The sequence below is a fragment of the Falco peregrinus genome, chromosome 18, assembly GCF_023634155.1.
Source record: "Falco peregrinus isolate bFalPer1 chromosome 18, bFalPer1.pri, whole genome shotgun sequence".
Lineage (NCBI taxonomy): Eukaryota > Metazoa > Chordata > Aves > Falconiformes > Falconidae > Falco > Falco peregrinus.
In genome coordinates, this window is record NC_073738.1 from 3,703,681 (window position 1) to 3,844,136 (window position 140,456).

The window sequence follows — 140,456 nt, forward strand, 5'->3', positions numbered from 1 at the left end:
TCTTCCCAGGAGATATTCACAGCTTGCTGCGTGCAGCCAGCTGTTTCTCTGAGCCGTGGCATAAGCCTTGTGACATTTGCTGATGTGTGCACAGTGTGCACAGAGGCAAGTGTACCAATACCTACGTACAGCTCAAAAGCTGTGTATCCCCTATGTCCAGCTTACACAACGGAATGCACATGAGGCAGGAGACTTTCCTGATGTCTCTCATTCTACTTTGTAGTTGACTAAGAGCCTTTGACCGTTAACAAAGGCAAAATGCCTCACTATGAAGACTGATGCTGCTCCAGCGTGGCAGGCAGTGAGCAGCAAGACCGGGCTGTGTCATGAGACAGTCAGGGAACTTGCAGCTTTGCTTTACTCCAGCACTGCAAGAGCATCCTGCCAGGCAGTGTCTCCCGAGCCTCTGTGTAGCTAAACCTGCTTCCCCTTTCACAAAATCTCCCCTGCAGACCTGCCTGCACGGGACCGATTCTCTGACAAACGATGTGGTGGCAAAAGGAGAAGGGGCGACACAAACAGCCCCTTGTTGATTAACACTATTACCACCCCCAGACCCTGTGTGTGCGCTAACAGTGGTCACGGCACCATTTCTCTCGAAAACTTCAGGCAATAAAGGAAAAAGAAAGCTTATCTGCAAGAAAACACAATGCTAGCGGAAGGGCTGCAAGCATGATGCCTTGTGTGGAGGAAAACCTGGGCATGTGCCCGGATCCTCAGCTGGCACCAGCAAAACCGCTCCTGGCCTGAAGTGTGGTGCTGACTCCATGATTAAACAGGAGTTGTTTTGTGGGCCTTTACTTCCCCGGGGAAAGCCTCCGTTTGGGTGAGATATACGCGAGCAGGGTGCCTAACGGGAATAATGTGTGGCACTAATTCATCGGCCTGGCAGCCCACCCTTTTCCGTGGGAGATCTTTACGGGAGCATTTCTGCCGTGAGAGTGCCACGCAGCCACCAGCTAGCCCAGGACCAGAGGCGGCGTAATTCAGATGTGACAAATCTCTCTCACACAGAGATGTCACCGGGTACCAAGCAGAGACAAGATACTGTTCAGCCGCTCTGGCTTAGGGATACCTTCTAGTAGGTCAGAATTCCCACTTCTGCCTTGTCCCCAAGCGAGTTGTCTATTGCTGGAGCCATTCCCAAACCTGCTTTTCTGGTCTTTCCGTGTGCAGTGTGCAGACGGGTTAGTTCCTGCTGTCCCAAGCCCAGCCTTGTAACTCTGTCACCATTAGAGTCTGGCTTGGATGTGTTAAAATACAGCTGGGTGTGACATAAGGGCAGTTAGAAGCCACCACCTGGCAGAAAGCTCTCTGTGGGCAGGGCTCAGGATCTGGAGCTCCTACGGGTCATGAATTTAACCATCTCTGTCTGACCTCTCCTGCCTGCTTCCTCTCCTTCCCCTGGGCTGTGCCGGCTGGGAGCGCCGGGACCCAGCACCATTTCCCACCGTGCAGACACAGCATTTGTGCAGTGAACTCCGGGCACCGGGATGCAGGAGCTGCCCTGAAGGGATGCAGGAGCTGCCCTGATGGGATGCAGGAGCTGCCCTGAAGGGATGCAGGAGCTGCCCTGAAGGGATGCAGGAGCTGCCCTGAAGGGATGCAGGAGCTGCCCTGATGGGATGCAGGAGCTGCCCTGAAGGGATGCAGGAGCTGCCTTGAAGGGATGCAGGAGCTGCCCTGAAGGGATGCAGGAGCTGCCCTGATGGGATGCAGGAGCTGCCCTGAAGGGATGCAGGAGCTGCCTTGAAGGGATGCAGGAGCTGCCCTGAAGGGATGCAGGAGCTGCCCTGAAGCAAACACTGAAGCCCTGCAGACACGAAAAAGATCCGGCAATGTCAGTTCCTCCGTGAGCTTCTCTTCCTTCCCATTTTCATGGGTTTGATTTTCTCAGCCTCTCCTCTCTTTACACTTTTCTTTCCCTCTTTTCACTTCTCTCCTCCTTTCTCACATTTCTCCAACCCACTGGGATGGGTGACATGTTTCGGCAGAGGCTGCTACAGGCACAGCCAAGCTGGACACTTGGGGGGGGGGGGGGCGCTTGCCCTTGAGACCCCCTTTCGTAAGAAGGAGCTCTCGGGGGGCACACGTGCCTTGATTTCCACCAGAGCCCGGAGTTCTTAGGGGCTGAGAAAGTGGAGGAAGAGATGGTTGAATAATTTTGATTTGGGAAAAGCCCCACACTTCTCCAGCCAGAGAGAAAGCTCTGCAGCGGTAGGGGGTATGCAGCAGCAAGGAGCAGCGGGGGCCAAGAAGCAAGACCTGCTCCCAGAGCTGCCTCACCGGGAGAAGGTCCAACCCACATCGCCACGTATTGAAACGTACTTTGTAAAAATGCAGTTCTGCTCTGCAAACCTGCAAGGACCAACACGCCTCCCAGTAGAAACCATTTGAGAACCAAACTGTCAATACGCAGAGTTCCTTTTCTCCCTTACATTTTAAGACATACTAGATGAATAACAAATGCAAACATTAATAGTTTACAAACAACCCCCCCAAAAAACCAAGCTGCAAGTGCAGCTATTGATTTTTATTTATTCTTTCAGGTTTTTACCCCTTTTTATGCTTTTGTTGTCATAAGACTTACGTGAAGAAATCAGATACTCATGCTTGCAGTTTTTGGAAGCGCTTTGACTGAGCATCAATCTGATTATTTAGTGCTGTGCCTGCACCAGAAATTAGCAGATAAACAAAGAAAAATAGTAGATCTGATACATAAATGGAAAAATGTCTGTACATTTTCCTAAGCTGCCTTTGGAACCAAACCAAGCAATTAATACTAGGGAGTTTCCATTAGCTTTTATATTTGATGGCTGCTAGCAATATTTATTTAATATCTATTGGAGAAAAGGTACCATATTTTGAGGTGACTTGGCATGATCTATTCTGTTTGGTCAATATTTGCCTTAAACACATTTAACAAGAGCCTTTTCCAAGATGGTCAACCTGTCTTTAGACTTGCTGATGGAGGCAAACTTGAGCTCCCAGCACAGATCACAAGTAGAAGAGGAACCCCAGAGCCCCCGTCAGAAGAGACCCCAAGCAGACAAGAGCCAACCACCCAGCAGGGCACCCAGCAGGGCAGAGGGGACACCCCAGCTCCGGCGCTGCTGGTGCTCTCTGGGAGCACCGGGTGAGGTTCAGCCCCACCTGAGATCCTGAGCTTCTAACTTAATTCAAACACCCAACGGCTAACAAGCCATCCTCTTTTCCCTCTAAGAAAATACATCTCCTTTGTCCCATATTTACAGGCAGGGATGAAATGCCATTCCCAAACTGGAAATACTTTTACTTTTGTCCAGATTTTTGGGGATTAGGTCCAAGCCAAACATTAAACAGCACGTGTACCTGTGGTGCACAAATAACCACATCCTCTCTCACAGGGTTTCCATCTCCATCCAGAGACAAACAGACCGACCGAAGTCACGTTCCGCAGCGTGGCACTGATGCAAACCCCTGTACCCAGCATGCATGTTCCATCTTCCCCACCAAGTGGGAAACAGCCCAGGCGTGACATTTCCTCCCTGTCACTCTCCCATTTGTATTTCATTGGCATTTCTCAGCACACTGCAAGCAAATTATTCAACAAGCTAGATACCTGTGGAGAGAGGGCATATAAAACACCTCTCCAGCCAGCGGATCATCAATAACATCCCGTGTGGATCGATGAATATTTTCCATTAGTGTCAGTCAGCCTGTGAAGAGGAAGGGAAAGGGAGTAAGGCTATTGAAATGATTTTCTTGAGTGGTATGTGACACAGAGCATCGCTGAAGGGCTGCCTCCTCACTCAACTCACCGTGGCACAGGGATGCAAAGGCAGCGGCACGTGGCAAGGTCTGGTCTCTGCTAACTTCAGCAACAGCCGTTAGGTTAATCCTATACCTTCTCAGCCCATAGGTTGATTATTCTTTAATAAACAGCTTATTCATGCTCACTGAGTTCAGTCAGCACCTTCTTTACAATAGCACCACCAGTAAGTCCCCGACAGCCCCACTGTGACACAAGCTAAACTGAGCATCCCAAGGAGCCTGCTCCTGCCCGTTCCCACAATTTCCTGGGGATAAACTCAGTGCAGCTCTGTTGTTGAAAGCTCAGGAGCAGTTGAATTATCAGCAGTAATTTTAGGTGGAGCAGGACAGTGCAGATGGGTACACAGGTGGGCACAGCCCTTTTGCTATCTAGGAAAGGGTCTAATCACAGGATGAAACAGCTGGGTGTCATCCTGGAGCCTGTCAGTCTTGCAAAACCAAACAATCCTAGTCCGTCTTTCATCGCAGGTGCTGCTACGAGTTATTAGTGATGAAAGGACTCCCTAGCAGCCCACAAATCCATTACAGAACACCAGAATTTCAGCCTTCTCAAGAGAGAAGCCTGTGCCAGACTAATAACTCTGACCTCCACTGCTTCACCTTCGGTTGAGGTTGCTGGAACGCTATCAGGTCCCAGAAAGTCCAGAGTTTAACAGATTAAAAATTGTTCACAGAAAATGAAGTTTTCTCATGAAATTTGTCAAATGCACCAGAAATTCTAAGCAAACCTCAAAACTCTTGACCTGAGTTCTGCTTTGATTTTGTTTTCTGGGAATGAAGGGAAAAAAAAAAAAGTGTCTTATTATGCCTAGTGTCCCTTGGCACTAAAATCACAGTGTTTCTTAACAATTTTAGTAATATACACCTAAAAACTACTTTGAACCTCTGAAAAAAGCCTCATAACACGATTTTCTAACAACACTTTAGCAAAATTGATCCCAGGAGAAACCAACGATGTAATATCCTACGCTGAAGCATATTCTCATTCTACTAAATGCTGTTTCGAGACTCCAAAGGGTCAGGGCAAAAACTTACTACATAATTTTGTTCAGACACTTTTATTTGAAATCCTAGTAAGTTCCTCATCCTGGCCTCGGTTTAACACATTCACGGATTAGCTGCCACTGTTTCTATTTAACAAGGAGGTCACAAGAATGGGAAATGGAAAAACCTGAAGACTTGATTCTTATATATGCTACCTCTGGCTTACACCGCTCTGACATAACGCAGCGTCCATAGCCCATCCCAGCCTTTGCAATTGTGCAGGAAAGCCATAATATAAATGTAATCAGGCCCGATTTGAAAACCCCTGGGCCACCGTCCTGGTTTCAGCTGGGATGGAGTTAATTTTCTTCTCAGTAGCCAGTGCAGTGTGGGGTTTTGGCCGTGATGTGAGAACAATGCTGATAACCGCACTGACGTTTTTAGTTGTTGCTGGGTGATGTTTATACTAAATCAAGGACTTTTTGGCTCCCTGGGCCCTGCCAGCGAGAAGGCATGGAGGGGCACGAGGAACTGGGAGGGGACACAGCCAGGACAGGTGACCCAAGGTAGCCAAAGGGATATTCCATACCATATGGCATCATGCTGGGTATATAAACTGGGGGAAGAAGGAGGAAGGGGGGGGGGACATCTGGCACTATGGCATTTCCCAATTAACCGTTACGTGTGACAGAGCCCTGCTGCCCTGGGGGTGGCCGAGCACCTGCTGCCCATGGGAAGCGGTGAATGAATTCCTTGCTTTGCTTTGCTTGCGTGCGCAGCTTTTGCTTTACCTGTTAAATTGCTCTTATCTCAACCCCGGAGTTTTACATTCCGATCCTCCCCCCCATCCCTCTGGGTGAGGGGCAGTGAGAGAGCAGCCACGTGGGGCTGGGTTGCCGGCCGGGGTTAAACCACGACATGAACCCTCACTGCTGCTGCAGAAGTGTGCCGCCGTGCCATGCCGTGCCGTGCCACTGTGGAGGTAACTACATTTGGGAGCCAGCTACACAGAGGTTACATTTGGGAGCCAGCTGCGCAGAGGTTACATGCTGCAGCAAGACGACGGTGTCATGCAGGGCAAGCAGAAGCTGATGGGCAGGGCACAAAGTACCCCTTCTGCATTGCCAGGCGTGCTTCCGAAAACGTGTTATCGGTTCAGAAGCGAATGTTTGTTGTTGTTGAATAGCATGGCAAAGTATATGCAGTAGCGGTCAAACAGCAAAACCCCCAGGCTGGGGACTCAGAATTATTCGCCTGTGATTTGTTTATCTCTTTAGTTGGTAACAAACCAGCCTTTTTAGCAGTTTCCAAGTGTAATACACATTGATAGTGTGCCTTGGTCAAAATGCAAGAAATATAACCGAAGGCAGGCCTCCCCCTGCAACCCACTCATATGGGCACCCTGATAAGCTTTAATTACAGATTTGACCTTGGTCTTTGTCTGAAGAAGGAACATAAGGATGAGATGCTGTATAATTGCTGTCAGAAGTGGTTTTGCTCATTAAATGTCTACATGAGGAACCTTCTTCAGTTCTTGGTGTTGCCAAGTGGGCTCTAAGGAAATTAAAATCCTGGGTCTTTGTAATCGTCCTTATAGCCAGTTGGGTGATAATTAATGAACATACCTGACATCATTAAGCCAGCACGTATTCCTCTGCATCACTAGTCAGCATGAACTGTAAGGGTGGCGTAAAGAATAGCAGTGGAGCATTGGAGGAAGGAGCTGCTGGAACAAGGAGAGAGCGGGGGGCTGCAGAAAGCCCACGGACCAGAAAACACCTCGTGCTTTCTGCTGACAAATAGGCACCTTCCTCCTGCTTGTATCCAAACCACTGAACGTATCCACAGGGGCCAGGGGCCCCTGCTGCTCACCATTGCAAACCCATGAATGTAGCCTTCCAAGCCACTCTAAAGGTCATTTTCCATTTCCTTACAAGAGGGAATGGAGGTATGTAAGGATGCATTCAGGAACAAAGGAAGAATTGGTGCAAGAATTAGAAACAAAACTCTGTTGGTATTTTTTTACACCATTGAAGAAAAGCACTCCCCCCAACCCCTGCAAGGGTAAAGCTGGTTTCAGCCGGAGATAAATTCTTAAGAACACGGCTGAGACCTTTGGAAAGCGCCCAGAGATAACAGTGAAGAGTGGCATAACAACCTGAATAGCATCCCGGGGAATTGTGCTGTGCATAAGACTAATCTCATTTTACTCACAGCTTGTATGATCCACCCGGGTACACCTGCTACATTCAGCAGCACCGTGCAAGTCTTCCGTCTGCACGTAGCAGCCTATTTGATATCCCCAGGAATAAGCAGGGCTGGAGCCTTTTCTTGTACCTGTTACACTCACCAGCAGCACAGATGTTTCTCCACTGTGTTGACACACCTGCGTGTCTGTCCCTAGTAAGTAGAGAGCCCAGTCTCAAAGGGTTGCCTGTAATTCATTAAACCAAGAGCTCTGGTATTGCATCTGACAATCAGGAATAACGTGCTGATTGTTTTTATACAGGAGCTGGGAAGCGAGCTAAATCAAAGAGAATTCTGACATAGATTAGGCAATCCCTGAGATAATTACTGAGTACACTGAACAGAGCAGTGTTTACCTACATATTAATGTCTGCCCATGTATTTATCTGTGAGATTATCAGACACTCTCACCCTGCCCTCTGCTTCCTCTAAGTTTACGCCTGAGAGTTCATGTTTGCTCATTACGCAGCTTCTCAAGCTGGGCTTTTACCTTTCCACCCACTCTGCCCTAGGACTTAATTCTGGGTTTACAGGCTCTAATTAGCCAGCAGTAATTTGATGTTGACGTTAAAAACGCCAAATTCTCTTTCAGAAAAAGAAAATGGTCCTATTCCATCCTAGTGGTAGGAAAGCTCTGCAGGCAAAGATGGGCATTGCTGAGCTTCCCACTCTTACAATTCATCCCACGGGATCTTTGAGCACTGGGGCGGGTTTCCCTGCCTTTATCCTGGTGCTCTCTGCTTGTGGAAGCTGCCGAGCACGGAGATGCCGAACCAGCTGCCATCCCCAGGAACAGCGGGGCTCTCACCTTAGCTTTGCTGCACCAAGATGCTGCTGCAAACCTTGCTGAAATTCCCCGTTTGCAGCAGGTGCCACGATCTCAGTGCCTCTTGTGCTGCCTTTTCGCCCCTCAGTTATTCATCTTTCCTGTGGATGTTGTCAGGACACCCTGTCCCCTGGAAAACCCCTGTCACTTCCATAATAAATAAGCAAAGCTCGTCAGCGCTGGACTTTCTACTGATGGCTTTTCCAAAATTATCCAGAGAATGATCAGTCAGCCCTCTTAAGACAGGGAAAGTAGATTGTGTTGAATGGGCTTGTGTCCTCCTCCGCCAAGGTGTTCACTTGTTTGCCTTTCCCCCGCCGAAGGGGTATTTTCACTTCGGAGCTAAACCCATGGAATAGTGTATCATCCCTGAGCAACGACGGGAGGTGGAGGGAAGGATCCAGCTGGTCAATAGGTCAAACCAACCTGTGGAAACAGAGGGGCCACCACCCTGGTTTGGTGAGGTAGGGAACAAAGGGCAGTTTCATATTTATTTATTTTTTTATTGCTGGTTGCCCTGAAAAACCCCGATGGAACAGGTAAAAACCAAACTTCCCTGTACACATAGATTTCTGAATGGCTTGGGCTGTCCTCCTCCTGCCTAACAAAGTGCAGTCCCTCCAAGAGACGGGAAACGTCAAACCGAGTGGTCCCAGGGACGCCTTCCACTCCCGAGGCCACCTCACAGCTCGGATGCGGTCAGGCACGGTGGGCTGGGTGGCAGCACACCCCCATGGGTGCTGCTCCTCTCCTGCTTTGGGATCCCATGTGCTGGGTGCTACAGGATGACAGAGCTGCAAACGGGTGCCAGCTTCCCTCAACCTGGCTTCAATCCCATCCCTCGGGCTCTTCTCTCGCCTGCTGTATCTTTCTTCATCTGCCAAAACTGGGGTCACTTCTGCAGCTCTGGATGTGTCTGACTTCAGGGTAGAACCGAGTCTGACAGGCAGATACGTGGAAATGCTGTATGGAATGCGACTCGGCTTATTACGCAGTTATAAGATGCTGAGCGCAGACTCGCCAGGGATCCCAACAGAGGGCGTGGGGACCCAGACGGCAAAGTTCCAAAACAAACAGCCTCCCACCGCAAAGGCGACAAGTCACCTTGTTGTCAGGCTGCTGGGGACTATCCCGCGTTGACGGCTGGCCGGACTGACAGAAGAGGTCTTATCATCTCATTTCTATAGCTCTAAGATAAGTGCCAAGAGGATTCCAGGTCTTAGGAAGAGGCAAGAGCTTCATTTAGCCAATCCTAACAGTCTGCCTGTGGAATTAAAACACGTTTCCTGGCACTGAAGAGCTGGCATCTTGTAAGGATTTTTTTTTTTTTTTTTAACGAGCCCTCTGCCCTGTCCCTCTGCTGATTCAGCATCTCTCCCCTGCCCTGCTCCCAATTTGTGTGCCAGGACCTGCATCCCCTGGAACAGCCTTCGGGGAGTCTCTTTGCCCTTCTGATGGCCTTGGCTGTGCAGACTCCGTGCCGTTCTCAGGCTGACTCCATGCACTGAGCATCCCGATGTACTTTTAGTACAGGCCATTGCAACAGGGCTGGTAGATGACGTCTGGTACTGGGGTAACCAAATCCTGCCTTGAAATTTAGACACACAGATCGGGTCTCTGGAGCTCTTTGATGCACCCCCTCCGACAGGTGTGATTTTCTACTGAAAGGTGCTTTGATCTTAGCACGCAGCTTTGCAGATTGGAAGGAAAGAAGGGAAGGAACCACTCCGTGTTTCTCGAGCCTCAGCAATACTCGGAGCACTATCGGAATGCTCAGGTCCCGTGTGGCTTCGTGCACTCCCTGGGTGACGTTTACAGCTTTGCTCGCGTCTTGCGTGGCCCAGGGATGGCTTGGCACTTGCCAGCTCCATACAGCAATCCTGGCGTTCTGGCCAAAAGTTCAAAGGCAATAAAGCAACACGAAGCCATCCCCACGTTTTGGCACACTGGAGTACAGACTCAATTCCAGGAGAAATTAAACGTGAGTCCAGGCTGGGTTTGTGAGTATGCATAATATTGCTTTTTTGCCCCTTTTTTTTTTTTTTAAGATATTAAGCACAGGACTGGTTTCACCTATTTTGTGCTCAGAGGAAGACCAAGATTGGAGCGCTGGGAAGCACCGCGGGGAGAAGGGCAGCCTGCCAACAGAGGTAGGCAGAGCCAGGCTGATGTAATGCTGCAGCAGAGCCAGGGGAAGACGGGAGCAGCAATGGTATCGTGGGGTGAGGCTGTGATTTGTGTGCACAGATGGACGGGAAGGGATGCACGTAAGAATCCAGCCTTGTTCTCACCTCTGACGAGAGCCACTGATCTTTTGGTGTCCTGGCAAAGAGATGATGTAAGAAAGAAATGCCAAGTTCAGAGTATGGATCTGAGGCGAGGAGAAGCACAGGGAAGATGCTGAGGTCCCTGGCAGTAGCACTGCCTTGTTTTTCTGCGAATAGTGTCCACCCCTGTCATAGAGTTCTTTCTTCTGTTCCAATAAAGTGCTCCAACCCCCTGTATCCAAGAAATGACAGAGAACCATTGATCTGAGGTGAAAAAAAAATCAAACTGCTCATGAACCACTTGTCTTCCCCATCTATTTACTCTGACCTCACCTGATTTTTTTTTTTAACAACTGTCACTTAATCGTCTTATTCCATTTAATCAATCAACCCATTGTAATTAATTGAAATGTACGCATGCAAAATGGCGAATGCTTTTCTCAGGAAGGGCCTTGAGGGAATGTGCTGTCAGCAGCGGCGCTCTGGAAAGCTAGTTCCATTTATATACATGAATAAATACAAATGCTGATGACTTCATGGCCTAAATATTAATGCAGGTAATTAAACATGCTTATTCGGGCAGGTAACAGCATGCCAGGCCCTGGCCTGGGGAGGCTCCGTGAACAGAATCTCCTCCCTGAGCCTCTTGCCCTTGCCTGTGCTGCATGGATGTTCTTGGCCCTGGATTTATCTCCACAGAAGGGTGGGAAGGGGAGGCACAGAGGCAGGCAGGCAGGCAAGAGGATGACGTGCAAGGCAGATGAAGTTTCCTCCTTTTCTTGTTAACATCTAGGCAGCAGAGCACGCCGGGCATGTTGCTTTGAGGTTCTGAGGCTGCAGCATGGCTCCCGCTGCCTTGGCCTTGCGCAGACATTGCAGCCGCTCGCCCTCGGCTGGGGCAGCCTCCAGCCCCCTTTTCCATACACCTCCGGGAGCCTCCCCAAGGAAAAGCAGCAGGACTGGGCTCGGTGCTGCCCAGAACAGCCCCCCTGACCCCGCCGCCATGGCACCCTGCAGCAGCGCTCCCCTGGCCTCGAGGGCCTGCTCTGCACCTGCCTGCGGCGCCGTGCTGCAGGGTGCTGAGCCGGGCTGCGCTGCTGCGGCTGCCTTGTCCTTCGGGCCCGCTTGGGCACCCCTGCGCCATGCCCTGGTCTGCAGCAGCCAGCCCCAGCACCTCCGCGGGCATGCAGCCCCTGCTGCAGCACCCCCAGCCGCAGCCCCCCCCCCACAGCCCAGTGACCCCCAGGCGCAGCCCCCACTGCAGCACCCTGCAGCCGCAGCCCCAGCACCACCACCCACCCCCCCCAAGCTGCAAGACCCCCAGCCACAGCCCCCCTGCCGCAACCCCCACCGCAGCACCCCCAGCCGCAGGACACCCTGTCCCAGCACCCCCCCAGCCGCCGGACCCCCCCCAGCCCCAGCAGCCCCCTGTCCCAGCCGCTCCCCCAGCCAGCTCAAGGCTCAGTACTCCCTGTGTGGCTCTCTAGAACTCTAAGCTTTACGAGTTTTGGGTGCTTCAAGGAAAGGGAAAGTAACTTTTAAACAGAAGGCAAGACCCTGTGCCTTGGGAAAACCAGCTCTCCTTTCCCTCAGGACATTTTTCCCTCCTCTCACAGGCCCATCGAAGAGTTTCTACTTGGAGTAAAAGGCAAGGAGATGCATGGCACGTTGTTGCAAAAGAAAGCTCCCATCCCTCCCAGTCATAGCACTGAAATGGTTCCAGCCAGTGGCTACCCCTTCTCCAGCCTTGTGCCTCCATTTACAGGATCAAATAGGGACCGCTAACGTAGAGATCTTCATTTCCAGCACTATTATCTGATGGAAGTATGCGAAAAACTACAGCACCCCTCGGAACGGCTACTTACTCCCAATAGTACAGCCACTCCCTGGCTTTTTACAGCTGTTTTTGTTCAAATCCTCCATAATTGTGGAGATTTAAAGGAACACTCTGAAGGTCAAGTCCGAGCCCCCATCTTTTTTCGTTTACCCACCTAGGTTTTCCCTACACCTAGCCAAATCCTCAGCTGCTTGGGTTTAATTTGCAGCAGCAGCAAGCTTTGTGCTTGCTCGGGGACTGGGGCAGGGGAAGCTGCAACCCCTATAGTCTGGTTGCCAGAGTCAAATTAAGATTAAGAAAGGGTCAGTGGTTTTTAGAAAACTGCGTGGTGATCAGCAAAATAATGAGCTGCTACCATACAACAGAGGGTTTGCTGTTGGTTTTTGTTGGGTTTTTTTTTTTTTTTTTTTTTTTTGGGGGTGTGGGGGAGGCAGGGGGGAGGGCTGTTTGCTGCCAGCAGTTCTTTGATTAGTATTGCCAGCACACGCTTGCACAGATGCACGTCTGGTTGCTTGGCTAAGGGTAGAGACAATCCCGGCTTCTTTCCACCTCTGCAGCTCTCAAGGGAAGGATTAACTGCAGGACACACCACACAAACCTCTCTACAATTCACTGACTCTATGAAAAATAAAATGAATTAATAATTTTACAATTAAAATGTCTGCGCTCAGCAGTTCTCAAGGAATGGGTACAGAACTCTGTGCTACGCCAAACGGTCTTAAACCTGCACCCTTTATAGGGAATTACCACTGAGTTTTCTTCCTGGGATAAGGGAAAAGAGGTTTTATTCCTCTGCTAACCTAAAGCGATAGCTCCACAAGGGAAAAGGGCATCCTAACGGGTTACAGGATCGGGTGCACAAGGGGTAAGAACTTAGTCCCCCAGCCCAGCGGTGATGCTTGGGCTAGAGGGACAAGAAGACCATCACCCTCTGGAGTTCCCCGCACATCAGAGCCCTCCAACCCAAGTAAAGGCTTCAGTTCCCTGCCATGAGGAATAATCACAACCACCAGGGTGAGAAACAGGTTGTAGAAAACTCTTTGAAGATTTCCCTCACACACACAGAGCTCTAGCCACAGCAACAGTGTCAGACACTTGGTTGATGGTGAGGATTTGGGCACCAACTCCTTCTCCTCTAAAGGATAAGCTTTTGATTTATGTTTGGCTAATCCTGAACAGGTTTGAGGCATTTCTCTCACCAGTACAGGTGATTTTCCCCAAGAGATTACTTAGGAAATAGAGCCTCAGTGAACGAAAAAGTCCTCCAAGCCAGGAATGAGAAATGCGTGAGAGCGCAAGCAGAGGGGAAAGCCTCCGCACACCTCCTCAGAAAGTTTCTGGAGAGGTTCTTATGAACAGGAGAAAATGAACAAAGGAATTAAGAGCTCGTGAGAAACGGTTGACCCAGCATCCCTGCAGGAGTGGTATAAATAGCTGCCCTGACTTACTGCATTCACCTTGGAGTGGTCTGCCTTTTGTCAAATCTTGCCTGGTAAATGCTTGAACAGCATCTTGGCAGCAGCTCTGCCAGCTTCAGGAAAAGGTTCGACCTTAAACTTCAGGGTTTCCTCCTGTTCTGCACCTCTCCACCGAATGGGCTCCAGTAGCCTGCAAGAGCCAAGCCAGACCCTAACACAGCCACCGTTGTGGGCAACCCTGCACCACGCAGGAGAGCTGCCTCCAAGGAGCACGCGTACAGCGCAGAGTTGTACACTTACACCAGCTTCAGCTGGAACGGTGCTTTCACCCAGCCCACAAACCGCATTTCAGCAGGACAGCCCAGGCTGATAGCTTTTCTATCTTCGGCTCGCCATTCAGCTCGGGGAGGGTTCCCTGCCCAGTAAAACGGCACAGAGCGACAGGCTGGGAAGTTGGCCATGACACAGACCCGCTACACGTCGCCTGAAACATTTCATCCACTCTAAATTCAGTACCACCCCTTCCCACCTTCGACAGGCTGCTAGAACAGAGCCCACAGATCAACCAGCCGCAACCTCCACCCAACCCCAGCTGGGGCAATCCTCCTCATCTTTAAGACAGGGCACTGGTGGTGTGAGCCTGTTCGCAGCTGGGTTTTCTCATCAGCTAGCTTGGAAGCACCTGGCACATGCACGTTAAGACAGGGGATTGCCCTGTACAACACCTGCAAGATGCATGCACGGAAACTCGGGTAATGATGCAGCTTTTCTGGACGTTTTGGTTCAGAGGGAAGAGAACTTAGAGGCTGCTTGGGAGATGCCCAAACAGACAGACTCCTGGATGCTCTATGGCTTTATCAGCTAAGGAAATCGGAGACTGTTTGCTGGATGGATTGGAACCGGACAGAAGCAGAAAGGAGCGTAATGGGCTTAGGCAGGAGAGGCATGTGGCTGGTAACACTCGATGGAGACATGCACGGTAAGTGCAATGAGCCAGGATGGCTACTAGTCCAGCGTCAGGAGGATTAGCCGCGCACCTGAGCAATTGTTTGGATGAGCAATAGCACTGTTGGGCAGACACAGGGAAGCCAGCTCGTATTTGTAGGGTACCATCACCACAGAAAGAACGAACCGTTTCACTCTACGGCTTGGTCCAGCTGAGCACAGCCTTTCTGTTGTGCTTTTCACCCAGGAATTGGGTACTGATCCAGGAGGGAGAAGATAAGTCAGACCAAAGCTTGCTTTTCACAAAAACAACTTGTCAAATCTTTGTACGACTAAGTGCTTCCTTTCAAAGCCTGCAATAACCAGACTTGCAGCTAAAAAAAAATAAATCCCAACAGTTTCTCCTGTGACCTTTTGACTTCCAACAGCAACTTCAGCACTGGAATTATTCTTCTGCAGGCAGGCAGCACGTCACCTTAAGTTCAAAAGTCCGCTTCGAGCCAGGTGCCTATCCTGAGCTGCATTCAGATCTCCTACCTCTCTAAGGGCTAAGTGCTACCGGTACATCGCAGGCATGGCAGTGGGCAACGTATAAGGGAGAATCTGGCTAAGGATTTGACCAGGTACATCAAGGTACAACTGCTTTGCATCCTGCCTTAGGGAAAAAAACCAGCGATCTGCTAAAGGTCTGATCTTTACAGTAAATAATCTCCTGAAAGCTTTTTTTTTTTTCCTAAAAAAAATTAGATATTGCAGTAGCAGCACTCAACACATGAATAAGTCACAGCCTGCACCAATCTGCCCTCCCTCACGTGCCTGTGAAGATAAGTACCTGTTGCCTGCCAAATACCATCACTCCAGCATTCTCAACATTAAAGGCTCTGAGTCTGACGAGCTGTGAATGTCTTTGCTCCACAGCAGAACAAGGAACTGCTTTGCAGAAGTGCTCTTTACATCAAAGAAACAAGCAAACAAGAATTGATGCTTTTCAAGTCTAAGCTAAGGCTTGTAAGCTGCTGGTAGACACATCATAAATAGTACATCCTTTCAAACAGACAAACCTGCATAGGTAAGAATCAGTTCAGAATCTAATGAGTGTATGACTTGAAAGTAACTGTGCCACCCTCCTCTGTTGCGTGACCTCTTGGTAATACACTGGCTCAAAGCTAAAACTACCTGTCTCAGATCCTGGCCCTTTCACAGACTGCGAGGAACAAAATCTCCAGCCCTTGTCTTGCTGCTACCCAGCAGTTTGCTGCGAGTGATACGTACTTTGGACAAAAGGCAAAGCAGGAGACAAGACACTCTGTCATTCCTACCTAGGAAAGGATGAAGAGATTAGTCACACACAAATGCTTGGAAGGACTGTCAGCACCAACGCTTCTCTGCCTTCCTTAAGTGACTCCTGAACTCAAGAGCACTGCTCCTGGGAGAGGTGGCTGAGTACCCAGCAGCCGCCTTTGTGTGTCGGTCTGTCACAGCGGCCCTAGAACCAGGCGAGCAGCACAGGTTACAATCCACATGGTTTCACTTTGCTCCAGCAGCCTTTACAGGACACAGGTCACACCACCAGCACAGAAATCAAGATTTCTTGGCCTTTGAAAAATGCACTGCTGTGCTTCACAGGTGAACGACTTGGTAAAGCAAAGATCTGACGTGCAGGCATTCTTACACCAGTCCAACACAGCACCGTACGAACCACCTCTGAAGTGCAGAACTGCCTGCAGCCACCTCTGCCACCCCAGAACAGAGCCTGCGCCCCCCAACCTTACCCCACAGGCAGCCCCTGCACATTCCCCCACCTGTCAAAGTGCTGCATCGATTCCATAAGCACAAGTCTTGAAGACCCTTTCAGAAAAGCCCTTCTCACCTCTTTTCTGGGAAGGTGTCTGCTCTTACTGCCTGTTCAAGAAAAGCTATTACCTATACTCCAAACAATATTATATCAGTTTTATCTTCTTCAGCAAACGCCACTTGGTGTAGACGTCAAGCACTTAATATACAGCTTCAGCGAAGAATGGCGACGTGCGACTTGCGCTAAAGAATCCCTGCACAAAACCTGGAGAGTCCTTTCGCGGTCCCAGGATCATAGTTAATATTCTGAAGGAGAGCCAGCAAACACTCAGAACATCGGGAGAGGAGGACAAAGCCCTTACCTTCACTGCTTAGCCTCAGATCGCATCATCTGTCCTGCGAACCAGGTGAATTCATGGGCGTTTTCTACTAAGATGAATCGTTATAGATTATGCACAAGGTTTTTATTCATAATATCAGCAAAATAAAACTGACACCAGACCCAAGATGAAAACAATCCAGCAAATCACCAAGAATAATTATAGGAACACACTGAATATTTCTTTGATTTACCATTAACTCTAGTAATGAGTCAGACAAGTGTTCTAATTGCATCGATGAATAAACTGTTCTCTTATAAATGGCTTCAGATCTGCAAGGAAATAACTCTTTCTGTATGGATCCAAATGGAGAGGGAGGATCTTAAAGAGTAAACTACTTCAGCAAAAAGCTACACGTCTAGTCGTTGCTGCTCATCAGCAGTACTAATAGGTCAGGTACTGAAACACATACAACTTCACAGAATTCAAAAGGAACACCTTTTCAGATTTAAGGCACCCAGAGAAAAGCCAATGTAAGGCAGCAGAACAAAGTTGTTGCAAAAGATACTCCTGTTGAACAAATCCCTGTCATCCCATGCCACAATCTGCTTCCTCTCACGGTGAAGGAGCCCGTGGTCTGGCAAACAGACGCTGTCTGGGGCTGGGATGCCTCCAGCCTGTACACAGAAATGCTCCCAGATGCACCTATGACCAGAAACAAAGTAGGGGCAGTAATATCTAACCTCAAACAGAAGGGGAACAAGAGAGAAGGCTCAATCATATCTGTAAAGCGTTTTGAAATCCACCATTTAATGCAGTTGGTTTATGACTGAGCAGTGTAACCCAGGCGGTGCCAGCACCATCTGCTCACCAGAGCCCATGGTCCTTCGGTCAGCTCGCACCGGTCTTGGCGCAGAAAAGACCCAGGCACTCTCTATAACATCATCAGTGAAGTATCATGAATCCTTGCTCCACTGTGGGGCTGTGTAGAGAAAGCCCCCAGCCAGGCAGTGCTGCAGCCCCTCTGGGATCCCACCTTTCCCCCCTGGAAGCCCTGTGCCACACCACCACCACGTCACGTTCTGCCACCGGTCCCTACGCAGGGGGCTGCTGCTCCTTGGAGGGAAGGAGCTAGGTGAGTTGGAGTTCTCATGAATCAAAGATGCACTTTTGCAAAAAAGTCCCTTTCCAAACAATACTGACAAAGTGAAGTGGCTAGGCAGGGAGTGCAGGCTGAAGGGCTCCCCCTCCCTCTAAGCCCCCCCTGCCAAGCAGGAAAAAAGCGGGGGGAGATCTCTGTACAGCCCGATCGGAGCAGAGCCTGCTGGGGAAACCCCAGCTGCTGCCTTCTCCTTCCTTCACCTCCTACATATGTTAAGTGTATTTGCCACTTTAATATCCTTTTAGAGCAAGCCTCAAAGCTCATTTGCAATGCATAATGACTACAAGGCTCTGCTAGTAGATGCATTTAAAACCTCTACGTTATAGCACGGAGAACAAGCCCCCCTTCACCTCCTTTTTGAGCAGAAGCTGCCGCCCACAACTCATCAGGGATGCAAAGGGTGCACCCCAGCAAACAGCCACCAGCACCACCAATCACCCCTGTACCGAGGAGCCTACAAACCAGGATGCGGAGTCAGATGTAGAACAAGCAGTGTGCCAGCACCATCCTGCATAGTCAGGTTGTAGTTAAAACCTGACATAATTTGGCAGCTGTATTAAAGGGGATTCTCAGTTATACCCCACCCCCTACTGCTTTAGCCTTCTCCAGGCTAAACAAACCCGGCTGGAATTTCTAGCATGTGGACTCTTTCAGCATATTAGCCTTCAACATGCATGCCAGGCAGGTGTTTCAGTACCCGCAGCAGCTGCGATTGCACGTTAAAGACTTATAAGCAAGGAGGTGGACCAAGGAAGGAAAAAAGAGGAGTGACAATCTGGTTCCGCCTCACCCCCTTACATGGGAAGCGTCTGGTACAGCAAGGAGAAAGGCATCAGAGGCGCTGCACCAAAACATTTCAGATACCGATGTGCTGCACCATGTTCCAGAAGGGCTGCCGTTTGCTCTCCCAAGGACCAGAAGCTCCCTTTGAGAAGCAGTAAAATCCTACATCAAAATTCAATATTGCCAAACGCAAAGGGCTTTTAACTACTGAGTAATATTTTTACTTTGATGCTTAATTACCCCCTACAGTCCACAACCCTCTCCCCGTTGCTTCAGTCTGTGGCCTCCACAATAGCTATGCAGCAAACAGCGATTACACATTTATTCCAACACCGCTAATATAACCCGAGCGGGCTCCGTCAATGCATAACTCCATGCTGCCTAGCAGCAAAATGTAAAGGACAGTCTGAATTAACAGGCTCCACACCAGCATGGCTGATAAGAATTCAAGATAAAGCTATACCTAATTAACATACATGAATTTTAACCAGGAATCCATTCCCATCTATTAGAAAATAAGCCCTGGACAGCTTCTATCCCCCTTGCCTCTCCCCGGCTTGTTAACAGTTTTGCTGGTAAGGTAAGGCAGCTTCACAGAAATACTTCAGCTCATTTGTGCTGGTGAAGAGGCCAGCCCAGAGCCCCAGAACAGCTCCGGGGGCATCAGGCTTTGGGCTGAGCCTGACTTCAGATGCTGCAGTAGACAAGATCCAGGCTAAATGTTTTTGATGAGCCTGCCCGGTGCTACGCTGTGATTCCTCCTCTACATAACTGAAGGCTCAGTGAAGTCAAGAACAACAGAAACCATGCATGGCGGAGCCAGACATCAGGCAGAATGTATTACCCCGATTCAGATGCTAAGGATTCTCAACAACACCTTAAGGGGAACAAGGGACCGGTTGCAGCAATGCCAGAGACAAAGCCAGCCTGTTACTGCCCTGCGCAGGTCAGCTCTCACGGGCACAGGATGTACTTTGTTCCGCAGAAGTAGTAAATCCCTCTCCTTTGCATTAGGAATTAGTTAGCATTTAATAGCCTAAAGAAAAGGAAAGAATTCAATTGCTCCCCAACCTCCTATGTAGTGTTGAAAGCTTCCATACAGGAAAGGATAACTCCAGTGCACCAGCTCCTACTGGTCAGCAACAGCGTGGCCTGAACACGGGGTCAGGGCAGCCCGACAGAAGCCTGGCACAAAGCTGTGGCCAGCAGATTCCGCCTGCGGCCAGGACCGCGGCAGGGGGTCTGCACACCAAAGTACAGCACAGCTCCGGCTCCTTGGAAGTTGACCCTAACACAGCTGCATCGGGAACAGCTCTTGTTAAGTTTCAAAAGCAGAGCAGCTTTAATTACAAATATAGCACTTACCTGATGGCAAAGCCTCAGGCAAACCTCCAGCAAGCACCAGCCTTCCCTTTGTTTCTTCCCTCACTCTAGTGAATAATATAAAAGGCACATGCTGCTTACTAGGACAGTTTGTGTGTGCAGCCCCTTTAACTAGGTGTCTAGTTCTTTAATGATGTTTGATTCTACTTGTTACCCTCAGGTAATTACTGTAAAAGGCACAGCAAGGCCTAGCCATGTCTCAAAAACACATTCACCGCAGAGGCTGCCTACCCTGGGAAGCGTCAGAAAGCAAGCTGCTCCTGTGTGTGAGCAACCAGGGAGGAAACACAGCTTGATCTTCATGTATAAAACGGCATTTCCGACCCACAGAGTGGCTGGGGTGCTCCAGGTACTGGGACTTTGTTACTGAAGTCAGACTGGAATAGTCAATCCGGGTTCCATGGAGGCTACACCAGCCCCCCTTCAGCTGTTTACTCCCCAGGATATCCCTCCTTTATGTTTAGCCAAACCATTTTGCTTCATTCAGATCTTACATGAGATGCAGATTACTCCAAATGTTCACAGATGATACTTATTAGAAGCAGTTTCCACAAATCTAGTCTAGTCCCCTCCAAGGAAGAGGGGCGATGTCACGGGTGTCACTCCTACAGACAATTCTCTAGCTGGAGCTCATACCTGACCTGCTAGAAAGTACAACCTTTGCGTTAGGATCTGAGGGACAATTTCACAATGGCAGATGCAAAACAGTCTTGCTTGGCCTTTCGCTTGCATCTAACGGGCAACGTTTAGTCATGTCCCCCAGCTATCTTTTCAAATGTAGATTATAAAAAGCCCCACCACACACAACCAACTAATGTGAGCTCTAGAGATAAGAGCAGCATCAGTCTGAAGGTGAGGCTGTGTTTAACAGCCTCGATAGTTATGAAATAGTCACATAAAAGAAAGCAGTAATGTATGTCAACTGAGCAAATGCTTCCAGCACTTACACTACCAGCAGCAATGCCTAGTTAGGCTACATTTGCCTCCACTTGGCAACTACAAGCCACTTGATAACACAGTTGCTTCTCAGGTTGATGGAAATTACAATTCTGATTCCAGCTCTGAAATTCTAATTTACATTTTTTATCTCTTCCAGCAAGTCTCCATTCCCCCTCCCCATTCTGAGAGGCTGGACTTCAGATATTTTTTCATATATACCTCAATGCAAAGACTGACTGCTTCACATGAGAGTAAACAATTATGTAAAATACTTGCCAAAATAATTTTATTGCCTTTGAGCATTCCAATATTTATAAACATACTTTCTATAACTTTCCAAGACAACCTAGCAGCATCTGAGCACTGAAAAACTCTCTGAACTTAGCTACAATTTTAAAATTTTGTTTAAATAACTTTATGAAAACAGGTTTTCTTTCTGCTCTGGAAGTACAAAATTATTTATAAAGTTGAATTGTCTGGCAATAGAAACAAGCGATACTTTCTTCCACAAAAAGCAAATATTCTTTGCAGTCTCACTTTGCAGGCAGGGACTATTAGAAGCAGATTCTTGCAGGGCTTATTACAGGTCACTGGGATCCTGAAGTACATCAGTTCATTACCTCTTCATAGGCGCCACAGATGCTCCTCAGGTATTAATAAGATTGGCACAACACCGGTATAGGCTTGTGGTTTTAGGGATTGGTTTACGCTGACAATCAAGTGTTGGCTTCTCAGGGGCTGTACTTGTGGAGAATCCTCCTGGCTAGGGCAAGCTGGCACTTGTATATACAACAAGACAGCTGTTTGTATAGTTTTCAACACAAGTACAACCCATGGCCTGAGATTAATCAGGGTGAAGCATTAGTAATCACAAAATAATATTCCCTTGTATTGGTATACACCCTTATTCAAGGTATGTATTTATGGAAAGTGAAAATACGGAGGCTCCTCAGGAGTGTAAGTACGTTTTAATTCAAGCCCTGAGCACAGTATTATGCTTTTAAATGACTGTCTCCAAAACACCCTCAAGTATATAAACAGGAACTGCCTGCAATGGTAAATAATAAATCACCATTTCTCTGAGGAGGCTGTGTTCTACATTTTCTAACTTTTAAGATTTCTTTTACATTAAAAGGACTCCTTTGAAATTAGAAATGTTAAAGAACAGTAGGTAATTCCATCTTTACGTGGTAATGTTTAAGTAACTTTATTGTTAATAGAAATCTAGTTATTTTACTCTGAACAAGAACACTACAGGCACATAATCTCTGCGGAAGTGACTTAATTCTCAGTCCTTAAAATAATTACCAAATTATCAGCACTGATGAGAATTTGTGAGCAATGGAAAAAGAACTGCAGATCAGCCTTAGGACACAAGGTAAGCATCCAACTCCTGGCACTCATAGCAAGCAACACTGTCTAATACCCACTCTCGAGTCACCATGGCAACATTGTTCTTTCGCTGGATTGCTGTAAAACAAAGACAAAAAACAATAAAACCGTCACCAATGAGTCAAAGCAAGCTTTAGGTGAGCTCACTGATGTCTTTCAGGTTAAGCTATTTGCTTTCTCTTTGACATTTTAAAGGCCTTGATAAAAACCAAGAGTCTAAAACCCAGGACGTGGCACTACTACTTTTAACAATGCTGGTAATATTGCTGCTCCAAAAAGAATTAGCTGTTTGGCAAATGGTCAGGCAGGAAGTTTTGAACATCACAGAATAAACACTAAAAGCAAAAAGCACAGTCCTTGTTATCTTTTAATTTAGGACCTCTGTGACAGAGCCTCAGTTCCTGTCTGCTCAGGCACAGAGTATGAGACAAGCAATGAGTCTCATTAAGAGACAAGCAACAGAAGATTACTGAAGTGCTCCCAGACTGTTCTTCACCATTTCAGGATCTTTTGCTTTATTTTCTCATTTTCCCAGTGCCATGGAAACAGCTGGTTTTACATCATCCTCCTGCTCCATCTCTTTGTTGAACTCCACTGTAGCCTAACTAGCTCCCATTCATCACATAACTCCCACTATCTCATTTAAAAAGTAAGTTTGTCTGGAACACTTGCACTTTCAAAGTCTCATGGTTTCTCTGGAGCATCTTGATTAAAAAAAAAAAAAAAAAAGAAAAAAGGCAAAGCTATATCAATTAATGCTTTTAGCTAGGTACTCTTGCCAGACCAAGAGAATCTTGTCCCATCTGAGGCTTTCTCCTAGGTCTCACTAATCCCCTACAGGCATGCCTCCATACCTTTTAGAAGGTATCTCCAATTAGAAAAGTTTCTGTACAGCTGATGATATGCAGAACAACAGAGCCAAGAACAGGATCTGCCTGCCAGACTACCTTTTAAGATTCTATTGCTGAGATAATATACCTTGTCCTTCTGGATTTTTCTTCCAAGACACACATCCACCTTCAGACACAGTAAGATTTTATTTTGATTTCGATTTCTCTACAAACCTCTCTGATAATTAACTTCTAAAAGGATGGAGGTGATAAAGACACTAATGTGTACCATAAAACAGTCCATGACAGTGTGTCATTTTACCTCTATAATCTGTGTTTTCCATCCAAGCATCTGGCTGCACAACCACGACAGCAGTAGAATTCTAGGATTTCAAGATAAGAAAATAAAAACGCTACTGTTATCTGTCTGTCATTAAATCACTCGCATCTATCTGCAGAGTGTGATAACTGGGCTAACTCTGCTTCAGTGCATCACTTCAGAGAGGACTTTAAGAAGTGGTAGTAGAAGGAGAAATACATTTGTTCCAAAGATATTTTTTTTTTTTGTTATTTCTCTCCACAAATGCTGTGACTAAGTTAAGGCACTAAAGGCTTTTTGCACAGGAAAGTGAGGCTCAGTGCTGATTTCAAGAGAGATTAGCTATCTAGCTAGAGTACTCCGATACACAGAGTAGTCAGAGCCCAGAACACAAGAACTGTTGCCGTGCAGTTTGGCAGCATTACTGTGCAGACAGTTCTCTCCAACATACCTGTATGCATTAAGTCTTTGACAAGCCCATAAAGGCCATGTAACCTTTCAACATGTTGTATATTACTTAACTACAGACCATTCACTATGTGAAGCGCAACATTGATTAACACTTACTGCTGTGTGTGAGAACAGATGAGGTTGCTTCACGACGGTAGCACCACAAAGCTCCACCATCCATTCTAGATGTTCTGAAGAAATCACATATAAAATATTGAAGTAAATAGATTGTTTATCACGTTGAGACAGATACTATTCCCTAAACCCTCATGTATTTGCTCCAAGATGTAAACTATCATTTGAAAGAAATGTAAGCCTTAGTAGAGAATGTCCTTTCACTTTCTAGCCTGCGGAGGAACATTAACTCACTTTCTTCCCTTGCCCTATAGTCAGCACTAAACAAAACAAAACACTCCTGAAAAAGCAAAACATCACATGCCCAAAACTTAAGGAGAAAGACACTAACAATTTATTTCCTCTTATCATAAGTATATAAGACATGAAATTAAAATTAGAAATCAGAACTGTGATTATCCGTCATTAACAGAAGTAGCCAAAGTATTTAATTTCCACGAATTTGTTGAATTGATGGTGAAGATGACAAATAAGTCTCTCAAGTGTAAGAGCCATAATTGATGATTACTGCAGCAGGTGAAAGCACTGCATCCTCTGCGGTAATTACTACAAATGTCAAGAGACATGGGGATATTTCACCCAGTCAAAAATAAAGCTCTATTGGACAAATCAGAAAGTACCTGCTGAATAAGGCAAAAAAATGGGAAGAGAGGTACAAATATTTTCAGTAGAAAAATTCTATCTTAAGTTTTCAAAACATCTACTATACTTTATTCACTTTCAAACTAACAAAAAGCAGCTATCCTGCCCAGCATTTTCTTTGCATATAAACTTCTGGCTTTGTTGTGTGTTTCACTTAACATCTGCTGCTAGAGAGAAATTACACTGAGGATGTGTTAACTGCTAGAAAAAGGATACTAAGACAGAAGAAAAAATGCTGATACAAGTGCTCAAACACTTCTAAAGCAATTACCAGACAGCATGATATTAATGCTTTTCCTTCATTGCTAGAGAATCAAACTAGGTAAAAGGCCTGTTTTGAAATACAGCAAAATTCCCAGAGCAGCCCTCTGCATCCAAATAGAGAACAGCATTTCCATCCTGTCTGGAGACAGAACTGGATAAAGTTCTTTACCCAGCCTGTACCTCATGTAGGCTTTTTGAAAGTTTCAGAGTAAAAAATACAAGAGCATCCAAGAAGAGGTCCAAGCAAAACTCTGGTGAAAGCACACAATCCCCCCCCCAATATTTTTGATGCTCAGAGTTCATTTAATTCCACTGAAATGACACACCTGTAGTCATATCAATGAAAGGACCATAGCAACAGATCTCAAAGTCTTTGAAGATCTGAAAAAACAAGGAACACATTAACAAAGAACATACAGTATTGTTAAAGGACAATACTTAATCTGCTGGTTTCATTGCAGCTCTAGGACTGGTTATCAAGCTATCACTATTTCACAAAGTATATCTGAAGCTCTTGTAACCTACAAAACGAAAGAATATCATAAAAAAACCCAACCCTGTGCTATCCTATACTGATGTTATAAAAAGATAGCATTCACTCCAAGCGCAGTGAGTCACAGAGCATAACCACTCTGCCGCTGACAGGGCTCACTTTTCACATATAAAAATGCTAAATTTGTACAACTCAATAATACAGAACAGCAGAGAAATTGGAAGAAGATCCAGATATTCATAGCCACGTATATGAAACAGTCACAGCAGGACAGGATTTTCATCCCTGATGTGCTTATACCTTCTCAGTCAGAGACTGTCTAGCCCTCCTAGGACCTTGGTGGTTTCTCCCATTGATTACATCTCCTCTAACTTCAAAGTCCTCCTGGAAAATAAAATAAACAAGTAATCAGTAATTAGGAGACTGAGAACACTTTCCTGGTCAGTGTTCTGCATCAGAACAGGAAGAAGTCATCAGATTTCAGAACTGGAAACCTTGCTATTAAGTGAGCATGGAAAATTAAAAGGCTTTTCAGGAAAAATGGAGAGCAGTAATGAACCCCTGCAACATCAGACAACTTTTAAAGACAAATTATAGTTGCTACATAGTAGTCTAGCAAACTGTATAAAAAGAAGGGCTACACTCCAACACTATAATTAACTTATCAGTAAAGTCTCATTTGATACAAGTTACCAGTACATAATATCTGGATCTTCAACATCTATTTTATTTCAGGGCATTCACTTCGGATACAGATTAATAACAAATACAGTGCTGCGTTTAATAATTTCAGGCCTACATCTGACTAACTCCCATTTCTCCAATACTTGCTTGAAACTTCTCCAAAACTTCCACGCAGTCTAGCCCGCTACAAGAGTATGAAGAACACCTACATATTGACAGTTCACTTTGGGGAAGAAACCCCATCGTTTTCGTTATAATTGCAGGCTCTTCTCCTTGCTTGAAGCAATGTGACTGTATGACAATGTTAACAGCTGTCCCACATTCTAGCGTTCCCAGTTAATTCTGTAGCAACTTCCCCCTTGCACCTCAAGCACAGAAGGGCCTTTAACACGCCTTCCTAGGGCTTTTTTGGTGCCAAGATTTTTTCTTCTTCACCCTTGGCTTGACAAAAGGGCCTACATTTCATACCAGAAAGGGGGCATTTCTGCTCAGAGATCTATGAAATCCAGGCTGTGTCACTAAAATGACATTCTCCAGAAATCTGAACTAGAGAATGAAAATCCAAATACTACCCAGGAATACAAAAATCCACTTAAATCAGTCACATCAAATAAGCCAGTTCTACTAGGAAAGGTAGAAAATGCTGGAACAAGTTTTCAGTAGTTGACTACTTTAAACTTTAAAAACAAAGCTATGTATGTAGCTATGTTCCAATGTTATTTCCTTAAGCAAACAGCAGATCTTTTCCTCTATGCTGTAATCCATCAATATCAGTAGAAACACTTAAAAAATGCCTATCACCTCTTCCAAAAAATAGATCCATTATGCCTCCAATAACAATGAATACATATAGCCTAAGTGTGGTATTTGATCCTAGCATTTGGTAAAACTAGAATCTCAGTTTTCAGAGCCAAAGTTACATCTATTAAACGTTTAGACAACATCTGAGGTTACTAATAGGTCTATCTGTGTAACAGCATTGCCTACACATTTGACATATCATTCTTAAGATAAAACAAACCACCTTACCTCATTCAGTATCCTGCCTTCTGTAAAAGACTGAATTACCCCTAAATAAAAAGATCAGAACAGGACAAGTCATTTTATATAGCAAAATTGTTCTTCCACTACCAACAGTCTGACTTCATTGCTACATTAAATCCAAGGTATTTGTACTAGAGGGAAACAATACCACCTGATGCCAAAAAGAATTTTTTTACCTTTTATAAATAATATTATTTTTGCACTAACTGAGATGCTATGCATCTCATTTAAATTAAGAGGGAGGAAAGGCTTTTGTCAAGGTGGGAAGCAATCCAATGTGGTTATCTGAAAGCAGTGAAAGTATTCAGAAGAGAAAGAAGTTTGATGTTGCTGTTTGTTTGGGGTTTTTAAAATACATTCAAAAATATATTAAAGTATCTAGAAGAAACTCTGCAAAACAGATGCCAAGACATGAAGAAATCAGGGCTTTTTACTGGAACAAGTGAAGGGTATATTTGTGGCAAAAAGCAGAGACCGTTCAGCTCCAAAACAAGTTATACTTACACTGGTAACTAACTACCCATTTTCTTCCTGCAATACCCAGGAAGTACTTCAGTGTCCGTTCGCACACCAGCTCCTGATCTGCAGAGCAAACAAGAATAAGACCTCTTTCAGTTTTGTCATTAGTGAAAAGAACAGCTCAGGTGGTGTGTATCTAAAACCAGAAGTTTCTTGCTAAGTACAGCAGCAAAATACCAAGACCATTTATAGAAAGGTTCCAAAGTCCTACTGTCCTGATTCAGGAAACGAGCAGAAAGTAATCAATGTACAACTTCTGAACCCTTTTTTAGTTATTCAGTAAAGTTAAGAGGTAAGAAAACCTGTGAATGCTAGTCAAGACAGAGGGCACTAAGAGTAGGATTCGGTGCCCATACATGTTGGCATACATTTTTAGATGACCAGCCATTTAAGATCATCTTCTGTTCTACCAGCGCCACAGCTTCAGAAGGCAGTTAGTTTATCCTATCTGTATTTGTACGAAAACAGAACAATCCACTTCTCCAAAAAACATACGGTCATGGTGTCTATGATAGCCTTCCTGAAAAAAAAGGCAAAAATTAAGCCCATAGACTTGAAGTAAGAGGATTTTCTGGCTCCTTTTCTATGCTGGTTTTCAAAAGCAAGAAAGGCTTGTGTGGTAGACTGTATCCAAACAGGAGCCAGCTAGAAATGTGGCTACGAAGCAAAATGCAAGCATAGTATATAGCATACCCACACCCAGGTTTGGCTCAAAATATTTAGCTTTTTAAGAAAATATTGGTTAAGAGATGTGGTAGTAAAGTAAAGAACAAATGTAACCTAAGCCTAGACACAGAAATACAATAACTTTCATTTTACTGATGAATGTTACGCTTTTCTGAAGTCAATATAATGCTACGTTTCAGATTGCAATACATTTGTCAAATTTGAAACTGTATTATTGCACTGAAATTTCTATAAAGTCCCTTAAAGCTTTTAATAACGAGATTCTTGAGTTCTACTAAAGAGCAAAAACTAATTTAAGTACCTTAATTAAGCATGCAAATAATAGTTATGATGAAATAGTATGGAAGCACACTTTCACTATCTACTACCAGCAGTTATACATACAATTAAGTCCTGCTTCCAGTTTTCTATTAAACATAAGTTTCTTTCAAAAATTTAGAAAGAAACAGCATTTATAATCCCTGTAAGAAATTAGGAAACTAAAAATAGCATCCAACTTCCAGAATTTCTATATCTCATTTTTTTAGGTACTATGTTGTTTTCTTTTTTGGTTGGTTCTGAACTACTTCATGTTAACATGCACTAAAACAGCTGAAAATTGTGACCAAACAGCTGAAGGAAAAAATTGAGTAACATTAGCTTCAAATCACACAAGGCAGCAAAACATACCCTCACTCTGACTCTGTGAAACAGAATAAGAAAGATTCCCAAAGTTTAAACAAAAAAATTATGATAGAGAAGAAAATAATGAACACCTTCTCAAACTTATTCAAATTTTTGCTGAACCGCCTGCTTGTTGGTTAGCCTTTAGTTAAAATTCTATATGATGTGTAAATATAGGATTTGTTCACACAGCTCCCAACAAACCTGTTTTTATTATGACATGAGTTGTTCCTTCAGTAATGTGATTGGATAAAGTGCTCTGAGTTTTTCTTGCAAACTTCTGGACCAGCAACTGAAAAGCAGTTAAGAAAATTAATAGCTAGCAAAACATTAAAAAACTCAACATCTCAAGTTTATAGGAGTCTGAAGCAATAATGTAATTAAATTAATGGTTTTATTTGTGTATTCTGTATATACATTTGAATGTATCTTTCCTTAAAAGTCAGTAATTTTGGCACCATTCAATAGGCTGAAGTAAAGAGCTCTCCTGACAGTAGTTTATAAACTTAAAGCCATATCCTCCTGGAAATGGATCGTAGAAACAGGTTTTTTAGCAATTCAGAATTGATTAATTACAGAAATGGATCAGAATTTGGGTAAAGCATCATCATCATCTGAGAACATCAAGGGAACTACCAAAGAAACTGCCCCCTCCCAGCCATGCCTCAAGGCTTTATTTCTAGAAATAAAGTTCTCTTGCTTTGGAATGTGTTTTTTCCCCTGGACAGTCATTTAAAAAGTTCAAATTTCACTAAGCTTCATGGTGCTGATAGCATTCTGCATATTTTTAGGAGTGAAAAAGTTTGACTTGAGTCACTCCATTACTAATCTCCAATTCCTGTAAGATTAATTTTCACTGTACGCAGACCTACGTCGAGCACTAGAGGTAATCAGGAACAATTAACAAGGGATCTCTAAAGCTTCTGGGAGATACTTACATTTTCACTTTGATTCAGACCTGATGCCACAATTGACATTTCTTTCCTGTTAGTCACCCCCGGACTTGTAGTATTTTCTTTCCCAGCTGCATTGTGCAGAGCAGATAGAGGAAGACACACACTTCTCTTCAATTTATGTTCTTGAGCGCAGCTTTTATTAGCTTTCTGAGCTACAACAGAACTAATTGTTGCTTCTTCAGTTCGAGGGTTAAGAAGCCTTACAGAAGAGGAAGAGTTATTTGGAATCCTGGTCACATTGCCACAGAGATTTGATAAGACAGACGAACTGTTTAGCCTGGTCCCAGATTTCTGCTCATCTGCGTTTTCTGAAGGAAAAGAAAAATTGTTCCTTGAAACAATTCCATCTTGTAGTCATGGTGGAAGGCTGTTGCTTTACCTTTTAAGTTTAGTTGCTGCAGTCACTTCCTCTCCTTATTTATTACCACACCTTTACCTCTATCATTACTTTTTCCTGACCTATAGCTGAGACACTAGAATATCTTTAAAACTTTCAGTATTGTATCTCTCAAGAAATGCCAATTTATATGCTAGACTGATAACTCCCATTACTGTCAAAATGTCCAACCCCATCCTGATGGGCAGCTATACAGTTGGGCTACCAAACAAAAAGTAACATCTTTTTAAATTGACCAGGAATATTTTAAAATCCTTGATTTACAAGAAAAAGCTGTGTCTTGCCTGTATGTAAAAACCTGAAAAAACAAGCAGAAATCAAAGTGCATTGGATCCCTCTTAAATGTTACCTGCTTCAAGTTGGCAATGACTATATTCTTGTACCGCTTCCTGCGCAGGTTTTGTCTTTTCAGAATGAGCTTTGTTCTTCGACATACTGTCACACTGAAGACCTTTCTCCAAATGTAGTCTCTTTAACGAGCGGGATTTAGAAGATGGAAGCAACAATTCTGGAGACCTTGAGAGAGGGGAAATTGGTTTTAATACTTTTTTTACTATTCTAAACAACAGAACCACGTAGCAACAGCTAACGTACTGTAATTGCTCAAAAGTTGAGAGGTATTTAATTCAAGATTTTTTTAAAATAAAAGATTAGAAGTAAAAAACAAACACACTTTTACCTTTCTTTTTCTAACTCTTTGGTTTTATTGTTGAGAGAATCACTTGGCATATCATGGAGATCATTGGCTGACAATCCCTCTGAACTTCTGCCTTTATGATTTTCAAAATTTCCTTCTGAGGTTGACTCTGCCCCTTTAAAACAGAAAAATAGTTCTTAAACAAGCAAAATGAAAGCAACTGTTCTTAATTGTTTCTTCAGGTAAGAAGTCAAGCATTCTCTAAAATCTCAATCCAGACACACTTTAGAGAGACAAGTGTCCCAAAACAGAAATTTACACAAAATGCTAAAGCCATTTGAAGCACAGCTAGCAACTATGTTTTATTTCACATACCAAATCATCTACAAAACCAAGATGTCAGTTATGTATTAGATGGAAAAAGTAGGATATAAATAGACCAAGGCAAGTTTACACCATTTAGTGCAGTTTATGAATCCCCTCAACGCATTACTGTATCTCTGTTCACAACCAGCAGAGGCATTTATTTGATCGCTAAAGATGCCTGTAATCTGTATCAAATCATCAATAACTAATCAGTTTAAGTTTTTACAAGTCTGAAATCCATATTCTAGTACAACCATGTAAACACGCACTGTATTAACGGAATTATTTTAAGTAGCTTTCCTGTCTGAAGGAAACTAACTATCGATTTGCTGACTTACATCTTCAAGCAGGGTGTTCATAGTTGCCTCATGAATTTAGCTTACTGAGCTTCCACGTCACATTTCAAAGTCTTCTCTATGAAATAATATTCTCAAACTGTAGTAAGGTCGAATGCCATGCAATTCAATGAGCTTGTTAACTAAGCACGGATTCTACCCAGCCTGTTCAAGGGATTTACACACCACTGTAGGTATTCTCCTCCTCTCTGCTCAAGATCAGCAGCCTGACCTGTACTGTGTTGCTTTTGACAGCCAACACATACCCAACCTAATTTCTGTCTTGTTCCTTGATGCGCTAAAGGACAATTATTCCCACAGCAATAGAGGCCAAATCCTTTTGGGTGTTCAGCCACTGTGCCATGCCCCCTACCCATTCCAGTGAAAGAAAACAAGAGTACAACTATAACTGACAGAACAGCAATGTGGATTAGTACTGCCAAATCACAAGGCCTACTCACACCATTTGAATAATTACACCATGTAATCTCACAAAGATCTGCAACAGGAGTTTAAGCTAGGTGTAGTAGCCAAGTTATAAATAAAACATGCATGTCTCACTGAATAGCTGAATTTAGGTAAAATTCTGCTAACACACCGATTTTGAATTAACACTATAATTTGTGGTAGAGGGAAAAAGAACTAATAATAGTAACAACTGTTTGTAAGAAAGCTGGGAAAGGTTTTAATTGCTATTTACCTCTTCCTTGTTGCATTTGTTCCATTCCAAGTATTCCTTTGCCACTGGAATGTGGCAGTTCCCTATGGATAGGTGAAAACCCACAGTCCTGACTTCCATGTTGCTGTAGCACTGCTTCAAGTACAGCCATTTCATGCTGAAGTTTTTTTAGGTTACTCTGCATAACATTCTTCTCCTGCAAAGGATACACAATATTGCCGACATTTAGCCAACTGTTTTAAACAGTACATTGTTTGGTTTTGTTTTTTTTTTTTTACAAACACTTGAAAATTAGAAAACAGCAAAATTATTTTCAATTAGTTTTTACCGTATGTTCAAAAGGTCACTGCAGTGCTTTTACTGTAACAAAAAAAATACACATAGGCTACATCAAAAGCAAAGAATGCAAACCACCACACAGTCATTTTGCTCTTCAAATTATTTCAGTTTAGGCTGCTCAGACTTTAATATGTCAGAGAAAAAAAATAATTAAAAAATGCTACACAGATTTGTTTAAAAGTAATTTTGTCTCAACTGCATTGGTTTACTTTAGCCGCTTGAAATGAAGTTTAATAGTGAACATCAAGTATTGAGCTTCTGCACTTTCCACCATTACTGCAAGCCCTAAAGACATTTTTATTTATTCCTTCTAAACAATTTCATCCTATTCTTCCCTTCTCTATCAAAAATTACTATACCTTCTATTAAAAACATGCCATATACATCTCCCCATAAGAACAGCTCAGGCTTTCAAAGAATCCTTTTAAAAACCAAAAACCTCCACTACACAGGATAAAGCAGTTTCCACAGCGCTGAATACTACGTTCGTAGCTCTAGCACTGGCACCAAGTGGAGCTTGCGTGTTACTGAATAAAAACCTCCCAACCAAACAGAACCCCCCTACCACAAAGAAACCAAAAAACTCCCCAAGAATTCATACTGCCACTATTCCATTTAACCCAATATATCCTGAAATCTATCCTGAAATATATCCTGAAACCTGAAGGTCTATCAGGGAGAATGTCCTGCCAGTCGACTCCATTTTGCACCGATGCATTAAACGGAAGAACCATCCATGAAGCACAAGAATTAAATTCAGTCGTCTTTGACAGATATTAAAATGCATATGGGTTGTTAATGCTGAAGGGAGATTTGTCACAAGACCTACCTTGAAGTTACAGGATAACCCCCACCCCCCAAAATGAAACACCAAAACTAAAAGCCCCAACCACCACCCTCACCACCCCATTACCCAATACATCAAGTCAGGCCATTAAGCCATAATTAATAGCAGAGAAAATACACTGTGCTAGACACACCTTTCATTGGACAGTGCCTGTAGGGTCTTATATCTATAACATTCTAACATGAAATGATTTAATCATTACCCCTAGAAGGCAAGACTCCATGCAGCTAAATATCATCATGTAGCAAATCCAATCCTTCTCACCAATCATCATAAATTCCTATCAATGAAGCTTTTAAGTACAGGAAGCTGATGTTTCCAGCACTAGTCAAGCATGGAGATTCAATACCTAGCATCTCCTACAATTAAGAACTGTAATCAATACCACATAACAAGTTACAGCCATTAGAATGTAATGTTACCACGGAAGGTGAAGTTGGACGAGTAATGGCATAGAAGCAATTCTACAATTCTTCATTACTCTTGGAAGTAATCTAGTGACACAAAGAATTACGATGAAAGCAGTTGCCTACTACACTGCCCTCACAGCTTTCATATACATGCTTATATCCTAGAATGTAAACTACTTTTAGAATTTAGTGCATAAAACTTACCTGTGTGGTAAGGATTTCACCCTGAGAGAATGGTTCACATGAGTCTTCCACATAGCTGTTTTCACTGTCATAGCCAGATCCTTGACCTTGAAGGAGGCGGAAGAAAATCTTAGTTAAAGAAAAAAAACCAAACCCCAATAGTTATCTATGGTATCTTACCACAGAGACCTTTTAACCAACTGTTAAGTATAAAGTGACAATTTTTGAAAACACTCAAATTAGAAGCACAGATCTACTTTAAGTGAACATTTCAAAGAATACCATGTCACACATATGGCAAAGTAACTAGAACTCAAAGTGTTTCAGCAGTGATGAAAGAGCCCTAAATACTTATGAAAGCCATAAAAAGGTCAAAAAAAGCCCTACAGAATTCAACAGCCAATTTCAACAAATATTTCATCTGGGGAAACAGCTTAGGTAGGCTTTATAAAACTTTGCTGATAGATGCAAGTATCATATTACAGTAAGAAAGCTAGCATTTCACTCAGAAATTAATTCCCATAAAACAAACTCAGTCTGGCCTCTCATGCCCAGTCTATTCATTTTTGCTCTGAACAAAAACTGCAAATTCAGGAAAGAAACCACTGAGGGTTTTGTTTGATTGTTTAGGGCTGATCCTTTTTTTTTTTTAAGAATGTAAGTACCACAAATACAGAACTAAAGTTCCTATGCAAACAGCAAAAAAGCAAGGAGCAATGACATTACAAACAGCTCCAGCGATAAAAATCTTGATCTGTACCTAGGTTTGTTCCCATGTTTGGGTCTTCTTGGCATTCCTCTTTGAAGTTAGTTTTGCTTCTTTTCAGCCCTCTATTACAACCTTGAAAAGTTGTACTCTCCTTCACATTGCTCACTTGTTTGGATGTATGACCTTGTATTAAAGGTTTCTTTGGCTCTTGTGCTTCATCGATGGATTCTTGAGACATGTTGGACTGGGAAGAAAATAAGTTGACTGAGCATTCTGACTCCTGGCTTGGTGAAGCACATCCATCGCTTGGGGCAGCTTCAGGCATTTTCTGCATGTTGTTGTCATCATGACTTCCATCACGAGGTGATGTGACAGGACTTACTGAAGACTCTTTCTCAGGTGTCACTTGTTTACTGATCCCCAAAGGTGTGCTTACTGATTTGCCATTTATTAATGTCTGAAAACATGGTAAATCTTCATCTTCACTACATTCTTCATCTGAAGACTGCAGTTTCCGTGCTCTTCGAGATCTCCGAATACCTCGAGGTCTCGGCTTAGAACTAACATTACTGTTGTGTAGTTCTTTGACCAGGGCGGTATCACTTTTCACAAACACAGCAGATCTCTCTCCCCTATCAGTTTCAGAAAAGCTGATGTTCTCTTCAACGTCAGAGCACAATAAGCCATCAGGGGTTTCAGATGAACCTGAAAAATCACCATTCCCTTTAAGAGGTTCTTCTAGAGCCTCTGTGACTAAACACTCAGGTATCCCTATGCTAGTAGTTTGGCTTGCTTGCCCTTCAACCCCCTTTACTTGTTTTCTTTCACTTTTGCTACATTTTTCACCGATGACTTCATAGCTGAATTCAGCAGACCTTTGCTGACAAGTTGCAGCACAAACTGTTGATCTGGACTGAAAATGTAGCATTGGTCCTTTGCTGTGAACAGCTTTGACCTTTCCTGCTTGACTGCTTGCTGAACTGAGGCATATTTCAGTGACTGTGTTTAAATCTGTTCTTTTGAAAGTGTGCTCATCTGTATTACTCTGATCACTTGGGGTTCTGTTACTTTTGCTTGGATTCTGTCTCACCTCACTTTCTATCCCTATGTCAGTTGACAGTGTCTTTTCATTTCCCTGTTCTTGTTGCGATCTGTTTTTGTCTTCAGTCCTAGCAGTGCCCACTCTTAGCGGTGTCAGATTCCCTTGACTTTCAGCTTGCGAAGTATCTGCTTTATGTTCCCCTGTGTGCAAACCTTCAGCGCTGCTGACAGAACAAGTCATAGGACTAACACAAACAGATTCATAGGTTTTAAGCTTCTCTTTCTCACAAACCCTACTCAAGCTTTCAGCAGTTTTCTCTTCTTGCAAGTTTTCTGTTTGTAAATATTTCCTATGCTTATCTTCTACCTGATCAGTACAGGATATCTTTAAAGTTTCAGAAGCAGCATCTTCTACTGCACATGCCTTCATGTGAGCAGGATAAAGGCTAAATGACAGACGTTTTGAATGCCTAAATATATTTCGCAGATACTGTGTGTCTAACTCGCTATCTTCAGCTTCCTTGGTCAATTCCAAAACGTTTTTAGCCACTGGTGACTTTTCGGTTCTGAAGTCCCCTGGAACATTTTGTGTATCATGCCCGCTGTCCTGGGGACTAGTAGCACATGATTCAGTCGGCTCTTCAGTTGGGTGGGAAGCAGTTTGCACAACAGTCATTGAAGGAGACTGTGCGAGGAAAGGGCTGCCTAGTATTTCACCTTCTTGCGAACCTGTATCAGCTACAAAGGAATTACAATTTGAATGCTGACATGAAGGTGTAGGATTGAAGAGACTTTTCGCAATTTCTGCAGTGTCAGATGAATTCTTTAGACCGATCTGTTCTTCAGCTGCTTCCAGATGGCTACGCTTCAGCTTCCCGAGTGGCTTGTAGCTCAAAGTACCCTGGGGCTCACAGAGGTCTTTGCATTCAGAAGTGTGAACTAGCACATTGCTTTGGACTCCAAAGACAGACCCTTCACAATCGCTGTCATACTTTCTTGCTCCCTTAGTTACTGCTCCTTTACCTGTTTCTTTTGCCATTTCTTCAGAAAGTAACTGAAGCCTCCTGCTGCGCCTGACTTGTCTTTGCTCAGAATCAGCTTTCCCTGGTTCGTCACTGCTTGGATAGCTATCAATCTGTGGCTCAGCAGAATCAGGGGAAACAGAACTTCTATCGACTACTAACTGTAGAGCACACATGGTTCTACTAGATCGCCTACATCTTTTTGCTGCAGAACTTTTTTTAGTGCTTTTCTGATCACCATTACTCTGTTCTAGCTCCTCATCACAGTGCTTGCCAGTCACCCCTTCAGTTGCTTTTTTCCACAGGGATCCTCCTCCTTGCTCAAGTTCTGCTAGCATATTATCCTCTCTGTTCTCAGAGAGGTGTCTCTCATTAACAGCAGAGCCTTCATCACATCTTTTCTTTTCAGCATCTCCAAGGTGCCAGTTAACACTTTGAGCGCACCTATCTGCCTTTTCTGTATCCTTTTTCTTGATGAAATCCTCTGGTTGTAGGAAACTGGCATTCTTCCTTTTTCGCTTTAGTCCATCTTTGCTGGAATTAGTCAAGCTCTTCTCCTTGGCCACATCTTCCTTTTTTGTAGTAGTAGTAGGTAAAATGTCTCTTACAGTAACAGGGGTATTTGACTTCCTCTCTCTCTTGTATGTTTTCCCAAATATTTTGTCTTTGATGCTATCTGCTGTTTGTTTTGACCATCTCTTGTTTCCTTCAACCACTGCAACTTCCATGGAATCTACCATAGGGTCAGTCTTTTCTGAAATACAGGAATCTTTATCTGATAAAGATGCATCTCCTTCACCTGAAGCATCAGTTGCTCCAGCAGAATCATCCTGGGAAGAATTGGAAGATAGAATCTCGTTGCTTTTTGAAAACCATTCATTGACTTTCTGAATGCTTTGCTTCAGTCTCTTCCTGGAGACTCGATTCAGGGTAGCACAGGGAAGTGTCTCTGGCTGAAGTAGTTTCTCCACAGGAAGTTCTTTTTCATGGAAAGACTCATTCTCAGGTTCCTGTACTTCCACAGCTTCCACACTTTGTACAACAGTATCTATTTCTTTGCTTTTATCCAAGTTCCTCCCTGAGCTATCTTTTAAGTCAAACTCTTTGCTTTTACTATTGCACTGAGTTTGCTCTGCATCCATTTCTTCTGTGATCTTAAAGGAAGATGTGTCGCCATTTCTTAAGGGACTGGCATTACCTATTCTGTCACACTGCTCTGCAAGTAGGTCTAGGGCAAGAACATTCGAAGGAGAACTCTGATATTCAGTCATATTCACTTGGCCAGGTTTGGCATTTTCAGTGATGCTCCAAGTGTTTTTCTTGCTCAAGTTTTCCTTCGAGAAATCAACTTCACCTGAAGATTTATAGGTATTATAAATTATTAAGCCCTATTTTACACATACAAGAACAATAACAGGCTTAATGGCTACTTTGTTTTAAAAGAACTGTTCTTATTTCCCCCCAAAACAGAGTATTACACTGCACCAAACTCCCTGTAGAGAAAGGGAGAAAGATCAAATTACATATATGTTCATCCAACTTCTTACTACCAGACAGTGCTCTCAATGTGTATTATAAAGGGTAATATGGCATATGTAGAACAGAAAAAGTTTTGCACTTTGATCAAGTTACTTTTTTCCCTTCTGTTCCTGTGTACAAACTATCCACACTTTAAGTTTCTACTCTACAATATACTGTCAGTAGCTGTATCAACAAAACTACAACATACAAGACTGCAAGCACTTACACTGAAATCAAAATGTTAACTTGTGGTCTTTCTTTCAAGCTTTTGTCACCAAAATAACAAACGCACCTACGACATTTGGTAGAATTACTTCTTTAGCACCCAGCATGTCAGGCTGATTATTGCAAGAATATTCTTTCCCTTTCTCAGCATTCTTAAGTTCTTCTAGCTTTTCTTCAGATGAAGTCTGAAGTGCTGCTTTGTCTTCTAATCTGTTGGGGAGGGATATCTACTTTCATTACAGAGAAAACCACAATAGATATAACAGATGATACTTAATTTTCCCTTCTTGCTCTCTGAAAGTTTCTGGAGGAGCCAGGCTGCATGATTGACGCTTGCTATAATTAGATCCCTTCACAGTTTTAGGCCATTTCTTAAAAAGATTCTCTCTTATACTTCCCAAATTTAACATTTACTTTCTAAAGCATAGTACATGCTTTTCTCTTGAAGATCTAATGTCTGTGTAAGCAATAAATCCTTTAGAAAACAGCTTTAAAGTATATTATATGACAAACTGATAGGAGTCAGCTACCCATTCTACCCTGATGCCCTCAAAGTTGAAAATCACTCGTCAGCTTGAAGAATTCTATCAGTCCTATTCTAAAAACTAAAACATAGAAATGAGAATACTGAACTAGTCTTTAGAAAGTAAGAATTCCTTAATCACCTTTACTTACCCAATATTGCTTGCCTGTTTAAAAAGCTCTTCAGATGAATCGGAGCCTATAAAAGAAAATAATCAATCAGTTACTCTGGTTGAAATGATTCAGAGAAAGATGACTTGCCAGATTCAGTGTTTACCATCACAGAAGCATGCATGCTTATTTGTTCTAGTGATAGATGCTTTCAACTTATTCAGTGAAAACAAGTTCAATTGTGCAGTATTTTACCTAATTATAATGATTTCTATGTACAAATATGTACACGGCTCCAGCCCAAAATTATGTTTAAATACAGTGACTTGTAACAGAGAGCTACTGAGTTAATTAGCTAAGAGTTAGTTTCCGATTTCTAAATTTATACATGAAAGAGCTGCTAGTATTTACATTTTTGAAAGGGAAGTTAGAGAAATACATTCAAATATGTCTCTGACCCTTTGATCTTGGAAGAAGCAGTAAGAAAAAAGAGGCAATGAACACTATCCATTAAAAGGAGCAATTTCTTCCTTGAAGACACTAGGAGAAAATAAACTATGCAAAGCATCTATCTTTTTTCTATCAGCAGTCAGCAGCAGATAAAAAGGAAGTTCTGAAAAGCTAGGACAGACAGAGATGAAATACTCCTTTCTCAGTTTTCATTCTTATCTCTGGTTATTAACTAGAGCCTCAAGCGCTAGTGCCAAGGCTTAATATTCTTTACAAAACAGTAGTTATCACTGGTTATAACAACTATAACTTTCTTCACATCTGTACACATCTTTTCTTTGTATCTGGTACACTGAGCCTTTAAGGTTTACTACAGCAGTATAATTTCCTACAATATAATAAATCATGTAAAACCCCCTTTGACTTACCAGCTTGGAATTGTCAATCGTTTGACCCTTTATTCTCATTTTAGGTGTTAATGAGAAATCAATGTTTATAGAGACTTTGGACTTCATCACCTTTCATTACATTGCAAACATTATAAATAAGCTCAACTAGTGTGGATCTACAACAGATCTTACCAAACTCTATATAAATCCCTTTCTGAGAGCCACGTTTCTGGGTTTTGTTTCTTAGTGGACACCCTTTGGCCCTGGTGTTTGTAAGCTGTGTATCCACATTAGCTTCCTGCTGACAGAAGAATGGAAAGGAATAGTTATTTATAACAGTAGGCTATTTCCAAAAAATAAGTAGCAATTATTAAAATACAGCAGGGGGCTGGCTGACACATACAAACTAAGTATTTAAATTGACAGCCTCCATACAAAAAATCCAATACATGTAATTTATCATACTGATACCCGTAATGGAATGTGCTAATAGAACCAATCATCACGCATTTAACAGCTCAAACCATTACCAGTTTTGTCTTCCTTAACATTCTATTCAGCATAGAGCAGATGAAACAAGAAACAAAGCACCACAAACTCATACACATAGCAATCACTAAGTTTGGTAATATCTTAAGATTTCTTAAAGACATATTCATGGTCCTAACGCTAAAAAAGAAGTAAAAAGCCTACAAATAGTTAGACAGCCTCATTAAATAAGCAGTATGAAAAAGCTTTAAATCCTCCTTTCAGTAACAGAGCATATTATGGCTGTATTATCTATAGAGTTCAGGTCTTCTTATGCAAACAACTTTAAGTGGGTTAGGAAGGCAAAAATATTTACATGTCCTTGTCTGGAATGAATATTCAAGTCAAACAGTGATCTGAACACCAGCCAAAACCTCCTATTCCATTCATTTATGTATATGCATGTATACACATTTCAAATAAAACATTAAACAACCCACAAAAATAAACTGGGTGGAAGAAAAGGTACCAAGGTGCAGTTTTCTTGTCCATTTTCTTTAGCACTTCTTTTCCTGTTTCTGAAGACCTTACTTTGGATGACAGAACTTTCTTTACACAGGGACTCAGTAGCAGTGGCTTCTGTGGATGTTTTAGGAACGTGATGACTGTTTAAAACTGAAAAGTGTCAACAGGAAAAAGAACTTTCTTAAATGGGACATGACAACAGGTATTATATATTAATAAAATAGCCTTGCACAGACCCTATGAAACTAGCGTATATACAGCTAAAATGCAATTATCAAAGAAAAAACTGATTAACTTTTTAGTCTGATTGTTCTTTATGAGTACTATTCAAGTATTAAGTAAAATTTGATCTTGCCAGCTAGTTTTCTCAACCCATTTTGCTTATATAGATAATCTAGCCAGAACAGGATCTAACGCTGGTGATTTTAGAATGTCTGAACAAGTTGAAAAGGAAGTGTAGTTTTTATAGCACAATATACTAAGAAAAAATTCACCCACCCCCAACAACACCTTGTTTCCCAAAATATAAAGCAGCATGCATCTGACTTGCCAATATCCTTTACAAGACATTGAGTACTAGGAAGGATAAATTGGATTCCAAAAGGATATATCTGAACAGGGCAAGTTAACATACACTGTTGTACCACTTGCTAATTCAGGCTCTAAGATGTCTAAGAAGTTAAAGCTGCAAGGTTGGGCATAATCAAGAGTGGGACTTTGTCACACAGCCATAGACTGAAGGTTATTTGGTACACATTCAGCCATATTTCAAGAATGGAAAATAAGATTGGTCTGAGTCATCAAACGCACTAAAAACCCTTCAGATTTGTCAAGAGGTTATTGAAGGGAAAGCTTGGGAACTTAACAAAACTTATGCTTCTACATCCAAGAAAAAAAATCTGATAATTCTTTCCATACCAAGTACTGCACAGTAAACAAGATACACTGCAAATGCTTATGATACAAACGTCAAAAACTCATTTAAAAAAAAGAAGCGGGGGTATACATTCACAACACTTACACTTTACTCCAGTGTCAAGCTCAAATGCATAGATAGTTTCCAACAATGCTTCAATTAGTTGCTTAAATCTGGTATTTTCTCTCAGACTTCTGAAATAACATTACCGTATGAGTTGTTTTAAAACAGCAGATGTAAGGGTCAACTATTAATAGTTCTCCTTTAATTTAGGCTGAACAAAAAAAGGAGTAAAACTCCAAAGTGGAACGTGAGACAATGAGAAATCGTTGCCAAGTAACACCACAATTCCCCAAAACAACCATTACTATGGGAATTAAAGCTATCACAAAATGAAAATTTCATATTTTTCCTCACATAGGTTTAGCATAGAGAAATTAGTTGTAATTATTGAACAATAATACAGTCTATACTCGATAGCACAAACATTTGTTAAGAATGGCATCTTCACCTGCAGTAACTTGAAAAAAGTTTATATTGAGGTAAGGCACTAAAGAATTACTCCTTTAGAACTGACAGTTTACTTAACCACCTTTTGTTTATTTCAGTCTTCTGCTAAGATGTTTTTAAGACCATGATTAACTTTTCCTTAGAGTTCAAGCTTTTTATCCTCAAACCCATTTGCAAAGATGCATTACCTCTTGGCAACTTCAGTCTTACACAGAGGACACTGTACAACACCTTTTTTCTTTCTACTGAAGAGCTTAAACATGCAGAATCTAGGGGAAAAAAAACAACAAAGAGTACTCATGATGGTAACAAAAGGGAGGATTTTATTTTCTTTAAAACTGAGCCCGGGCATGCACCACTTCATAGAAAACCTTTGTTATCAAGTTGAATGCCTGTATTCCTGTTCTGGTGTTATGAATAATTAATCAATTCCCTCTGACACATCTGTGAAACTGCAGTTATTATTCAGAAATAAAACTTCCCCCTAAAATATTTACATATTCAGTTACCAAATCACAGTATACATCGTTAGCATTAAAGAAGTATATATGGAGAATAAGAACAGATTGACTAAGCATTGACTTATACAAGTTTTCAAACCTACCTGCAGAAGACGTGATCACATTTTGTTGAAACTGGCTCTTCTACCACGTCCAAACTACAGAAAGAAAACATAAGGAAAACAAGAACACAGAAGTTACATATAAAATCGCAGCAACAAAGTGAGATTCAGAAATACAGCCACTTTCCTAAACTTTAAAAACATATCTTGGTGGGGAAGTAGGACAGATTTGACAATTTCTCATTTGAGAACCTGGTACAGCAACAAATACTGTCAATACGCAATATATACTTATCTACTAGCTCTTCACCATCTTTGTCTGTCTCTGGAAAGAGACAGCATTTCATCAGGGCAGGAAACTTGGTATTAAAACACTAAAGTCATCTTTTTCAATGCTGACCTCCAGTGTCAAGAGCAAAGAACAGAGTAGTTCTGTTGGGTTCAGGAGTCCAGTGGACTCTTACTGTGTCTGTGTAAACCAGATGCACACATGTCAACACAAACTGTTTAAGTTATTCCTTCCTCCCAACCCCAGTTTTCCATTCTAAATCCATTTCTGTCTAGCACTGTGTGAAAATTAGCATTTAACTTTATCCTAGCGCTTTCAGAAAAGCTCTAACCAATTCACTTCAATTCATCTTAAAATATAACCTACCTTGAGCACACACTAAAAACAAATAATTTAAAAAAATACTGCTCTGATTTAGGCATACATCATGTTACAAGCCCTAGTCACATAAAGATTTCATGAGTTTCATAGACCGTGTATGTACATAAGGAAGCATCTCTGTGTTCTGTCTACAACCTAGTACTATGTAAAACAGTTTATGTAACGATTCCAATTAAAACACCACAACAATGTAACTTGGACAAAAAGTCAGAACAAATATAATCCTATTATGGCAGAACAGTCTAACTTGTGCCTATAGCAAAATACACCAAGAGCCAAAAGCAGCCTCAGCATTCCTCAATCTCATGCATTCCTATTTTGGGATGGTTTAATATTTTAATTTTCCATAATAGAAAAGAAAAATTATAACTTAATAACCCATATGGAAATGAAGTGAGGAAGGCCCAACTTCACCATATTCACAGCCTTCTGCCCAGTTAATAATTACCAACAAAACAGCTAAGTGCATTTAAATCCTGGTTTTGAACTGCTGTTCACAATGCGTCTTGCTATTTAAGCTGAACAGTACACACTTCCATGATCTTTTTTGCACATATGCTAGAAAGTAGACATTGAAGGTCTCCATTCCACATTAAAGTCAGTTTTCCTCCCACCAGTCAGCAGTACCAGACTGTAAAGTCACTTTCTGATACATGTCATTATTACATCAAATCCCACTTGCAGTAAAGAACAGCAAATATAGGAAAAGGTTTCTATTCCAGCTCTTGTAACATTATTTGTTAAACCAATGAATAACTAAACCAGCCATCCAATGCATGCATTTGCTCCTCAAAAAGCATGCTGCCCCTTTGGAGAAGGCTGGACACGAGTTTTTTTCTGCAGAGCTCTGCAGACACTCTATGCTTTCTCCTTGGTGCCTTTGTAAAAGATGTTATCACCAACACAGAAGTTACTTTGGTTTTCCAATGGCAGTAAAGTAAAATCTTTCCAAATGAATTTAAAACATAAGGCTCTAAAAACCTCTGCCAGCATAGACAAAATAAACGTCAGCAGTCTGATTCAATGTAAGCAAGTCTTTCAAAAGCTTATCAGACATTCTAGGTATGTAGGCTTTAACTAGAATCTCTGCTATTTCAGTACTTATTTGCATTAAAGTAGTACAAACGTCACTTACCTTTTAGACACAAAGGACAAAGATCCAGGCTGCTTTACAAACAATACTCTAATGCAATCAGCTACATTTTTTCCCTAACTGGATAGAGGACTGACACATTTAGGTTAATTAGAAAAGAAAAATGTACTAGAACATAAGAGTAAAACAGGTTCCATCTTTCACTTTCTCGTTTGAGTCTTATGAAACACCAATATACTTAACATAGAACTCTTTTTGCTTTCCAATAGCCCATATAGTGACAAAAGCATCTGAAAAGAAAAACAGAAGACTCAACTATACTAAGAGTTCATATTATTCTCCTGACATACCATATTGGGCACTCCAAGTTCTTCCACATAGCTGAAAGAACATTTTGTACATCTCCAATAGCAATCACAGAGAAGTCCATCCTTCACATCCAAAAATGCTCTACAGGGGAAAAAAAACAAAGTAACAGTTTTGTTTCTGACCTGCTGCATCCCACGACCATGCTTTCTCCTGTCGGGCTGTTCTATAACATGCTGAACAGCATCAAATACTTTGCTGCTATTTCTTGCGGGAGACTTTACAGCACTGGTGGAGCTCTTACTCTGAATGTTTACAATTAAAACCTGTCAAGCCTCTTGTAGTCAAAAGGGCAAACGGAAAGGGTTTACAGAGGTAGCATTCAGCAGAAGCTCAACAAGGGGCCGCAGAAGCAAAACAACAACAACAACAAAAAAGGAGTTTTGTAGGTGGAAAAGGTTGTAAAGGAGACAGCAGACAACCTGATGCAAAGGACCCTGGGAACTGCCTGCACCAAGCAGTGCAGGTAAGACCCTACAGCAAACATCGCAAGCCCTAAAGCAAAGAGAAGCCGCCTGGCCTTTACCGGAGCAGGAACGGGCCCAGCAGCGAAGACCGTCAGGAGGCCGGGGTGAAGCTGCTCAGCACCCGGCTGGCCAGGCCCCGGCCTCCTGGTCCTAGCCTCTCCGCCGCCGTGAGGGCGGCCAACTCACCCGGAACGCTGCCCAGGGCGAGGCAAAAGCCAGCGGCGGCCAGCCCGGAGCCCCTCAGCCGCCCTAAGGGGCCGCTCTACAGTGTCGCATTTCGCGCCCTTTCCTCCTTCCTGCGCAGTATAGCCAGGCAGCCAATCACAGAGCAAAACAACCACACGTGGTCTGAGAACCGGTCTCTTATTAGCCCCTTCCCGACACGTGACACTCCGGCTCCTCCCACGGCGTGACGGAGCAGGGCAGGGCGTGGGTGATTGGCTCTGCCGCGTAACCCCGCCGGGCGTAGCTGGTCGGAGAGCGCAGGAGCAGCCGCGGCGCATTGTGGGAGCTGCGGCGCGGGACCGGAAGTGCGTGTCTGCTGGCGCCGCGCCGCGCCCGCGCTTCCGCGCTCTCCGGCTCTGTTTATTGTTGTGATCCCACAGTGTTTGGGTCCGCCCCCGCCGACCAATCAGGGCGGGAAGAAGGATGAATGGCAGGCGCGGCCGCCAGTAGTGCCGCGCGGAGCGCACGGGGCTGGCCGCGCTCGGGCCGCCATGTTAGGATCGTCGGGCCTCCTGACAGGGCTGCCGTGGGCCGCTCGGGAGCGCGGCATGGAGCCGCAGGTGAACCTGCGTGTCAGCTGCCGCGGGGAGACCCAGAGCTTCCTGGTGTCCGACTCGGCGCACACGACGTGGGCGGATGTGGAGGCCATGGTGAGCGCGGCCCGCCCCGCCGTGCCCGGCCGCGGGGGCCCTCGCTGGGGCGCCGGGAGCATCAGCGCCGGTCCCAGGGCCCAAGCAGCGTCTCTCTCGCCTGCGAAAGCCGTGTCAGCCATTGTGCAGGCTGTTAGAGCCAGCGTTGTGTGCTGCTGCGGTCTCAGGTTTTCTGTTAGTCTTGACAGTAACTTTTATTGTTGTTATTTCCTTAGAGTGGTGTGGAAAGACTGGTTTGGGTACAGCTGCTTGTGGGACGCTTGTTCTGCGTGAGCAGGTGGCCTTAGCTGCGTGCTTTGCTCTTGCCAACAGTTACAGATAGTTGGTTTTACTACTGTAGCCCTATAAAGTGCCCTCTGTGTCTCTTATCTTCCATCATTTTACCCCTTAAAGTAGATATAGTGAAGTAATACTCTGCTGTTGCTTGTAGACCATTTTCCTGAAGATTTGGCTTTACTCTTTGGGTTTCTGGACCACCAGTACGTTTTTAGTTTCTTGCCTCCTGGTGCCTTGTGTGTGCTAGTTTAGATATAACTGGTTTTGTCCCTGAGCCAGTCGCTTATGAAGGTCTGTACGTCATGCCCATGGTACACTGAAGAGGTTTTGTTTGGATGTTTATTTCCAGTTAGTGCAAATTCCTGTATTGGCTGAGGTTCAAATTTTGTAGTAAGGATTCCCTTGTTTAAGATAAGCCGCGGTGGTGGTGATGATGATTATGTAGCAGCTGTTCTGGCTTTTTTTTTTAATCCAACTCCACGTTGTATCTTAGGAGATCTTGCCAATATTTTATTTTCTCTTTTAGTTCTTATTGTAGCTGAGTGTACTTTGTAGGAGGTTATTGCATTGTGAGTTATTCAGATGCAAAGTTTGAACTGCATCATCTTCAGTCATTGCATTTCAGTCTTCTAGAAGAGGCGCTACTTCAGGCTGAAAATACTTTGGGGCAAGTAGACCCTGCGGGAATGTCTGAACTAGTCAAAATCCTACTTATATCAAAGCTGGAAGCAGATTGCTGTGTATGCGCGGTGTTGCCCTTAATTAGTCGCAGAGAGTGTGTTTGTTCAAGGTGTGGTGTTCTATTACCATGTTTCTCTGACCAAGGTAGTACCACCGGTGTTTCTGCACTATACTGTGTGAGTTACTACCTCAAGTTAGTGTCAGTTAAACTGTGTCTTGCCTATGTTTTAATGTCTTATTAAATCTGTGTGGTGTTTATCAGGGATAACCTGATCTCTGGTTCTAGCCTGAATTTTAGGGTAACAGTGTGGGGTATAGGTGATGTAGATACAGACCACAGTTTTTTGACAAGCTGAGTTGATTCTCTCGCTGCGCTCCCAAAATTAATTTGGGGTATATCACCAGAAGACCCAGCCTGTAGCACGTTCATTGCAGAATGTGTGTAGCTATATCAGTGTGCTCTTGTGGTGCCATGGAAGTCCCAGCTGTCTGCTGTCTTCTAAGGCTGCTGGTGTTCTTCTCTTAGGTCCCGGCTAGGAGAATGTGTCTTGGATATATCAGTTTTTCAGAGTCTCTGTTGAGAAAAATACAGCTTGTGTAAGTAAATGATGCAAAAACGCATGTGAGCCTCAAAGACTGTTACTCAACGTAGGGAAATAATCGCTTTCACTTACGGTTTGTTTAATGCTCTTCATTCTGTTCTCCCAATGCAAGATACAAAATAGCTGCTCAGCTTTATTCTCTTAATTCCGATCTCTGTAATGGATTTTTATGTTGATGTACAGTGCATCAGCCAGTGGGTGTTAGAATGAGATACTGCACTCTTTTTAGTACTTAAATTAATCCTAGTTGCTCAAAACACAAATAGGTTTGTGGAAAAAAGGCTGAGCACCTGTGTGAGCTGTTCCTGGTTGTTTCTTTAATGTAAAAGTTAGCATCTAGTCATTGTTGGCTTTAGCCTTTGTATAGTGCAGTGTTTACCATGACTGAGTTCATTAACCCTGAGTTAATAGTCCTCTTATAATGGAAAGGTTATTATTATTTAGTTTGGGGTAAACATTAACTAGGGAAGGTGAGACATGAAAGAAAAGATTTTTTTCAGTCTAGAAAGTTAGTAAATGTTGGAGACAAGGCACTGGGGAGAGTTGTTCAACTCCAGAAGAATGGATTTTGTAAAACAGTGTTTATTTCAACTGAGAAACTAAAGGGAGGGGTGGAAGGGTTAAAACATTTTTCCCTATTAATGATCAGGATTAATTGAAAACATCTGTAGTCCTGCCTCATTGTGGTTTTGTGTCCTTTTTTTTTTCTTTACAGGTTAAAGTTTCATTTGACCTGGACAACATTCAGATCAAATATATTGATGAAGATAATGATGAGGTAAAATACCTGCTACCCCACCCTTCCAACAGCTCTACCAAAGTGACTGGTGTGAACCTTTCTGCTTCTTGATAATATGTAATGGGTCCTTCAGGTGTGTCTATTATGCAGATCAGAGGTGATTTTTTTTCCCCCTTTGATAAGAAAATAGCCATTAGTCTCGTGGTTTCACTCTTAATGTAGCATATTTAGTTTAAAATGTTTTTTTAGAAGCTACTGCCTTTCTTTTTCCCACACCGCAGAAACAGCCAGTGGTTCTGTGTGCTCTGAGGGAAGCATGCTTCAGTTAAGGGACTTTTTTATTTTTCATAAGAATAAGGTAGTTGTTACAGTTTGTGTTTGCAGCCATGGTAAACCCTTGTCTCTTCAATCTACACTCCTTCCTCGGAAAAATGTAGGTCCCCTGTCATTAGCATGTGTTTAGTTCAGTGATCTGGTCTGCTCAAATCCTCTGCTTGTTTTATGTAAATGCTATAATCTCCAAGCAGATTACTGACTCAGAAAACAAATTGGTGTATACTTCTAGTTGTCCTTGTTGAGTAACTTCCTGCTTGGCATAAACTCATCCTTTCATATTCTATTTATCTAGAGATTTAGAGTAGAATGTAGCTCTCAGATGGAATGTAGTTTTTGCAAGCTCTGTGTTCCACTACTTGGTTTGTAGCTCTACTAAATTGCAGAGACGGGGCTCTTTTTTAAATTATTTTTTTTCCCCCCAAGGGGACATGTCAGGATGTTTCCAGCCACATTTTGGGAGATTTGTTTCCCAGCCTGTATCTATATAAATACCTAGGTGCATCTTTTAAAGATCCTTTTTGAATGCTAACAGAATGAACATCATTCAGGATTGTGCAAAGCTGTAGTGATTAAATAGCTGCTTGTATTAGTAAATTCTGTGTGCAAAATTGATAAATGAGCATCTGTAGAAGATAGGCTTGGCTTGTGTTTAAATTGTAGGACACTGAACCGTTAGTTTGTTGGGTGTTACAAGCAACTGGTTCCAACCTCTTTGTACTTGTGTAGCAAACCCAGTGGTACTGGTGCCAGCTTCCTTCCAGCAGATGAGACCACACTTAGTCTGGATGCTGACAGGTGCTAGAGACCTTGCTTATTGTGCAAATCTAGTAAAGAACATGGTCTACTCCAGAGCACCACAGCATTGATTAATGATTAAAAGCAGGAGCAATAAGAAATATTTGAAGGAGTGGTATTTTGGAAACTGAATAACAGTGTGTGTATTCTGAAAGTGTGCTTATTTGAAGAGATTGTAAGAGAATTGCAAAAACGTATCAGTAGCTATAACTCACTGTTTTTTCTCTTTGCAGGTGTCTGTGAATAGCAAAGGTGAGTTGCTGCTTTATTGAAGTAAAATCAGTAAACAGACCGTAACTGTTGTTCATGTTTTTGGAGAAGAGTTGAGAATGCTTGATTTTTGGATTTTACGTATGATTTGGCATCAAATTCCTCCCAAAGGAATGAGTCTTTGATCCACGAAGTGGATCAAATTGGAAATGACTAAATTAATGGAATGTTAAGTCTCTAGGCTGTGAACACGTTTGCTTATTGGCATACATGTGACTACTTTTTTCAGTAGCTGTATATTAAAAGAATTTACAGATGGTATGGGAGACACTTCTTGACGTAAGGGTCCCTGAATAGTGTGTTCTAAACTTAAATCTTTTGTTTGATAGTGGAAAAATCACATTTCTTTCCCTTTTTCTTTAGAGGAATATGAAGAAGCTCTGAAGGTAAATGCTCTCTGACTTTTCCCTGATAAGTTCATCCTTCTCCAATTCAGATTGGTGTAGCTGAGAAAAAAACAGCATTACCTGGTCCGTGGCAATAAAATAGTTCAGTTTTCTGGCTTTGTACACTAGCTTGAATGTTTTCCTACGATTTTTTTCCATCCAGTCTAAACTTGATTTGTATAAATTAGTTGATTAGGCACTTGTGATTCAGGGCCCTGAGCAGCCAGTTCATCAGTTAATTGACTGGCTATCTCAAACGCTTAAACAGTAATCCCATGTTTGGAGGTACTGGGCTGTCATGGGATCTAAAGGGATCCTTTTAAAAGTCTTGCCACGTTGACTCTATTGCCAGAGAGTACATCATTAAAGCTTTAATTGATATCAATGCTTAGTTACACTTGGACAAAATAAGAATTGTATTCCTTTAAATTTTGGTTGTACAATATTACTGCTTTCAGAACTTTTGGCTTGTGGTTTGAATGTTAAATCTGGTAATGATCGTAAATTCAAATTGACTGTAAGTTCCCGGACAGAATCTGTATTGTTTACTGGCTAATACAAGCAGCTTTTATTGTAGACTGAAAAATTCCTGTAGAATATCTACATAATTATCCTTTTGCTTATAATAAACTTTTTAATAAGCGTATTAGTAACCTTTATAAGCATATAAAGTAACCTTTAAGAAAGGCAGAATAAAATATCAGCTGAATATACCTTGGCATTTCACTCAGTTTTTCTTTTTGTGTTAGTCTTTTCCCAGCCTCTCCAATGTAGTGTAGTTCTGTATTTTTACAGGATTTTGTATGTTAGTTGTAAGTGGACTAAACATGGTGTATGTATGTAATGTTTATTCAGATTGCAGTTAAACAAGGAAATCAACTTCAGATGAATGTGTATGAAGACAACTCTTCTCTGAAAGAAGCCTCGTATTGTTCTTTGCATCCACATGAAAAAACTGTGTCAGGAAAGATGACACTTGATAAAGATGAGAAGAAACCTCTTTTGCACTACTCTGTGCTAGCTGAGGGGTTAGAGGAAGATTTAAAAAATGAGACGGAGCTGACAATTCAGGTAGGATGTAGAGCTGGAATATATATTCATTAAAACAAAGAATTTATAAGTGTAATTCACTTTATAGACTGTCATTTTAACCCATACAGAAAAACTCTGACTTCAGAAGTTGGTCTTCATTTTCAGCTACCTGCACCCATTGAAGCTCGCAAAATTGTTTGAATGTCTTCAAGAGGATATTTTGATGCTGCATTTAGAAATACAGATTCTTTCATGTTGACCACTCTTAAGTATTTTGATAAACAAAGTAATTGGCCTCCTGAAGCCCTGACTGTCATCTAGTAGCATCTGGTTGTCCTGATTTCTTTAGCATTGATGTGTAATTACACTCAAATGCTAATAAGGCAGAAATCTTTCAGGAAAATGTCAGTGGCTTCCTTGTGTTGCTTTTCTACTGCAACTTTTCTGAAGTACTTAATCTTTTTTTGTAAGGATTCTTGAGAGCTGTTTGAAAGGGGGTTAACTTGCTGTATTGAAGTTTTTTTGCAGCTTTGCATACTTAAGGTTTGTGACTCATTTTTATGGTGTGTGTGTTTCGCGTTTTTTTTTCCTCAGGAAAAGTTAAATCACACTAGAACTGGAAGAACAAATGAAAATCCTCCAGAATGGTTCACTAGCTACTTGGAAACAGTAAGTGTATTTTCTTCTGAACTTTTGAATTCTGAAGGGAGGCTGTGGATAGAAAAGATACCTGTGATGCCTAATTCTGTACATCTGATCACTCTTGCTCTTAGTACTTGTGAGATCTTGTGAGGATCTTAAAAGGGCATTTAGGCATTTGTGGTGGTAAATGGAAACTAGGTGTCTGACTATGGCTGTACAGTATAGGTGTTACCTTAAAAAAAAAAAAAGTGGATTGTTTGGTTTGTGCACCTGACTAGCTTGAGTGTAGTTTTAAGTAGCTCCCGTGGTAGAATCCTTGTTGCACTCCAGATAGTCATAGGAAATTCAGGGCACAGCATGAAAGAGCGTGAAATACGGTGTTGCTGTTGGAGACTCTTGTTTGACCAGTTTCAGGAGGGTAATACTTAAGGCTTCCTGAGATTTGAAGCACAGCATTTGATGACCTTGCTTTTCTTGATTGTTCAGTTTAAGAAAATTCTTTCAGGAGATCCTTGAGTATAACATACAGGTTAATAAAATGTGGTTGTTAACTTGTTTTTAACAGCTAATAAACATCACCTAAGAAGCAGTAAGATGCAAATGCTAAGAATTAATTAGCTAGTGAGTTCTTGAAACTAAAAGGTACAATGTACAGGAGTGTATGCATTTGTTTTTAAGTTGTTGGGTGTTTTTTTTCTAGAATCTCCCTTCCTTTGCCACCTCTTTATACAAACAAAAGATATGGGAACTTAATGGTTGTATTTAAAATATCCTTGGTGAACAAAATCAGGACTTAATGATAGGGACTCCACAGGGGTGTGTTTGGAGTTGTGTTAATTAGTTTCCTTCCCTTTGTGTAAGATTAGGGAAGAAGAACCTTAATATTGTAAGCATGAGTATACGATTTTTAATTTGCCTTGTTAAAGCAATGGGCTTGTATTTTGTAAAATACAAATCCTTTGAGGAATGTGACAGTTGTTTAATTTCATCTGGAATGTGCTGGGGGGATGGGAAGTGGATGCTGAACTGCTTTTGTGACTTACAGATTGGGAGACTTGAGACGGTGTAATCCAATTTTGTTTTGCTGCATAGGTGAGTCTCGTCCATGACTACTTTATTTTTTTTTGGTTTTTTTTTCCAGTTCAGGGAACAAGTAGTTAAGGAAACTGTTGAGAAACTGGAGCAAAAGCTGTATGCGAAGCTTGTTCATCACAATCAGCCTCCAGATATTTCTGAGAGCTCTATTGCAGCAGCACCTGCAACTTCAGAGAGCCAGCTGGGGAATGGCAACCAGTGTGACTGGCTGATCTCCTGCTGCAACTGCCAGGCCCGAATTGTTGGAGTTCGCTACCAGTGCAGGTAGAATATGAGGGGTGGGAGTGTGGGAAACCTAAGATGTAGGGTACATGAGTGAGTCTGAGCAACTGTCTTGGTGTTGCAGACCTCTAATCAGCAGCATGCCGTACATTTCAGAACATCTAGTGTGTCTCACAAACAGCTTATGTTCTCTGCTGTGGTGGCTAGACCTTATCTGCATAAGAGCAACGTTAATGCTATTTTGAGAAAACATGATTGTTAAAGTGAGAGAACTTGGTAACACTTGCTTTATTCTTAAACGCTCTTTACCTTTTTTCCATATAACATGCAGTAAAGGAAAATGTTTTGTTCAGTTAACTAAACAAAAAAAAGCGAAATATATAATCACCAGTTTATAGTAGTCCTTCATTTAGTTCCGACAGTCAATGAAACTACAGCAGGTCATGCCTTTTTTTAATGATCTCGCTACTGTCAGTTTAATAATAGGAAATAAGTTCTGATGAGTGTCTTAGGTGTCAAAAGTGAGTGTTTTATTTGAATGAGGCAATTGCTGTAAAGCTAAGTATTTTAGGACTAAGCAGCAGCAGTGGATGTTTGTTTTTCTTGCTGTCAGGAGATGACAGTCTGTTTTTTACTAGTCCTGTTCCTGCAGGACCAATCTGCTTTGCTTCCCTGAATACTTCAGTTTACTTATCCTCTGTATTTTCATAAGTATGATGCTGTCTCTGGCATTGGAATTCGGTATGTTTTATCCTTTATAGCAACAATTGTTAATCACTTGGGCTAAAGGAAGCATCTGTTTCTTTCAATGTGTACTCAAGAAGGAAGTAGGAACTGTGCTGGCGGTTTTGCCAAGAAAGATACTGATCTAGATATTCCAGATGGCTGCAAATATTGATGTATAAGTGAGAGAACCAGCTTCTCTTTCGCTCGGGCACTGCTTACAATGGTAGGATGGTACAGGGCTGTTTATCTGCAGAAATGTAAGGATTAATTATCCTTCCGTGTCTTTTTCTACTGCACTGATTCTTTGCCTTTTGGTACCCTTCTGCCTTTTCTTCTGTACAGCCTTTGTCCAGCCTACAGTATCTGTGAACAGTGTGAAGCAGGAACATATGCACATGATCCTAATCATGTTTTGTTAAAGCTGAGAAGACCCGTGCTGTGTATTGCTGAGAATTACAGCCTTGCTGAGTGCTCACCTCGCCTGCCTGCTACTCTGGAGCAAGTTAGGTAAATGGTGGCACCTGTCAGTACCTGACAAGATGATCCTGAAAGCAAAGTGGAAACACCTGTATTGGGGTTGATGTTCAGCTTTTATGTTAGATTTAAGATGACAAGAAATGGAAATGGTACTGAAACTTCATTGTGAGTAGCTAAAAGTAGCTATATACTTCTGAGTGGCCTAAGTCAGAACTCTTAGTGTTTTTAATAACGAAGTACAAAAGACAAATCTCATGTCATAGCTGGGTAGCAAACTTTGAGAGCTTGCCTTTTTTTGAGAGTATACTCTAATCTGCCTTTAAGTTTGCTTTTTCACCAGGGCCACTCAAAATATCTTCACAAGGAACTATGAAGATGTTCTTTTAAAAAAATTTAAAATTTTAAAATACAACGTAGAAGTATGAGACATTTCCTTAGTGTTCCCTTTGAGACTAAGACTGTGCTGGCTAAAGCTAAATTCTAATCAATTTAATGTATCGTAACAGAGTGTCTTATTCTTTTTGCAGGCTTCAGAAACAGATGGACAAAAGATTTCTGAAGGCAGAAAAGCAAAGATTACGAGCGGAGAAGAAACAGCGAAAGGCAGAGGTCCGAGAGCTCAAAAAGCAGCTAAAATTGCACAGGAAAATTCATCTGTGGAACTCGGTCCATGTATTGGAAACTAGTGGCTCACCTACTGTGAAATCTGAGAGCCTCCAACCTAATACCTTCCTGTAAGAGATGATGTTAGCAGAGCATTTCTTAGTTGTGCTGTCTGATCTTTCATGATGAGACCAAGCTAAAGTGTAACTAGAGGAAGGTTATGAAATTATTCATTTAAAGTATTATTTGTTGTTGGACCTTGAGAGAGTTCTGTCTAAATGCAGTTTGCAAGGTCGGGTCTTCTACTGTTTTCAGCTGGGAGGAGAGTAGGAGAAGAAAAAAAGTAGCTGATGGCTATTACCAGAAACAAAGATTTAGGTAGATTTGGGAGGAAGGTGAATGCCTAGGATTACGGATATATGCATGCATGTGCCTACAGTGTGAATTAATATTACTGCTACTTTTAAAAAGTCTGCATCTTCCTGCTAAATTAAATGTGTCTACATAAAGTCAAGTACATTCTGTGTCCTATGTTCGGTGCTTTTTTTTTCTTTTTATGTGATCTTAGGCTGAGGCTCATGAAACGGCAGCCTTTGCAGGCAGACACTGCATTTTCCATTCGTGCTGGTTTTATGAATGTACAGGTGTAAAACTTCTATAGTTCAGTTTTCTTTAATTCTTCCCTAATAATAAATATTTAGGGTATTTAAATGTCAAATTAACATTAATCAGTTACTTACATTTGTAGGGAGCTTGAGATAGCTATCTTTGCTTCCTTTTTAATGACCAGGCATATTACAGGAACAAACCCGATGCTAATTTAGTTACCAGTTCTTCCTTTTAGATCTCTTAAAGTTGGCATGCGTGTTAGCTGTTTCACCAGTCCTCTTTGTGTGCTCAAATTAACAGTCAAGCTTTGGATTAAATCGATTTTTGAGCCCCTTTCAGGCAAAAACTGTGGTATCTTGTTGAAAAATGTCACTTTTAAGGCCAAAGAAGACACTAGCAATTAGGCTATAGTACAATCTTTTTTGATTCAACATCATAAAGATAATGACTTCATTCTCTAAGGGAATAGCATAGCCCACAGTGCTGTTAGACTAAATCAAGTGAAGAACAGTGAACTTTTCTCTGTTCAACCTGAGTTTTGTAATTATAATAATATTCTTCCAAATAAGCAAATGTTGATTTGATGTGTTGTGTTCCTTGGGCAAACGAAAGCAAACTGCTATGTGGTGTTTAGACTTAAGATGAAAACAGTAGCTAAAACATTAGAAATTTGAAATATTTCTCGAGGTAGAAGACGACACACTAAATGGCCTTCTCTGTTTTCAGCCAGTGAAATAGCAGCTGAATGACTTCCTCATTTTGGTGTTTTTTTGATACATTTTTTGTTTTTTACCTCCTTCCAATTCCAGGAGTCCTAGTCAACCCTTCCAAGCAATTGTCCCAACACTAAGTGCGGTATTTGTGGATGAGAATTTGCCAGATGGGACTCGCTTGCAACCAGGAACAAAGTTTATCAAACACTGGCGAATGAAAAATACTGGCAATGTGGAATGGAGCTCAGACACAAAGGTATCTTGCCTTTGCTATTACTTCTACACACTAAAATAGTTCTGGAAGATAATACTTGTATGCATTAGGAATCTGAATTCTCTCTCAGAACCCACTTAGGATTTAATTTGGCCTGGTAATTCACAAGCTGGGAATTCTGGGGCAATAAGCTGTCTAGATAATCTTTACAACAAGATTAACATCACCCTACATGTCTTCCAGTGCTGTTTTAATGTCCCAGTTCATCCTTGTTTGCAACAGGTGTGTTGCTTTTCTGACTTCAAAAACCTTTCTTCTGTGACTGTGTTCATGCAGAAAGATGGTCATATCTTCTTACTTTGTGGTGATAGTGACTAATGCGAGAATATTTACTAGCAGCCTCTCTTCTCCGTGCCTGCTATCTGCAAGGCCTTTCGGCAGAGGAACTTTTAAGTGCTCTTTACTGCCTGTAGTTTGCAGAGAAGCTTGCGAAGTTAACTTTTGCTTTTTTTCTGTTGTATGTTTCAGCTGAAACTTATGTGGGGAAATCTGACCTTGGCATCTGCTGAGAAAAAAGATGTGTTGGTGCCATCCCTTCCATCAGGACAAGTGGGAACTGTTTCGGTGGAGTTTGTGGCTCCTAATATAGAAGGAACTTACACCTCTCACTGGAGACTGTCACACAGAGGGGAACAGTTTGGGCCCAGGATCTGGTGCAGTATTGTTGTAGATCCCTCCTCAACTAATGACTATCTAGAAAGCAGTTGGAAGAATTCTGATTCCTGTCAGAAGGATAAAGCTTCCAGCACCAAACAGGCAAGTCACTCATCTGAGATTTTGGGCAGTTCTGAATTGCCTAGTAGAAGGAGCGATGTATATTTTTTGGTGCAATGACATCTTGAACTATATTAATTTCTAGAGGTTTCTTTGAGTTGCTTGCTTCTAGTTTTTATTTTTCAATAGAAAAAACCCACAACTTTTATTTCATTAGTAAGTCCTAAAACAGTCATTTTTTGGCAGGCATGGGATTAGTTATCAGTCTGTTGCCCCTATTTGTCAATTATTTTTTTTTAACTGAAACACTGCAGGATTTCTCCCTGTTCGATCTTGTCCTTTTGGCTCTAAAGTGAGTTGAATTAAATCTCTTTCAAGTTTCTTGTGTTATTATACACAAAGTGCAGGCTTTACTTTTGATGGAATTGTTTATTTGCTGCCTGCCTAAGGGGCTTCTTGGATCTTATTTATTTGCTTTTGCAGGACGCTTCCTTAAAGACAGAAGCAGATGCTCAACTGATGGGTGAAATCATGGAGCAGGCTGAAATACCTCTGCCAACTATTCCTTTAAAAATCAAAAATCTGCCAAGTGAGAGAGAATTTTATATCCCATCTGTTGATCTCCTCACTGCACAGGTAAAGTGCTAAAATTCATGTAGAGATAAACCATATTGGGTTTGATATCTAGGTACATAGGCATCCATAAAAATAAAAAGCTTCTGAGCTCGAAAATAGCCACTATATTTTCAAGAAAAGTATGTTGCATTTTGTATAGCAGGCGTATTTTCCTGAATTAGTATCAGGGACTGTCACTGTGGAAGGTATGTGCAGGACAGGCTAAGATTCTCAGAGTCACAGAGTTGGGTCTTTCTCTGGCCCCTAACAAGGAAGTACTTAGCTTACAAGTACTTGCAAGTACTTAGTACTTGCTGCCCTAATTTGTGTACCATGTTGTGTGATGTGGGTGTACATTATGGGAAAACTGCTCTGTCTGAGATCATGCTGAGTAACAAAGAGCGGGGGTTATTTGTAAGTTACTGGGATCTGATGCTGGGAAGTGCAGCATAGGATTAAATTTCAGGGTTTGTTGATAAAACTGCACGGTGGGTTTTTTCTGTAGGATTTGCTGTCCTTTGAGCTGTTGGACATCAATATTGTGCAGGAATTGGAGCGAGTGCCACACAACACTCCTGTTGGTAAGCTTCTCATATCCTCTGTGCTGTCTCTAGCAGACAGTTATCCTTTGTGTTTTTTCAGTTTTGGCTTCTTTTCAGCTTCACATTCCCAAGACCATATGATTCCAGACATTTGAAGAAGGCTGCCGTTTTCTTTGCTCAACCAGTGCCAGTGTAATGCAAAGCTAGTTGTTTATTTCACCAAATTGTCTTATAAGATAACTGGGTTTCTTCAGTCTTGGAAGAATATCCCTTAAAAAAGATGAACTTCTCAAGGTTGCCTCCTGGAGGAGGAAAGGTTCCTACTCCCTTAGTGTCTACAATCCTTGCTACCTTTGTTTTTCAGACATGACTCCATGTATGTCCCCTTTGCCACATGATAGCCCCTTGCTGGAGAAACCTGGCTTAGGTCAGATAGAGGAGGAGAACGAGGGGAGTGGATTTAAACCGGTGCCTGGTAAGCACTAGTTGTGAGGAGCTTGGGGGTGAGGGGAGGAGAATATTGTCATTTCTGTGCAGTCAGCAGACTTGGTGTCTAAAAAGCATTCTAGCCTCCTGTGTTTCCCTTCTGTGGAAAAACAGTTGTTTGGCCCATAAACCTGTAGTCTGATGCTGCTTTCTGATTGTAGAGGTGGGAGCATAATATATGTAGAACTCAGAAGTACAAATGCTCTCTTGATTTGTCCAGCCACTAGAATTGTTGGGAGAATTCACAATTTGCCCTTTATAGACTAGATTATACTCGGACAGTCAATGCCTCAAGCGTGGCCCCCATACCTTTAAACTATTTTCACATTCAACTTGAACTGAATTCAAAAATCTTTCAATTTTTAAAAAGAATTAACACACAGAGTCAACGTTAGCCTTGGCTAGCCTAAAAAATTCTTCTTATACTTACATTTCCTTGTTGCAGTGTTAAAATAATCTGTTACATCTCCCTTTCAAAGGAATGACGGAAGCCTGCTTTCCTGCAGATAGTTGTATAGTGAAAGTGAAAGCTGAACATCCATGTAACCAGGAAGAAGGGGAAGAAGATATGAGTGGGACGCAGTTTGTCTGTGAAACTGTAATTCGCTCTCTGACCCTGGATGCTGCACCTGACCATAAGCCCCCACAGAAGAAGAAAATCCTCCAGAGTAAGTACTGTCTTTAGCTTTGCGGTCAGACATTGGCCACAATTTGCTCTGTGCTGCAGGTGGCAATACCCCTTTAATTTGTTTTTCCTGATCGTTTTATTAGGCTCTTTACAAACATTGCAAGACACCTTCAGCTGCAACATGACAAATAAGGAATCTCCTAGGACAAAATCTAATTCCACTTTCAAAAAGGAAACAAAGATTCATCAGTCAGAGGCAATGGCAGAAAATAACAGTGGTAAGTAAAACAGGTTTGAATTTAAGATAAAGCTGCAATAAGGGCTAAAAAAAATAAAATGCTGGTGTAAAAAGGTCTGACGTGGTTCTAAGAAATTGATTCTCATTAGATCAAGAGAATCATATCAGAAAATTAGGGTAAATACTCTGAAAAATCAGCTAGTTTAACAGTTGCTTTAAAAGAAAAAAGTGAAATTGAGACATAAAGGTTCTAATCTTTATTCAAGATTGGTATTCAATTCAAAAAGGGTATTCAAGTAAGTGTTCATGTGTTAAGCGTGGCTGGTGCTTCCATATTTTGTATGTGTAGCTTGAAGTCAGTGCTTTGAACTGTAATGCAAACTGTAATTGAACTGATGCGTGTAATTTAGGAGCTGAAAACCTGTTGTTCAAGTTCTCAGTGTAGCTCTTCCTGTTTTCGTTATAAGCATTAATAGCAGCAGCCTATCTGCATAGACTTAACAGTAAGATCTATTACTTTTTCATGCTACACCCCCCACCCCCCAATAGACAAAGAAAATTACACCACTGCTATCGGGAGCAGAGGTTTAGGGCTATTTCTGAATAACTTGCCTCTTGTACCTGGGACAGTACTGTCTTTGCTGTTAACAGTTGTCCATTTTGTATGAATAATACTTCACTACCCTCCCGCCCCCCCCCCCTCATTAGGGGACCATCTCCTGTCTGATGAGAGAGCAAGCCCCTGCAGTGACACTGGCAATTCTGATGAAGAGGAAGATGATGATAAAGATGATGTTCAAAGTCAAGGCTCTTCTGCTTCATCAGAGGATTATATCATTATTCTCCCCGAGTGCTTTGACACCAGTCGTCCTTTAGGGGAGTCTATGTATAGTTCGGCTCTTTCTCAGCCCAGTTTGGAAAAGACAGGAGAATCTGAAACAGGAGCAGAAAATCCAGAAGGGGAGAGGCAGCCACAGATCCACAGCATCAACGATATTTTGACAACTTCACAAACACTGGCTGTAGTACCACTAACCCCAGAGATTGTGGACACCTTACCACAGACACAAAGGTATGTGTCCCAGACGAGAGCAAAATGGTTGTTAGTGTTGCTGTAGAGTCTGCAGGGTGTTGTGCTTAAGTTCAAACAGAAATTGTTGCAACATAAGTGTTGTCTCATACTGGAGTGAACATCCTGAATCCTGCAACTTCTTTATAAAGCCTGTACTCACTTGATGAGGTGAGTGCAAAAGAGGGAAAGAAGGAAGCGTGTGAAGCATTTATTTTCTCTGTTGATCTTGACTTAGACTTGATGAAAGTAGTATAAGTAACTCTTTTGCCTTATGTTCTCAGGAATCTTGCATCTCATCAGAATCATATCTTCCAAGAACCAAACATACCGGCTTCAGAGAATATCTCTTCCACTCCCCATAATCAGACAAGAGAAGGTATTGACAGTACGTAATGAAGGGTGCATGCTATTGTTATTTCCTGTTCCTTATGCCTTGTATTGGATTTAGTGTCTTGTTACTCTTGAGGAGAGCAGAAATCTGCCAAGTAATATTGTGAGGGGTTTCTGAGTGTTGAAACTTATTATACAGAAGATTTGATTAAAGAAGTAATTGGATTTGTGGGTCAATTAAGAGCATGTATTCATTAGGGGTAGTGGGAGGATACTCGGAAGTATTTGTAGGCATCTGGAAACTACCTTGCTCTGGAATTAATGATCTATGTATTTAAGCTGTTACAGTCACTGGGAGTGCAGACAGCAGTTCACCTCATGTTAAACACTCGCTGACTAATCAGCCAAATGACTTCTGAAGTTTTTTGATTGTTTTGATTGCAGTGAGAATTCTGTATACCTAGTTTGTGTGGATAACTAAACTTGAAAGTACTAATTTTGGACTGTATCCTACTCCTTTCCATTTACATACGTGTTGCATCTCTTCAGCTTCTCATTAGTTGGACATGTTGACATGATATTTTTTCTTCCTCTTCCAGAACCCAGCGGTGAAGACAGTCGTGGACCAGGATCTTCTGAATTTCCAGCTAGTAAACAGAAGTGCTCGGAATACCCAAGGTAATGAAACTGAAGCTGTAACTTCACAAATACTATTTTAAAATGAGAACTGCTAAATTAGGCACCTAGGAAAAAGCACTGGCTTACAGTTTTCATGTAGTCAGTAGTTTGGAGAAAGGCTTCCCTTCTTCAGGGAAACGTATGCTGAATTATATAATGCTATATCTTCATAAGATCTCAGTTTCTACTTAAACACAAATATAAAGGATGCAGAATTGACACGTGGAAGTATATGAAGAGCCCAAGCTGAATCCTTGTAAAATTCTGTGGTTTTTTCCTGGAAAAATCTCAGGATTTTTAAAATAGGGATTTTGTTAGTTTAGCTACTAAGTCAAACTCCTTAAGATACTAAGACTGGAGGACTAAGACAAAACATTGGGCAGAATATTAAGTGATTTAAGAATTGATAGAAGACAAACAGAATCTATTGTGTCACAGTGCACAACTTTCATGAATACTCTTTTGGGTGAGAATACTAAATTCTTCACAAAAGGCCACGTTATGAAAGTAAACTAATGTGCTTTAGCATAAACCCATTATTTAAGAGAAGGTTTCAAGTGAGAATGAATGAGCTTCCTGCATCCTTCCAATTCCTGGACAGCAATGATTCCTTTGGATCACAGGTGGTTCTCTCCAACCAGAACTAAACCTCAGGTGGCACATTAATAGGGACAGACTTGCATTTCATGTGAAACAAACACGTGGCTTTGCTGACCCTAAAATAATCCCTGACTTCTCTGCAGATACCCTCAAGGAAGCAGCATTGCAGGAGAACTAGTTAAGGGAGCTTTGTCCGTTGCTGCTTCTGCCTACAAAGCATTATTTGCTGGACCACCCGTCCTAGAACAGGTAAATGTCTGTCGTGTATGCTGTGTGAGTTTCACGGTGTCAACCTTAAGTTTATAAAGCATATACGTATAGTTTTATCGCTATTCTCTATAGGACTTCTTGGAACAGTAAAACGTTAAGCTTCATTGCATCCATTTGAAGTATGCTGCTCCACCAGCAGATAGGGAAATCCATACCATGGGGATGGAAGCATGTGTCTCATAGTCATGTGAGACTGGTAATTCACCTTGGAAAGTGAGCATAAACAGCTGAATTGTGGACAGAAGGGCCTCTGTGCCTTAATTACATCCCAGTATAATGCAGGACAAGTGCTTCAAATGGCAAAACCAAATTATCTTTTTATAGCTTACCTTACAATCTTTTGTTTTCGGCAGCCTGCAGCTGCAGAAGAGCGCACTGCCACTCTTCTGTCCAGTCTGTGTGAGATGGGGTTCTGCGACAGGCAGCTAAACCTGCGCCTGCTGAAGAAACACAACAATAACATGGTTCACGTGGTAACTGAATTGCTTCAGATCAGTAACAGCGACTGGTACAGCAGTAGATACTGAACCTTCCTGGTGGAGAAAGGAGTAGTCTTCGTTGCGTAAACTCTGGTTAAACACTACAACAGTAGCAGGCTGCTCCTCAGCTGCTTTCTGTTTGGAAGTGAGACTAAAACTTTGGCTTTTCTCTGAGCGTTTGACTTCTCTTTTTTTTTTTTTTTTTTTTTTAATGGAAATGTCAAATAGTGCTTGTCACAGCATCTCATAAATTGGAGACCAGAAGAATTTCAACTGTTATTTGAACCTCGTAGTTAAATGAGTAGTGTTGAAGTCTCTAATTTCATGCTGAATCCTATTATCAGGGAATCCTGTAGAGTTACTTAAACTTCCACCCAAATGAAAACTTCCCCTTTTATTGTGTGTAAGAGGTTTGGGTTGTTAGGTTTTTTTGGGTTTTTTTAGGCAGCTGGAAACTTGTTATGTTGACTTATAACAAGCTTTGGAATAGGAACCAATGTAAGAAGCTGCTGTAAGATGTAGTCTTGCCTAATTTACAAGAGATGCCCACAACTAGCAAGTTGTTTCTTCTGATATGAGTTAGTAATTGATTTGTCCAATGCATGATAGTAATGTAATAGATTTAAAACTTACAAATGATTCTTACAAGAAAAAGTTTGCTCATACATGAAAAAAAGTCTTGAACCATCAAACAACTTCTGAGAAGTCTGAAAGTGTAACCGCTGTTAAACTGATGAATATCAGGAAAGTGATTTTTTTCTTGTAGCAGAATGAAGCAGGAGAGTGAATTTACCAGCAGCAATTGAGTCACATCTAGTAATGATTGTGCAAAACATCTGCCTAATGGGAAAATATAGCCCACATACAATATTCTGTTAAAAATGGAGTGTAAGGGTAGGAAAGGCCTTTCTAAGAATCTCCACAGACTTTTTGTAAAAAAAAAAAAAAAAAAAAAAAAAAGTTAGATTTGACCACTGTTTTCAGTATAGTGTAAACCTCTTACTCTGTTAATACCACATAGAAGAATGGAGGAATGTGTAGAAACTCAGACCTGGAGTACAAACTCTGGTAATGTTTAGGAATGGAAAGAGTGCTTGAGGTAGGGATTGTGTGAGTTAATGCGTTTTTCAAACTATAATTTAACTTAAGCACTTTTAAGTGTACGTACAGTCTTTTGTGATGGTTCTAGCTGCTCCTGTGTTTCCATAGACACATCTGTAGGATTCATGTTTCTCACAAGATTTTGCTTCAGATGCCCGTATTTAATTTGGAAATCTAAGAATTCCCTTCTAAATGTGCTGAGAGAGATTTGATTCTGAAGAATCAGAAACGAACTACATACACTGCTGTGCAGTGGTGTATCCATAGATAACTCTTCAGAGTCCAGTCCCTCTGAAGGTGACGGCAGTGTTGGTTACGTTCTTACTTCCAAGCAAACTTTTTTCCTTGCTGCAGTAAGAGACCATTGATTCTAAAATATTTTCTAGTGCTGCTGCTTCGAACTAAGGTGTTCCTCTTTTGTCACAACGTTAGCTGAAGAAGTAGCAGTATTGTGACTGACCAGGTGATCAGTAGTAGTAATTTTTTTAAGAGACGTAATACACTTAGAGATAAGATACCATTCAAAGAATTAAAGAAAAAAAAATGTATCATACCATTTTTGTTTTAAACCTATTTTTATAGATTGTGGAAGATATACTCTTAAATGTTTATTTTGAAATACAGTAGAACTATTTTGCAGTGTTTCCCATCTCTCTGTACACCAGTACAGCTGTCTGCTGTGGACCAGATAAAGATCCTTCTGTAACTTGAAACTGCTGGTTTTTTCCCCACATTAACTTGTGTGTACTGTTTTGAGTACTTCTTGGCTTATGCCTCTCTGGAACAGGGAGGAGGAAAGGACGGTGAAGTGCAGTAGCTGGTGGAACTCTTAAGTGTAGTGTGGTTCCTGCGTTGATCTGGACCACCCAGCAGGACACATGTTCTTTCGGTGTGTACGTTCGTACGTAGCATGTTGATGAGTTCTATACACTAACGAAACACTAAAATGGAGGAAAGGACACTTCATTGCAGATTGAAATGTGAAGTGTGAAATGCTGTTTTCTTTAGATTACTTTTTACTAGGGTTTAGATAATGTATGCTCAGGCTTAAGATAGATATATTTCTGTTGGCTTTGTATATTTTGTTAATGGATGCATGGTATAATTTATAATATATTCTATAGTGCAGACGTGACCTCTGTATCTTATTTAGGGCAAGCACTTTAAAGTCAACTGTGATTGGGGGGGGGGGGGGGGGCGGGGGCAGGGGCCGCCTTTTCTTCCATCCCTACAATAAAACTCTTTATCCCTCCGGCTGTCCCTGGGGGTCTTTACAGGTTGGGGCCGACTCGCCCTGCGGGTGCGAGGGCTGTGGCCACCCAGTTTCCCCCAGGAGCACGTGCCCTTGGCCGTAGCTGTTCCGCCCCGCAGTGCTTTCGGTTCCTCTCGGCTGCTGCCTGCGGTGGGGGCCCGGTAAGCTGGGGTGGCCGGAGGGGCTTAGGCGGTGGGGCCAAGGGGTGCGAGGGGCAGGGCCCCGGGAGGCAGCTGCAAACGGGTGGAGCTGGTGGGGTGCTGGTCCCTCTTGGAACTGGGGCTCGTCGCAGCCATTGGGTTCTGCTTCCTCTTGCAGACCTCGCGGGGCAGCGGTAGGGGTTATGGTGAACGTGGAAGAGTGCCGAAGGGCCGTGCCTGAAGGGGTTAACCTTCGCCACCCACTGCCTTCCGCTGGGTCTTTCCGATGTGACTTTGCCAGCTTTTGTGGTGGTTGTCCCAAGTTCTGCGAAAAGGCTGCCACTCCTTCCAGGGCTGCCACTCCTTCCAGCTGCTTGTTTCCGACAAGCTGGTAAACATTAACAGAGCGGAGGTAGAGCTGCAGCTCCTGGGGCCCTCGGGGGGGCTGCAGCGGTGGGGACTGGCCGTACCACGTAGGGAGGCCTTCCCGTGGTAGCAAACCCAGCTCCTTCAGCCATCTTTGTCCTTCCCTTCCCCTCCGCCGGCTGCCAGAGGGTGGGGAGCACTGAATTACCTCGAGCCTCCGAGCAGCGTCTTGCAGAATTTCCTAGTCCTGCTTGCTGACGGGTCCCTCCGTGGCCTTCCAGGGCTGAAGGAGCGGAGCTGCGCCCGTGCCCTCCTCCCTTAAGGGAAGGAGATCCCGGTGGTTGCTCCTGGTGGTTGTGTGGTCAGCGAGGAGAATCGGCCCCCAGGTTTGTGGGCTGCAGAATGAGCCCCGTGCTCCGCAGCTGCCGCCGTGGTTCCCTGCTGCCAGGTGGGGATTCCCATCGCCGGTGTGTCTTGTAACAGAACCCGACGGGTTATTGATGCGAAGCCCCTGGGGGCAAACGCAGAAGCTGCTGTTTATTGAAGCTGAACGTCCTGCCGCCGAGTTGCTGAAACAAGGCTGCCCCGGGGAGAGGCTGGCGCAGGTAGGAAACTATTTCGTGAAACATCCGTTGCTTTTTCTCAGCTTGGTATTGTTAATGCTTTTTGGGAGGGTTGCTAGAGCTGATGTAAAAAACTTTGAGCCCGGCAAAGTGAGTTCAACTGTATTTCTAACTTTAAAAAATATAATTATGGCATATAAAGATAGTTTATCTACTCTTCTATTCTGTTTGAGCACTCTCTGATCTTAGTCAGGCTACTGTTGCTGTTAGGAACACTGTGCTGGATTGGGAATGTCAAGGCCTGGATGTGCAGGCGAGTTCCCTGTTGGATGGAGGTGAATAACAACCAGCCAAGAACTTGGCAGTTGCAGGTTATGTTGTCATCTCGAAACCTTCAGGAGCTTTGAGTCAGTGTTCCCCTCTCTCACGGAATGCTATGAGATAAAAAACCTGGTGCACAGTTCCTTAGAGTGGCATACTCAGACCCTGCTGCAACTGGGGTGTCTGGAAGATAAATGGTTTTAAGAGAGTCACTTGCAGTAACTTCGGAGCTGTGCTTCAAGAACTTCCTAAATGTTAAGGCACTTGTGATCTGCTACAAATGCTGATGGTGCTGCTCTTGGAGGCTGCTTCACAGAGGCACTTTTCTGAACGTATTTTTGCGCTGGACACCTAGTGAGAATTCTTTCAACCATGGGTGGAAAACTTTCGCTGTTGTGGAAAACACCTGCCCAAAAGGAGAACGAAGGCAAGCTGATCTTACCCGGGCAGCTGGATGCTGGAGATGAAATCGGCAGTTACGCCAGTATCAATGACTCCGCTCTGCCCTGTGGACCCTGCGAGGGCATTGCACGTCGCGGCTGTGTCAACTGTCCAACGTGTCAGGGAACAGGAAGGATCCCCGGGGGTAGGTGAATCTTCTGTGTGCCGTGTTGGTGCTTTTTCAGCCTTCTGAGGTGGGTACGTCTCTCTTTGCCTAGAGAACTTGGTTGAACTAGTTGGTCTTTATCGTATCTAGTCTAGGAATGTCCTGTCCTGGTACCTCCAGCTCACCTGTGACTTCTGTGTGTGGGAGGGCAGGTAGTGCTTTTCCTAGGGGGATTACTCGAAGCCCACCCTGGTTGTTTCTGCCCAGAGATTGAAATGCTCAAACTGTCACCAAAATCAGGAATCCAACCTCTTGACACCAATGCAGTATTAAGAAGCAGACGTTCCTTCATTGCACCGCCGGGTGCTGCGTGGCATCTCCACAAATCAAGCACACCTATGCAGATTTCACCCTTACATTTATACACAAAAGTTAGAAGGTTGTACACTCTTGGTTCCAATGATTGCTTAGTGATTCGTATATAATTACAATATCTGCTGGGTCACCCTCTTCTGTTGCTACGCTTGCGCAGAGGAAGTGTCGTCACCTGGGCAAGGGTCTCCTTAAGCCGTGGGTGTGTTCTTTAGTGTTATAATGAAGGTAGTTCACTTTGGCACACCTTAGAGCTAAGTTTAGTTGCCAAGTTGGACTGCTGGATGTCTGCCTCGCCACAAGTGGTCCAATAACTCATCCTATACCCAGTAGAACCCAGGTGCTCTGGTTATGGTCTAGAGAGCAAGGGCTTCAAGTTACACAGCTTCAAATGACAAGTAGCACAAGAACCCATACATCGTTGGTTAATAAGTGTTAACATAATGCAAACGTAGAGCCTGGCTTCTTAAAATCAAGCTGTCCCTGTAGTTAACAGTTTCACAAACAAACACGAAATATAGAAAGATTCAGTAAAACTTGAAGACAATCCGCAACAAAACCGAAATCTTAGTTGTTATCACGCTTGCCTTCTAATTGGGCAATATCGCTTGTGAAATGAGTGCAGGTGGACACCAGGCTGCTGTGCAATGTCCTGCGGTGCAATTTGCTTTATTTACTTCTGTGCTTAATGTGGTCTCTAATCTGCTGCCACCTCCTTCAGAGCAAGAGAAACAGCTGGTGGCTCTGATTCCGTACGGTGACCAGAGACTGAAGCCTAGACGGACGTAAGTCCTGTTAAACTTTCCTCTTTTCTCATCTTTTGAATATTTCTTCTGCGTGTGAAAGAAAGCCCCAGTCTTCTGGTGTTTTGCTCTTTGTGCTCTGTCTTGTGGTAAGTTTGGTGTTTCCCATATCTTTTCAGAAATAGCAGGTGGTGGACAGCCTTCTGTGTGGGGTTGTTGGGGGTCTTAGCAATTTGTACTGTGCCGTGCCGTGTCAGTGTGTGTGACTCTTACCTTGCTTCTGCTGTGATTTTTTTTTTTTTTTTTTAATTGGCAAATAGTTCTGCTCAAACCCATCCCAGTTTTCTGGCACCCAAGCTTTTATCATCTTTTCCCTTGGAGCTGAAGCAGGACTGCAGGTGCTTGCAGCTGATAAACCAAGAGAATGGTTTATCAGCTGGTGGTGCTGGTGATAAACCAGGTGGCCCTGGTGGTGTTTTGCAGGAAGCTCTATGTGTGCCTTGCTGTGATGATTTGCCTGCTGACAACATCTCTCAGTATTTTCTTCCTGTTTCCTCGCTCCATCGCCGTGCTGCCTGCAGGGCTGAACGCCTCCTCCATTGGCTTTAATGCCACCACCACCAGTATATTTCTCAACATGACGGTAAGCGCTCAGCTCGCAGTCAAAGCGTGGATCTGAAGGGCTCCCTGCTTATCGCCTGTGCCGCTCCATGTGCGTGTGTCGTGGTTTAACCCCGGCCGGCAACCCAGCCCCACGCAGCCGCTCGCTCACTGCCCCTCACTCGGAGGGATGGGGAGGAGGATCGGAATGTAAAACTCCGGGGTTGAGATAAGAGCAATTTAACAGGTAAAGCAAAAGCTGCGCACGCAAGCAAAGCAAAGCAAGGAATTCATTCACCGCTTCCCATGGGCAGCAGGTGCTCGGCCACCCCCAGGGCAGCAGGGCTCCGTCACACGTAACGGTTAATTGGGAAATGCCATAGTGCCAGATGTCCCCCCCCCTTCCTCCTTCTTCCCCCAGTTTATATACCCAGCATGATGCCATATGGTATGGAATATCCCTTTGGCTACCTTGGGTCACCTGTCCTGGCTGTGTCCCCTCCCAGTTCCTCGTGCCCCTCCATGCCCTCTTGCTGGCAGGGCCCAGGGAACCAAAAAGTCCTTGATTTAGTATAAACATCACCCAGCAACAACTAAAAACGTCAGTGCGGTTATCAGCATTGTTCTCACATCACGGCCAAAACCCCGCGCTGTACCTGGCTACTGAGAAGAAAGTTAACTCCATCCCAGCTGAAACCAGGACAGCAGGCTACCTGACTGGTCACTGTCTGGAGTTAGTCTTGCCATTCCCACCATCGCAGTCCTCTTTCCAGCTGTTTGGAATCAGCGTCTGGAGCATGTTACAGCATCAGAGGTGCGGCTGGCCTGGCTGCAAACAAGCAAGTCGCACCAAGTGGCTGAAGGGGCTGTGTAAATGCAGTGCTGTGATGAGTTCTGGGAATCCTTTTGCATCCTTGAGCTGCTTGGTTGTCCCCCTTGGACTGTCCTGGGAGACGCTGCGGAGCATGTGCCTCTGTGGCCAGGTTGGACGTATGGATGAGGATGTGAAAGGGACAACGTGGCCCAGCGTTGCTGTGAGCTCATAGCAGGGATATATTTAAAGTAGCTTTGCAACAGGAACATATGGCCCTGCTGCGAGGTGAATTGTGGTTTGCATTGGGGTTTTTTTTTTGTTTCTCTCCCTAGAACGTGCTGAACATAACTAATGACAACTTCTACGTGGTCACTGTTGTGCAACTAGACGTAGAGGTTTTGCACCAGTCCATCGTGGTAGGGAAGACTACCATGAAAACCCTGCTGAACATGAACCCTTTGCAGAGCGGCCAGGTGAGCTCTGCTGTTCCTTGTCTTTTCTCCTAAACTCATCTGGATGTCCTGGACAGGGAGGTGCTCCTTGTACACTTCATCCTCTCTTTTGTCATCTGCCTGCAAATACCCAAAGCTTTTCCCCATGCAGCTTCCACATCCCACTTGGGGAAGGGGTGTTGTAAGAATTTACGTGTTGCTGAGTTTGAAGTTAATGCGTTCCTGGGTGAGGAGCATCTGCTCGCTCTTTGGGTAGCAGGCTGGGTTGCATCCTTGCTTTAAAATGCTGGCAAGCTTAAAACCAGGTTAGACAGAACCCTGGTGGGGTTTGAGCACAGCTGATCCATCCTTTGTATAAAGGTCAGGCATGTAGCTTGGGTGACCTTTTTAAGGCCTTTTTAGATCTAAAATTTCTGAATCTATTTTCTTATCTACTGTTAAAAACAATTTTTAGGCTAGATCTTGAAATTCAGGTTCAGATACCTAATTTTGAGTCCTGCTTTCCCTACTTCAGCTCTCGGAATTGTGTCCTAACGTAACTCTAGCTCATGCGTACTTCCTGCAGGATGTGTCCTGAAAGGTCGTTTTCCTGTCTTAATTCTTCTGATGTAACTCCTTTTGAATCATAGGCCTGTGAAAACATGAGCCTAGGTCTACCCTAAATCTTGACTTTCTTATTTCCCCCTCCCGTTTGTCTAATGGATGGCTTTATAGGACTTGAAATACCAAGGAAATTGGTGTGCTGTAAAGAGTGGAACAGAATAGAATTTCTTTTCTTGTTTTTTTACTGAGGAAAAAATAGCAGGCCTAGTGCTAGCCAGCAGTGTGCAAATAATAAGTTGCATTCCAAGTCTCGTGATTTTCAGGTACTCAACATGTCTGGTAAATGATGCATTGCTTATTTTATCCACAATATAGGGATTAACCACAGGGAACAGACTTTAAGAAAAGGCTCACACAAGTGTACTAGTAGTGTGTGTATGAAAATGTACTACTAGGGAAAATACGGATTAAAAGTATTATTTAAATGTAATAGCATATACATTGCAAATATAACAGTATACATTACCAGTTAAATGTGCTTTCTCTCCTGTTCGCATTTGCAGATCTATTATATGGTGGCCAGCAGGATATTGGATGACAACACCTAGTGAGTATTCTTGAATATTTCTTCCCTTGGTTAGTAAGTGATGCTTATAGGCTTTTCCTGAGTAAATTCCTTGTGCTGGTCCTGTCTGTAAAGAGGAGTGTGTCCTTCCCAGTTTAATGTGTGAAGCTATCTGGATATGTGTGGCACACCCATTTAAAACTAATTTCCTTTTCTATGTATTGCTATTCTCAGCTTACTGTTGGTTCAGCAATGTAGTTTTCCATCCATTTTGATAAGTGATGATATTTGAAGTCGAGGTTGTCATATTTAAGTGCTCTGTTAGTGAGCAGCTGAGTACCTTGTACAAACTGCATTTCTCTGCAAATGGCCAGCAAACCGTGTGAAGTTCACAGCAGCCAAAGTTTTTGTGCGGACAGGGTGGTGCATCGCACGTTTACAAGGGCTGTGCTTAGTAAATCCACAGTTACACCCGGAAAACATGTTTTCTAGATACATTTTTCATAGCTGCTGGTGTGCTTGAAGAACTTTGCCTACATAGCGGTTGTCAGAATATTGCAAAGACAGACCTTTTTGGAGAAGCAGTGGAGTAGTTGAGGAGAGGAGATGAGTGGTGCAGGCAGCTCCTGGGGAACTGACTCTCTCTTTTCTCCTGCAGTAACGTTTGCACCTGGACAAAAGTCAAAGTTCACAACGTTCTGCTGCATATACAGTAAGTGATGCCTGGGTTCAGAGCTGTAGCTAACATTTGTCAGCTACATTATTTCTTGACGACCTTCTTGAAGGTCTGCTGTCACTCTTCAAGACCAGGACTGCCTACAGCGTAAATGTGCTGTTACCCAGACAGGTGTGCTGGGGTGTGAGGAGCAGATAACTCTTCAAGGCTGTTGCTACCCTGAGAAATCCCCTGTCACTGTTGTTTAAGGCAAGCTGGCCTGGCAAACTTTATTCTGGAATACTGGTTGTAGCTGTCGGAAGCAATTTTTCGGTCCAGGACTAGAAGTACTGACTGGTTTGGTTATGCCTGCCTGCCTCGTGGTGCTGGGGGCAGACTCATGCCTGGACTCTGCAGATGTGCGGATGGTTGTCTCCAAGTGTTCCGAGAGCAAAGCAGGACAAAGCAGGCTCTGGTGCGCGTCCTGTTATCCGTTCAGGGGACGGACCAGATGACCATGTTCAGCTTGACCGTGCTTTAGGGTATGACAGCCCCTGCTGGGAAAGCAGTTGAGGTTGGCTGTTTGTAGAGGAATGAAGGCAGTGGGTTGATTGGCCTTAGTAATATGTAGCTGTGGCCTTGCACTGGGCTATCTACTGCATGTTATCAATGCTAATCAACCCACAGCCTTCAGTCCTCTACAGCTGTTCCTCTCTGCTAGGAAGGAGCATAACTGCAGTTTTGTCATACGGCTCCTGCTGGGACAGCTTCTGGCCTGATTTAGAGCTAAACCCGGGGTACAAGATGGTGAAGCTCTTAGGAGGAGGTACAGCAGCACTAAATGCCTCCATGCAGCCATGAAACGAGAGTGGTCCTCATTAGCTGAGTTTAAGCCACTCTGGAAAACCCTGCAGCAGAAATTGTCTTTTAATGTAGCCTGTGCTCGCCAGGTGGATCTCCCTGTGCATATGGGGTGATGGACTCCAGGTTGTGAGCCTGCTCTTGGAAGATGGACCTGTAGGTTCACCATCTGCAGGCTGTTGTCACAGAGTCCGTCATAGATTCCTTCAGGAATCGTAGAATCATTCAGGTTGGAAAAGACCTTTAAGATCGAGTCCAACTGTTACCCTAGCCCTGCCAAGTCCACTACTAACCCATGTCCCCAAGCGCCCCATCTCTGTGTTTTTTAAACTCCCCCAGGGATGGTGACCCCACCACATCCCTGGGTAGCCTGTCCCAGTGCTGGGCCACCCTTTCCATGAAGTTTTTCCCAATATCCAACCTAAACCTCCCCTGGTGCAACTTGAGGCTGTTTCCTCTTGTGCTATCACTTGTTACTCGGGAGAGGAGACCGACCCCACCTCACTGCAACCTCCTCTCAGGCAGTTGTAGGGAGCGAGGAGGTCACCCCTCAGCTGCCTTTTCTCCAGGCTCAACACCCCCAGTGCCCTCAGCTGCTCCTCACAGGACTTGTTCTCTAGACTCTTCACCAGCTTCATTGCTCTTCTGTGGACACGCTCCAGCACCTCAATGCCTTTCTTGTAGCAAGGGGCACAAAACCATACAGGGCTCGAGGTGCAGCCTCACCAGTGCCGAGCACAGGGGGATGATCACTGCCTTAGTCCTGCTGGCCACGCTGTTTGTGATACAAGCCAGGATGCTCTTGGTCACCTTGGCCACCTGGGCACACTGCTGGCTCCTCTGCACCCCCTGAAGTCCTCTGTTGGCAAACAACAGATCCAGTGGGCACCTTCCCTAGCTGGCTCACCTGCTGTGTCAGGCAATTCTCTTCTGCACACTGCAGGAACCTTCTAGAGTGTTTTCCTTTCTGCTGTGTTGTATTTCCAGCAGACACCTGGTAAGTTGAAGTCCCCCACGAGAACAAGGGCTAGCGATGGTGAGGTGTTTCCCAGCTGCTCACAGAATATTTTAATATTTTGCCTGCCTGTTTGCCCTGCTTGGGTGGTCTATAACAGACTCCCACCATGATGCCTCCCTTGTTGCCCTTCCCCCAGGTTCTTCCCCATAAACACTCCACCCGCCCTGTGTGCTCTGCTTTTCCCTCGCAGGGGGACCCTGACCTGCACATACCTGTGTCATTCGGAGCAGCTGGCTTTTGAAGACTACCAGTACGTGGATTGCCGGGGGAATGCCACGCTACCTCCCCCTTTGTACCATCTCCTGCCGTGACAGGGCCAGGCTGGCAGAGCTTTGGGGCGCAGTGGATTCCACCACGAAGGAGAGCTGTAGGGAGACAAACTTCTGGGCTTCTCAACAGAGGAGGTTCCGTGTTTCCTGGATAACACTTGCATCTCTCGGGTGAAGATGGGAACGTACTTGGCATTATCTTGGATCTGCTGCCTTCAGATCGCAGCTGGCTCTTTTCACTGGCCTCACCATAGCTGATGCTTCAGCAGGGTGCCCAGTGCCTGGGCTGTGTCTCCGTGCCCGATCCCAGCGGCTTTCACTGCTACTTCAGAGGCAGCACCCAATTAGGCTGACTAGATGTTTCCTCCTCGCGTAATTTGGCACTTCTGAGTATTTCATAACTTGCAAAAGAAGGACTATGCTGAGGCTTTCTGGCTGGATCACATCTGCACCACCGCATCGAATGAAACTTGCACAACCTGCAGATAAGAGCAAGAAACAGGACTGATGTATCCATGTCTCTGAGTCTTACGAAAAACTACTGCGTGTCATGGCAAAACACCTTGTGAGAGAGGCTCTTGGGTGACTGCTGTTTTAAGCTGTCCCGTATTACAAGGGAGAATAGGCATTTTTGTATATACGTATTTTTAAAAACATGCTCATCCACTAACTGTTCCTTAATGACATCCATTTCGGTGAGAAGAAAATGCATTTTGTACCGTGGACGAAAAAGATTGCTGCTTTCCTGCCGATGGCGGTTGGTGGCCAGCACATGCTGTTTGTTGTGTCGTTCCCCTGTATGCTTTGGCATTTAACGTTTTAAATGTGAAGAAGCACGGGATAGTTCATCTCTAATGGGAAAAGCTCAGTTTACACCAATGTCAGGAAACAGCTGGGGGGGGGGGGGGGGGGGGGGCGTGTCGTGTATCGGTTTGGTGGGGGGTTTTTTGGTTGTTTTTGTCTAAAGCTGCAGAATTACCCAACACTTTACAGGAGGAGCAGCCTCAGCAGCCTTCTCTCCTCTGAGGGTGGCAGTGGGATCCCCCCACGTGAGTGAGGTTAAGAGTTACCCCTTGGGTTGCAGTTTAGGAGCTGCCTGGTGCATCCCAGATGGTCAAATAAGAGCCTGGGAGTTGCTGGACTGAAATCTTTTCTCAGTGGTTCAGCATGGTCCTGTGTTGGTCCCACTGAAGGATGGAGCCAGGGCATTGGAATAGTTGGACTATTGGAGACAGTCTCTGCTCCTACCCCAAAACACTCTTCCCAAGCCAGCGCATCTCCCGGGGCTGTTGCAGGGCTGCTCCTCATGGCCCCCTCCATCCCAAGAGGCTGGAGCAGTAGCTATCGGCTTTCTCCCTGGAGCAGGGATGGAGAAGCTCCGTGTCCCGCTCCAGCAGCCTCCCTGCGCATCAGGACTCTGCGGTGCCTTCTGCATCTGCCTGGCTGGTGGGTCCCTCTGCTGCAGCTGTTCCAGCTGTGCCCCAGTACCTGCTCCTGGGGAAGCTGGGGGGAGAGATGTGCAGCCGAGACTCACCGTCCTGGGGGGCAGAGGCTGGATGGGGTAGCTGTGCCAGCTGTGATAAAAGCTTAGAAATCACTGGATTAATAGGATACGGAAAACTCAGAATAATTAAAATTCTCTTTGCATGTACAAAGAGGAGCTTCACAGGTGACTTTGCAAGTTAGGCCCGGTCCTGGGGCCCGCTGTACTGGTAAGGTGGGGCTGGGATGCTCCTGTGCTGATAAGACGACACCGGTATGTGAACGTCTGTGCCCTGAGCCAGGAAAACTGGGTCTGTCCTGGGTTTTGGTTGGGAAGGAACTGGGGACACGACTGAGTCTGCACGAAGAGGGAAGGTGACAAGAGGGAGACTCCTAAGCCTTCATCCTCGGCGACCCCCACGATCCGCACCAGGAGAGAGTGTGCAAGCGCAAATGGGAAGAAACTTCTGTTAATGACTTCTTGGTAGACTAATTACCCTAACCCAACCTATTCTCGGGCATCGATGGAATATGTATGAATGTAAACTTTAAATCGCACGTGCACAAAGAAGTGGGGCAGCGGGTGCTTTTGGAATTATCCACCCTGATGCCCGCCGGTGAATGAAACGCAGTGCTTTATAACCTACCCTGAGTTATAAAGTTTAATTCCGCGGGGCTGTGCCCTGTGCGACGGTCTCCGGCGCTACCGCTCCGCCCCCGCCGGTCACAAAGCCGGTGTCACAGAGTGGCCCAGGCACGAGTCGCTCTGGCACCCCCCGCCCTCTCTATGGTCAGCGCCCGCGTCGCCGGCCGGGGCGGTCGCGCCCCGGATCCGGAAGTGGCGCGGCGCGTGCGCGGTGGCGGGCGGGATCATGGCGGACCTGGCGGCCATGGAGGAGCTCGCGAAGCTCGAGTACTTGTCGCTGGTCTCCAAGGTCTGCACGGAGCTGGACAACCACCTGGGCATCAACGACAAGGACCTGGGTGAGCGCGGCAGGGCTGCCGGGGCATGGCTGGCCGGTCTCTGCCGCGGCGCGGGCCTGGCCCGGCGGGGGGAAGGGCGGGCGTAGCCGTTTCTGGCGACCAGGACGAGTCTTGTCAAGCGGCTTTTCGAAGTGAGGAAACCGGCGTGATTTTTCTTAAAAACGCGCTTCGCTCTGGGCTCCTGCGAGAGGCCTCGGGAGGCGGCCGCTGCTGCTGCGAGCAGCACTGGGGCTTGTCCGAGCGCGGTGGGCTGCCCTGGGCCCTGCCGTTGTGGCAGCCTTGACCCAAACACCAAGTACTTACACAGCCTTTTAATTATTTGTTCTAATTTCCTTTCTGCTGTTTCTTCACAGCCGAGTTTGTGATAAGTCTTGCTGAGAAAAACACTACGTTTGACACGTTTAAAGCAGTTCTTCAAAAGAATGGTGCTGAGTTCACCGTAAGTGAGATCTGAGTGTTATTTATGTGTTGTTCTTGTCCTTGTATGTTTTGTAGACTTTTTTGTTTTAAGTGTGAGGAGTGATTATTGGTCTTCTTCAGCTGGAAAGCTGTACACTAATTAGCTTTTGAATATGCCCATCTCATCAAGCAAAGCCTCCCCCCTCTCCTTTTTTTTAAACTTTTGTAATCTTTGTAAAGCATCCTTCTGAGAACTTGGAACTGCTTATTTTCTTGTTGAGTGTATAAAATACAGAAGAAACAATTTTTCACAAAGGCAAATGTTGTTGTAAGTCTTTTAATGATACTTGGATGCTGTGATCATGAGTTTCTCGGAAATAACTATAGTTGGATTAAATAGGTGGTTAAAGGTGATAAGTATAAAAGTCATTTACATGGAATTATCATAATCATCTCCGATTCAACTTACCTCTTTTTAGGATGTACATGAAATCCAGTGTTACTTTCTAAAAATGAACCTGCATCTTCAGAATTGAGCGTGTCCTGCTAATAAACCCTCACCTGTGCCTTCTAATAATGAAAAATAGCGTTCCGGTCATTTCTTAGATTGAAGTATTTTATTAAATTTTTCAGGATTCTCTTATCAGTAATTTGCTGCGCCTCATACAGACAATGCGGCCTCCACCAAAACCATCTACTAGCAAAGGTAGGCGTAATCTTGTCTCTTAACTGTTCAGTGTAAAAAGGAAAACGAAACTCTTAAGTCTTTTGTAGGTTTTGGCCCTGTTTGGTGAGGTTAACATAATTTATTGCTCTAGTCCTGTAAGGCAAGACCTTTTATCTTATCATTGCAGTCAGAGTCTCTCTGTTGTTAGTGGTAGATTAGCAAAGCTGTTTAGGCACTCAAAACATACTGAGTACGCTATTCAGAGTATTTCTGTATTTCACAGATTGACTAATTGGAATTTATTTTGTAGGAAGGTAACACTGTAATTTTTGAAATGGATCTCTGTATCGTGTCTATCAACCTTTGCATTCAGGTGGAAGTTAAACTTTATATTCAGTTACAGAAAAATCAAGAGCAAATAATTCTTGTTCTTCTAAGTTTGGGTTTTTTTTTTGTTTTTCATCTCAAAATCAGAGACAGTTGTCAAACCCAAATCAGAGAAGGAAAAGTTGAAGGAATTGTTTCCAGCCCTTTGTAGGCCAGACAATCCCAACATTAGGGTAAGGTCATAATTTCAGTTTTATTTTGTGAGTATGTGAAAACGTAATTATTTTAAATTTTTTTTCCACTCTTATTTTCAAGGTTTTTTTCATGTTAATGCAAGTGTGTCACACTAATGCATGCATAAAAGCGGGACTATGAGAAGTGAAATCCAAAAGAGGCACAGGCTGGTGTTATTGTATACAGTTACCCAGAACAGCCGTTACAGTAGTCGCCACGTTCATACTGTTTTGCAGAATACCTGGAAGATGAGGCTCTTGTGACATGAAATGTGTAGCCTGGTCTTCCTTATGTAATGTTCAAAGTAACGATGGATTACAAACTAGATAAATATTTTGAACATATAGATGCTACAAGGGACTGGCGTTTTATATTTCTGTAATAACTTGAAGTGTTGAGATTAAGCTCTCTTTTGTATAAAAGCAGAATTGTCTCAATATTGTGCCAAAATAGGGCGATAGCTTTATTACTGCCCCCCCACCATCACACAATGTGTCTGATCTTTCTTTATTTTACATTCCTTCTAAATAGATATGCATGTGGTTGGCCTTCCTGGGGATTAATTCTCTGTTGCAGACTTTTTATCAGCCGCCCTACAGAATGGTTCTCTGTTCTTGCAGAATATGCTGGATGAAGATGATGTGAAAGTGGCAGCTGACGCGCTTAAAGAGCTTGAAGCTCTGATGCCTAGTGTGGACAGGCAGGCCAAGCAGAGGAGCAGTGACCACCGGTAGGTTGCTAGTATGTCTTTGCGGGATGAGTATTGGCCGTTTGCATTGCCTGCTCGCTCTGTTCGTACGTGGAATTTCACTGCAGATGTGTAATGTTTGTTTCTTAGGGCAAAGAAAAGGAGGAGGAGCCGAAGTCGTAGCAGGGACAGGAAACGAAGGCACAGATCTCGCTCTAGGTCTCGGGATAGGAACAGGGGAAAATCCAGATACCGGTCAAGGAGCAGAAGTCGGAGTCCCAGTAGGGACCGTAAGGACCGAGAGAAGTACAATGAGAAAAGCAATGAGAGATGGAGAGACAAGCACATAGACCGTCCGCCACCTGAGGAGCCTTCCATTGGAGACATCTACAATGGCAAAGTCACGAGTATAATGCAATTTGGATGCTTTGTGCAGCTGGAAGGACTAAGGTACCTTCTGATGTGCACAATGAATCTGCTACTATTCCATCCGATTTTCTCTTTTCTGCTAGTATCTTAAAGAGGTTGTGAGCCTACAATAAGGGATGCTTGGCTTTGATGCCAAAATGAGGGTCTCTTTCAGCAAAATAAATTCGACAGCAGAGAATGTTCCTATAAAAACCAGTTTACGAACTCACACAATTGGTGGACAACAAAACATTTTAATTCAGACTCTGAATGATCGGAGGAGCTGTTGGAGTAATAATGTACGTCTCATACCCCTCTGTTTGTTTCATCTGCAGGAAGCGTTGGGAGGGCTTGGTCCACATCTCAGAGCTTCGAAGAGAAGGACGGGTTGCCAATGTTGCTGATGTTGTGAGCAAAGGACAAAGAGTAAAAGTCAAAGTGTTATCCTTTACTGGCTCCAAAACAAGCCTGAGCATGAAGGTATGGAAGACTTTCTATAGTGCTTATAATAGAATGCATGGTGCCAAACTTCTTAAAGATTACCTCTTTTGCTATTTTTTTATCTGTCTGTTGAAAACTAATACATAACCATCCAAGTGGGAGTTAAACAAATTGAGTTACTGTTCTGTATTTAAGTGGCTTATTACTGTTTACTCATTTTCTGTAGGTTCTTGTTTTTGATGTAGTGTTCCTAAGAATGTTTCCACTTGGCATGTTAGCTAAGTGACAAGGCAAACCTCAAGCTGTTGCTATGTTTGTCTTCCTGTTTCAGTCTCAGGGAAGTATTTCATTTTACACTAAATCACTGCTATTGCCAAGGCAGAGTAGAGTGTTCCAGGCCTTGGGGTATACTTACTTCACAGTACCAGCTGAAAAAAAATTTAAAAAAAAGCACGCAAACCAGCATTTTCTGTATATGGGCTGTTGTCGGCAGTAGTTTCTCTGAGAAGTGTACTCTGCTTTTTCTCCTGTGTTAGAGTTAATAGATAAAGGGAAGTGCAATGTAGATAGAGCTGATTAATTAATCACTCGTAATGTAGGATGTTGATCAAGACACTGGGGAAGATTTGAACCCAAACCGGAGGAGAAACCTGGTTGGAGAGAGCAATGAAGAAACTTCTATGAGAAACCCGGACAGACCCAGTCACCTGTCGCTGGTGAACGCCCCGGAGGTGGAGGACGATAGCCTTGAACGGAAACGCCTCACCCGAATTTCAGACCCAGAGAAATGGGAAATAAAGCAGGTGTGTTTTGTACTGAGGGAAATAGGGTGTCAGAAAAGTTCCTAGCGGGTTTCGTGAACTAGAATACAGCTGCATTGCTGTTTGTCTAACTTACTCCTCACCTCTAAATTGCCACCTTCTTATGATTTGGGACTTTAGCTAGTTCTAACTGTAAAGTTAGCTCTGCTTTGAGTTGGGCCAGGTAACTTCCAGAGATCGCTGTGACCTGGGGAATAACTCCGGTGACACTTGGGTGGTATTTGGTTATCGGTGCAGCCCTGCCATGCCGAAGCCAGCTGTCTCATACTCATGGTATTTAGAATAACAAAAGGACTATTTGCTCAGAGACTGGATGACATGGGGAGAGGTGCTAGAATGTATTTTCCTTTTCCTGAAATCACAACATTTCTTTGTTCCTGTTTTACAGGTCTGGCAATAGCCAGACCTTGTAGGTATGAGTTATGTTCATTTATGGGAGCAAATTCATGTTGTATACATTCTCTTCCCAGATGATTGCAGCTAATGTGCTTTCCAAGGAAGAGTTTCCTGACTTTGATGAGGAGACTGGGATTCTTCCTAAAGTTGATGATGAAGAAGGTAGGATTTCCAAGTAGTCTTCTTGTTGTTGTAAATTCCTTGTGTTTCGGATTGTGTTTTGATTCAGAAAGAGATGATGATACAAGAGGATGTGAAGCATCTCACAATTTGCTCTCGTAAACATTTGGAGCTAGGGTTGCTCTAGCCTTATTGTTAGTGACGTTTGGATGTGCCCTGTCTGTGCATTCTTTTTATTTGTGGTGTTTTCACTTTTAAAACTAAGCACTTTGTCAAGCACTGTTTGAAGAGGTACTTTTGTGTACTTGAAAGATCTTTAGCTTTTCTATAAAAATTGTCACTTGTGGATTTTAGATGAGGACCTTGAGATTGAGTTGGTTGAAGAAGAGCCACCATTCCTTCGAGGTCATACTAAACAGAGCATGGATATGAGTCCCATCAAAATAGTAAAGGTAAGAGATTTCCAGGACTAAAACCAATATGGTTGATTTAATTAAATAAATATTGTGGAATTTAATAACCAGTTTTCCACCTGGACATTTCCACCTGGGAGCCCTGAAAAACATTACCACTGAACTGAAGGTCCTTTCTTTACTTACCAGGCTGGATTCTTCCTTAACTGTAGAATAGTAAGTGGAATAATAAAACTGGTTGCTGCTGCAGGCTAATGCACATTTCGTGTCACATAAGTGTGTTAGAACATACTTTCTCTGTTCTGCTTTTTCTTACTGGAGGACTGGGACCGCTTGAAATCTTTTTACTTACTTTCCAGAATCCAGACGGTTCCTTGTCCCAGGCTGCAATGATGCAGAGTGCTTTAGCTAAAGAGAGACGAGAACTTAAACAAGCCCAGAGAGAAGCAGAGATGGATTCTATCCCCATGGGACTCAACACACACTGGGTGGATCCTCTCCCTGATGGTATGTCTGAACACATCTCAGTAGGAACTTAAAAAAATACTTAAACACACAAATATAGAAAGCATGCGTATTGGAACAGTAGGAGCAGGATCATCAGGGTCTGTGCTGTGTGAAACTACATGCAGTGGTGAAATTGTTTCTTTCCTAGTGGATGGAAGACAAATAGCTGCAAACATGCGAGGTATTGGGATGATGCCCAATGATATCCCAGAATGGAAGAAACATGCATTTGGTGGCAACAAAGCTTCTTATGGTAAGAAGACGCAGCTTTCCATCATTGAGCAGAGAGAGAGTCTCCCAATCTTCAGACTGAAGGAGCAGCTGATACAAGTAAGACTCTTGAAATGGCATTCTTGTTTGAGCAAGCAATAGTTTAAAGTAAGTATTCTTGGTTCAGCTTATTGACAGGTGCATAGCCAGTTGATAATTTTAAGTGCAGAGCTGTAGTTTGGAATAATTATTTTAAAGGATCATATATAGCTATATACTTCATTAAAGCTCCAGATATTTGTTGATATAAGTCAAAATTGAAGCCAGGATTGTGTCAGCAAGCGATGAGCCAGATAAATGGTTAAGCAGTTTGCTGACTTGATCAGTAAGAACACTTGTATGATTTTTGGTTTGGTCAGCTGGAGCAAGAGCAATAGGTGCTCAGTCTAGTCCTAGATACGCTATGTTGATTTTGTTTGCTTTCTTGGGTTCTTTTGGTGTTTTTTGGTTGTTTTTTTTTTATTTATTTTGACAAGTGTTTCTATTACGATCTTTTCTAGGCTGTGCATGACAACCAGATTCTGATCGTTATTGGAGAGACGGGATCTGGGAAAACAACACAGATTACCCAATACCTGGCTGAGGCAGGGTATACATCAAGAGGAAAGATTGGATGTACTCAGCCTCGCAGAGTGGCTGCAATGTCTGTTGCGAAGAGGGTGTCGGAGGAATTTGGATGCTGCTTGGGACAGGAGGTGAATTTCCATGCTGAAGGACATGCCAAAATAAGCATGAGTAAAAATGGGAAAAATCAGTACTGGAGCTAGTTTGCTTGTGTGTTCATGTGTCTGTTCCCTTGCAGGCTGTGAAATGAGCTCGCAGAATAATAAAACTGGGAATTAACAGTGCCAATAACTTAAATCTGTAGCTTCAGTTTCTGTGCAACTCTTCTTTCTAGGTTGGCTACACCATTCGCTTTGAAGACTGCACCAGCCCTGAAACTGTGATCAAATACATGACGGATGGTATGTTACTGAGGGAGTGCTTGATAGATCCTGATCTGACCCAGTATGCCATTATCATGCTGGATGAAGCCCATGAGAGGACCATACACACCGATGTGCTCTTCGGACTGCTGAAGAAGGTAATGTCACATCTGATTTTTATTGCGTCAGTGTCCTCTGTATGCTGTGTGTGGGTAGGAGCACACAGGGAAAGGCAAGGTCACACAAGTCAAGTTCATTCACGTGCTCTGAGCCTTTTCTGAAGCAAAGCAAATGCTCGTAAGGGTTTGTAGTCCAAATTTTCATAAGATGAGCTTTTGTGTGAAGACAAAGCAGGTAAAATTCAGCAGAAACAATGAGAATTGGCAATCCACGATGCTCATAATGGTGGATGAGTAGAGGAGTGTTCTTGCTTTGCTCTTCCCTCTCTGACAAAGGCTTTCCCTAATAGGTGCTGCTAAGAAAGGTTTGAAATGCGACCTTAGCAGTCAATTTTTTGAAATTCCGAGTCTGGAATGAGTTGCTGTCTACTCAGGCATTAAAATGCCTGATACTCCTGGTCGTATTTCTCTGACTTAAGTCAAGTGGTGTATGTTAATAGTCCCAAAGGCAATAAATGACCTGAGAACTTTCTATCCTGCTATAGACGGTGCAGAAACGGCAGGATATGAAGCTGATAGTGACGTCAGCGACGCTGGATGCTGTGAAATTCTCTCAGTATTTCTACGAAGCACCGATTTTCACAATTCCTGGCAGAACATACCCAGTAGAAATACTGTACACAAAAGAGCCAGAGACAGATTATTTGGATGCCAGTCTGATCACAGTAATGCAGATCCACTTAACAGAGCCACCAGGTGAGCGGAGAATGGTGTAGAGTTATTGGTGATTCAAGGACTCTTAATACCTATGAGCAAGGTCATTCTGCAAGTCACGGATCATGTATTAGTAACGTGGGCAAAATGCTCTTGGCACGACCATCTACTGTTTGCAAATACAGTAAATAAAATGTTGAAAAGTTGAGTGAGAGACAGAAGTACATTGCTTCTGGCTAAGAGTTGCTGCCCAGGGGCTAGCAAGACTTGGGGATCCTCTGCTTTAAATGGAAAAGGTGAGGGATCGAAATGTGGCCATGCAGGAGCTGCACAGAACAGAATTGATTCTGTGGGTGTTTTCATTTCTTTCCTGTGTAGGTGACATTTTGGTGTTTCTGACTGGTCAGGAAGAGATTGACACTGCCTGTGAAATCCTCTATGAGAGGATGAAATCTCTAGGACCTGATGTGCCAGAGTTAATTATCCTACCAGTATATTCAGCTCTACCCAGTGAAATGCAAACCAGGATCTTTGACCCAGCCCCACCAGGAAGCAGAAAGGTAATTTCAGCTAAGTGTGGCTTCATCTTCTGCTGATATATTGTAATGATGAGGTGTATTATGCTGCTAATCATACTTTTTTTTTTTTTTTTTTTTTTTTTAGCATTTCTGATTCTTTTAGTTACCGCTTCAGACAAAATGGTGTAATTTTGGAGAAAAGGTGTCATACGTAGTGTAGAGCATGTTTTTGGTTGCATACATGCCTGTACGTGTTATCTAAGCCGTTGAAAATGTATATGAAAACATACAGTTTAGCAGACCTGTGTGGAATGTGCTCGATGTGTTTTTTAATGCTGCCTTTCAAGGATATTAACTTTAATGAGATCTAAATGCAGTTCCTGTTGGATGGATGTAAATTTCCTACCAAACAGCTAGTGAATATCTTGAGATAGTTTTCTGGAAGATGCTTCTCCAAATACGCACTGTGTTTGAGTGGTAGGCAGGAATTCCCCCTGACGTCAGTGCAGTCTGCTTACGAACTTACAGTGATCTTTCACTTGCTTTTAATTACAGATTTTATCATGCTTTTCTCCCGTATTGCCCAAATCTAAACCAAATGCAGATACTTAAAACCTGTCCATCTTTGACAGTAGGTAACTCTTCTTTCTGTTCCTCTGTGAACAGTTTATCTTTTAAGTGATAGTAGTTGCATTTATAACAAACTGCTTGCATCAGGTAGAGTGGATTAAGTTGAGGAACATGGTTGGCTTGGCAACCAGACACAGAACCGGTGCTGAACCAAACTGTTGTTTGCAGGTTGTCATCGCCACTAACATTGCTGAAACATCTTTGACTATTGATGGAATATATTATGTAGTTGATCCTGGCTTTGTGAAGCAGAAAGTTTATAACTCCAAGACTGGGATTGACCAGCTGGTTGTTACACCGATTTCACAGGTAGGCGTTCTGTGTTTGACTCTCTTTTTATTTTTTTTTTTTTATTTTTCACTTCCCCCACCCCCCCACTAGTAATGTGTATCTTGATGATGTGGCATTCAAGCACATGGAAGTAAAGCGAAGACAATAATGAAACCACATTTCTGATAACTTTCTGAGAGGCCTTGAGGCTGTGCCTAAAGAATACATACTTTCCTGTGTTGTATTGAAAATCTCTTTCTAATAATAGGAAAAAACTTGTGAATAATGATTTTATTTTACTTGTTTTCACCTGTGCCTGTTCGGACCTGTTCACTGAGATGTCTTGTAACCTTTAGGCTCAAGCAAAGCAGCGAGCAGGAAGGGCTGGAAGAACAGGCCCAGGAAAATGCTATAGGCTATACACAGAGCGTGCTTATCGAGATGAAATGCTAACCACCAATGTGCCTGAAATCCAGAGAACAAATTTGGCCAGTACGGTGCTTTCCCTGAAGGTGGGTATTTCAGCAACTTGTAACAAGCCAACACGATCATAAGCATTTCAGTAGATGAGTCTGTGCCTTTATGAGCTTCGTGAAGTGCTTGGTAGTTTCAGATCCTTCTAGTCAACGGAGGTATTTTGGAGGGGAGACTACATCAAATCCAATTCTCAGGCACTGAGCTTGCTCCTCTGTTTTGCTATTGAGGGTTGTAATGTTGAATATCCACCTAAATGACTGGCCTCAGCTGCACAGAACAGTTAGCTGCAGGAGGTCTGAGGAACAGGAATCTTATGTTGTTAACCGATAAGATGCTTTTTTAAAGTGATTTTTGATCTCCAAACTTACACATATTCCAAATGTGTACCACCCCTCTGGGAGTCCGCAGACTGGATCTAACCCAGTACATAGCAGCTGGGGAAGCTGTTGCCTTTCCCCCTTTCTGGGAACAAGGGGAAGGGTGGAGATGTATTTAGTGTGCATTGGAGCTGTCAAGCCACGCTGGTTTACAAGGCAGGAAGTCTGCAAAACCAGCGTTTAGCCTGTGTGTCTCCTCAATTGAATCATCTTGCCTGGGAGGTGTATGGAACCGGTACCAAAGAGACCAGCAAACTGGATGGTGGGTGAAAGCCAATGCAGATTATCTCAAGTGTAGAAATACAGCCATGTGTTTGTGACTGCCGTTACAGTCAGGATAAGGACCTGAGGCTAGCGTTGCTTAAGGTTCTGTAGTGCCTCATTGTTTGAGGGTTACGTGTCTCTGGCTGGAGTTTGGTGTCTTCCTTCTCAGTGTTTTAACTTGAGTTTTTTCCCCTCCCTCTGTTTAGGCTATGGGCATCAATGATTTGCTCTCCTTTGACTTCATGGATGCTCCCCCGATGGAAACGCTGATAACTGCCATGGAGCAGCTGTACACTCTGGGAGCTCTGGATGATGAGGGACTGCTCACTCGACTTGGGCGCAGGGTAGGCAAAATAGAATACTTCTTAGCATGGGCTGGGTTGCAAATATTTAGGGGGTGACATGAGAGTACGTGTCTAAGGACTTGCCTGGCACTGTTAGTTTCCTTTTCCTATTATTCTCTTATGCTTTATTGGTAACTTTTTGCTTACCATAGTTATGTACCTTCTGCTTTTTAAGGAGCTGCTAATATTTCTCCTCATTCATAAGGTTACTTTTATTAATGTTTAAAAATTTCGAAGTGTCGGGATATTCTTGTGATAGTGAATATGGATAAATAATTTGCTTCATGTTGAGTAAAGTTACTCTGGGTGTAAAGCACGCCACTTAAGAAGGGAAGCATGAAGAAAGAGCAATGCCTTGAGAAAAAACTTGAGATTTTCCCAAGATGTTGCAGGGTACCCTGAAACACCTTTCTTGCAGATGGCAGAATTTCCCTTGGAGCCTATGTTGTGTAAGATGTTGATCATGTCGGTACATCTGGGATGCAGCGAGGAAATGTTAACAATAGTCTCCATGCTCTCTGTACAGAATGTGTTCTACAGGCCAAAGGTAAGGAATGCAGCCAAGAAGCAGCAGTGTTACAGTTTGGGTGCTTTTTGTGTGCCTGCCTCGGGTGTTAGAGAGTGAGCCTATTTGCCAAAATAAACCTGTAGCTCGGTTTTACTGCTCATACGTCACATTTCTGTTGTACGTTTTGGTTAAGTACCCTGTAGGTGTGTACGTTGGTGCTTTCTTTGCAGATGGGAAGATGGAAGTTAGAAGTCTCATATTCTCTTTTGCGTTTCCCAGTAAACACATACAACCCTAAACCAAGTCAGTCCCGGCTCTGTTGTTCAGAACGCCTTTGTCATTTTCAGATACGCAGAAGGTATTTTTTTCATGGCAATCCTATGCTGTGCTGATTTCTTTTAAGTCAGCAAGCAGCAGACTATGCTGTGGTAGGATTCCTCAACAGCAGCCTCCTCTTGAATCTGTTTTTTCTTTGTTATGTTGGCCTGCTGCAGTGCAGCCTGTTAACTTCAGTTCTTATCTGTGTAGCCACAGTGTTTGATTAATGTTTTATCTTCAGATCGGAGAAGTGGGGAGAGGTGGGTAGGCCAGCAGGGTCAAAGCTTCGGCACCTTGGTTGATGTGTAATTGAGGTTCTTCTAGAGGAATAAAAAACTAGGTAGTTCAATGCATGCATATGCTTCGTACAGCGTAAATGAGCCATTTACTTTGAAGCGTCCTTTTGAAAATAGGGACTGAAATTGAATAAAAAGTATCAGGAAAAAACCCAACCAGACAAAAACAGTTTTTCATCATGTCTGGTGAAGTTCTTGTCACCCGTGGGAGAGTCTTTAGGAGAGTCTACATGAGGTCTCTTTGGCAGGATGGGTCTAGGCTTTCCTTTCATACAGGTGTAGTTTTGGCTTAGTGAGAGCAATCCCAGTAACCTTTAGATTCTCGTTACTTGGTCCTTAGTCACTCACCACTCAAAATTTTATGTTGTTTTCCCACTTATATCATGGTTCTTGAGAGACTTAAGAAGTTGTGGTAAAACTGTCCTTCATGTTGCACGAGGATTGTCTCTATGATGTGATATGATACCTGATTGATACATATTTTATGTGTTAGGATAAACAAGCACTTGCTGATCAAAAGAAAGCCAAGTTCCATCAAACAGAAGGTGACCACCTCACTCTGCTGGCTGTGTACAATTCCTGGAAGAATAATAAGTTTTCAAACCCCTGGTGCTATGAAAATTTTATCCAGGCCCGATCCTTACGCAGGGCACAGGACATCCGCAAGCAGATGTTGGGCATTATGGACAGGTGAGCATGCCAAGAAGGAATTGGTTTTCTTAGTGTTCTTACAGTGTAGTAGCTGAACAATCTGATGTTGGTCACTGCACCCAAAACTGGAGAACTCTTAAATTTTTTTTTCTCTTTAATTCTTCTCTGACAGGCACAAGCTGGATGTGGTATCCTGTGGGAAGGCAACGGTTCGAGTCCAGAAGGCCATCTGTAGTGGCTTCTTCCGAAATGCAGCAAAGAAGGATCCCCAGGAGGGTTATCGGACACTCATTGATCAACAGGTTGTCTATATCCACCCATCCAGTGCTCTCTTCAACAGGCAGCCAGAATGGTAAGAAAGGCAGTATCACGTAATTTTCTCTTTCGGTTCAGACTTCAAAACTGAAAAGGTTGTGGTGTGCGCTATTTGTGGAGTACAGATGGAAGTATAGGCTGCTGATTTCTCAGCAGTGAGAAGACTGAGAAAATTTCAAGAGCTTTTGGCTCTTTCTGCTGCTAAAATCAGTGCCTGCGCAGAGGTGAGAATTGTTTTGTGAGCCAGGGCCAGGCTGGCAGCCCACAGCTTTGTGTTTCTGTGTTGTGGAAGTGAGTTTAAAACACAGAGTGTTGGAGGGTGAGGGAGGAGAGAATTGTTTTAAATGGATTGAAGTAGTTCTACGCTGAAGAGTAGTCGTGAAGTAGGAGGGGGAAAAAGAAGATAGTTCTTCTGGATGGTTCTTTTGGAGTCTGTGTTGTAGCTTGTAAGGAGCCTTCTACTGAAGGAGGGTGAAACTGAAATAAAGGGGCAAGCTTAGATACTCCAGCCTTTGTCTTGTCTCTTCTTGTTTGGAAAAAGTGATTTCCAAAGTTGCTCTCCCTTTTCACAGGGTGGTGTATCATGAACTGGTGCTGACCACCAAGGAATATATGCGTGAAGTGACGACTATCGATCCTCGCTGGCTGGTGGAATTTGCACCAGCTTTCTTCAAGGTTTCTGATCCAACCAAGCTGAGCAAACAGAAAAAGCAGCAGCGGCTGGAGCCCCTGTACAATCGCTACGAGGAGCCCAACGCTTGGAGGATATCACGTGCATTCAGGCGGCGATGAGCCTGGTTCCCCCCTGGAGTCTGACTGGGTTTGTAGTTGTGGGACTGCAGTTTTTCCACTGTTGCAAGTGTCCTGAAAGAAAGGCGAATGTCAGTTGAAGCTTACCTACAAAATGATCGGAAAAGAAGTGTTTTCAGAGCAAAAGCACACGGGGGCGATGTGTGCTTGTGTTGGCTGCCCCTCGGATTCCACAGCTGGTGGCCCTGAGTCTTCTCAGTGTGTTGAGTCATTTCAGAAACAGTTCTTGGAGCAGTTCTTTAGTCATTCTTCTTTTAAGAGACAAAACTTAAGACTTGGAGATCTGGGCGCTGAGCTGAAGAACAGCAAAAAGATAATGATTAAAAAATAGTTGTCCACCACCATAACTGTGTTCTTAATGATCAGGCAAATAGATGCTGGAATAGTTTGTTTCTTTACCCTGCTGCAAGGGATTTATTTCTTCTTATGCTCTTGGACGGTGGATGTTTTTTGGGAGCCGCTTATTCTCCATTTTTCCTATTTTTTGCGTTTTCCTGTTCAGTGTAATGATTTGTCTTTCATGCAAGCCATCTGTGGTGAGGTACTTAGCATCTGCAGCTTTGGGCGAAGGAAGGAAGGATCCCTTGAAACCCGGCTAGAATGTCAGTTATACTTGGACAACGGCACAGGTCAGACTGCAAGCCTTATCCTTCATCACCATCTCCTGTGTGCTGAGGGCTAGTATATCAAACGGTAATTAACCACATCCACTCTGTAGCACGGCTCTGTCTGTGGACGTAAGTGGTTACAGATGTTTAGACTTTCTAGACAATGTGTCATGTGTTTTATTTCCACTTACATTGTTTGGTGACATCACAACTGTTGGTTTGGTTTTTTTAATAGGATATACTCTTACAGCTAAAATGTCTGTAAAATGTTGTGTAACAGTTGCTTGTTTAAAAACAAATTGACTATCCAGTGTGTGCTCATGCTGAAGCGATCTGTAAATTATATTTTTCTGTTGCAAACAGATGAAACGCATTTGACTCCACAGCTGCAGGTACCCACTTTTTATTTTTTATTTTGTTCCCAAAGCTGAGACATTTGCTAAAATTATTGTTGGAAAGAGTAGAATTAAGTTGGCTGGTCGTTCTACACTCCATGAATTTGAAGAATGTTTCACACTGAGGAGTAGCTATACAAGAAATCTGTATTTGTGTACAAAGGTGGGCAGGAATGTTGTATATAATGTTTTATGATGTTGTATAAATGCCCTGAGCTTTCCCATGGTGTTAAATAGTTAACATAAAGTTAAATAGAATTAGAAAGTTTGTAAGTTTGGAGGCTTTTTTCATTATGGCATTAGGCAGAGAAGGTTGTCCTACTGAATACTCTTCCAAGCCTATTTTCCTTCCATGAGCTCTGCAGGTACATCTGTTACTGTTTTCTATGAAAATTTGCACTTGACTTTCAAGAGTCAAATGAAAGATGTAGAAGAGAAAATGTACACAGTGGAAGTCCTAGTTGTACAACATCCTTTGAGGTATTTCTGTTGCAAATTGATTTTGTATTTGCTTCTCCAGTGTAGCCTCTTTACAGTAGGGGGAAATACATCAACAGAGGATTTTCTTTTTTACAAGTGAACAATTGTCATCTGTTCTGTGTGTGTTATTTCTTTCCTTGGTGTAATTTTTTCAGTAATAGGCTTCAATTCCCTTACAGAAACTTTTCCATGTTGACCTCAGCTGCTTGCTTTGGGAATACCCTACATCTAAAACTAGCCTGTGAAACAAGAATGCTGGCTTACAAGCTTGACCCACTTACACATTATTATTTTTTTTTAAGCAAGTTTTACCAGCCTCTTGGCTGCTCTGAGATTTCTGAGTGCAACATCCTAATGTCTTCTACTCTTTATGTGATTTTTAGTTGGCAAAAACCTGAAAATAAGCTGCCTGATCCTAGGATTAAACCACAGGCTTGATGCTTTGTCCTGGCGGTGCTTACATAACTGTATAGGTGTTGTAGCCCCTTGCGGGGGAAGGTGTTCTTCAGCTCTCCTGTGCTCCTGTAAGCACTTGCCAACCTGCCTCCATCTAAACGAGCTGCCTTATTTTAAACGGTATAAATTGTAGCCAAATGGTTCATTTTAGCTGTACTGCCTGAATGCGCTGGAAGTGGTAGCACAAGTTTCTTACCTCAAGGCAAAAACTCTGCCAGCAGAGGCTACGTGTCTTTTTGGAGGCGCTATGTTTAGTGTAACGGTTAAAATTTTCCTGAGTAATGGAAGTACGTGTGTGTGTGTGTGTGTCTGCAATCTTTGCGTGTGTCCGTTTGTCAGCAGCAAGTAGCCACCTTGCCTTTAGCAGGTCTCGTGCTGCAGAGGGGGCTGGTGTGGGGCAGAGGGTTTTATGCACGTGCCAGGAGGAGGTGGTGTGCTTGCCCTGTCTCCAGCCTCCTTAGTGGCAGCAACGGCAGCACCTGCAGCCAAGGAGCAGCCCTCCGCCAGGCCTGGGTTTGGTTAAGGTGTTGAAAAGAGGCTTCAGCGCTGGTTAAGGGGGAGAACTTGGGCTGCCAAAGCCCTGGGGTTACTGTTGGCAGAGACCAAACTGACAGTAGTTTGCCCCCTGTTCACTTGTAGCTAAATGGGGCTGAGAATAGCCGAGCAAGAATAAATGGAAGGATAATAATATGAGTGCGGTTCCCACAGGAGGCTGGCAAAATGGTACCAGCCGTCAGGGGGTGATGGGGTGTAGCTTGCTGCTTCCCCCCTGCCACCCCTTCTCCTTCTGGAAGACCAGGGAGCAATGTAAAAATGCTGTGTGGTTCCTCTGAGGAGTTCCAAGCCATCTGAACCTCCCTACTCCTTGATAGCTCTGTGGCTCGTGGAACATGGAAGTAGCGTGGACCAAGCAGTGCTGGTTCCTGTCCCCGCTCTGATTCCCCAGAGCTTGATGTGTCCCTCACCTGGCAGGGGAGCTCTCGGGGAGATAGGAAGTGTTCCGAATGGATGGAGCAAACAATCCTTTGTCTCCAACCCCAGCAGCGTGTGCCGTAGGCTGATTGGCACGTGTTGGCTGATTGTCACAAGGGAAAGAAGAACTCATATTCATGTGTGCATGCACGCACACTCACGTATCCAAACCCAGCCTTTTCCCCTTAATGCAAGAAAGATAAATATGATTTTTACAGCCAGCCCCGTACATGTTCCATCTGTTATAGTAACTACCTGAACCTCATTAATGGGGTTGTTACCGGAGCCAGTGTGACAGCAATGTGCTACTTACACAATGGGGGTTTTGTTTTTTTGTAATGCAATTTTCATGAGATTTGTGTGACAATTGCAGAAGGCTGTGATACTGACCCATTAGCAGTTTCATGGAATTTTTCATTTATGAACGTACTGTTCTTTCAAGCCAGCTGGGAATACAGTGACTGAGTATCTGATTTTAGCAAATGGGTTTTGTATGTGCATATTCTCTAACCTACATAAATCCTCTGGCTGGTCTGTCCATACACTGGAGGTGGAGAACTGGGACTATGCTGATCTGGAGATGTTTGTTTCCTTGAATCAAAAATGATCCTATAGTTCTTGTGATCCTATAGTTCTTGTGGCTGGTAGGCCTGGGGGTCTCTCCGAGCATGGCTCTGCTCTGCAAGCGATGCTGAAAGCAGTGCTTTTTTTGTTTAGTGTAGAAAAGTCTCCTGTCTGAGGTCAATATTAGATTACTTTTACTAGAGAAAAGGCAAGGAGGTAGAAGTGAACTGGATCATACTTGATCAGCAGCAGATCCTGGCTATTTTGGAATGTGAATGTTAGTTTCTACCATTTAGGTCTGCTGCAGCCACAGGGTCTGAAAAGCCTGCTGATGGAAATCCAGTGTTAGATTTTCTTCAAGTTCAGGAAACAAAATCTATTAGAGGTGTGGGGACAAGTCTTTTACACATCTCTTGCCTTTGGTTAAATCTCCACCATGTCCATTTAGGATTTAAACGTGCATGTTGTAGAAGATTCTGCGCTGCCCTATCCCCCTACGTGTAAGCCTGGCTCCCTGAAAAGTTGAGGTGGACCCATGGCTTTGGGGTGGATTTGGTTTTTACTGCAGTAATTGGAATGCTGTGTTTCTCTCCCACACCCTCCAGGCTCCACCTGTGTTTGACCTCCACAGAAATGAAGCTCTCGGCCTGGCTCTGAGGCAGGATCAGCAGGAATTCCCTGGCCACCTCTGCTTCCAGGTGTTTGGAAGAAGACCAGCCACCAGCAGCCGCAGGGGCTGCAGTAGCCTGTCCTCCGAGGGAGCCACGTGCTGGGGGCACAGGCTGTGCTGTCAAGGAGGGAGCGCTCGGCTGAGCAGAGCCAGCGAAGGGGTGAGGACCTGTGGGGTGACGCAGCTGCTGCTCGGTGTCCTGAGGGCACACGGGTGCTGCTGCAAGCGCTGCTCAGTGTCCTGAGGGCACACGGGTGCTGCTGCAAGCACTGCTCAGTGTCCTGAGGGCACACGGGTGCTGCTGCAAGCGCTTGTGGGTGCTCTGAGGGCACACGGGTGCTGCTGCAGGCGCTGCTGGGTGCCCTGAGGGCACACGGGTGCTGCTGCAGGCGCTGCTGGGTGCTCTGAGGGCACACGGGTGCTGCTGCAGGCGCTGCTCGGTGCCCTGAGGGCACACGGGTGCTGCTGCCATGTAGAAAGCCGAGCTCCCAGCCCTGCTCTCTGGGAGGGAAGGTGGCTGGAGGCCATTCCCTGTGCGTCTCATCTTGGGTGTTGTTGGATCCTGGGGGTCCTCGCTGTGTTTAAGCAGCCCCGGGGCAGGCAGGCAGGCACCGTACGCCAGGGCACCCCGTGCAGTGCTGGGCCAGTGTGCAGGGTCGTGGCAGCCATGCTGGGCCGTGTTCTGCGGCCGCCTGCGCCCGGCCTGCGAGGGGACAAGGGTGCCTGGCAGGGTGCAAGGCACCCGGGGCTCGCCCTGCGCTGAACCAGGGGTGACGCTGGGCTAAAGGCACCGGTGCTGAGCGGGGGTGGCCACAGGCCACTCTGCCGCACAGGGCCAGGCCGGGGTGGTGCCTCCAGGGCAGGCTGGGGAGAAGCCCCTGCAGCTGGCGGGACCCCCACCATGGCTGGGAGCAGCCCCTGGGGAGCCATCCCAGAGGCAGAGCCGGAGCCTCCCGGGGGTCCACAGCCGGCAAGGCCTTGGCATCCCTGGGCAGGAGCAGTGGGACAGGCCGCAGCCCCGCCAAGGTGCCACGCGGCTGCCTGCGCTCATCTCTTGCTCTGTTGCTCTTAAAAGTAGGCCGATCTCCTAATTTCTCCATTATGTGCGTTCTTGCAAGTGCTTTTAAAACACCCTATCTGCTGGACTGTTCAATAGCGTTTGTTTTCCTTCGATAACCTTTCCCCTTCGTGAGGTTGGGTTCATTTGGTTTGGGGTTCTTTAATTGGGTGGAAATCTTCAAGGAGGTGGAAAGCGGTTTGGTGGACGCGGCGTGGCCGGACCCCGCCGAGGAACACGCCACATCGCGGCCCCACAGAACCAGAGCAGGAAGGACGGCAAGGGCAGAGCCTCCAGAACATGCGTGAAGTTAATTCAGGGAAATGGAAACAGGTGCCACAAGGCAGCAGCTCAGCAAGAACGTCAGAGGCACTTCAGGTGCCATTAGCTATTTCAGCTAATAAGCTCCCCTGAGATACCTCCCTTTCTGCTGCTTTGCTTTCTCACCTGATACCTGTCCATAGTTCCACAATGGCCAAGAGAACAGTTATTAATCTCCTAACCAGGGGCTCTGGCTAAGCAGTGACTCTCTGGTGCAAAGTATCTTCAGCTATTCTTTCTTTTTTTTTTGTTTACCTAGAACCAGACTCAAGCCACCCTTTAAAGACTTTGCATCAGAAACAGTGTCAGAAATAGCGTGGCTCTGTGCTGACCATCCCCCGGTACTCGGCACTGTCAGGCTGCACCTCAAACGCTGGTCAGTTTTGGGCCCCTTGTGACAAGAAGGACATTGAGGTGCTGGAACGTGTCCAGAGATGGGCAACGGGGCTGGATGCACAAGTCCTGTGAGGAGCAGCTGAGAGAACTGGGGGTGTTTAGCTTGGTGGGACCTCATCAGCTACCTGAGAGGAGGTTGCAGTGAGGTGGGGTCGGTCTCCTCTCCCGAGTAACAAGTGATACAACAAGAGGAAACGAGTTGTGCCAGGGGAGGTTTGGTTGGATATTGGGACAAACTCCTTCATGGAAAGAGTTGTCAAGCACTGGAACAAGCTGCCCAGGGACGTGGTGGAGTCACCATCCCTGGAGGTGTTTAGAAGACGTGTAGATGTGGCACACAGGGACATGGTTTAGTGGTGGACTTGGCAGTGCTGAGTTAATGGTTGGACTCGATGATCTTAAAGGTCTTTCCCGAACTAAATGATTCTATGATTCCTACGTAGGCTGGTATCTGTTGATACGTTCTTCAGAAAGAGGAGTGGGCTGCACAGGGCTGCACGTGGCTGCCCTCCCCAGCTGCAGGGAGCAGGGAGGGAGCTCTCTGTGCTCCCCTGTGCCTGGCTTCATGGAGCGAAGGGCACGCCACTCGTGTGGCGTCACCTCATCCCCAAGCCTGAACACCAAGCAGAAGGTCTTCTGAAGACTGTCTCACGGAAACCTTCGTGGGAGTGTTTTACAGGGTTGGGTGGGAGCTGCTTATCTCCCTCCTGGAAGCTCGGCTGTGGCAAAGTTTGTGGCTCGGTCTGTGGGTCACCAGAGCAGGGAGACGGCGAGTCCCTCAGGCTGACCTGGCACTGACAGCCCTAGTGCTGCAGGGGAGAACATCCCTCTTGGGCTCAGGTTAAAAGCACTGACCTTCTGGTCATGGGTCATGGGCAGCTCTGGTTTCCTTTGCTCCGCTGAGCCTCTTAAATAGGTGTCAATGACAATATGCTGTACACCGGTGTCTGTCCGGTACAGAGAGCTCGATGCTCCCACCAGGCCCTGTGTGGTGGGACAGGAGTGGAACCAAAGGGTGTCTGCTGCTCTCCTTTTGAGGTGATGCTTGTACAGTTCGTGTGGCTTTTGGAGCCTTGGCCTGGCCAGGCCAGAATTCGTTCCTGGCAGATCTCATCATGGCAGTCTTCTCAGCACTAAGGATGATGCATCGCCCCTTCTGACCTGCCTGCAGACCCTAGGCACGGTGTCGAGGCTCAGATGACATCAGCCGTCTGTGCAGTATACAGCCCGAAAAAGATGAATGCACTTTCTAGTAACTCTCTTGCCTTCCTGTTAAGTGCTCGACCCACAAATTGAGATTTGCTCCTGTCCTTGTTCTTCATTATCACTATTCATTCTCATGCAAATTGCACAAGATAGTTCAGCTCTGCTTGGCAACCCTTTAACACTAAGGGTAGTCCCTTTGCCCTAGATGGTACACTCTAAGGGTACAGCTGGGACATGCTGTAATGTTACATGTTAATTATTTACTATAACCAGAAAGGAACTTTGCATCCTGTTGGAGGTGATAGTTTTATGGTGGTTCCTGGTGGGCTTTGTACTGTTGATGTAGCAGGAGTAACAGCAAAGCCATCGCAATAACAGCAACACACAGGGGGAAAAAAAAAAAAAAAGTTCTGGAAAAAATTACATTAGGAAGAAATGACTGCTGAGAATTTATTTCTGGCTGGTCCCAAAGCATCATCACATCCTGAGGAATAAGCCACTAGAATAGATCTTGTGTATAATGAGTAAACAATGGTAAAGAAGCGTGAGAATATTAGGTATATTTGCATCCAGCTGTCAGAGTGTTTGTCATGAGCAGAACTCTTGTGTTTAGGGGATTTTCCTTGAAGAACAGTGTCTGTCTTACCTTTCCTACCTGCTTAATGTTGTGTGAACTTGTGTGGTGAAGGGATACTGCCTGGAAGGCGTGTTACGCTGGCTGTACGTGCTGTCACCCGGTAACGTGCGCTTCTCCCCACACAAGTGCCGAAAGCACTTGGCTCAGGAAAAGACAGCTCTGCTGTCTGTGCCGAGAGCGGTTGCAGCTTTGCTGTACGAACAGGAATGTGAGTGACTGGATAGCAAAGCTGAAACATCTTCTGTGCGGTGGGTTGCGGCTGGCACTTTCAGGACCAGCATCAGAAATTTATGATGCTTGTCTATTACCTCCAACGTCTTCCCCTCATCAGCTGCCTCTCCGTCTTGCTGAACTGGAAACACAAGAGTGTATTTATTGACTCCCAGCTCTCTGATCTGGTGGTTATAAATCTCTGCCCTTTGGAGGTTACTGCCCCTCAATTATGAGAACCTGATCTCGCCGATTCCCAGAACTGCTCTGCAGCTATTGATCGGTTGCACTGACTCGACAGGTAAACCCGAGTGAAATGTCGAGCTCAAATGTCATCCAATTCCCCTTCTGGAAGGAAAACTGGCTGGTCAGAGGGTAGCCTAAGGAATACTGGATAAATGTAGAATCTTTGGGAATGCTGCAGATTGAGAGAGCAAATAGAAGCAAGCTACTGGTCTCATTCATTGGAAAGAGAGTTGCAGCAGTTGGAGCGCGCACCTACCTATAAATCCTTTCCTTGGGAGGTACCCAACTCTCTTGAGGAAGGTGTGGTGTGAAAGGGCTCCTCCACCTCCGGGTAACCCCTGTCCTTGCTGTAGCCTTTGCCGAGGCCCACGTGGGTGGCTGTGTCCTGGCAGGCGAGCTCTGCTGCCTGGCACAGGGTGCCACTCTCATTGCTGGCATGCCCTGTGCTGCCCTGATCCTGTTCCCAGCTCAGCGGGTGGTAACGCACTGGCTTTCCTGGCAAGCAACCTGGAAGTGCCACTGCTCGGGACAGAGGCGAAGTTTAGGGAAAAAGTTTATTAAAACCATGGAGCTTGGCTCAGTGGCCAGTGTACTGTCAGCATGGGAGCGTGGGCGACGTTCTCTGCAGCTGCAGAGAAATGTTCCCCCGACACCAGGAGCAGCCAGACATTACGTATCTCACTGTGATCTTTCAGTCGTGGTTGTATGACTGGTTGCAATCGTGTCGAGGGAGGGTTCGTTTCTTTAACTCCACCAAGATTCAGAAATAAACATCTGGATCAGCTACCCAAGGGTGCGGGCTGGTGCCGAGGAGATGGGCAAAGCAAGCTCAGAGGGTAAGGCAGGACTAGTCAGGGGCTGAATGAAGGTGCGCTGGCCAAAGACAGACCAATTTATTAATGAATAGTATTTTTACACTCATAAATAGTAAAGGCAGCTTATACCAATGGAAGGGTTCCCCTCCACCATCACTGCTAGGACACCAGAGGATGTGTGCTTGCCAGGTGGGAGCAGGGCAAGGCAGGAGGGCCAGGAGCTGCCAGAACACCAGGTCTCTGGACCACACAGGGTACACAAAGGTGCTCAGCAGAGCAGGCTGCTCGGAGTATCTGGCCTCTCGCCAGGCAGGGAGAGCAGCCTTTCCTGGCCCTCATGCCCAGGGACAAGGCTGGGAGGGTTGGCATTAGCCATGCAGGGGAGAGCCATCAGGGGAGATCAGGCTTTCAATCAATATACAGAGTTTCCTCTACAGGCTACCACGTTGGCAGGACTGGCGCTGCTCTGTATTCAGCAGCTGGAACATCAGCCTGAAGCAGTAGCAAACAGGCTTTTTCTGTATGGCTACACTGTACTGCTCCTTGTTGAACCAGGCACATAGTCAGCTGCTAGTTAAAAAGTGAGGCACCTCATAATGAGGATGCGGTGCCCCCACTGTAATGTTCATTATTGTGGGGAAAAAAAAACCAGTCAAAGTCTAGCTAAGTTGCATGTGCTGCAGTTGGGCTGCTGCTAACTGCCTTTCCAACACTTCAGGATTTCCCTTAAACATGCAAAAATTTGTGGAGGTTAAGTCTAAAACTTTAGATATTGAAAACTACGTATGGTTTAGGTTACTTTGTAAAGCATTTTCTTAATGCACCTCCAGCAGGTTTTTTTCTTGCCTTAGATGATTTTCTAGTTGAGCCCAGGATGAGCACACTCAGGAGTCTGACAGGTCTTCAAAGAACCCAAGGATGTTTGTTAAAGTTGTTTAATTTGGAAAAGTCACAACCATACAATGAACCGGAGCCTCAGGCCTTGCTGCCTCCCGCAATCTCTCTACCCGAGGGGGATGCTGGCTTAACCTGTGCCACAGACAGATGCAATCGGGCAGCTCTGTAGTTCTGCTGTATTGCATGGTGTGCCATGTACCCCAGAACTGCTCCAATTTCGGCCAGTGGCTCCAGCTACCCCACTCAGAGTGCCCGAGTACCAGAGAGCCCTGGCGTGAAGCGTTAGGAGCAAGGTGATAAGGCAGGAGCATGCACGTACAAGACAAGTGGTGTTGCTCTTTTCCTGTGGTCTGTGACGACCGTGTTGCAGCCCACCTGAGAAGAAGGCAAGACTGGCCTCGCAGAGGTGAGTCTGCGTGGGTCAGAGCCATCCCTTGCTGAGGGCAGGTTATACAGAGGCTCAGCACCCATACAGGAGGAATGGAGCCAGCAGCCAGCATCGTAACATCCTCATAGTTAAAAAAAAAAAAAGAAGCCCAGTAGGACTGGCATCTCCTCCCTCACCAAAGAGAGGGACTGCGACAGGCTCCTTTGTTCCGGCAGCAGTTACCTGACATGCTGCTGAAGCTGCAGCTCTGCTGTTGGGACGATGTCTGCATTGCTGAGAACAAGTCTCACCCTGACAGATATGAGGGTCTTATCGCAAGCACAAAAGAGCCCTGTCAACTGTCAGCCGATTATCCATGTGTGTACCTGAACGCTTTTCCTGACCAAAGCAGCTCTTCATAGTTTGTTGCATACCCTAGGCTGGCCTGGAAAAATGCTTATTATATGGATTGAATCCTCACCAGATGTCTCCGTATATACACGAGCAAGAGCGGCACGGCGTGCTCCCAGCAATGCTAGTATGTGTAGCCTTTGCTGTAATGCTGCGGAGGGAGGCTCCCATGGTCTGGCAGGTAAGTGGCATTCTCATCCAGGTGAGAAAGAGGCACCGTGTCCTCCTCGCTGACCTGCCCGTCAGCCTTCGGAGTTGGCCGCTGATTATCAAGGAAAGCCAGAGAGAACAACGCTTCAGGTTCACACACAAACTTGTACACGTAGCGTTCTCCAGCCACCTGCAGGGAAGAGAGGAGACGAATGCTGCAGGCACACAGGCAGCGCTAGGCAATGCTCCTCAGCAGAGAGAAGGGCTTGCAAAACCAGCTGGCTGCTCTAGCCCATTGCCCTGAGACACGCCAGAGCTGTAAACTGCTCCTTGCGCTGTCCTCCTGCTGCTCTGATCTCCCGTGGAACAGCTCCTGGGAAATGGGATGCTGCCAGCTCACTTTGTCCCAACAGCAGCAGCAGCCCCTGACCAGTCTGTAACTGTGACATAATTACACTCACAGATGTCCTCTCCAGTGCCCTGGATTGGGAAGAGACCACCCCTACTACACAGGACCAAGCCCCCAGCAGCCTTTCTCTCACCAAGTCTAGACCAATTCTATTTCCTCACAGCTGCATAAATTCCAGCTCTCCTGAGGGCAGACACGTACAGAAAAAGAAAGAAATCGCGATTCCCCTTTATTTCCCATATATAAAGCCTAGATTCAGCTCCTTTACGCTTTCCCCATTTAACCGCTGCAAAGAGAAGTGATGGGGTGATGAGCGCAGGGCGACTGGCAAGGCAAGCCTGCCAGAGCTGGAGAGATCCCCATCTCTGCAAGAGAAGCATCACTAAAGGCATAAAAAACTCCGTCTGCTTTGCAAACTGACCTTCTGCATGATGCCTTTCTCGTAATAGTAGCGAAGGGATCGGCTCAGCTTGTCGTAGTTCATGGCCGGACGGTTCTTTTGGATACCCCACAGCCTGGCTACCTGTAGAATAAAACATCAAAGTGCACAAATTTCTGTGAACCCAACCCAAGGGCAAAAGAACATTATCCAGCTGATTCTCTTTTGAGAAGCAAACATTTACAATGCTTGAATAATAGACTCACACAACAATTATTTAGCAGCTTTTAAACAGGAAGAGTAGAACTCAAACTGAAGCATCCTGCATCACAGAGAAGCATTCCCCTCACCACTACAGAGCTCATTTGCTGTCACCACTTCTCACTCTCTGGTACTCTGAAAGCTTGAGGATGTTGAAGGACTGCTTCATCCTCTGCTACTCTTTATCTTCAAGGATCACATGTTTACCAGGAGCCAAAGTGCAAGGGAACACCTCCACGGGAAGACCCATGTGCCTTTCTTCCTCCTACTACATGATTTTCAGCTTTGTCTATGAGACTCGGAAGTCTGTTGTAAGCACGTCAGCCCACCAAAACAACTCACCTGCGCTGAAAGTGCCCATAAAGGTTAATATGTAGCAAGAACAGTGCTAAATGCAGCTCTAATCGGAGCAAGACATGAGCAGATATTACAGACCCATCTCCCAGCTATTGTCAGATTTTACTGGGTTTTTTTGGAACACGGCAGCATTCGAAATTACACTTTAGTTAATGGAATTTTGATATAAAAATATATTTAGACTGGGATATATTTTCTTCCAGATTTTTAGGAAAACTGCCATCAGTGGGGTTCAAAACTCCAAACCTCAATGTCAACCTGGAGTACGGAGTGTGGTAAGACAGCACAGGTCACTGCAAGCTTAAGAGTAAAGCATCTGGGGAAGTGGAGGCAGTGGGCAATTTGACTCACTGCATTGCTGAGGCTCTAAACTTACAAACAGCCTTTCTTAAACCTGGTATTTGTGTCACCCAAGTGTTTTGACCTCTTTAAAAACCCTGGCTTGCTGCAGGGTCTGGCAAGTACCGCTGGTAGGCAGGAGCCTTCACAGGGCAGAGAAAAAGCCACTTGGGAATGAATTTGTAGCCTCAGAAACAGCCTGTAGAGAAGCGAAATAGTTTCACCTCTTCTGGCTCAATGAGCTTGAACTCCATCCCTCTGCCAGTCCAGGCAATGAAGTGGGAATTGGTTGGATCGTCCAGTAAAGCTACAAGAAATTGCCAGAGCTGGAGAGATCCCCGTCTCTGGTGTGCAGACCCTTCCCGGTTCCCTCCAGCTTTCTGCTTCTTGCCTCTTGCTGAGAAGAACACACAAGGTGTTCCTAAGGGTAACAGTGCAAAAACAGCTGGGAAAAAAAAAAACAAAAAAACAAAAAAACAAAAAAAGCACACATTTCACAATTCTTTACCTGGAATATTTAAGTTCATATAGAATAGAGTGGCCAATTCACCAGCAGCTCTTCCAAGAGCAGCTCCGATGAACCTCACAATTATGCTACTTATGCTAGAAGGCCTATTTGCTGCTAAAAAAGCTCAAGAAACAGGATCCCAAAAAGCCAGGTATGAACCACTAACACACCTACAAGAACACGATGTAACAAACTACGCGGACAGCGGCCAAGCGGCTAGCAAAGATGCTGGATAACCCCATCTTACACCCAAACTGCAAGCCATTCTTTCTCTGACCTTCACAACTTTCTGGAACGACACAGACATCATCAGTAAAGCAGCTCATCGGCTTGTCGTACCTGCAGGCTGCAAGAGAAAGCAACACAGGCAGTTGTAGGCAAAGAAGACAGGGCAGCATCAAGGGCAGCGCAGGGACAAGATGACAGGCACCGAGCTTCTTACCTGACGTATCTTCTGTATTTGAATGGCTTGAATAACTCTCAACATTTGTGTACGTGTGATAGCCAGGAACATCTATGGAACAATTAACAAACTCATTTAATTAAAAGCACAGGAGGCGGAACAATCTTGTTCTCCAGAGGTGGATAGGTAAGTGCAGCCATCTAACCAACTTAGCGCCCTCCTAAAGCATTAGTGGCAGACTGGCAACTTGTTATGTCTCACCCATCCCACCACAACTTTTGCCTTCATTATGCTTCCCATTGTTAATTACAATAGTAAATTTCGGTGGTACTAACACACGACATCCTTCAGAGTAGCCAGGATAGCCTGTCAGTCACCTATACACTCTGAACACAAAACCTTGGACGAGAGGCTAAATTTGTGTGCTGCCTCTGCCTACTCCTAGTTGAAGATAACTATGCACTCTGCTACTCATTTCGTGGGTGAGAAGGAAAAGGCATTGCATTTTTCCAGGGGTACTATGATGATATTAATGAAGAACAGCAGCATCTGAATGTTTACTGCAGACAGCATCTCACAAATGTCATTTCAGATATCCCGAGTCTCCCTGGCTTTTTCGCATCATGATGGGGCATTGTCACAAACAGTTGAGAAAACATAAAGGAAAAAAATAACTTGATTTAAAAATAAGCAGAAAGTCTTTTCGTAATCTCTCTGCAGTGCATATTGCTGCCTGGGCACTAGAATTTATCTCTTCTGAATCATGTGTTTTCTGAATCAAAGCTATTTTCTGTTCACAGCCGAGATGGAAGCTGTAACCAGGAGCTTTGGAAAGATTTACCTTACATCTCCCTCACACTCCTGTGCTAAGGGCAGAAGGGTACTCTGAGCTGACACACTGTGTATTATTACAATCGTAAACTACTCGCACAGAAAGCATTCTTCTGGGTTTGCACATTTTCCTCCCCTGTCTGGCCAGAAGGACCCAGTGAAAGTGTAACACCAGCACAGCCACAGCGATGATTCTATACCCTCAAAGGAGCTTTTTATTTATGCATTTATTTCTGCTAAATACTGCAACAATTCAAAATGTCCATTAAAATACCCAGAAACCAGAAGTAACATTCCCTCTAGCAGAGTGTACTGTGAGGTCAGGGTAGCAAGTCTTTGGACAGATCTGCTGAAAAAATAAGATTTCTCCCTTGTGGAAAAATAAGAGGATTGCCTGATCAATCTGGTATCTAGAGAGCTATTTTTGGAAATATAAATTATTTTCTCTTGTGATGCTCTGCCCTGTTTCTATGGGAAGTAGCAGGTGGAGGCTGGCACGGCAAGAGACACGGAGCAGCACAGTGCACGTGGCTGAGCCAAGGCAGACCGGGCTCCCTGCTTATCCCGGTCCTTGGAATTGTCCGGTTTATTGTTAGCCACTCACGTCTCTTTAGACCGTTTCAGACTTTTAGATCCGTTTGTCAGGCCAAAGCTGGTTTATCTTGCATGGTAAGCTCTGAAATGGGGCACCAGTTTCCAGCGGGTGTCAGCTGCTGGGGCCAGACCTCCGCCGTGACGGTGACACCCACTGGAGCTGGCAGAGCTGCATCTTTCTCTCCATTTTGTGAATTAAATTCTTCAGCCTCCCAGCAGGGAAAAGGCACAGGGCCAGGCAGTGTCACGAGCTGCAGCTCAGGGCTGTGCCTTACGATCCCCACGCCAGAGCAGCTTTCCTCTGCCACTGCTCGCAGATCCCCTCCTTGCTGCAGGGATCCGAGACAGTTTTTCTGTACCAGCTCCAAGATACTTAATTCCTTCCTTTCTGCTGCTATTTACAGAATGTTCTCAGTATAATTTCTTCAAAGCTGACCTCACTTCTCTCCCTTTCTATGACCTACCAGCTCAACACACCCCTGAAGACAAAAACTCCCCCTGAGAGAACTTTTCTCCATTTCTGATAGTGCAAGCGGGCTAATTATGAATTTTGAGTCTCCCCAGCGGCTATTTTATTTCCTTGGAGAACAAATGCATGCCTTTAATCCAGCCTGGCTGGGTTTAACATCACCTTCTAGCTCCTATATCTGGTTAAAGCTTTCCACTATCTCCCAGAAAATCCTTCTTGGAACACAGTACAGAAGGTGAATGTCCCAGCCTTTTCTTGGATGCAGTCAACAGACAGAGCCGTTTCCTGCTACACAGCCAGTTTTCCAGGAGCACACACACTCCTGAAGATGAAGCAGCATTGTGTCAAAGCCCAAGAAGTGGTGGATGTGTGATTGCTCACCCCCAGCATCTGCAATCGGAGCTAGCGCTGCCTACCTGCGTCGTACACGTAGTCCACCTGCTCCTGCTTGACCACCTCAGCTGCTGGGTACTGACAGCTGCTGCCTGCCTGGCCGGCTTGCTCGTACTGCGGGTCCTGGTACTCCTGCTTGAAGCCCTGATGAGGGTACTGGAGGCAGGGCTCGGACAGCTGGTGCTGGTAGGTGCTGGGGTCTTCCTGGGCCAGGCTCTGGGAAGAGGGGAAGGAACAGCCCATCTCCGCAGGCGACTGGTACACAGAGCTAGGAGAGGGGAGAGGACATGGGATGGCAGCTTGCTTGGCCCCCCGATCTTGGCCCTGGTGCAGGGCTGCTTGGGGGGGACAGAAACTGCCTCAGCCCCAGGCTCTTTGGTAGGGCTGTAGGAGCTGCACGCATCGCCGGGGCAAGGAAGGGACGCCAATGCCAGATGTTTCCAAGGGCAGCAACGCAGCCCATCACCCACAGAACCCGACAGGCTTAAGGTTATAGCCTCCTCCTTCAAACCCTAGGCAGCAGCGGTGGGTCCGCTTTGGACCCCATCCCACTTTGGATGGGACGGGGGGGTCTTGTGGTTGGTGTAAACCGAGCGCTTTAATCTGGATGCTGCAGCCCCCCGCCCCGACTCACCCGGCAGGGCAATCCTTGCCAGTGGCTGCCCCCTCCTCCCAGTAACTCACCTGTGGTCGTTGTGGTACCCACAGCTGGAGGGGGGGTGGGGTGGCCCCGGAGGGGTCAAGAAGCTCCTGTCCTGTCTAGGGAACTGCTGGAGCGGTGACTGTATTGGGGTTCCTGGGTCGGGGGACTCAACGCCAACTTGGCTGGGTTGATCATAGGCACTGGGACAGTCAAACAGAGAGTGGAGCGTTATCGTTCTCCGAGAAGGACCGGTGGCAGCACCTGGGGAGGACGTGTCACAGGCAGACACGCTGTCCCTCTGCACAGCCACCTGGGCCAGAAAACTCCCAGCATCAACTCCTGCCTTCCCGAGCATCGCTTGCCCCTGCGCACAACAGCAATGACCCGAAAATGGGAGAAGGTGGTGATAGAAAGCTTAGAAATCACTGGACTAATAGGATACGGAAAACTCAGAATAATTAAAATTCTCATTGCATGTACAAAGAGGAGCTTCACAGGTGACTTTGCAAGTTAGGCCCGGTCCTGGGGCCCGCTGTACTGGTAAGGTGGGGCTGGGATGCTCCTGTGCTGATAAGACGACACCGGTATGTGAACGTCTGTGCCCTGAGCCAGGAAAACTGGGTCTGTCCTGGGTTTTGGTTGGGAAGGAACTGGGGACACGACTGAGTCTGCACGAAGAGAGAAGGTGACAAGAGGGAGACTCCTAAGCCTTCATCCTCGGCGACCCCCACGATCCGCACCAGGAGAGAGTGTGCAAGCGCAAATGGGAAGAAACTTCTGTTAATGACTTCTTGGTAGACTAATTACCCTAACCCAACCTATTCTCGGGCATCGATGGAATATGTATGAATGTAAACTTTAAATCGCACGTGCACAAAGAAGTGGGGCAGCGGGTGCTTTTGGAATTATCCACCCTGATGCCCGCCGGTGAATGAAACACTCTGCTTTATAACCTACCCTGAGTTATAAAGTTTAATTCCGCATGGCAGTGTCAGTACTGCAGAAGCTGTACGGTAACTCAGGCAAGCAGCCAGGACTGTGGGCGACGGTGTTGGGGAGCAACTTGCCAGGACAGATTTTGGAAAGCAATGCGGGGAGAGAGGCACGTGACAGATGCCAAGACTGCTCTCAGCATCAGGACAGCTGAGGAACAGCACTGGGAGAAGAAATAAAGGGGCAAGCCCAGACCCCTGACCTACTCTACATGGGTCTGGGCTAACCAGTGCCGTAAACACCAGCTGAGCGAGCTGCCCTGAGCTGACCCACCGGCTCATGGGCATCACAGCAGCCAGACCGGTTCGTTGTTGTAATTATTAGATAACGCAGTAGCACTTGGTTTCATAACAGCTTCTGCCCCCTCCCCTTCCCCCATGTAAGCTGTTACCTGGTGTAAAGGCACTGCTCGCCATTGTGGTACTGGGATGGCTGCTCATGGTTGCAGGACAGTGTGAGGTCCGAGGAGGGACTCTGTGGCTCCTTTTTAATCTTAGCAGGAGGACTGTGAAAAGCTACTGTGGGAGAGAAATGAAAGGTCAAGTTGACGGTTTTTTCTGGTTTACGGAGAGGCAATTTTATCAGCCAGTGAAGCCAGCAGAGATGCCACCACCTCGTCCTTGCTCTGCTGGCTCCGAGAGAAACCAAATACCAACACACCCAAGTTCACAGGACCTCCCTGAGCTCTGCCCTTGATTTAGTAATGTTTGTATGCTACATCGACCTTAAGAGCAAATCTTAAGGTAGTGTTAACATGCTCTGTGATAATCCAGAGCGCTTTGAAAAGGATTTAGAGTGGGTATTTCCTTAAGCTGTTCAGGGCTGGGACAGACGTTTCCTGTTGTGGCATGCACATACTCTTATTTTTCAACACATAAAAGCAAAGTTTTGATTTGCATCAGGTAAAATATTCTTTCCCTGACATACCTGGTAAGCATGTCTTGTGAGTAACATTACCATGTAGCACTGTGTTAAGTTGTCACACACTAATATGATGACACATTGCAGATTTCCTGATAGTATCATTTGTCCTGTAGGACAGTAAATGTAAGATTTTTGTACAAACAGCTGCAAAAGCTGAAGGTTTTCTGTGGGAAATGCTGTTATATGTATTGCATATCATTACAGGCTGTCCTCAGGCTAACTTGCTCACACCTTACACAAGTAAGTGTTTTCTCAGGCACCTAAACTGCCTTAGGTAGCTACAATCCCTTTCCCAAAGGAACAGCATCGGTGGTAAAGCACAGTCTGAAGCAGAAGTCTGACTTCCAAGTCCTTGCTTTTGCTACTATATACCCCAAATTTCGATGAGCAGCTTGCAGTCCTCCCAGTAGCCTCCCTTTGAAATATCTGATTTCATTAATTAGACCAGGTTTATACTTTAGCCCTCAGGAAGGCAGCCAGGGTCTCCTACAGGGTATTGCGATTGCTGGACGGGAGGCTGCTGCGCTGGCACTCGGCAGCTACCTGTAGAATCTCAAAATGCAGCTTTTCCTTCGTTGAATTTCGATGCTAATAGTCCAAGACCCCTGAACGTGGAACTGGGGGAATCTCACACAACACCTCTGCTCGTCCAAAACACCAGTGAGAGTCTAGGAAAAAAGTAAAAAGGTTCTTTTTCATTTTCAGTGCGCTGGCCCGATGTAGACAAGGAGGGATATTTCTGGCCTGGTTAGAATGTCAGGAATAACAAGTGTGGGTTGCAGTTTACAGCACGAGGAAGTAGGATGTGGGTACTGTTACTCCTTATGCTTAATTAAATCCAGCAGGAGCAAAATCCTTCACTAGCTCCTCAGAAAAGCTTATCCTGGCTGAAGGACACTGTGAGCATCTTCTGCCTTTGCCCCTGGGCTCTGCTGCTGCAGGAGGTCGCTGCCGCTTAGGAAGGAAAGAAAAGACACCCCAGAGAGGTACATAGGTCTAGGTTTCTTTTGCAAACAAGAGAAGGATCTGCCCCCCAAAACAAAACTAAGCTTTTCATAAGGCTGCCTGCAGTCCTTTGCCAGGTTACTCCCAGCTCCTCAAGCTGACATGATGCTGCTGACAAAGCCTGGGATGTTCAGAGCTGCGATTGTCATTTCAAGGATGGAAAGTAACAACCTGATCTGTTAATACCTCATCTTTTTGCTGAGTTTATATCAGGACTGACCTGAACTGTACGTGCACCAGCCACCCTCAAGCCAGTTCTCCCTCACATAAAGGGCTAATTGTGCCTTCAGACAGCTCTCCAAAGGGCTGGAGAAAGGGCTGCTGCTGCCTCTCACCACAGGACATTAAGGCCACTTTCTATTGCGAACATCTCTCCCCAAAAATCGTTTCTCATCAAGAGGGGGGCAAAACCCCTTCAAACCTGACTCCTTTCGCCTGCCTTCGGTTTCAGCCTACACCAAAAAAAGCCCATCTTCACATCATGCCAGCACCCACAGGGATCCAAACAGCTTGACAGAATAAATGAAAATAAATCTAATCTGTAAAATGCCAGAGCCTCCGATGGCTTCTGGCCCCTACCCCCTTCTAGAGGACAACCGGCTCCCCCAGCCAGCCCTGGGGCTGCTGTCAATCGTGGCAGAGGGGTCCCTGTCCAAACCGATGGCAGGTGCTGGCTGACCCAGCATCCTGGGATGGATTCAGTACCCCAGGCATGATGCTCCTGCATCTGTGCAAACACCCCCAGCCCAGAAAAGGCTCAAAAGAGAAAAAGGTCTTTCTATGCCTGGGGCACCCACTTCCCTTCTGCCTGTCTGTAGCAGCTCTTTTCGATGTCTGGAGTAAACATATATAGAACCCATCTAAAAATGCTGATGTGTCGGCTGAGTCTCAGGGGGAAAAAAAAAATAAAATTGCTCTGTCCATTACACTGAACTCCATTGAAGTTTCAAGAAGCGAGATGCGCTAGGAGCAGCCAATTCTTTCCGGCCTTGAATTGCTGCAACAGGCTATCGCATTACAACTGGCTCATTCATTCATTCATTCATTCCGAGCGAAACATGGGACCAGCCCTCTCCTTGGTTCTAGGTCAAAAAGAGGAAGAAACAAGATATATGACTCAGAGAGCAAGCCCAGCTGTGCTGCAGGGCCAAGTCCAGGGAAAGGAGGTAGGCAAGAGCAACCAGTACAAGCCCTTCGGTTTAGTTTTCATGGGGAAAACTGCCCTGGGCAGAGGGATATCAGTGTAGGAAGGTCACCAAAGTTGACTGCACCAGCTTTAACTGGAGATCTCTGCACTCAGTTAGCTGCTAGGACATATATGTGCCCAGGGAACGGTCAGGCATCCTCCTGTAGCCTTGACGTGCCTGTCAGGAGTCAGGCTCAGCGTTCCTGCGGCTGCTTGCAACAGAGCTGTTCAGAATAGTCAATATTCACTTCAGGCATGTGGTCTTATCCCAGCATCAGCTTCCAAACAAAACGGTGGCATACTGGGAGGGCCAGCTGAAGAGGGAAGCAGGAAGAGCTGGATGGCCACTGTGCAGAGGGTTCCTGCGCGTACGCTTGCACCTGAGCAACGCTCAGCTCCTTCATCTGTAAGAGGCTTTGACCTGTTCTCAGAGCAAACATCCACATTACTGTTTGTACGCTCCCACAGGTGATCTGTTCACTGGGCAGTTCCTAAGAGCAGAGGGCAAGCAGCCCAGACAGCATCTCTGGGACACCGTGCCCTCACATTGGGGCAGGCAGCAGGCAGGACCATCACCTCACAGAGGCCATGCTGGCAGCGGGTGCTCAGCCAGAGGCTCCGCAAGTGAGCAGAGCCCCCAGAAAGCACCTGCAAGAGACACAGCACCCTTAATTCCACATACAGTCCCATTTCTTTTGCTTTGGGAGGAGCAATAGCAGAAATTTTACCTTTCATTGTCACCATAGTGCACTTTCTCAGCTGTTCAGGGGTGCCTAATTACTCACCCGTACACCAACTAAAACACATTTCTGTTGACATCACTCTGCATAAGGGACCACGGTAGTTAGCACCACAAAAAGACATTTTTGCATTGCCCAGATGTGGCCAGCTGGCCTGGTTTGTTTGTCCCCATCACACCAACGCAGAACTAAAATGAGCCTCCGTGTCTGTGTGGTGTGTTACATTTCATGTGTTTCTTCAGCTTAAGTGTATCCTGCCCTTCTCCTGTGAGATGTGTGATCACCTCCACGATACTTACAGTTTTCTGAATGTAAGTCAGGCACAAATTGCTCATCACTGTCTGGAACCTGAGCTGCCAGGGGAGGGAGAGAAGAAGGGGGGCAGGGAAAGAGAGAGAGGAGAATTAGATTTGGCACTCTGTATGATATAATTAACAGCAAGGTAGAAATAAACCCAGGCAGGAAAGATCTGAGCTTTTTGCTGGGATGCACTTTAGCGACTATGGATAGTTTCCCTTTGGGATTAATGAATACAGTTCTTCTGCCTGCAGATTTACCCCTTAACAGCCTGCTGGTTTCTTTCTCCCTCACCTTGGAAATTAGGACAACAGCAAATTTATTAGCTCAGGGTTCACAGTTTTCATTAGAAACACAATATGCAGGGATTGTTCAGAAACAACTACTAACTGATCAGTTTGGAAAGGCTATGCCAAAGCGTGAGCACAACAGAAAACACCTATACCTTCATAGACAATTTTTTCAGAAGCTCCAGAAACATCAAACAACTTGGTACTAGTGGAATAGGCTACAATTTGTAAATCAGCAGAATGAAAACATTTTAGAAGAAAAAAAAAAATTCAAACTATCTGGTAGCAGGAGAGGGAAATGGTTAACAGTGCCTTGCACCTCTGTAAGTGTGATTTTGCAAATTTGAGGCAGTGCTGGTGTAACAGCAAAAACCTGCTCTTTCCCCGCAGATTGGTGCAGTAAAGTTTTTTATTATTATTATTATTATTATTTATTTCTGGGCATCTGCCCTGTGGCCAGCATTGTTAGTACAACTCCAAGAATAACAGTGAGGTCTGAGATACTTGAATATCTCCAAGATGGTCTAATTAAATACATCTGAAAATCTGCTGAGGCCTCGTTCACCTTGGAACAGCCCACCTCACTGGAACAAGATGCTGCTCAATGTGGTAAGCAGTAAAATAGTTAAAAAGCAGTTAAAATAGTAAAATTAGCAAAGAAGATTCAGGCTTAGTGCTTCTTTTAGACAAACTGATGGGGCTCGCTCCTACTTTATATATAAATACATATATATAAGTTGATGCCTCTTCACCAGTCAGGGAGTCACATTTATTCTGATTTATGTGAAAGACTAGAATTCCAAAAAGCTGTAAAGCCCACAGGGATATGATTTCCCACATGGCAATGAGGATTAAATTAAAAATGGAAGTGCTAGAGGAGTTTTTCACTATGTGCTTCACAGTATGTTTCATCACTTCCTGGAGTAAATATTGATTTTAAATTAAGACAAAGACTGGCAGCTGTGCTGTCCCTTATGGCATCATTTGTGCCAATTCCTCATCTGCCTTTCCTGGTCTCCAGCTTCAACCAGTCCGTCCGTGGATCACCTGCCACAGCCTGGCCTCAGCCCATGCCTGAACTGCAACGATGCCATTGCAAAATGGATAATAAATATATAATAAACCAACGAAATGGCACAGTGGAAGAAAAAAGAATTTCATTGTCCTTCTTCACCCACAGGTTGACCCAGCGAGGTACACAGGTGTGTCCTTGAGAGATTATTCCGACATACAAAATCAAACGTTACAGTAGCCTGTAGTGCCATTATGCTAAAATTCCTGCATTGAGACAGTGTATAGGTAATTAGTGCTTTTCTGATTTCACAGAGGAGCCAGCTACATAGTCTCCTCCAGCTCCCGCTTCCCTCATTTGCTGAGAAAAGCTTTAATTGGCATTGCCCTCGTGCTGAATGAACAATTCATTCGGATCCCCACCACCACCCCATAACTACAACTGTGCTCCCGCCCCCATCGCACGGGCCGGTTGGTGACCCCCGTCCCTTCGCAGGATGGAATGCTGCTCCTGGACAGCCTGCACACAAGCTTGTGTCGAAGCACACATCACATCCACATCCTTAAGCGACAGGACACCAAACCAGGACAAAAGTCGATGTGGCAGATTCCTCCCCGACGGCAGCATCTGCATTTATTTACAAATACTTTTGCATTCTTCTCTCCCCCAGGAAGAAGAGGTGTTAAGGAAGGAAAAGCAGTACACCCACACACCCCCCTGATGTCAGCAAGACACCGCTGATCAGAATTTAGCCTGTATTTTAACACGCAGCTATTTTTTCTCCGTTACTCAGAGCCATGGTCTCAGTCCATCTCCTAGAGTGGTCCCTCCATCCCCCAGCGACTAAACACACAGAGCTGAGCCGAGTTTTTGGGGGTGCCCTGGGAGAAAGTGTGGGGAGCACTTTCCCCATAGCACATGTGTTGAAACACTTATTACTTCTAACAGTTATTTATGGCCCTTTTAGTGCCGGGGAGGGAAAACTTGCAGCAGATTATTTCACAAAAATCACGAACTTGTGGAGAGAACTGCTGCTGCTAGTACGTAACAGGCAAACCCAAAGCTTGCTCTCCCTTGGCTCTAAAGCAAAGGTGATGGAGTCAGAGTAGAAGGACACGAGGAATGGAAGCCCTAATCTCAGTCACTTGAAGCCAAGAGAGACAAGACATGCCAAAAATAAACCGTAGGGAATAACTCTGCATGAACAGGCAGCGGATTAGAATGGAATGAACCAAGCTCTTTGCCCTGCGATTGCTGTTCCTTAAAGTAACCTGTATGACAAGAACCTGGAAATATAAATGATAAAAGGCAGGGAACAGGAAAAAAAAAACAGCCTACAAAATTCATTTTATGAATTATCTTTACAAAGCAACGTTGTGATAGAAGGAATAGCGGGGATCACGTCGTGTGAACTGGGTTGGGCTCTCACAGTGTGCTGCCTGGAGTCGATGGCATCGGTGACCATCTCATGGAGAGAATTTCATAGCAGAAGCAAGAGACTACAGAAAGGGTGTGAAATGAAGGGCATGGCTGGAGCGAGAGCATGCAGCCTCACTACTACTGGACAGCGATGCTTTTGCAGACAGCTACAGTCCTACGCTAGAAGGCTAAAGAAAGTTGAAATTTTTATATTGCATTATCTACTTCGGAGAGTTGCAATACAGATAGACATTTTCTTGTTCTCCCCAATCCAGCATCTATACTTAAAATAACTGGGATACCCAATCAGACATTTAAAGACCAACCCCTGGCTTATTGTAGCCATGCAGACTGCACGCAGCAGCATTTCCCACACCTCTTTCAAGATCTAGAGCACCGTAACTAAAGCTTGCTAAGGTTACGCAGCGAAGGGCATCCCTCTCCTTGCAGTCCTCACAGATCACCAACTACCTGCCCAACTTCTGTCCAAGGAAGCTTTTTGTTTCCCCGAATGCCAAATAATTTTATAAATTATATGGCTTGCAATTAGTTCCATAGAGTTATCAACTGCCAGCTTCACATCATTGCATTCTAACAGATTCTGATTAAAAAAAACAGCATAGAAGAAAATTTTGGATTGTTAGTAACAAGACCTAGGATTTTTCAGCATCTGTTTCTTTTAAGAGTCATCTATATGCAGACATTATTATTTTACCCTGCAAAGGAGAAATCAGGTGTTAATTAACACTGTTAAAAATATTCTAAAAAGCTAACAAAGAGATTGCCCTGTGAATGAAACCACAACAATATATAGAGGCACACACACATGCAGATACAGATGTATATGTGGTTTAAATTTGTTAACGTTTTTCATATGGCTGATTGTGAATTTGTATTTCCAGTTTGCTTCCTTCCCAGGTTTGTTTCTCTTTTACTTCAAAAGTAACACCAAGAACTGTGAATAAAATAAAATTTCTTAACTGGATGTGGTAGAGGCAGAGAATAAATAACATATTACATATTTTCCCTGCCTTTTTCTTCTGCATTGTTCATTTAAGAAGGTACTCTCAAGTTTGAAGTTGCCTTCATCTTGTGAAGAAATGCTAACGTATAGACACATACAAGATATTAATGACATAAAATATTTCCACCATTCAGCAAAATAATTTCATATATGGGGAACTAGTTTCTCCCACAGTGTGGAATATTCAAACATGCATTGAAATTCCCCAAAATTTCACTTGGACTCTGACTAGATGCTATGAGCTGTGGCAAAAATATACCTGCCTATATTCTAGGGCTTGCATTATCATTTACTAATCACATATAACAGCAGATTACCTCTTTCTATACACTGCTGAGACCACAGGCAACCTTCCCTCCACCCCAGTGCGCTTACAAATTCATTCTATGAACACTCTGCTACTGACAAACATATAGTAAGAGATTTCTGCAAAACCTTTGGATGAGTGAGATAAAAAAAATATTCAACACTAGGAAGCCTAAAATTGAAACGCTACCAGAAATCAATTTCAAGGCAAACTTATCAACAGCTCGAGGTTTTTGAGGATTTAAGAGAAACCAGCCTCAACTATGTGTGTACATTCAGCAGGTCTATTAGCCGACCAGTAATTAATACCTATTTTTACCTATTTTTCAGCTCTGATGTACAATACCAGAGTGTTTCAGCCCTGGAACAGCCCCCAGGTAATTCTTTTTGCATCCTGACCATCACGCTCCTGATCAACATCATTTCAAGTCTGAAATGAACACAAGGCATTTGATATTTTTCCCCCCCTAATTGTCTTATTGCAATATAACTTTTTGAAGGCTTTAAAAAAAAGAAATAATTGTTTGACAGGATTGTCCTTCACTTGTGGTAAAGTTAGGGAAATAGCTCTGCTCAAAGTGCCATGCATATTTTTATGTCATCATTATTAAGTACCTACATCACAGTAAGTGCTTTTATATTTATCAAGAGTCTGTACTTGAGGATGTGTTTTGAATTTTCTAGAAAATGGATCATTTGTGATAGTAGAATCAGAACAAATTCCCCATGCTGTTAAAAGATGGTTTCACTTGGAATTAACAGGACTCCCTGGGATTTGAATTTTCCCTCTTCTTTGAGGGCAAACCAATTCAGACACCAAACTGAACAGCGTGTAAATTCCACAGGAAGGTCCCTTCAAAGAATTATCTTAGGAAAAAAAAAAAAAAAAAGTTGAGAAGCGCTTCGCTCCTGGAATTAAAGGAATAGGGTTTTTTTGTTTGTTTAAAAAAATATCAACGTTCTGGCAACCAGCAAAGATAAGTGACAAATCAGCGTTAACACCGAACCAGTTACAAGTAGCCTGAACGGAAAACTGTAACCAGGAAAGCGGCCAACAGCCCGGCCCGTACATAGGGAAATGCCCCGCACAAATGTGCCATTTAGGCTGCGCCGCCCCGGGCCCGGGTGGCGCCTCGGGACCCACCCCCCCACCCCCGTCTGGGGGGGGTCAAACAAAACCCAGGGGGCACGAATAGCCGAAGAACGGGGGGCAGGGGGGGAAGGGGGGGCAGGAGCCTACCTTCTGTCAGCCAGGCCTCCTGCAGCCGGCTCAGGACCTGGAGGAGCTCTGCGTGATAAGCGAGAGGCTTCCTCAGTGGAGCGCCGGGGGGGGTCAGCGGGACGCCCCAGCGCCGGGGCGGGGCGGGGGGGGGGGGAGCGGGAGGGCCGGCGCCGGGAAGGGGGGGGTCGTGTGGATCGGCGGGACGCTCCGGCACCGGGAAGGGGGAGGGGGGGGATATCAGCGGGACACCCTGGCACCGGGAAAAAAAGGCGGGGTGGGGGAGTGGGGAGGCGGAGGGGGTGTCAGCGGGACGCCCCGGCACCGGGAGGGGGGAGGATAGATGGGTGGGACGCTCCGGCGCCGGGAAGGGTGGTGGTGATGTTGTCACCAGGACGCCCCGGCGCCGGGAAGTGTGTGGGGGGGGATCAGCGGGACACCCCAGCACCGGGAAGGGGGACGGCCGGGTCGGGGAGGCGGGGGCGAGACCCCGGTCCCTGCCCCGAAGCCCGCAGCACCCCCATCCCTCCCTGCCCCCCGCCCCGCCTTACCTTCCGAGCCCTGCGCCGGGGGCAAGCCCGGGGTCCCGGGTCTCTTCCTAGCGCCCATGGGAGCTTGGCCACCGGGGGCCGCCTGGCCCGGAGGCTGCTGCGGGAGGAGCCGATTAGCGCGGGGTCCCCGGCCGGGGCGGGCCCAGCCCGGAGCCCCCCGCCCGCCGGGGCCGCCGCTCACCTGCGGGAGCATGAAGGGTACCTGCTGGTCCGGGAAGCCCTTCATCCCGCCGCCGGGCGCTGCCTCTCGGCTGCCACCTGCGGGGGACACAGCGGGGGGGGTCGCGGCGGGCCGGCTCCCACCTGCCGGGGCCAGCGGCCACCACGGGACACCCCGCCCCCGCCCCCGGCGCTCTCGCCGCCCGGCACGGGCTGCGAGCTCCCAAACTGGGGATATGGGCCGGAGTGATGCGAGCCGAGCCGAGCCCCCGGCCCGGGACAGCGGCCCCGACCCGCACCGGCGGCGCGTGGCCCACGCGGAGCCCGGCGCGACCCCGCCCCTCCCGGGGGCGGCCGCCCATTGGCCCATCGCCCCGCTCACCGCCCCGCTCGCCCGCTCCTTTGTTTCATCGAATTTTTTTTGTGAATGAAGCTCCGGGCTGGGCCACGCCCGCCAATCCCGGCTCCTTCTGGCTCTCACCCAGTGAGAGGTGGGAGGGGCTTTCTCCTTCAGGGCCAATCGGATCGCAGCACTCGGGGCTTCATTCAAGGACGGAGCTCCCATTCATAAAAAAACCCTCCCGAAGTTCATTCATGAAAGGCTGCAGGGGCGCGCCGGGCCCGCCTGGCTGCGCGACCGCCGGGGCTCCCGGGGCGCTCCCGGCTCCAGCCCGGGCCCGGCCCCGCGCAGGCCCTTGGGGACAGGCTCCAGGCACGTTCCGTTCTGTCCTGGGCAAGTCATTTAGGTTTCGACAAGATCTGGAAAAAAAATCTCACTCACGCATTCGGAAGTGAAAATAATGAAAGCCCTAGCTACTGAAATCACTTCTGCTCTTACAAATGTTAAGGGACAAAAGCATAAAATAAAACCCCAGGCCAGGGATCTGCACCCCAAAATAGCGTTTTTGGGAGCAACTGTGCATACCAGGTGCTGCTGCCTGTGCCATGTGCATGCATCCTCTTCTTTTTTTCAGGTTTGTCCTTTAAACTTCCATGATCATATTTAAAACACTTATTGATCCTATTTATCCTATTAAAAATAGCAGTAACAGTTGGGAGCCAGCGGTAAGAAGGTCATCGTTCACGAAATGTCACCTCCTGGAAGAGAAGTAGATACTCCAGAGAAAAAAAGGGGAAATTTATCCCAAGGGCTAAATGGAACCTGAACACTTTTGACACGCTTTCCTTATAGTAATCATCACTGGTGTGACACACTGATATGCTCCTTTGGAAAGGTGTATCTGTTACGCAGAATAACAGGGTTTAAGTATTTTGTCGATATATATTTTTATCTTTCTGCTGGCAGACTATGGCTCCAGTGTTCCAGGAGCCCAGTCTGTCAGGAAACCCGACTGGAAAACACGGCTCTGACCCGTCGGTGGGAGCAGACCAAGACCATGCCAAGTGCCAGTAAGGTGACATCCCGCAGCTGCTCCCACATCCCCAAACGTCACAGATGTGGTTAAATGCAGCACTGGAATTTGAACTTGCTCTGGTTTCAGAAAACCACTGAAGCATATGAGTCAATCTTCTGAATTTTTGGGTTTACCGAAATTTGTTTCTGCTCCATGTATTTTTTAACAATTGATTCAGGCTGTTAATTTTAATCCAGTTTTATCAAAGAACTGGAAAGAAATGTTCCTCCTGGTTAGATTGTTGTTAGGCCATTTATACTTTACATGTCTTACAAAATCTGTCAACAAATACTCAGGCTTTGCATTTTTACTTATACTTATCATAGCAAAATGGCACTTTGACTCTTGGTTATTTGTGCTACATTTCCCGGTTAAGGGATCATGGGACCGTTGTTACTTTAGACCCGATTTCAATACACAGCTGTGCTCTGAGCTCTGAACAGGGTGGGATTTTCTACTGTAGTATTTGTTTGCTACACGGTGTTCTAATTCCACATCCAAGTGGCAGTAAGGGCACTGCTGGTGTGGGAGGAGCCTTCGCTCTCAGCACAGTGTCACTGTGGAGAGGGACCAGAGACTCTCTAGAGAACAAGAAAGGAGCAGCTGAGGGCACTGGGGGTGTTTAGCCTGGAGAAAAGGCAGCTGAGGGGTGACCTCCTCACTCCCTACAACTACCTGAGAGGAGGTTGCAGTGAGGTGGGGTCGTTCTCCTCTCCCGAGTAACAAGTGATAGCACAAGAGGAAACAGCCTCAAGTTGCGCCAGGGGAGGTTTAGGTTGGATATTGGGAAAAACTTCACGGAAAGGGTGGCCCAGCACTGGGACAGGCTACCCAGGGATGTGGTGGGGTCACCATCCCTGGGGGAGTTTAAAAAGACTTGTCTTTACATTTTACATTTTACATTTTACATTTGTCTTTACATTTTACATTTAAACATTTTAAAATGTTTAAAAAACATTTTAACCTGGGGACATGGGTTAGTAGTGGACTTGGCAGGGCTAGGGTAACGGTTGGACTCAATGATCTTAAAAGTCTGTTCTCACCTAAATGATTCTGTGATTCAGTGGTTAGTGGCCCCAGTGGTCACTATGGTTCATGAATGCATATGTGTGAATGAAAAAGCAGAAGGGTGCAGTGCCGGTGTGGGTGCCGGGACCGACTGCGGGCATTTGACCCAGCAAAGTCACCATTTGTACCAAACAGGCAGTAATGCTATCTTTTTTTGCTATGACTGAGATGTATTGGCAGTACTATCAATGACTTTTTCTATTTATTTGAATTAAATTAAGGTCAGCTTATTGCTGTTTGTATTGGGAGCCTGCTGCCATGTTTACATAGGTATGTGTATTTATGTCCATACATACCTACGTAGGATACCTGAAATTTTCCTGACACCCATAAAAGTAGTCTACAGAAGACAAACTACAGAAAAGGGTTTTTTTGGTGGCTGCACAGAGGCAGGATCTGTGACAAATTTTGCAGGATTTTTTTTATTGCTTTTGAGCCTGTAAAAAATGCCATACAACCTACTTAGAAGAATGTTATTAATTAGGGCTAAGAATACTGGTCACTGAAGGGAAAATCACTGAGAACCTGGGGCTTCCAGATGAAACCATATTATTATAACTCACGTCGTTGTAGCTTTTTTCCCCTTCTAACCCACACTCCTAGAGCAGATTCAGGTTTTAGCATCCTTGGTTTGTCAAAAACATTAACTAGCAGTAAAAAGGTGGAAAGCTTGAATCCTGAGACCAAGAAGGTTAGAAAGCAGACGGACATATGGAACTAAATTGCTAATTTTATCATTTAAAGTACCTTGTGATTTTGAGTCAGTTTCAAGAGAACTGGGGAAGGACTGAGATTATTTTTTTTTAGTTTCAGTTAGCTAGCTTTGGCATTCATATAAACTGATATATTGTACCTTTTGTTTCTAGGAAAAATTTTGACTCCACTGAGCAGGATTCAATAGGCTGCTTCTGAGTTCCAGTATCCAGGCGGTAATTAGTGATAAAGAGAGAAGCAGCATAAAATTCACAAAAACAGAGAAATATTTTTCCTCCGTGGGTCTGGGCAACTTAATCCAATTATTTGACACATTTCACTTACATTATGAGCTCTTAGGCTGGGAACCTGAAGCACATAGTACCTTGCCTTAAAAGCAAAGAAACCATTAAGCAACAGCAGAAGAGGTGCAGTAATCGAATGGGGCAGTCATTATCATGGCACAACCCATCTGGGTGGCGAGTTAAGTATCGCAAAGTGAAAGTGATGCTGCTGATCATGAGCAAGGCCAGGCTCTAATTTATCCCTTGGTGACAACGATGGCCTTGGGAAATGAATCATGCTTTAAATCAGTTTGCCTGTCCACCTACCTCTTCCTGTGTTCTGTGCTTTCCTCGGTGAGCTCTATGAATCCTTTCTTCTATTTTCATAAAACTGAAACATTAACAGTATTGTTGCTTAATAATTTGGAGCACGCAGAGTTTAGAAATGGGGCAGGAGAGAAGACTCGGACTCCTGGAAAAGCTGTAGACTTTGTATCAGGAAATATTCAGGATGGGCACAAGGTTAGTAGGAGTTATAACAAATGATGTAGCTTGCTTGCTTGATAGTTTCTCCTCTGTTACTCCTGTTGTACAAATATGTCACATCTGTTTTCAAAGCCTGACTAATCAGATGTGGGAATATGGTTCAGGATTTTCTCTTTGCAGGCCCAGCAATTAACATTCAGAGTGATTAATTACCATCTTTTTTTTTTTTTCTTAAAGCCTAGAATGTGTGAAAAGTTCAGAAGTGATACACAAATCGGAGGGGAACTGATTCTTGGTTATGAAGTATTAGTGATGTATTTGTTCCGACACCGTATTCCACGCTGCCTGAGCTGTTTTCGCTTGGCTTACACCTTATTTTTCTTAGTTACAGAGTTGTGTGTAATCCCCCTCCCCCTTCTGTGTCCAACCCCATGATTTAACTTTCCATCTATTGTACTGGTTTGAGAAAGCCCAGCCCTGAGCTGCAGATGCATCCCTGGCAGCCTGGACCAGCCAGGATTAGTGCTACATAAAGCTCCCGGTGAGAAAACCTGACACAAACAGGAACAAATGGCAAATGTCTTAGAAAGTGACAAATGGGAAGATGACAAGAGTAGGTAGTGTAGAATGGAGCATGAGCAGACCCGCAGTTTTATTAAGAAAAATAATAAACAGCTGTATGAAGACCTTGGGTTTCTTAACATCAGGCATGAAATCAGGGCAGCCACTTTCCAGCATCCTGCTGTTCCTTGGATCAGGAATAAGGTGCTGAGTCCAGTCGCTGCCTACAGATACCTGCCATCTTCACCTCGCGGGGTGATGCAGTATCCAATAAACCACAGAAATCCTGCTGCTGGAAACACCTGAGCAGCAGCTGTGTGCAGTTCCAGCTCAACCTCACGAAGGACAGTGTGCAAAGAGGGGGGTGGGGAGGAGGAGCATGTGCCCTGGATTGTCCTAATCCTCTTCCCTCCGCCACTGCTTCTCTGTCCCTTGCTGTCTGGCATGTGGCAGGAAACATCGAGCTGGTTTCTTACCCTAAGTTGCAGACGGCTCTCGGTCCTTTTGTCTTGCCATAAGTAAAAGACGCAATGTCATCCAACCTCCAAGAAGGATGTTTCATAGAATCGTAAAATACCAGGTTGGAACAGACCCCAAGGACCATCTGGTCCAACCTTTCTTGGCAAAAGCATGGTCTAGACAAGGTGGCCCAGCACCCTGTCCAGCTGGATCTTGAAAGTGTCCAACGCTGGGGAATCCACCGCTTCTCTGGGGTGATTATTCCAGTGGCTGGTTGATCTCATTGTGAAAACTTTTCCTCTTGTGTCCAGTTGGAATTTCCCCAGGACTAACTTGTACCAGTTACCTCTCATCTTTACCATGTGACTCCTTGTAAAAAGGGAGTCTCCATCTTCTTTGTAGCCACCCTTTAAATACTGGAAAGTGGTGATAAGGTCCTCCCTAAACCTTCTTTTCTCAAGGCTGAACAAACCTTGAGTTCTTTTAGCCTTCCCTCCTATGGCAGGCTTCCCAGTCCTTTGATCATCTTTGTGGCCCTTCTCTGGACCCTCTCCAGCCTGTCCACGTGGTTTTTGTACAGTGGGGACCAAAAGTGAAGACAATATTCTAGGTGCGGTCTGGCACACACTAACCAGAGTGGGATAATGACTTCATCTCTGCTGGTGAGGACCTTGTCGATGCAACCCAGCATCCTGTTGGCTTTCTGGTGCTGCAGCAGCACACTGCTCACTCATGCCCAGCCGCTTGTCCACCAGGACCCCCAGGTCCCTTGCCACAGTTTGGCCGTGTCCCCATCATAACTCGTTTTGAGACAAAAAGTGAAGCAAAGAAAAGCTGTCCCCAATGAACCGCAAAACCAGATCTGTAGTAATCAGTCCATATTCCTAGAAATGGAACAGATATAATTTGCGGAAGACTAGGGAAGTCTAAATTGCAGGCACAGTTATTGATCCTTGGAATACGCAGTATGTCTTCTCACTATTAAGTTCTCTTTCTCAAGCCTGAAGGTATAAATTGCAAAATTACTTTTGTTCAGTCTCCTCCTGCAAGCTGCGAGAGGATATGTGCTAGTAGGAGTTATTCGCTTATCATTTGAATGTCATGTTTTAATTTCGAGATGTCATCTAGGGGCCATAGGATTGCCACTAGCCCAGGGAACTTTGCTGATGAGACTTGCCACTTGCCATGCTTTCCATCTCTTCCTATAGTGAGGATGGTCCCCATGTGCAATGAAGAGTCCGGGCAGGTTTGTTGCACCTTTGTGGCTGCCTGAGGCACAACACTCTGGAGAAAGCAGTTTTCCATAAGGTCTTGTGAATATAATGCCCCTTTTTGGTATTCATGCCAGGCACTTTTTCTAATGTTCTGAATGAGAGAAGGCAGTTCAGGCACTTTGTCTGCAGGAAGGAAGCAATTAAATTATTAGCACTTTGAGAAATTAAATTATGTAAGTTATGGCTGAAGAAGTTTAGCAAAATGTTATAATGTAAGAAAACAATTAAAAAGAGTTATATAAGGTTGGGTGGCTTCTTTATTGTGATAGAGTGGTCAGTTAATTGATTGTCATATTGCTATAATGTACCAGGGCAGTTGTGAGAGCAAATAGAGAATGTTCTGCTGAGGATGTATGGAGATGAAGTGCAGAGGAGGGGACATGTCTTGGGGACCGAGACCCTCAATCCCTTTTCCCTTTATCCATGAAGAGACATGAAGCCCAGAGAAATTCCCTATCGTTCTCTTCAGCTTCCAGGGCCTGGCGCTGCAAGGTTACCCTCAGGACCGTGGGGTGGGAAACAGCTTCAGAATTGGATCCCTAAAGCGGGGGAAGCAAGGAGGTTGATCGACCAGCGCTGGCAGCGGAGCCGTGCAGCTTCATGCCACCAGCATCCTCTTCCTTGCTGAGAGCACTCAAACCCTCCCGGGCTGTTAGTCAGATGTTTGGTGAAAGAAGCTGGAAGAAAATTATATCCTTTCCCATAAGCCCATGACCCTTTGTTTAGTACGAAGAAAAGTGTGCTGTTTCTGGCCAGGAAAGCAGCTGTATTAGAGGAAAGGAAATTAAGCTGAAAGTAGCAAGTTGCAAATCACGTGTATTGTTGCCCTGAAGAATCAGTTTCTCCAAACCTTTGAAGATAACTCCATGCTTGCTGGTACTCAGAGATTTTACACTAAGCATGGGCAGTGCCACCTCTTTGGCTTCATTCTTTAGTGCAGCCCGTACCTTTGCTCCGGTCCTGTCCTGCACCTTCATGAAGAAACAAGACTAAAAAAACCCCAAAATACTTTTGAGTCATCAATGACATCCCCCAGGGCAGACCAGGGGCTTGTGTGCAGCTCACCAGTCCACCTCTGGGGCTGGGGGTGGGGGTGGGGCCAGGGACCCAAAGGCAGGAGTCCTGCTTGCAGCTCCACCACTGCCTGCATCTGGGTGAGCTGCTGTGCCTCAGTTTCTTGTCTGCAGAGGGATGAGATATTTGTATGCTTCATGGACACTGGACATGTGTCCTTAATTAGTGCTTGCAGAGTACTGAAGCCGACCAGAAAGGGGAAAGGATTGGGTTAAACTCGATTGCAATGAAGTTTATAACAATTTTAATCATAGTAATGGCTTTCTTATAATAAAGTTAGGCACCTTCATTGCTCCAGTTGCAGAAATCCTAGCAACTTCTCCCTAAATGCCTGCGTGTTACCACTTAAAAAAAAAAGAGGCACTGGAAGGCATATGCAGGTGAAAGATGTGCAAAGGTCGTCACACTGCAAAATGTGACGGATTTGGGGAAAAGGCTGGAAAGCTGAAGAGAGTCACACAGCTTGAGCAGTGTGAAGGATGTGATGCTGAGAGAAGCTCGGAGGGGCTCGGAGCGTGGAGCCTGCATTGTTTGGGAGCCAAATGGGGGCTGCAGCTTTTTTGTAAGGTGTTTGAAGGAATGCTGCCTTGATTACCAATTTGTGCTTCTAACAGACATGACCTTAAGGCCTCCAGTCTTTCTTTCGTATAGGATAAGGCAACAGCAGGAAACGTGAAAAGCCAAGAGTGCACAGGGAGTGCCCCCAGTGTACTCATGTCTGTAACTCGCCTTTCTTTCCCTTTCTGTGCTCCACGCCTCATTTTTTACTCTTCAAAAACCCAACGACCCAACAGCAAAACCTGCCCTAAACCAATCTGCTCGGTTTTGTCTTGCAAGCGGTGATCTGGCGATCTGTTCTTGTGGCTGCTGGGGTGACCAGGGATGAGCACAGAGGCACTGGTGTAAGACGGAGAGGATTTGTCCCCCAGCACTCAGTCCTGCAGTGACCTGCTGGGAGGTGGCAAAGGCCAAAAACATCTGGGGCAGAGAGGAGGTGAAGATGGGGCTGGTCATGGCTAAACCCTCGGTTGAGGTGGGAGAGAGGAGCCCAGGCTTCGCTCCTAGGCGTAGGGAGGAGGTGGCAGAGCAGAGGCGTAGCTGTTAGTAGGTACAAGCAGCTCATCCCATTACGGCTGAAGGAACCACCGATAAAAGGGAATCGATGAAATCCCTTTTAAGCTGGTGGGATCAGTGACCCAGGGAGCGGCTCCCCTGCAGGAGAGGAAATGATGGTCTATAAAGCGCGCAGGCAATGGGAAAAATCTATTAAAGCGAGTGAGCTATAGGAAGACCTTTGGTGTTAACTGAAACCTTTTGGAAAGAAGCCACCAAGCTCCCAGCGGACTTTTAACCCTCCGTGTGCCGGAGAAGGGCCCTGTGTGCTGCTGCGGACAGCAGGGGGCGCTGCAGGAGGCGCCGCGGACGCGCAGAAACGGCGCAGGGGCTGGGGGGCTGCGCCGGGGGGTCCCACTGGGAACGCACCCCTCAATGGGGCTGCGCTGGGGGGGTCCCACGGGGAGCGCACCCGCGGTGGGGATGCGCTGGGGGGTCCCAAGGGGAAGGCACCCCGCGCAGGGGCTGTGGGGCTGCGCTGGGGGTTCCCACGGGGAGCGCACCCCGCAATGGGGCTGCGCTGGGGGGGTCCCAAGGGGAACGCAACCCGCGCAGGGGCTGTGGGGCTGCGTTGGAGGGGTCCCACGGGGAGCGCACCCGCGGTGGGGATGCGCTGGGGGGTGCCGGGGTGAGTGCAACCCGCGGTGGGGCTGTGGGGCTGCGCTGGGGGTCCCACGGGGAGGGCACCCCGCAATGGGGCTGCGCTGGGGGGTCCCACGGGGGGCGCACCCCGCGTGTGGCTGGGGGACACGGTGATCACCGCTCTGGGGCCAGGCTCATCGTGTGGGACGACGGCCAGACTGCGCCCCCGGCCAAACAACCGCGCACCGCACCGCACCGCACAGCACCTCACAGCCGGAGCACCACACAGCACCGCACACCCGGAGCTGGTGCACCACACACCCAGAACTGGTCCACCACACAGCTGGAGTTGGTGCACAACACAACTGGAGTTGGTGCACTGCACACCCAGAACTGGTGCACCACACACCCAGAGCTGGTGCACCGCACACCTGGAACTGGTGCGCAGGTGCTGGTGCCGAGGCAGCCAGCCGAAGCCCAGTGCTCAGCGTGGCACCCAGAGCCTGGGACAGCACAGACGGTGGACCTGATGGATCCACCATCAAGAGTGCAGCAGGAGGGAAAGGGTGTTCTGGCACCCAATTTCAAACTAACCCACCCAACAAAAGACGTTGGGAAAAAGAAAGATTCCATTTCTCGTAGGATTCTTCTTTGGGTCCCTGAAGCGGCTTTCCGTTGTCTAGCTTTAGACAGAATTGATTGATCGTTAAAACTAGAAGAGAAAAAGCAGAGTCTCTGCCTTGCTACTGCCTCTTCTCAGGAAATTGCTCCGTTATGTCAGAAACTAAACAGGGACCCAACAGCTATGGGAACATAATTAAATCACAACAAAACAGGGAAAAGCATCTTGAAAGAACTTATTAACATAGACCTGAAAAATCTAATAATTCAGATTATGCTATGCATTAAATTCCAGCTACGGTTAATTTGGCTCAATTAACTTGTAAAATATTTTTACAAAGTGCTAGATCATCTGCCATCCCCATTCATTACATAAAACCGAAGAGGTGTGATGCAAATAATCAGATATCTAGAAAAACTAGTTATCCAGAGCTAGATCTTGATCAATCAATCAAAACTTTGTTCCTGCACATGAATTACAGTAAAGAAGCTAAGAATAGCCATGTGGAAGCAGAAGTATTAGTCAACTCCGTTTCCATATTTTCAATTTTAAAAATATTGGAAGTAATACAGGAGCTCTGCCCCCTGGGATGCTCGAGCTTTTGCTTTTCTCTTCTTGCTGCCTCTGACTTTTTTATTACATGTAAGCAGAAAGGGGGGGGGGGGGGAGCGGGAAGTCTGTAACCACCAGGAGACAGGGTGAAAACCATGTGTAACCTCTGCTCTTTTTGAAAGCAGTAAGAAAAATCCATAGAATTACAAAACTTATTTTTGAAAGAAGCTGCCTTGGGACTGGAAGGTCGTAGAGCTGCAGGAGCTGAGATTTTTCTTCCTGTCGTAACTGTTACATTAAAACTCCACATTCTGAAAGTCTGAGAAGAGGAATATGACTTTTATCAGATTTTTACCTTGTTTTCTTTCCAAACTGTTCATGGTGTTTGGCCAAGGTTTGACAGAGAGAACTTGGTGCTTGGTGGGGGGAAGAGGCGAGTCACCCGTTTCCAGCACCATCTCTGAAGCCCCGGGGTGTGTGAGCTCATGCTTCTTTGCCAGATAAACTGGTATAAGGCACACTGAAAGCCTAAATCTATACAAATATAATATGTATTTTATATTAAATGAATTCCAAATGGGCTATTTAAAAGGCATTTTGATTTATTTTAAGTCAGCATAAATGTGCGTCATGTGATAGTCCACTCTTGGGCTCGAAGGGGTAAATGGTGTCGTCGTTGTCAGACTGTGGGTCTCCGTGGAAGCCAGGAAAATCTTCCCAGTGCTGCTGTAGGTGACGGGAAGGGGGAAGGGGCAGCTCTGCGAGCCTTGGGGTGCAGGCATGGTGAGGTGCCTCAGCAGCAGATGTATGGACACAGCGTGGTCCCACAGGCTCCCGGGATGCATCCTGCCGGAGCTGCAAGCCCTCCCGCTGTGCCTTCTCCCACGTAAGGGGCAGTGACTGCAAAAAATCCTCGGCTCTGAGCCGAATTGGAATGACTTTTCCTTAGTAGCCCAAAATAATAATTAAAAAAAATGTATCCAAGTTTCTGAAATAAATCTTTACCCTTATTATAATTTTCTCTAAGATTATTTTAGGAATTGCTCACAAGAAAAAAACAAAACAACCCACCCATAGATTTCCCAACCACTTTGGTCACTGACGATGGTTTAAAGCACCTACCAATTACTTCTGATTGTCAGTTTTCAGTGTAAATTCGTGGTGATGGACTGGCAGGATACTTCTTTGGGACAGACTCCGCTGTCTGTCCGGGATGTTGCAGCATCTTTCTCCTTTCCAAAGCGCTCCCCTTTGTAAGAGCCCGCGGTGCTGGAGTCATGGATCCAGGACCTGGCAAAGCCGCGTGTCTAATATTACTAACACACCTGAGTGCTGTGTTGCTCGGAGCTTTCACTTTCCTTCCCCATCACCTAAAGGTTTGTTTCTCCTGTGGCATTTAATCCTTGTGCAGCCTTGGACAAAGGAAAAAATACTTCTTTGGCTTTTATGAGGCTTCCAACTACAACACGGTGTCAGGGATGGTGTTTCCCATGAAATGCTGACTCAGCTTGTCTCACCCGCGGTGGCCCTGGCCACCCAGCGCCGGGACATCCCTGCCACGCAGCAATGCTGGGGCTCAGAGGTGTCGTGGTCCCTCCCGTCGCATGGCATCTGCATGGCTCTGAAACGTGAAGTTATAGTGAGCCCAGGCCATGGACAGCAAGGCACCGTGATGCCAAAAGGGCACAGAGGAACTGCTCAGAGATGAATTTTGTCTTTAAGCAGCAAAAATATTTATTTTGTGCAGCGTTGGGGAGCTAGCTGGTGTGCACCGGGCAAACTAGCTCCAAAGTTTTCAGTGAAAAGTCAGTTTTTGTGAGAGGTTACATCTTTACATATATATTCCTTTAATTTTGACATCTACTCATCATATTCATTATAGGTGGGGTTTAGGCAGAGCTTGAGGTGGCATCTTCTAGAATCATCTTTTGGGAGGATTCTTGAGTGGTCGTTTTGTTCTTCGGCCTCATTCTTGGGGGTCACTCAATCTTCTTCCTTGCTTAAACCTTTCAACTTTCTTTGTTCAGCGATCTCCTGACTCATGGTCTCCTTATCTCCTTCAGGTGCCCACCTTATCTTGTCTAATTATTCAGAGTCCTTTCCTTTAAATCCTCAGTGGAACCTTTTCTTATTCAGAGTCCTCTTCTTCTTATTCAGAGTCCATTCCTTTAACGTTGTCAGTGGAACCTTCTCTAACTATTCCGAGTACATTCCTTTCTCAACACAGAGCATCACCCAGAGCACTGTACCAGACTCATCCTGACTGATCTTTTGAAGACCTTGCTCTGTTTCAACCGTACTGCCCTCGCCTTGGCGTGTCACAGGCTTTCATGGGAACAGGGGCTGCTTTGTGACTTAGGGAGGAAGATTCACACTTTAGAGCAGGAAATAACAACACACACACACGTGCGTCCAAAGCTCTGGGTCCCAGAAGCTTTTGGAGCCTGGGAGCGCGCCCTTGCTCTGACAGCCCGGGCAGGAGCAGGGAGCAGCTAGGGTATGCCAGCCACCATGCTGCTTGATCTGTTGCGAGGGTCAGAAAGGAGTTATTTGGACCATAGCTCAGTCCTGTTTTGCTCTCCCTTCATCATCTGTGTCCCCCCAGCTCATCTTTCCTCCCCTTCCTTCCAGTGCAGGAACTTTGTGCTGTTTTAGCCAAGGTGGCTCTTCCAGCAAACCCTGTGCGTGGCAGAACCTCCTGAGCCAAGACAACCCCCTGTGGCTCCTCCTGTTTACTTCAGCAAAGAATGAGGTGATTAATGAGGCCAAAACACAGCTTTTCTCCCCAGGATCCACAAGAGAGGCACAGCTGAATAAATACCCCATGTTATTGCAGCCTGTTTGGTTGGGAGTTAAACTGCAGAGAGCAAAGAGCGCTGCCAAATGTGGTTCTTGCCACACTCTGCATCCATTGGCGATCTCACAGATGCGAGCAAGTCGGAAAGATTTATAAGGATGCTGGAACCGGAGTGCTCTGGGCTGCTGCTGGGGGCAGGGGATGACTCGGTCTCATGCTCTTCTGCTCTCCCAGCATGTGCCTGGACATGAAGCCTCTGAGGTGCAGCACAGATGATGCAGTGTGAGCCGGTTTTTTCATCATCAGGCATCTCTGCCCTTACACAGCGCTTCGCACCCCTCCACACTGATAATTCATTCTCCTAAGAAACTTTATATGGTTTGGGCTCCTATCCCAGTAGAATAGTATGGAAAGATGCTCTTAGGGCACAGGAAGGCGAAGGGTTAATGCACTTTCCGCTTAGCAGGCGAAGGTACGTGTGAGCAAGGCTGTGTTCAGTAAGAGGCACAGGATCCTGTGCAGAGTTCCTAGAACCACCGCTCCTGGGCTGGCAACAATTTTTCTTTCTCTCCTTCCCTTCCTCTGCTTATTTGAGTAGACATCAACAGGACAGAGGTGATTTTTCTGCTTTGAAAAATAAGTAGCATCTTTGGACAAAATTATCCCATGAAAGGACTTCTGCGCTGGTAAATTCTTTCTATTTCATAGCTAGGGAAGTAGTGGAGTGGTATAAAAAAAGTGAGCATGCTGGGATGAGTTTACTTAATTTTCATTTTTTTCTTGAATCACACAAGTGCCAAACCCATCAGTTCAGCTGAGTTACTTACTGTCAGGCAGACCAGCCTTCAGAGTGGTCCGTATTTTCCTGTGACTCCCGTCTTCCCTGCTTTTGGTGCTATTCTTGTCCATTTCAAGGTGATCCTCTGCCCTTTGTAGCTCTAGAATAATTGTGAATGTGTTGTCCTAAATGGAATATCAAATCTTTGGAAGGGAGGCTAACCTTATTTAACACCAAGCTATTGAACCCACGGAAGACGCTGGTTGGTATCTTGGTTCATATGGTGGCTAAAGCAACATGAGTGCTCAGTTCCGTATTCTACAGGGGGTTTCTTACCTTTTTTCTTTTTAAAAAAACAAAACACCACAAAAGCCCAAGTTACTAGTACAAGACCTGCAGTATGACATTCCTGCTGGTTAGGAAGGAGTAGGAAAGTGTCTGTGAGCTTTTCAATCTTTGTTAGTGCTTTTGCTCTCCGCAGGTTGTTTCACAGACTTTTGTTTGAACACCGACAAAAACTGGAGATGAAAAAATGAAAACAAAAGCAATGAAAAGACAAAATTAAGTCTTCAGGATGTGTACAGTGCTTAGGTCTCAGTAAAAACGTGCTAGCAGGAGGTGAGTGCTTCCCCTCTATCCTTTAGAAAAGGGGAACGCAGAAGGGTGATTCCCACTTGCTGCAGCCTCAACACACCATGTGCTTCCAGAGCTGCACAGAACGATCCAGGTTAAAGCTTGCACTGATGTCTGGAGGAATCTGGGGCAGCAGATGGAGTAAATTGAATGGCATTTGAACGGTTTCCAAAACCTGGTCATCGCTGGGTTTGCACATCCCTTTCTCCTGCGCCATGACAAGGCAGAGCTGTTTGTAGTGGCTCTAGCGGTGATGCTGCGCGTCTTATTTCAGCTGAAATAAGGTCTTTTCAGGGTCGATTGTAAGGCTCAGCCTCCTTGCTGGGCTTTCCGAGCTTGACAAAGTACCTTTCTGTATCGGAGGGCAAAAGGCAATGCCCAGGGTTTGCGTTCACCCACTGGTTTCACTGGGCTCATCAATGGCTGCATCTCATGTAATTAACAACAGGTCACAAAGTTAGCATGAATGGAGAAGTTGAGTCATATCTAGGAAAGAAAACACAGGTTGTTTCTTTTTTTCCCGAAGAAAATCAGTATTGAAGGAATTTATTTTCACGTTTTATTTAACTTCTGAAGTGTGTTAACATGCCTTGGATTTGCAAATAGCGTAACTCTTCTGTAATCCTTTTCTAAAGCCCCCAGAGAAAAGAAAGATGTTGATTTAAGATACACAGCGAAAGGCACAGGGGAACCTGCCGAAGGCTCCTACTGCTCAGGGTCACAGGTTGCACCGCACAGCCTGCTGGCTTGGCCTCAGGCTCAAGGTTCTTGAGTGATGGAAAAACATTTGACATTATTTCTCCGCGAGCCCAGCTTGCTAACATGAGCGAACACAGAGACGCTGTAACTAGGACAAATACCACCTTCCTCTGAAATTTCCAAACCTCTTTTTTTTTTTCCCTCTCTTTTTTTTTTTTCTTTTTTTCCCCTGTCAGATTCCAGACAGATTAAATTTTCTTGGCACAGACCCATTCCTGGCAACATCCCTCCTCTAAATCATGGTAAACCAGGACTGGAAGGTTAACTGACTAACATGGTGGGAAGAGAAGGTGCCTGGCTTTGTAGATCAAATACAGCCTCATCTGCCTGCTACCCTGCCTTCTCCCTCAGGTCCTGCCTGTGCTATTTCTCATTTTCTGGAAAATCCTGATTTTAATTTGATTCCAAAGGTTGCTGAGCCCGGTTGATACTGTCGTGTGTATGATAGTGTCAAGAGCGAGTACATTCCTCAGATCATAAATCATCTCAACCTGACCCCAATTAACTACAGACCCTGGATTTCATTTCTCTCCCTTCTTACTAGCCATAACAAATTAGGTCATTCTGTGTCAGTGGGACGTCGGAGCAGACACCACTGGGAAAGTCACAGGGGACTCCGGGATCCAGTTATGTTGCAGGAAGGCTGAGGGAGATGGAACTGGTTGTGTCTTCCTATTGCTTTTAAACAGGAGCCATGGGATACTCTGCAGCACAGCTAAAGGAATTTCATAAAGACACAGGAAAACTATACATCTTAAAGTTATATTTAAATTTCGGTCACGTAGAGGAGAGACAACCTTTGACATCTATGGCTACCACTCTCACATAATATGATGGAGTTCTACCTGTCCAAGCCCTCATGCAGAAATCCAGCCAATCAGTCAACCACCTCACGAGCTCAGATGTACGTTGTAGACACCTGAATTGCCTTCCCCCATTGAAGACTCCTTTGTTTTATGCAACGCACTGCAAAAAGTGTGTGGGGCTTGTGTAAGAGACCGTGCCTCCGGCTTTCTTAGAAAATGCACTGCTGGAGAGGTGATGGTTGATAGATCTCTCAGCTTTGATATGTTCTCCTGAGCTAGTACAGCACCACTGAGAAGGATTCATTGTTCTGTGGAATAAGAGCTTTCTGTGCAAAACGCGTCCCAAAAAAATCAAGTAAGTATGGAAAGGGTGCAGGATCCATCATCCCAGAGGCTGCGATTTGCACCTTGGATTTGAACAGGAAAATCCAAATGACTCTTTCTTAGAGTTCACTCTTTTCACTAGGTTGTTTTACCAGTAACACTCCCCCAGTTCATCTAATGTCAAGTCACAACAGCGCAGTGACAATACAATAATGGTGAATAATCAGAAAATCCATCCCTGTGGAAGGGCAAGTGGATCAGTTTTCCAAGGACTACCAGCAGGAGAAATTTCCCAGGTACCCTAGATCCCTTCTCCTTTAGAAAGCTCATGGGATAAGATGAAAAGAGATGCAGAATTGAATCACAGCTGCACAAGCCTTTTTGAGGAAAGATAAAGGGAAGGAAATGTCCATACTGCCTGTGACTCTGAAGTTCTGATTCTTTTTTCCAATTTCTAGCTCTTTCCCCCTAATTTTCTAATTTATAATTAAATTTTTTTCCCTAATTTCTGATTTCCAACATTTCTAATGCCTCTTCCTCACATACAGATTGTCTCCTTGACTGGAGCAGACCACCAAAATCCTTATTAATATATTATTGGTTATAGTGTAAATTTTACAAAGCATGGAAAAAACCAGAAACCTTTGTAGAATGGGCTTGCAAACTGGAACCAGGGTAGAAATACAGAGCTTACATTTGGGATTAGTAATGTGTTTACAGGCAAGTCCTAAAACCGGAAAAGTTTCAGTGTGTGAATAGGTATTTGTGGTTTTGGACATAATTCTCGGCACCCAGCAGTGGTGGTGTACACTACTATTTCCTCACCTGCTTCACAGGGAGTGGGAAGTGAACAGTTTGAACACGTAACTTACTCTACAAACATGGTCGCTTCCATTTACCTTCACCCTTGTAGGGGTGGGAACAACCAACCTTAAAGGGAACGTCTGGCACATTACGGAAGACACAAGTGACCAAGGTGGGGAATCCTCCAAGAGCGGCAGCTGAACTGAGCAGCATCTGTACTTAAACTCCAGTACCTGGCAAACAAGCAAGGCAGGCACCCAGCTCCCCTTCCTCCTGTTGTGCCTGAACAGCTTCTTGCAAGGTCTCAGCTATTCCAAGGAACATACTCGGGGTTTACGTTCCGCAGTCCTGTGCCTAAAAGCCCAATGGGTTCCCTAAGGCAAGAGAAACGCAGCCTGCAGTGCTGCCAGCAGCGTGTGACCGCAGTGGGGTCATCTCAAGTACTGCAGCATTTCCACTCATGACCAGACTTTAAATTCTGAAGCTTAATCTGTGTATATATATACTATATAAGACACAAGTGTTTTAAAATATGTGCATTGTCTTCTCCCATGCCCTTATAATTGCAACTTCAATGACTTCAGCAATGGCCTGATTTCAAATTATATACAACGGGAACAAACGGGAAAGCAAGTCAGAGCTGCCAATGGTCAGAGCATTTGAACATCACCCTCCTCAAGCAGCTGAAGGACATATCATATGGCCATCAGTGCCGAGTGCTGTGCCAGTCTGGTGGGGTAGGTTATTCAGGATTTCAAGAAACACTCTCAACACTAACAGCCGCTTTCACACTTGAAGAACAGAGCATTTTCCTTCCCCCCCACCCCCCAATAAAAATTCCCCCTGTTGTATACCATTGCCTACTTCTCAATAAGTAATGTAGCTTTTATTTGCGATAGCATTAAATGCAATGAGCTCATCCTTTTTCTTGGCATCGTGTCATCTGGACTCTGGCAGAGACACAATGAAATTACAGCAGAGAGAAGACTGCAAAAAGAGAGCTCATTTTTCTCCTAAAAATAATGCTCATCAAATTGGTCCTAGCAATTGTGAAGGAAAGTGAAAATTCAAGCCAAGCTTCATATTTGAAGTTATACGCAGATTCCAAATCATTATTCTGGTGTTGTTTTCCCAGTGTTGAGTTATCTTCTTCACATATGTAAATGATGGTGAAGCAACTACGACTAGGACGGAACCGTTCAGTTGGAGGGGACCTGAACCAGCCAGCTAGCCCAACTGCCTGACCACTTCAGGGATGACCAAAAGTTAAAGCATATTATTACAGGCATTGTCCCAACACCTCTTAAACATGGACAGGCACAGGGCATCAGCCACTGCTCTGGGAAGGTTGTTCCTGGGTGTTGTGGTTTAACCCCGGCCGGCAACCCAGCCCCACGCAGCCTCTCTCTCACTGCCCCTCACCCAGAGGGATGGGGGGAAGGATCGGAATGTAAAACTCCGGGGTTGAGATAAGAGCAATTTAACAGGTAAAGCAAAAGCTGCGCACGCAAGCAAAGCAAAGCAAGGAATTCATTCACCGCTTCCCATGGGCGGCAGGTGCTTGGCCACCCCCAGGGCAGCAGGGCTCTGCCACACGTAACGGTTAATTGGGAAATGCCATAATGCCAGATGTCCCCCCCCTTCCTCCTTCTTCCCCCAGTTTATATACCCAGCATGATGCCATATGGTATGGAATATCCCTTTGGCTACCTTGGGTCATGTGTCCTGGCTGTGTCCCCTCCCAGTTCCCTCCAGCCCTCTCGCTAGCAGGGCCCAGGGAACCAAAAAATCCTTGATTTAGTATAAACATCACCCAACCGCACTGACGTTTTTAGTTGTTGCTATCAGCATTGCTCTCACATCACAGCCAAAACACCGCACTGCACTGGCTACTGAGAAGAAAATCAACTCCATCCCAGCTGAAACCAGGACACAGGGTTTGATCAACCTCTTGGTAAGGAGATGTTCTCCTAATGTCAGGTCTGAACCTCCCCGATGCCGCTGTGACCCATTCCCAGGTCCCTGTCCCCAGCTCCTGGGGAGAAGCCATCAGTGCACCGCATCCCAGGGATGCTGCAGGGAGGAAAAAGGTCACCCACCCCTCAGCCTCCTCCACCAAGTAGACATGCCTGAAGCTGTCAGCTGTCGCAGCACCATCCAAACCAGCCGGCTGCAGCAAGGCTCTCCCCATCCCATCCCAGGGAACTTCCATAAGCAGTTCCCACACCTTGCCCCGGCACAGCCACCCACCCCCCACGAGGTTTCACAAGATCTACTGTCCGGGCTGTTCCTCCATCCTCTCCAGGCCAGCCCACCTGCTTCTTGACCCTGCTGCAGCCCTCTCCTTGTCTCTCCTCCATCCAGGGAAGCTCTCTCCCTCCTGCCACTGCTTCTTCCAGGTCTCCTCACCCAGTGCCACTGCTTCTTCCAGGTCTCCTCACCCAGTGCCACTGCTTCTTCCAGGTCTCCTCACCCAGTGCCACTGCTTCTTCCAGGTCTCCTCACCCAGTGCCCCTCCTCACCCAGTGCTCCCCTTCCATCCCCCTTAGAGCTATTTATCTACTTAGCAGGAACCAGCCACAGCTGCACATCATCCACATCAGCCACCCCCCACCCCAAGCCAGCCCACAGCTGCACATTATCAGTGTTAATTAACCTGCCTTCATTCCTCTACAATTCCCCCATTTTCTTTTTTCTTTTCTTTTTTCTTCTTAACATTTCATACCTTACGTACTTAACAATCATCACAACCTTTTTCACAAATAAACTTTTCATACAGTCCAGACAATTTGTTGCTGAACTCATACTCATATTCCTTCTTCACTTTTATCTTGGGCTTTTCAGCTTCTGGGGGCTGATCACCTTTCTTCTCATCTGCTTTCTTGACACCTGGGATTTTGTTTTCTTCAGAGGGGGATTCTGATGAACTTGTGGCCCCTTGTCCTTTCACCTCTTGGGTCACACTGGACAGTAACCTGAGTGAGCTTTCAACAGCAGCAGATCTAGAGTACAGCACTAACACATCATTCCGTGTCCTGAAAAACTTCTTAGCATCCTTGTGGTCGCCCATTTCTTCTACAAGTAGAGACACCTCCAACGAGCACCTAAACGCTGGCAAGAATACTGCCAGGACAAGGAGCAGCAGCAGCACTCAGCTCTCCTCACAGGACATGCCTTCCAGCCCCATCACCAGCTTCCTTGCCCTCCTCTGGACAGCTCAAGCACCATAATGTCCTGAAGCGGTGGGGCCAGCACTGGGTGCAGCACCCCAGGTGGGGCAGCACCAGCACCATCCGGCAGGGTGATGGCCGCGGGCTGGGTGTTGCTCTTTGATGCACCCCAGGATGGGATATGCCCTCCTGGCTGCCCGGGCACACTGTCCACCCCACTCCCCATTGACACTTGTGTCTACCCTCCCAGGGTAGAACCCAGCACTGGTTCCAGTTACGTTTCATGCCACGGAGGATGGCCTGATGTTTCAATCTCCCCAGGTCCCTCTGCAATGGCTTTAACTCTGTCAGCGTCCAGCAACTGCTCTCCAAAGGATGAGTTTTTGATTGCCCTTGGAATATTTGACTCCCACATGCGGTTTCATCGCCAGCCCTAGAGAATTCCAAGCTCACCTTCCTCTCCAGCCACTCTCTCAACTTGTTGCGGGCTGAGAAATTCTCACCCAGCAAAAAGAAAAGAAATACAGAAGGAATTCTCCTGTATCAGCAGTAATGAGATGCTGTGGTCCAGCTGATCTCTCCAAGATGAGTAGAGTTATTCCTTATAAGAACATCAGGATGAGGAGGTATCTTCATTGCTCTGCCCAAGGACTCCAGATGTCCCACGTCCCTTACCAGCTCTCTCCCAGCACTGGGCAAGTCCCTGCTGTACAGTTAAGAAAAGGAGGGTACGCAGGACTATTTTTGTTTTCTTTTTGACACTTACCTATTTTAAAAGACAAAATGCCTTTGAGATGAGGCCTGAGGTTCTGATCTGAACGAATATCTCATAGCGCTACGTAACGCGAAGGGCAAATGACTCAGAATGTTTTCCACCGTGTTTGTTTCCCTTAGGGCTTTCCTGGACTTTACAAACAACGCTGCTAAAATTGGGAGGCTTGTTCTCTAAGAAATCTTGCGAAAGCACCAGAAGAATGTAATTATTGAAGTAGGAGAACCCTTTTTGTGCTTCTTCATCTAATGTTTGAATGGTTGGAAATGCCTTCTCGGTATGTGCATTAAAGTCTTCCTGCCTGGAGTGTGCAAAGGACTCGGAGCAATCACAGGATATTAAACAGATTCATAATGGAATCAAACAGTATAAACATGTCTTCAGCGCAGACAGGAGCGCCACAAACCCTTACGTTGTGTAATGTAAAACATACCCCGGTTGTGTCTGTGTTCCCTTCTGCAAATAAACGAGGGAGAGATGTGCCTAAAATGTTTCCCTGGAACAGACAATTTCTCATTGCATTATTTCATTCTTTTTAATAGATTTTTTTTTTTTTAAGGTGGTATTTTAAAGTTCATTATAACATCGCTATAACTCCATCCAGCTAAATGAAGGCCACTTCAAGGTGGTGACTGGCCTGAAGTCCCTGCTGCTAGTTCTTTTAATATAGAATTAATTTAATATAGAATGCAAAGGGCTGAAAAGCAGATCGATAAGAAGGGGTTGAAATATAGAAATATAGAGGGAAAAGCCTTATTTTACACTCTGTGTCATTTTCTTGGTAGAATGCACAGGCTACTGGCCACATACGTCTCCAACACATGCTGGAAATGTTTAAACTAAACCAGTTCTATGATTACGAGTATTTTGGAATTCTTTTTCTTCCAACTTTCTAGTTGCAAAATCCTTCATGGAGATTCTTGTCCTCCATCTCCTCTGTGGTGTCTGACATCACTTTTTTTCCCCGTGGAACCCCCCAGCCATCTCCTAGAGCTCCACTCCGCTCTTTCTGTCAAGGCTGACGAGCAGTTATTGTGCAGCTAGGGGAGAGGTACCATCTTTGCAACCAGCAGCCAACCTACGTTATGTGAAAGAAAGAGGCACTGGTGTCCTTCTCTCCTCCTTGCATCTAAGACCGATCCTGTAATGTCTTTCAAAACTGATGTGCAGCATGCAAAAGGAACATATTGATAATTGTTTATAGAAATCTGACCTAAAGGAGCATCCTAGCTGGTGCTTTTGCAGAAAGATAGAAAAGGATCTGTGCTTGTACTGGAGCGTAAGCTCTTCAAAATGAGCGTTCTGTTTGTTTGGGTTTTCAAAAGTTTTTCTTATCGCTATGTAATGCCAGAATTCTCTGAAACTTTCTGTCTTTCTCCTTCCCATCACATGAGAACGCCCTGCCAGGTCTGATCAGACCCTTC

At 45.0% G+C, this 140,456-nt stretch overlaps 5 protein-coding genes across 19 annotated transcripts; 3 read left to right on the forward strand and 2 right to left on the reverse strand.

The window, feature by feature from the left end:
* Positions 1-20,987: 20,987 nt before the first annotated feature.
* BRCA1 (BRCA1 DNA repair associated) lies at positions 20,988-45,867 on the reverse strand. Of its 4 annotated transcripts, XM_055789677.1 has the most exons (23): positions 45,616-45,867; positions 45,074-45,173; positions 43,003-43,056; positions 42,587-42,667; positions 41,994-42,082; positions 40,977-41,122; positions 40,172-40,280; positions 39,183-39,228; positions 38,575-38,717; positions 34,750-38,115; positions 34,011-34,096; positions 32,232-32,406; positions 30,873-31,005; positions 30,543-30,709; positions 29,779-30,104; positions 29,045-29,132; positions 27,476-27,553; positions 26,957-26,997; positions 25,544-25,627; positions 25,077-25,131; positions 23,827-23,900; positions 23,263-23,323; positions 20,988-22,188 (listed from the first exon to the last, which is right to left on the reverse strand). In XM_055789677.1, exons 2-23 carry the CDS (start codon positions 45,151-45,153, stop codon positions 22,085-22,087), a joined length of 5,586 nt encoding a protein of 1,861 aa, XP_055645652.1. In that variant the 5' UTR covers positions 45,154-45,173; positions 45,616-45,867; the 3' UTR covers positions 20,988-22,084. The 4 variants fall into 4 exon arrangements, with proteins under 4 accessions (XP_055645652.1, XP_055645653.1, XP_055645651.1 ...); XM_055789678.1 differs by lacking the exon at positions 45,616-45,867 and having other exon boundaries at positions 37,960-38,115; positions 40,172-40,277; positions 45,074-45,162; XM_055789676.1 differs by lacking the exon at positions 45,616-45,867 and having other exon boundaries at positions 40,172-40,277; positions 45,074-45,162.
* Positions 45,868-46,243: 376 nt separating this feature from the next.
* NBR1 (NBR1 autophagy cargo receptor) lies at positions 46,244-65,797 on the forward strand. 6 transcript variants are annotated; one of them, XM_055789697.1, is made up of 21 exons: positions 46,244-46,431; positions 48,706-48,768; positions 50,094-50,112; positions 50,494-50,516; positions 51,372-51,587; positions 52,143-52,217; positions 53,332-53,549; positions 54,576-54,740; positions 55,238-55,444; positions 56,732-56,891; positions 57,378-57,665; positions 58,107-58,259; positions 58,744-58,819; positions 59,145-59,255; positions 59,773-59,934; positions 60,038-60,172; positions 60,841-61,204; positions 61,486-61,589; positions 62,134-62,212; positions 62,956-63,061; positions 63,436-65,797. In XM_055789697.1, exons 1-21 carry the CDS (start codon positions 46,273-46,275, stop codon positions 63,607-63,609), a joined length of 3,057 nt encoding a protein of 1,018 aa, XP_055645672.1. In that variant the 5' UTR covers positions 46,244-46,272; the 3' UTR covers positions 63,610-65,797. The 6 variants fall into 6 exon arrangements, with proteins under 6 accessions (XP_055645672.1, XP_055645670.1, XP_055645671.1 ...); XM_055789695.1 differs by having other exon boundaries at positions 46,245-46,431; positions 59,746-59,934; XM_055789696.1 differs by having other exon boundaries at positions 46,245-46,431; positions 59,746-59,934; positions 61,486-61,580.
* Positions 65,798-66,114: 317 nt separating this feature from the next.
* On the forward strand, positions 66,115-75,579 carry TMEM106A (transmembrane protein 106A). Of its 3 annotated transcripts, none has more exons than XM_055789738.1 (8): positions 66,123-67,025; positions 67,217-67,890; positions 68,945-69,008; positions 69,450-69,609; positions 70,713-70,853; positions 71,939-71,982; positions 72,599-72,652; positions 74,665-75,579. In XM_055789738.1, the coding sequence occupies exons 2-8, from the start codon at positions 67,677-67,679 to the stop codon at positions 74,783-74,785; spliced, it is 798 nt and encodes a 265-aa protein (XP_055645713.1). In that variant the 5' UTR covers positions 66,123-67,025; positions 67,217-67,676; the 3' UTR covers positions 74,786-75,579. The 3 variants fall into 3 exon arrangements, with proteins under 3 accessions (XP_055645714.1, XP_055645713.1, XP_055645712.1); XM_055789737.1 differs by having other exon boundaries at positions 67,660-67,890; XM_055789739.1 differs by lacking the exons at positions 70,713-70,853; positions 71,939-71,982; positions 72,599-72,652; positions 74,665-75,579 and adding an exon at positions 70,340-70,706 and having other exon boundaries at positions 66,115-67,025; positions 67,660-67,890.
* A 1,471-nt stretch (positions 75,580-77,050) lies between these two features.
* DHX8 (DEAH-box helicase 8) lies at positions 77,051-92,012 on the forward strand. The gene is made up of 23 exons (XM_005238836.3): positions 77,051-77,209; positions 77,563-77,648; positions 78,242-78,314; positions 78,750-78,835; positions 79,457-79,566; positions 79,675-79,974; positions 80,268-80,412; positions 80,973-81,176; positions 81,665-81,752; positions 82,065-82,162; positions 82,483-82,630; positions 82,779-82,960; positions 83,401-83,595; positions 83,799-83,984; positions 84,491-84,701; positions 85,038-85,219; positions 85,976-86,116; positions 86,434-86,589; positions 87,402-87,539; positions 87,958-88,086; positions 89,155-89,351; positions 89,485-89,664; positions 90,200-92,012. Exons 1-23 carry the CDS (start codon positions 77,098-77,100, stop codon positions 90,417-90,419), a joined length of 3,567 nt encoding a protein of 1,188 aa, XP_005238893.1. The 5' UTR covers positions 77,051-77,097; the 3' UTR covers positions 90,420-92,012.
* An 8,377-nt stretch (positions 92,013-100,389) lies between these two features.
* Positions 100,390-118,221, reverse strand: ETV4 (ETS variant transcription factor 4). Of its 5 annotated transcripts, XM_055789730.1 has the most exons (14): positions 118,029-118,221; positions 117,848-117,944; positions 117,283-117,365; positions 114,444-114,459; positions 112,681-112,689; positions 112,029-112,082; positions 108,266-108,392; positions 106,923-107,081; positions 106,262-106,506; positions 103,991-104,062; positions 103,826-103,894; positions 103,265-103,437; positions 102,126-102,227; positions 100,390-101,485 (listed from the first exon to the last, which is right to left on the reverse strand). In XM_055789730.1, the coding sequence occupies exons 1-14, from the start codon at positions 118,071-118,073 to the stop codon at positions 101,270-101,272; spliced, it is 1,467 nt and encodes a 488-aa protein (XP_055645705.1). In that variant the 5' UTR covers positions 118,074-118,221; the 3' UTR covers positions 100,390-101,269. The 5 variants fall into 5 exon arrangements, with proteins under 5 accessions (XP_055645705.1, XP_027644525.1, XP_055645704.1 ...); XM_027788724.2 differs by lacking the exons at positions 112,681-112,689; positions 114,444-114,459; positions 117,283-117,365; positions 117,848-117,944; positions 118,029-118,221 and having other exon boundaries at positions 103,265-103,485; positions 106,923-112,116; XM_055789729.1 differs by lacking the exons at positions 112,029-112,082; positions 112,681-112,689; positions 114,444-114,459; ... (1 more) ...; positions 117,848-117,944; positions 118,029-118,221 and having other exon boundaries at positions 103,265-103,485; positions 103,826-104,062; positions 108,266-108,538.
* Between the last annotated feature and the right edge of the window lie 22,235 nt (positions 118,222-140,456).

Coding starts and splice junctions, on each gene's coding strand:
- DHX8 (XM_005238836.3), top strand. CDS start 77,098: ATGGCGGACCTGGCGGCCATGGAGGAGCTCGCGAAGCTCGAGTACTTG. Junction 77,649..78,241: donor AGAATGGTGCTGAGTTCACC/GTAAGTGAGATC, acceptor TAAATTTTTCAG/GATTCTCTTATCAGTAATTT. Junction 81,753..82,064: donor TAAAGTTGATGATGAAGAAG/GTAGGATTTCCA, acceptor TGTGGATTTTAG/ATGAGGACCTTGAGATTGAG.
- ETV4 (XM_055789730.1), bottom strand. CDS start 118,073: ATGAAGGGCTTCCCGGACCAGCAGGTACCCTTCATGCTCCCGCAG. Junction 108,393..112,028: donor TGACTTACATTCAGAAAACT/GTAAGTATCGTG, acceptor TCTCTCCCACAG/TAGCTTTTCACAGTCCTCCT. Junction 103,895..103,990: donor AAATACAGAAGATACGTCAG/GTAAGAAGCTCG, acceptor TTTCTCTTGCAG/CCTGCAGGTACGACAAGCCG.
- NBR1 (XM_055789695.1), top strand. CDS start 46,273: ATGTTAGGATCGTCGGGCCTCCTGACAGGGCTGCCGTGGGCCGCTCGG. Junction 46,432..48,705: donor GGGCGGATGTGGAGGCCATG/GTGAGCGCGGCC, acceptor TTTTCTTTACAG/GTTAAAGTTTCATTTGACCT. Junction 59,256..59,745: donor TGGATTTAAACCGGTGCCTG/GTAAGCACTAGT, acceptor TCCCTTTCAAAG/GAATGACGGAAGCCTGCTTT.
- TMEM106A (XM_055789738.1), top strand. CDS start 67,677: ATGGGTGGAAAACTTTCGCTGTTGTGGAAAACACCTGCCCAAAAGGAG. Junction 67,891..68,944: donor AACAGGAAGGATCCCCGGGG/GTAGGTGAATCT, acceptor CACCTCCTTCAG/AGCAAGAGAAACAGCTGGTG. Junction 69,610..70,712: donor GTATATTTCTCAACATGACG/GTAAGCGCTCAG, acceptor TTCTCTCCCTAG/AACGTGCTGAACATAACTAA.
- BRCA1 (XM_055789677.1), bottom strand. CDS start 45,153: ATGGACTTCTCTGTGATTGCTATTGGAGATGTACAAAATGTTCTTTCA. Junction 26,998..27,475: donor ATGGGTAGTTAGTTACCAGT/GTAAGTATAACT, acceptor CTTTTTATTTAG/GGGTAATTCAGTCTTTTACA. Junction 25,628..26,956: donor AAGGCAGGATACTGAATGAG/GTAAGGTGGTTT, acceptor TTTATTTTCCAG/GAGGACTTTGAAGTTAGAGG.